At 45.0% G+C, this 112137-nt stretch overlaps 4 protein-coding genes and 1 long non-coding RNA gene across 9 annotated transcripts; all 5 read left to right on the forward strand.

The window, feature by feature from the left end:
- The first annotated feature begins 4817 nt into the window (after nucleotides 1–4817).
- LOC125132680 (zinc finger protein 615-like) lies at nucleotides 4818–24775 on the forward strand. The gene is made up of 6 exons (XM_047790254.1): nucleotides 4818–4926; nucleotides 12170–12363; nucleotides 13942–14068; nucleotides 15687–15782; nucleotides 18276–18371; nucleotides 22820–24775. Exons 2-6 carry the CDS (start codon nucleotides 12349–12351, stop codon nucleotides 24730–24732), a joined length of 2247 nt encoding a protein of 748 aa, XP_047646210.1. The 5' UTR covers nucleotides 4818–4926; nucleotides 12170–12348; the 3' UTR covers nucleotides 24733–24775.
- Nucleotides 24776–30173: 5398 nt separating this feature from the next.
- Nucleotides 30174–63639, forward strand: LOC125133241 (uncharacterized). The gene is made up of 13 exons (XM_047791362.1): nucleotides 30174–30261; nucleotides 30337–30536; nucleotides 34395–34588; nucleotides 35267–35393; nucleotides 37303–37398; nucleotides 42140–43521; nucleotides 50724–50824; nucleotides 51321–51403; nucleotides 56144–56176; nucleotides 56875–57068; nucleotides 57848–57974; nucleotides 58248–58340; nucleotides 62027–63639. The coding sequence occupies exons 3-13, from the start codon at nucleotides 34574–34576 to the stop codon at nucleotides 63361–63363; spliced, it is 3588 nt and encodes a 1195-aa protein (XP_047647318.1). The 5' UTR covers nucleotides 30174–30261; nucleotides 30337–30536; nucleotides 34395–34573; the 3' UTR covers nucleotides 63364–63639.
- Nucleotides 50456–55956, forward strand: LOC125132728 (uncharacterized). The gene is made up of 3 exons (XR_007136306.1): nucleotides 50456–50824; nucleotides 50939–51011; nucleotides 55926–55956. It is a non-coding gene; the product is annotated as an uncharacterized LOC125132728 (long non-coding RNA).
- A 4232-nt stretch (nucleotides 63640–67871) lies between the features above and the next one.
- LOC125132699 (zinc finger protein 350-like) lies at nucleotides 67872–89839 on the forward strand. Of its 4 annotated transcripts, none has more exons than XM_047790336.1 (5): nucleotides 67876–68501; nucleotides 74522–74700; nucleotides 81540–81666; nucleotides 82460–82555; nucleotides 87264–89839. In XM_047790336.1, exons 2-5 carry the CDS (start codon nucleotides 74686–74688, stop codon nucleotides 88607–88609), a joined length of 1584 nt encoding a protein of 527 aa, XP_047646292.1. In that variant the 5' UTR covers nucleotides 67876–68501; nucleotides 74522–74685; the 3' UTR covers nucleotides 88610–89839. The 4 variants fall into 4 exon arrangements, with proteins under 4 accessions (XP_047646294.1, XP_047646292.1, XP_047646293.1 ...); XM_047790337.1 differs by lacking the exon at nucleotides 67876–68501 and adding an exon at nucleotides 71919–71950; XM_047790338.1 differs by lacking the exons at nucleotides 81540–81666; nucleotides 82460–82555 and having other exon boundaries at nucleotides 67872–68501.
- A 1555-nt stretch (nucleotides 89840–91394) lies between these two features.
- Nucleotides 91395–108358, forward strand: LOC125132704 (vomeronasal type-1 receptor 4-like). 2 transcript variants are annotated; one of them, XM_047790347.1, is made up of 3 exons: nucleotides 91395–91831; nucleotides 97720–98234; nucleotides 106840–108358. In XM_047790347.1, the coding sequence occupies exon 3, from the start codon at nucleotides 106887–106889 to the stop codon at nucleotides 107826–107828; it is 942 nt and encodes a 313-aa protein (XP_047646303.1). In that variant the 5' UTR covers nucleotides 91395–91831; nucleotides 97720–98234; nucleotides 106840–106886; the 3' UTR covers nucleotides 107829–108358. The 2 variants fall into 2 exon arrangements, with proteins under 2 accessions (XP_047646303.1, XP_047646304.1); XM_047790348.1 differs by lacking the exon at nucleotides 91395–91831 and having other exon boundaries at nucleotides 97378–98234.
- The last annotated feature ends 3779 nt before the right edge of the window (nucleotides 108359–112137 follow it).

Raw genomic sequence — 112137 nt, forward strand, 5'->3', positions numbered from 1 at the left:
GTCAGAACAGTTCACTATGGTCAAGTGCTATGTATACAAGTAAAGATAGGATGTTTGTCCACCTTATTGCAAAGTTTACTCTTGGATATTTCCTTAAAGATTTGACACAAGTGAAACAACAATTTTCTTAAATTCTACTCCTCAGAGCCATTTCATTAAAAAAATTTTTTTTTCAGACTATTCTAAGCATTGGGGTCATTTGTATAAACATATATTCAAAATCTGCCTATCTTCTAATACAGAGGGTTTGTTTTTTTTTTTCGTTTTCTTTGGCAAATAAAATTCCTGTTACTCCACCTTATTACCAGTATTCCATATTTCCAGTGTTTTGGATTTCAGCAAATCTGAGTGCTGGGTACTTATATCACATTGCTGTTTTAATTTGCAATTCCCTAGTAACAAATGGCATAGGCAAGCTTTTCATATGCTTATTTGCCATCTATTATCTTTGATCAAGTGTCTGTTCAAGTATTTGCCCATTTTTGAAATGGAGTTTTCTTATGGTTGACTTCTTTCTTTGTTCTCAATACCACTAGTCATACGGGATTTATGGGATGAATGTTTTGAGATTCTTTTATATTCTTCCCTTTTTCCTTCCTTTCCTTCCTCTTGTATGCCTATTGACTTCTAAGTGTTCCTGCGTCATTTGCTGAAAAGTCTAGCTTTCTCCACTGAATAAGCTTTGTTCCTCTATCAAGCACTTGAGTGTACTTATGCAGGTCTTTTTCTGGGATCTCTATGCTGTTCTACTGACCTATGTGTTTATCTTTTAACAAACACTACTAAAGGTTTTTAAGTCTTGAAATCTGTTGATGTGAACTCTATATGATGGTTCTTTTTGGTCAGAAGTTGTTTTGCTATTTCCAGTGGAGAAGCCTGGCAATATTACCATTACCTGTATGTACATCAGTGTTGTCACTTTGATATGCTGTACCCCTAGATATGATGTTATTACAAAAGGACTTGAATTTTGAACTGTCTTTCCCAACATGCCTAATCCTTGTTTAACAAGGAAAACAGACCACCTTAAAGGGAAGGTCAATATACAAAACATCTGATTAATACTTCTCAAAATAGGGAGTTCCCGTCGTGGCACAGTGGTTAACGAATCCGACTAGGAACCATGAGGTTGCGAGTTTGGTCCCTGCCCTTGCTCAGTGGGTTGACGATCCGGCGTTGCCGTGAGCTGTGGTGTAGGTTGCAGACGCGGCTCGGATCCAGTGTTGCTGTGGCTCTGGCGTAGGCTGGTGGCTACAGCTCCGATTCGACCCCTAGCCTGGGAACCTCCATATGCTGCGGGAGCGGCCCAAGAAATGGCAAAAAGACAAAAAAAAAATACTTCTCAAAATAATTGAGGACATGAAAAAGAGAAAGACAGAGAAATGGCAATGGAGAAGGGAAATGCAAGGAAATAAGATGTCTAAATGCAGTATTTTACCCTGGGTTGAATCCTAGGATAGGAAAAGGACAGTAGTGGAGAAATGTGAAATCCATGTAGAATTTGTAATTTAGTTGAATGTTATACTAATGGTTTTTAAAACAAATTTTAGGAGTTCCCATCGTGGTGCAGTGGTTAACAAATCCAACTGGGAACCATGAGGTTGCGGGTTCAGTCCCTGGCCTTGCTCAGTGGGTTCAAGGATCTGGCATTGTCATGAGCTGTGGTGTAGTTTGCAGATGCGGCTTGGGCCCCCCATTGCTGTGGCTCTGGCATAGGCCTGCGGCTACAGCTCTGATTAGACCCCTAGCCTGGGAACCTCCATGTGCCATGGGAAGCAGCCCTGGAAAAGGCAAAAATACAAAAATAAGTAAATAAATTTTAGTGGAGTATATTTGACTTAGAAAGTTGTGTTAGTGTCATACCAGTGTTAATCTCTCCATTTGACAAATGTACCATGATTATATAAAATATTCATATGAGAGGTAGTCAAATGAAGGTCCATGTACACATTGTAGTACTTTGTGACGTCTATGTAAATCTAAGTTTTCTCCAAATTAAAAGCTTATTTAAAGTAGGTATAATATATATATCAGTTATATGTCAATATAGGTGTAAAAAAGGATGTAATCTAATTTCATCTCGCATTATAAACATATTTCCATATTATAAAATGTTTTAGATATTCATGGCTATAATAATACCATGGGTGAGTAAGTTGGATGATAATTTCAGCCACATTAAAATATCCATTAAACTGGGGTGTCCTTGAATAACAACATATTCAATTATGCTCAGTTTACATTATGATCCTCTTATTATCCAAAATCTTACATTCTTACCACAAGATTTGTTGTGCTATTTTTCTTGTATGTCCCAGACATCCTCACTTATTTTTAATCCTAGGTAGTTTATAATTTTGCAGTTGTAGGGGTTTTTTGTTTATTTGTGTGCGTGTTTTTTAGGGCCCACACATGGCATATGCAAGTTCCCACGCTAGGGGTTGAATTGGAGCTAGAGCTGCCAACCTACACAGCCTCAGCAATGCAAGATTGTTGCGAGACATGTTTTTATAATATTTTCTTAGCCTCTTTGCTGAAAACTCCATCTTATCCGTCCTTACTTTGTCCCGTCTTCCTGCTTGAGAAACAGTCACGGTGATGGTAAATGACTTAAGCTTAAGACCTAAAGGCATGGGTTATTCGCAGGGTCAGCTGAATGAGGACATAATACATTGGTCTAGGCATGTGGGACCTGTGCAGATTGGCACGCCATTTGCGCAAGCATGATATGTCCTCTTGTAAGGGAAAATGACCCGACAAAAAGGTCAAAAGGAGACGCCCCAGCCATGATGACTAAGCAAAATCTGGCCAAACTGCCCCTAACCAGTCAACTACCTCTAACCACCCCTCCCCTACACATTTGCTTCTGTAAAACTCACTCCTACGTCTATTATTTCGCCAGTTCTCACTCCAGTCCGCCAAGCATGGACCCGGAAGAACTAGCCCATAAAAGCCTTGTGAAACCCCTCTTCGGCGCTCAGACTTCGGAGAGCGATCTCCTCTGAGCCCGCCGGCGTAATAAACCTGAGTTCTCCAACTCTCCGAGGGCTCGCTTGGTTTCTCGCCAGGTGAAAGAGCTGCTGGAGCTGGTGCACTGCGGCCACAGAGCCGCCGGAGCTGGTACACTGCGGCCACAGAGCCGCTGGAGCTGGTACACTGTGGCCACAGAGCTGCTGGAGCTGGTATACTGGCCATAGGGCTGACACCAGAGCTGATACACTCCAGCCTTGGGCTGCTGCCAGCAGCCATAACACTAAAGAATAAGAGAACGAGGAACCTCAAGACCAAGTGGTTTATGAGTGGTCGTTAACAGAATATGCATTAGAAAAGAGAACCGAGGTGCAAACCTAGGCACACAGGGTTGCCACAAATAGGCATAGCAGAAGCACAGTGAGGATTCTCTGAAATGCTATGCATAGATAGCTAACTCAAATGCTAATGATTCTTAAATGCCTATGGTTTAGAGTAAAAAGTTTAACCATTTACCAGCTAAGTGACTTTTAAAATAATTAAAAAAAAAAAAACAAAAACCCTATGTCCTGCACCTACAACCCTCTTTTCACTTGAGCACAATAAAAGCAGTATGGTTTCTTGAGGCAGGACTCTTGGTCCCTGAGACCTTGAGTCCCCCGGTTCCCACCTTTACTTAAGATAAATGTCTCTGTGTCTTGTTTTATGTTAACTTTTTTTCCCTTAAGTTCCATAGCACCCGTTCTTCAGCTCCATCCTGCTGAGCTGGTCTCGGCACAAGCTCTGAGTTGCGTTTGCGACCTACACCACAGCTTCATGTCAACGCCAGATCCCGGACCCACTGAATGAGGCTAGGGATTGAACCCGTGTCCTCATGGATACTAGTCAGATTCATTTCCTCTACACCACAACGGGAACTCCTTGTAGTTGGTATTTAAAAAAGAAAAAAAGTCATACCATGTAAGTTTTGTACTACAGAAGAGCAATTTATTTTAACAGCTATCGTGGTCATAATTTACATATAACATTTACCAGTGGCAAGTATATAATTCAATGACATTTTGCAAGTTTACAGAGTTGTGCCATCATCACCTCCATCTAATATAAATTTTCACAACCCCCAAAAGTAACTGGATAGTTGTTTTATTATTGTTGGATTTTGAGAACTCTTTATAAATGCTGAATATAAGTCCTTTATCAGATGTTAAATATGTAAATATTTTCTCCTAATCTCTGGCGCTACTCATTACTTTCTTAAAGTTGTGTTTAGAAATACAAAGGTTTGGAGTTCCAGTGATGGCGCAGCGGAAACAAATTGGACTAGGAACCATGAGGTTGCAGGTTCCATCCCTGGCCTCGCTCAATGGGTTGAGGATCTGGCATTGCCATGAGCTGTGGGATGTCCATTTACTGAATGCATTGCCTTTTCTTTTTCCAGGAGTTCCTTCTCTGCTGCTATACCAACCGCTGAACTTTTGGTCCATTGCAAACTTGCCTCCCTCTGTTTAAAATACACACTGTAAAATAAAGCCCGTGGCAATATTCCTTTTCTGCCCAGTCCGCAAAACGAAGTTTAGGTAACTCCACATTTGCTTCGCAAACCTTGAGTCTCTAAAAATCTGCTAATTTCTGAAGAGTCGAAGTGCCAGGAAATGAGATAAATTCAGCGGCGTCTTGCCTTCCCTGCCATCCCTGACTCTGGGAACCCAAACCCACCCCTTGGTCTTCCGTACGTCAGGCGTCCCAACATGGCCGCTCACTGGGTCCTCGGCAACCTGGGCGCGGACATATTGCCTCACTCAGAGCTGCCGGAAATCCGGTCTTCCGCGTTTCCCCAAACGCTTCAGACCCTCTTCGGCCGCCATAGGTGGACGAAAACACTGGGGAGATGGAGAAGTAGAAATTGTTCTTGAAAGCGTTACCTTTAGACTCTCGTTGTGGGAGGTAGAAAGTCCGGTCAGTGTGTGCATTTGTCCCGTGAAGTTTTGTGTGTTTTTTGTCCCATAGGATGTGACGTCACGCCCACTGGTTGGACGTGGTGTAGTGTGGACAGAGTTATTGGAGGGTTTGGGGAAAGCGCCATGGTGAAGGTGTTTGAGAGGAGCAAGGAGAGCGTCTGCCGCGTCAGTCAGATTGGGGTACCTTGGGTGGTGGTCGTTAAAACGGTTAAGAATTTGCAGAGATCATGGACTGTGTCTCCACTCTCAGGGTCTGGGCGTCTTTGCAGGTCGCTCTGTTAAGGATGCAGGTGGCATTTATGATGATCACGGTTCAGGTTGAGGTTCGGGAACGGGGCTCAGTGATATTCGTGCCGTGGTTGATGGTTTTCACATGGGGGTGTCTGTCCCAGGTTTCGTATTAATAATGAGATGTGCAGTCACTGTCTCTGGTACAGAGAGGCTTGTTAGAGCTGAAGCTATGGACGCCTAGGATTTCTGACCGGTGGTTTGACAAGTTCCAACCTGGGCGGATGGGTGGGAAGACGTTACAGTCCGGAGGAGTTTGAAACGACGTTGTTTCGCTTTTTATTCAGGGGTTGAGTAACTGCAGAGAGTTACTAATCCTGCCAAGCCAATCTCTTGTGTTTCTCTTTGTCTGCTTTCGCCCTGCAAAGGCAGAATTGGGTCCTTGTGACAGATTTTTAAAATTTTTAAAGTTTTTATAGTTTTTTTTGGCCGTGCCTGCGGCATGGAAAAGTTCCTGGGCCAGGGATGGACTCCAAGCCACAGCAGTGACAACGTAGCATCCTTAACCCTCAAAGGAGAAATATATACTATCTATCCCTTTGTAGAAAACGTTTGCTAATGCCTGCCTTCACCCACTTAACATACAGCAGCGTACACTTGCTTATTTGCCTGACACACGTTCACACTTTCTAACTTGCTAATAGAATCTCTATTTTATTTATTCGTCTAGCCTTCTGGCAGGATATATGGCAATACTTAATCAGTCATAGTTAATTATAGTGGTTTCAGTTGCCATTGCTAGTGATCAAATTAGTATGAAATGAGCTTAGGTTTTTTTTAATCTTTTTAGGGCCGCCCCCGCAGCATATGGAGATCCCCAGTCCAGGGGTAGGATTGGACATGTAGCTGCTGGCCTACGCCAAAGTCACAGCAACGCTGGATCCTTAACCCACTGAGCGAGGTCAGGGATTGAACCTGTGGCTCATGGCTGCTAGTCAGATTTATTTCCGCTGAGCCGCGACGGAAACTGTGAAATGAGCTTAAGTATATGGTGCAGTTCTAGCCAGCAATCTACATAAAAATCTGCTGGGGGATTTGTGGGGGTAACATTACTTTTACAGAAGTAATTCTTTGAATCTCTTTTTCTATGTTGATGATATTTCCTGAATATAACCTTCATTTTCTGTCCAGTTTCTAATTCATTCTTATCTCAATAAATTGGCTCTACTCTCCAATACAGTGTAGCAAAGCGAGTGGGGATAGTGGACGTCTATGTCCTGTTGACTCTCCTAAAATTCACCTGCTATATTGTCTGGAGTTAAGATGTTTCTATGAGGGTAAGATCATAAAATTATGAATTCATCCAGGATTTCAAATGTAATGACATAAAAACATTCATTGTATTCTTTCAAGACAGAAGAGTTTGTATTTTATCTGGTTTATGTCTTCTGTTAATTCCTTATATTCTTCATTTGCAGCAGGTGTCTATCTCACTACTAATGCATATGTCTTATTGGTGGTCTTTTTTTTTTTTTTTTTTGGCTGTGCCTGAGGCATGTGGAAATTCCAGGGCCTAGTATTGAACTTGAGCTACAGCAGAGACCCAAGCTGTTGTGGTGACAAAGCTGGATCCTTAAGCTGCTGAGCCACAAGAGAACTCCCTTATTGTTCTTTTTTTTTTTTTTTTTTCCTTAGGACCCCACCTTGCTAGGGGTCAAATTGGCATTGTAGTTGCTGACCTACACCACAGCAACGCCAGATCTGAACCATTTCTGCCAATTACACTACAGCTCATGGCAATGCCGAATCCTTAACCCACTGAGCCTGGCCAGCAATGAAACCTGCATCCTCATGAATACTAGTCAGGTTCATAACCTGCTGAGCCACGACGGGAACTCCCCCTTGTTGGTCTTCTTAAAGAACAGGCTTTTTTTAAAAAATTATTTTATTGGGAGTTTCCGCTATGGCTCAGCGGAAACAAGACTAGTATCCATGAGGATGCAGGTTCCATCCCTGGACCCACTCAGTGGGTTAAGAATTCGGCATTGCCACGAGGTGTGGTATAGGTCACAGACACATCTCAGATCCTGCCTTGTTGTGGCTCTGGTGTAGGCTGGCAGCTGTAGCTCTGATTCATCCCCTAGTCTGGGAACTTCCATATGCCACAGGTGTAGCCCTAACAAGCAAAATTAAAAAAAAAAATAAAAAAAATAAGGAGTTCTCGTTGTGATGCAACGGAAAAATCCGACTAGGAACCATGAGGTTGTGGGTTCGATCCCTGGCCTCGATCAGTGGGTTGAGGATCTAGCATTGCCGTGAGCCGTGGTGTAGGTTGCAGACATGGCTCGGATCCTTTGTTGTTGTGGCTGTGGCGTAGGCCGGCAGCTGTAGCTCTGATTTGACTCCTAGCCTGGGAACCTTCATATGCTGCAGGGACGGCCCTAAAAAGCAAAAAAAAAAAAAGAAAATTATTGAAGTATAGTTGCTTTACAACGTTGTGTTAATTTTTGCTATACATACATAGATTGGTAGATAGATAGATAGATAGATACACATTCCTTTTCTTTTTTTTTTTTTTTGGTCTTTTGTCTTTTGTCCTTTTAGGGCCCCACCCGCGGAATATGGAGGTTCCCAGGCTAGGGGTTGAATTGGAGCTGTAGCCATTGGCATACACCAGAGCCACGGCAACTCGGGATCCGAGCCGTGTCTGCAGCCTACACCACGGCTCACGGCAATGCCAGATCCTTAACCCACTGAGCGAGGCCAGGGATGGAACCCGCAACCTCATGGTTCCTAGTCTGATTTGTTTCCGCTGCACCACGATGGGAACTCCTTTTTTTTTTTTTTAAACACTCCTTTTCATGTTCTTTTCCATTCTGGTTTTTCCCAGGATTTGAATCTATTTCCCTGGGCTGCACAGCAGGACCTCGTTGTTTATCCTTTCTGTATGGGATAGTTTGCATTTGCTAATCCCAGCCTCCCAATCTGAACCTAGCCTTTGGCCCACCCTTGGTACCTCTCAAATGCTTCCACCTTGGCACTTCCCCAGACCCTCAGCCATTCCGTGAGGCCACACTACACCACCTCCACCCTGTGGACTTCATGTCACTTTCAGGGACAGATTTCCCATGGGACAAAAAACACCCAAAATTTCAAGGGACAAATATATGCACACGGACCAATGTATCCCTTCCCCACTTCCCTCCTTCCTCTTTGTTTTTTTGTTTTGTTGTTTTGTCTTTTTTGCCATTTCTAGGGCCGCTCCTGAGGCATCTGGAGGTTCCCAGGCTCGGGGTCTAATCAGAGCTATGGCCCCCGGCCTACATCAGAGCCACAGCAACGCAGGATCCGAGCCACATCTGCAACCTACACCACAGCTCACGGCAACGCCGGATCCTTAACCCACTGATCGAGGCCAGGGATGGAACCTGCAACCTCATGGTTCCTAGTTGGATTCTTTAACCACTGCACCACAGTGGGACCTCTCCTCTTTCCTCTTTGGCAACCACGAGTCTATTCTCTATGTAAAGAACAGTTTCTTTGAGCACTTTCATTTATTTGTGAATTTAAAAGAGCTACAAGCTGAAGTTTCCATTTTGGAGTAGCGGTAGCGAACCCGACTAGTATCCATGAGGACATGGGTTTGATTCCTGGCCTCTCTCAGTGAGCTAAGGATCCAGCATTGTTGTGAGCTGTGACATAGGTCATAGATGTGGCTCGGATCTGGGGTTGCTGTGGCTGTGACACACGCCAGCAGCTACAGATCCCATTAGATCCCTAGCTTGGGAACTTCCTTATGCCAGGGGTGCGGCCCTAAAAAGACAAAATAAAATAAAATAAAATAGATACATGCTAATCTGTATAAAAATAAGTGGATATGTATGAACAGTCTCCCCGTGGCGTTCTGTGAATGTCTTGCCAATTATATCCTTACACCTGAAGGTAAACAGCATCCTTTCTATACACGAGCACATTCAGGCTTTTTTTTTTACGGTTTTATGATACAATTATTTATAATCATAGTTTATTTAGTCTTGCCTATATTCAAGTGTGTATCAATGTATTTTTTTGTTTGTTTTTGCATTTTTGTCTTTTCTAGGGCTGCACCTGCAGCATGTGGAGATTCCCAGACTAGGGGCCTCATTGGAGCTATAGCTGCCGGCCTACACCACAGCCACGGCAACTCGGGCTCTGGGATCCAAGCCATGTCTGCAACCTACACCACAGCTCATGGCAACACCGGATCCTTAACCCAATGAGCGAGGCCAGGGATTGAACCCGAAACCTTGTGGTTCCTAGTTGGATTCATTAACCACTGGCGGGAATTCCATTAATCAGTGTCATTATATATATATTTTTCTTTTTGGCTGTTCTACAGTTCATGGAGTTCCTGGGGCCAAGGATCAGGTCTGAGCCACAGTTGCAACCCACACTGCAACTGCAGCAACACTGGATCCTTAACCCACAGTGCCGGGCAGAGGATCGATCCCGCATTGCAGCAGTCCGGAGACAGCACCGATCCTGTTGTGCAACAGTGGGAACTCCTATACAATTTTTTGTTGTTGTTGCCATACCCGCAGCATAGAGCAGTTCCCTGGCTGGAGATCAAACCTGACTGAGACAACATTGGGTCTTTAATCTGCACCGTAGCAAGAACTCCCACATTATCTTTTTATATGTTAGGCTTTTTTTAAACTCAATATTTTAAAGAATTTTTGGTGGTTTTTCATACAGTTGTTGTTGTTTTTGGTTTAGTTTTTACCTTGTAATAAGGATCAGGCAAATGTATTCTTTTTTTTTTTTTTTGCCTTTCTCTAGGGCCGCTCCCAAGGCATATGGAGGTTCCCAGGCTAGGGGTCGAATTGGAGCTGTAGCCACTGGCCTACGCCAGAGCCACAGCAACGCGGGATCCGAGCCGCGTCTGCAACCTACACCACAGCTTACGGCAACACCGGATCCTTAACCCACTGAGTGAGGCCAGGGATCGAACCCGCAACCTCATGGTTCCTAGTCGGAACCACTGCGCCAATATGGGAACTCCTCTCACGGGCTCTTTGATTTTTGTTTTACAATCCTATAAACATGTGGAAGGTATTCGTAGGTTATAAGGTGGGCAAAGGTTGTCGTTTCTTTATAGTATTCCATGGTATGAGTATATGACAGTTTTTCTACTGTGAATTACATTTGTAACGGTTGCAGTTTGGATTCTTATGTATAATGCTGCTGTGAAAATTCTTTTTTTCTATTTAATTTTATTGGAGTATAGTCGTTGACTTGCTGTGAAAATTCTTGTGCATGTCTTCTGCCTCGGATGTGCCTTTATTTTAGTTGGGGTGGGTGGGAAGGGACATGTAATTTGGATGTATAGCTCAGAGTGAAATTGCTGTGTCTTAGGATGTATATAAATTCAACCTAAATGGATAAGGCTAAAATGTTTTTAAAGTGGTTGTGCAGTTCCTCTGGCAGAATATTATTTGCTTTATGGTGTACTTTATGTGGCTTGTTTAAAATGCCTTTCAAGGGAATTCCTGTCGTGACTCATTGGAAATGAATCTGACTAGCTTCCGTGAGGACACAGGTTCGATCCCTGGCCTTGCTCGGTGGGTTAAGGATCTGGTATTGCCGTGAGCTCTGGTGTAGGTGGCAGACTCGGCTGGGATCCCACATTGCTGTGGCTGTGGTGCAGGCCAGTGGCTACAGCTCCGATTTGACCCCTAGCCTGGAAACCTCCATAGCTTGCAGGCGTGGCCCTAAAAAGACAAATACAATATAAAATAAAATAAAATTAAGTAGAATAAAATAAAATAAAAAATTAAAATTACGAAACAGTCTATATACCATAGCATCATTGGGAGATTCTTTTATCTTATCCCTTAAACTTTTATTGATTTGCCTCTCTCATTGAGATTGATTTTTCTCCCCCCAAGATGATTTTTGTGTATGTTGTGAGGTGGGGTGCAACATTCTCCCATCTCCCAACCCCCTTGTGAATATGATTGTCCCAGCACTTTTTTTTTTTTTTTTTGCTTTTTAGGGCCACACCCTTGGCATATGGAATTTCCCAGCGTAGGGGTCAAATCCGAGCTGCGTCTACAACCTACACCACAGCTCACTGCAATGCAGGATCCTTAACCCACCGAGCGAGGCCAGGGATGGAAGCAGCTTCCTCATGGGTGCTAGTCAGATTCATTCCCGCTGCCCCACAATGGGAACCCCCTTTGTTTCTTATTCTTATTTAATTTTTTTGCCTCGCTTTGAATGAATTACTTCCCATTGTATTTTCCTCTCTCTTTAGGATAGAAATTATGTGTTTTAAGACAACTTTGAATTTTCATCATGGCACTAGAGATTACATACAGCATAGAAGCTTTTTGGTCAAATGTTTATGTCCATTAGCACTTACACTCGTCTCTGAAAATATGGGCATCGTAGAGCATCTCAACCTCATTTACTACTTTACAATTTATTTAAAATGTTGTGTACTGGGAGTTCCTGTCATGGCGCAGTGGTTAACGAATCCGACTAGGAACCATGAGGTTGCGGGTTTGGTCCCTGCCCTTGCTCAGTGGGTTAACGATCCGGCGTTGCCGTGAGCTGTGGTGTAGGTTGCAGACGTGGCTCAGATCCCGCGTTGCTGTGGCTCTGGCATAGGCCAGTAGCTACAGCTCCGATTCAACCCCTAGCCTGGGAACCTCCATGTGCCTCGGGAGCGGCCCAAGAAATAGCAACAACAACAACAACAAGACAAAAAGACAAAAAAAAAGTTGTGTACTTAAAAATGTGACCCATACTGCTTATCGAGAACACTTCTGCTTTGCCTGGTGCTTGGTTTTCAGGCTGCAGGGCGAGTGCTCACGGGCTTTCTTGGCCAGCGGGATGGGATCTTGTGGGACCACAAGCACAGGGCCCTGAGCAGTGGGTGGGCATCAGGGGAAGGGGGCCCCCTGGGGGCGCAGTGGCGTCTGGCCCCAGAGATAATGTGCCCTCGGCTTGGCTTTTCTCCTCACCCCCAGGTCCTGAGTCGTGGGAGCGCAGGATCCTTTGCAGGAGGGAGGAGTTAGAGGCTTTGGGGTCAGCATTTCTGGGGACACGCTTGAGTGAAGACGGATTTCGGAAGAGGAACTTAGAGCAGATCCTGCGGACCGGCGGACAGAGCCTCCCTGTTGCCAGCTCTTTCCAGAGACAGAAGAAGATGATCCAGGCCCAGGTGCCTTTGGGTTTATTTTATTCTCTCCTTTCTTCCCTAATGGGTTTGTTAGCTGTCTGAGTCATTATAGCTAATTATTGCATCTTAGGGGTTCTTAGGGCCCTGACTTTGTAGCCTGCTCTCCCGAAGTGAAGGTGATCCAAAAATGATAGCCAGTGTCTGAAGGAAAAGCGGTCCCCCCTTTGTTTCTCCCACTACATCTTTGGAACATGCTTGATTGAAGATGGATTTCAGAACAGGAATTTAGAGTGGATCTCTGGATCTGAGGTTATGGGTCCAGGGATTGAACCTGTGACATAGCAGCACATGGAGCCGCAGTAATGGGTCTTTAACCAGTGGAGCCACCAGGGAACTCTGGACGCAAGAGCACTTCTGTGGGGACTGTTCCACCAGGCTTTGTAGTGTGACTGACTCTTGGTTTCCATGTTCAAATCTGAATTCTTAATCTATGTATTTTTTTTTAATATTGCCTTTATTTTTGTTATTTACACCACTGACTTAAGGATATATTTAAAAGCTGAAATCATAACAAAGTACACATATCAAAAATAAGTTTCAGAGTTCCCTGGCGGCTCAAGCTGGTTAACGATCTGACACTGCCACTGCTGTGATGCAGGTTTGGTTCCTGTCTAGGAACTTCCGAATGCCTCATGAATGGCCAAAACAATTTTTTTTTCTTCACACACTTTAACCATGCTTATTCAACACCCAGTTTCTTATAATTCTGGCATCTTTTTTTTTTTTTTTTTCCATTTTATGACCACACCTGTGGCATACAGAAATTCCTGGGCCAGGTGAGTCATGGCTGTGACCTACACTGCAGCAGAGCCAGATCCTTTAACCCACTGTGCGGGGCCAGGGATTGAACCCACGTTTCTGTAGCAACCCGAGCCACTGCCGTCGGATTCTTAACCCACTGTGCCACAGCCAGAACTCCAGTTCTGGTGTCTTGAATCTCTTCACAGAAGATTCTAATTGGCTGTAAGTCATCCTGATATCATTGGCATATATCTGTCCTGTATACATGTGAATTTGGTGTTTCTAAGTTAATGAGAAGTTATGACTTCTACACAGTATAGACGTGTCTACGAATCAGTGGATGGATGCCGGCTACACCATTACAGTTGTGGATCCTAGTGTTTTATTAGGCTTTTGCATCTTCAAAAGTGCCTTAAAACAAACAACCCCCCAGCTATATAGATCCAGCCTATAAAGTGGAAACGAGCAGAAAAACTTGAACGTGGGAGTTCCCGTTGTGGCACAGTGGTTAACAAATCCGACTGGGAACCATGAGGTTGCGGGTTCGGTCCCCGGCCTTGCTCAGTGTGTTAAGGATCCAGCGTTGCTGTGAGCTGTGGTTTAAGTTGCAGATGCAGCTCGGATCCCGTGTTGCTGTGGCCCTGGTGTAGGCTGGCGGCTACAGCTCCGATTAGACCCCTAGCCTGGGAACCTCCATGTGCCGCGGGAAGCGGCCCTATAAAAAGACAAAAAGACAAAAAAAAAAACCCAAAAAACCTTGAACGTGTCTTCCACATCAACGAGAGGACATCACTTCATTAAACACTCCTGTCATTCCAGGGAACCCTGACCCTGGAGGATGTGGCCGTGGACTTCACGTGGGAGGAGTGGCAGCTCCTGACCCCCACGCAGAAGGACCTGTTCCGGGACGTGACGCTGGAGAACTACCGCAACCTGGTGGCCGTGGGTGAGGCCGGCTCCCCTGTGTCCCTCGGGGGTCCCCAGTCTGTAGCCTTTCCCTTCTTGGCTTCTTTTTTTTTTGCTTTTTAGGGCTGTACCTGCGACATATGGAAGTTTGCAGGCTAGGGGTCCAGTTGGAGCTGCAGCTGCCGCCTTATACCACAGTCACAGCAATGCCAGATCCGAGTCTGCAGTCTACACTGTAGCTCACAACAACGCTGGGTCCTTAAACCACTGAGTGAGGCTAGGGATCGAACCCTTGTCCTTATCGTTACTGGTCTGGTTCATTACCACTGAGCCGTCATGGGAACTCCCCCTTCTCGGCTTCTGACAGCTCCGGAGTGTCTTCGATGCTCTGAAGTGGTAGGTTCTCTGCCCGTCTATGGCCTCCTGAGAAGTGGCTGTATTCTCTCTTCTCCTGAGAGAAAAGCCTTTGGTTTATAGCTGTGGTGATACTGTGATTTATATAAAGAAACATATATATTTAGTTTTCATCCCCAGTTCTGGCACAAAGCTCCTAAAACCCTTGGAATTTTTCCCGAGTTACAAGAGGAGTTCTCTTCATGGCTCAGTGGTAGCAAACCTGACTAGCCATGAGGATGTTGGTTCGATCCCTGGCCCCACTCAGTGGATTGAGGATCCGGTGTTGCTGTGAGCTGTGGTGCAGGTTGCACGTGCAGCTTGGATTTAACCCCAAGCCTGGGAACTTCCATGTACCATAAGTGCAGCCCTTAAAAAGGGGGGCGAGGGAGAGAAATGGGAGTCTTTCATTATTCATATAACAAGACCCTTTTAACCACATCTGAGTTTGTTTTAAGGAGGGTATTTTTGAAAGGCTCTTGGATAACCTAAGATTGGGGGTTGGTTGCCAAGGAAGCAACTATTGTTGGAGGGACTTTCAGTGCCACCCCTTCCCCACCTCTGGGGAGGAGAGAGGGGCTGGAGTTGAAACAGCCACCAATGGCTAATGGTCCAGTCAAGCAGCCTGTGTCATGGGGCCTCCACCAAACCCCACAAGGACGGGCCGGGAGAGCTTCCAGGAGGTGGCCACACGGAGGAGGGCGCTCCCAGTAAGAGCAGGACTCTCTGCGTCCCTCCCACCCTTGTCCTGTACCTTTGTCCATCTGGCTCTTCCTGAGTCGTATCCTTTTATAAGAAGTGGTGACCGAGTAAGTCAGCTGTCTTGCTGGGCTCTCTCTGCCGCTTTAGCGAATTAGTTGAACCCGAGAAGGGAGTCATGGGCACCTTTGATGTGCTCCTGGTCCATCAGAAGAAGCCCAGGAAACAACCTGAATTTATAGTTGGTGCCAGAAATGCAGCGGCTGAGGCGGCGTCTTGTGGGAGTGAACCCCTAACTTGTGTTATCTGACACTGTCCCCTGGTAGATCATGTCAGAATCGAGTTAAATCACAGGACAGCTATTGATGTCGCAGATTTTTTTGATGTGTGGGAAACCCACATATCCGGGGTCAGGAGTGAAGGAGAGGTCTTGACAGGAAAGGGGACACACAGGGATGTGTTTTTCCTTCAACATGTGAAAATTGGTTTATCCTCAGCATTCTGGGTCCTCACAGACCCCAGGCCCTATGCGGTGGCTCTAAATCATGTGTCATTTTCACGAACAGGTTGTCAAGCCAGGGAACTAGCCGTCCTGTCCATGGTGGATCTAGGAGGACAGCCACGGGCGATGGGGAATGACATCCACTATTGGAGCCATTCAGGTGAGTGAGACACATCCAGGCGATGGGCTGTGCACATCACGTTGTCCTCAGTCAGAGAAATGTCACAGCCGAGGGTGGAGGCTTGGGAAGCAGGGCCTCTGGGCCCTTGTCTCGAAGTCAGACCTCTTTTTCTTTGTGGAGTTTAGAGAGAAATATGTCCCTGCTCAGGGAAGGCGCTCCCTCTTCTGGGATCTATTTCTTCTTTATTTGCCCCCTTCCTGATGTTTTGTTGGCATAGTTTCCTTTTCCCCAGGATTCCTGCATCGTCCCCTTCTTCTTCTTCTTTTTTTAGGGGCCACACCCGCTGCATATGGAGGTTCCCAGGCTAGGGGTTGAATCGGAGCTGTAGCCGCCGCCGGCCTACACCACAGCCACAGCAACGCAGAATCTGAGCTGTATCTGCGACGTACACCCCAGCTCATGGCAACGCTGGATCCTCCACCCACTGAGCGAGGCCAGGGGTCAAACCCGCATCCTCATGGATCCTAGTTGGGTTCATTAACCGCGGAGCCACCACGGGAACTCCCTTCCCCTTCTTCTTCATGCCCTTCCGCCTCCCTCGCTGTGAAATTCCCCCTCCACGGCCTCTCTCCGAAGAGGAGACTTTGAGTCCCCGCTGTCTTCTGGCTTCGGCTCCTTTCTGCCCCGCGGGTGATGCTGGTTCCTTCCTCTCGGCCGCCCCTCTTGGATGCTCTGCCCCCAAGGACACTGCCCTTCACTGGGCCTTGTCCCCACTCGGAGGTTCTCCCAAGGTTTTGCTTTCCATTCTCCGCGTGATCTCCTGACTGTCCAAGTGTCTTCATTCTGATGGGCCGTGAGCTCCTCCCGTTCCCTGGAGACGACTCCCAAATTGGCGTCTCTCCAGTGGGAGCCCGCAGACGTGGGTTCTCTGTAAGGCACTCATCTTGGGGCAGCTGTCCTGTGTCCCGGGTAACGTTAGGGACCTCGGGTCATCTCCCCTCCCAGGAAACGCCTAGAAGTTGGGGTTCTCCCTGACTCCTGTGCTTGCTGCCTCCATCCTGGCCCTCCCGGCACAGCCTCACTGCTCCCCACCTGCAGAGCTCTCACCCTTTACAGAGGTCTGCTCTTCATCATGAATTTTTTTTTGTCTTTTTGCCTTTTTTTTAGGGCCACATCCGCGGCATATGGAGGTTCCCAGGCTAGGGGTTGAAATGGAGCTACAGCTGCCGGCCTATACCACAGCCACAGCAATGCCAGATCCGAGCTTTGTGTGTGACTTACACCACAGCTCATGGCAACACCAGATCTTTAACCCACTGAGCAAGGCCAGGGATCGATCCTGTAACCTCATGGTTCGTAGTCATATTTGTTTCTGCTGCGCCACGACGGGAGCTCCACGTAATGAATTTTTGGTTAGAAAGTTATTTTAGCATCTACATTCTCAGTTTCAGCCTCAACCTATCATAATTCTTGTCTACTTTGAGCTCCTTCATCTGTGTTTTGTAGGTTTTTTTTGTTTTTTGTTTTGTTTTGTTTTTGTCTTTTTGCCACTTCTTGGGCCACTTCTGCGGCATGTGGAGGTTCCCAGGTTAGGGGTCAAATTGGAGCTGTAGCCACCAGCTTATGCCAGAGCCACAGCATCTTGGAATCCGAGCTGTGTCTGCGACCTACACCACAGCTCACAGCAATGCCGGATCGTTAACCCACTGAGCAAGGGCAGGGATCGAACCCACAACCTCATGGTTCCTAGTCGGATTCATTAACCACTGCGCCACGATTGGAACTCCTGTGTTTTGTAGTTTTGAACTTTCTTCTCTTTTACTGTAGACCTTACCAGTGTCTTCATTCCCCTAAAATTTTCATTTTTCTTCCTTTTTTTTTGTCTTTTTGTCTTTTTCATGCCACATTCGTGGCTTATGGAGGTTCCCAGCCTAGGGGTTGAATCGGAGCTGTAGCCACTGGCCTACACCATAGCCACAGCAAGGCCAGATCCATTCAAGCTGCGTCTGCAACCACCATCACAGCTCACAGCAATGCCGAATCCTTAACCCACTGAGCAAGGCGAGGGATCGAACCTGCGTCCTCATGGATGCTAGTCAGATTCATTTCCACTGAACCACGACGGTAACTCCCCCTATTGTATTCTGATGGCATTTAGTCCCAGCTAGCCACATTACCTGTCAATGAAAATTCTTCTTCCTTCTGTGATCTCCATGATATGGTGTCATCTTGCTCAAGAAGAGAGAGAGTTCCATCTTCTTTCTGAAATTCTCCCCAGTGTGTTCCACATGTGTGATTGCTTCCTTAATGTATTCCTTAACTCTTCCGACTAACTGCATTCCTCTGGAATGGTTGAGTCTCAGATCCTTCTCTTGCCTCAGACAAGAGGATATAATGTCCCCTCTTCTGAGAGAGAAGCCTGGAGATTACAGGTGTGAATGCTGTGTATTCCCTCCAATGTACCATTGTCCTTTCCTGACTCTCCCAGCCCATTTTCAGAGGTCTAACATTTCTCCCACTTTTCATGAACAGGGGATCAAGTCAGCCAACCAGATACACTTTCCAGGTGGGAAGGAGGAGAAGAACTGGGGCCTGTAGAAAATGCAGTCCCCCGTGGAATCTGTCCAGGTGAGTGGGTGAGACTCTGCAAGGTCGCCAAGCAGGGAAGACACACTCTGGTCAGGAGAGGTGTCAGAGCTGTGACAGTGTGTGAAGAAATATAAACAGCCTTACTGCATATCTCATTTCCCACATGAGAACTCTTTTTCTTTTTTCTTTCTTTCTTTTTTTGTCTTTTTGTTTTTTTAGGGCCTCTTGCTCAGCATATGGAAGTTCCCAGGCTAGGGGTCTAATTGGAGCTGTAGCCACCAGCCTACGCCAGAGCCACAGCAACACAGGATCTGAGCCATGTCTGCAACCTACACCATAGCTCATGGCAACGCCGGATTCTTAACCCACTGAGCAAGGCCAGGGATGAAATCCACAACCTCATGGTTCCTAGTCAGATTCTTTTCTGCTGAGTCACAAAGGAAACTCCGAGAAGTCTTTTTCTTAGAGGAAAGTACATTCCTTTTTTCTGTTCTGAGATCTTATCCCCATTTATTTCATATGCGTCTTGTTTTTTGTTTGTATAGTTATCTTCTTCCTAGGATTTTCCAGTCTTCCTTTTCTTCATTCACCATCACAGGGTCTCTGTCTTTGTTACCACCACTCTTGCTGTGAAATGCCACTTTCCAGACCTCTCTGGAAAGAGAGAACTTTTTGGGGTTTTTTTTTTTTTTGCTTTTTAGCGCTGTACTCGAGGCATACGGAAGTTCCCCACACAGGGGTTGAAGCGGAGCTGCAGTTGCTGGCCTACACCACAGCCACAGCAGTACCAGATCTGAGCCACTTCTGTGACCCACACCACAGCTCACAGCAATGCCAGATCCTTAATTCACTGAGCGAGGCCAGGGATCAAACCTGTATCTTCATAGATACTAGTTGCATTCATTTCCACTGAGCCACACTGGAAACTCCTTGGAAATAGAGAACTTTGAATTCATCAATTTTCTTACTACCGTACCTTCTTCCTTCCCAATTAAAAGCTTCCTTCAATTACAACTGAAACAGTGATTTCCCGGCATAACATCCAATCCCACCTTCCTTTTGCAATGGAAGTACTCTATAATCAGTAATGTACAAATGCATAACTAACACGTTTTAGTGTAAAAATTGCTTTAAGGAAGATTAAAGCAGCTAATGGAATAGTGGGAATTGTGGCTTGAAGCTGCCCTTTTCCGAATGGGGGTGGCTCTCTAATTGGGCCTCTGAGCACATAGATGAGGGATGTGATTAATCCTGGGTGAGTAGTTTTCCAAATGTGAGGCAATGAGAAGTTGAAAGACCTGAATCTGGAATGTGTTTGAGGAACTTCTGGGAAACTCACCTGGGTAGAAGCGAGTGAGCAAGAGGGAAAATGACTAGAGTTAAGGGTAACAGTGTAGCAGCTGGGGATTTGTAGGTAGCTCACAAACTGCCACCTATCAAGGACATTTGACACCTTGCTTGTATTCTGAATAAGCTGAGAAGATGGAATTTTGAGTGGATGGGTGGCATTAGATAATTTTTTGAATGGATCTCTTTGCCCCCTATGTAGAAGGCAGATATCATTGGAGAGGGGAATGTACTGATATACTCATGGTTATAATTTGGGAGAATAAAATCAGACAGATTAAAGTTACCATGAGTTCTCTGGAGGCTTAGTAAGTTAAGGATCCAGCATTGTCACTACTATGGCTCTGGTTATAGCTGTGGCAAGGGTTAGATTCCTGGCCCCAGAACTCATGCTGCAGGCATGGCCCAAATAAAGTCGTCAGAGATCAAATGTGCATGAGAAAGAATCTAGGAGAGACTGGATAGACACAAGCTTCCCAGTTGTCCTCTACCAGCGGAGTCAGGTGAAGAGTGCTGAAGTCAAGTGACTAGTCCAATGATGTTTGAATGTTTGACAGCCCATGTGAAGTGTTGCCAACTGGAGAATCACAGCAAAGTCTGGTGCCTCTGGCCCACAGAGTCAGAATGGTACAATGTTGCCCAAAGCCTCAGGCATACAAAAATGGGCATCCAACACAAATCATGTTTAGTATGGCCTCAGACCTTCCAAAAAAGAGACTCTTATCAGGAGGGATAATCCAGGGGCTCAGAAGTTATCTTCCAGTCATTGGTCAGGGCCAGTCCTTTCGTTGCAATGGGCAAGGGTGGAGTAATTGCACATCATCATTCCCTTTTTACGAGGGAACAGGGGTGTATGTATGTTCCAGCTAGACTGTTAGTTGAAATCTTGGTCATACAAGCTTTCATTTAAATTTGAGATGAGTTGTGGAGTTCCCTGTGGCACAGTGGGTTAAGGATCCAACATTGTCACTGTAGCAATTTGGGTCAATCCTGTAGTGCATGTTCAGTTCCTGGCCAGGGAACTTCCATATGCCCCAGGTGCAGCCCAAAATAAATAAAATTAAAAAAATATATATATATGTATATATGAGCTCCTGCTATATAGCACTGGGAATTATATCTAGTCACTTATGATAGAGCATGATAATGTGAGAAAAAGGAATGTATATGTGTATGTGTGACTGGGTCACCTTGCTGTACAGTAGAAAATTGATAGAACACTGTAAACCAGCTATAATGGGAAAAAAAAAATCCATTAAAAAAATGCACGTCCATCAATAAGATCCTAAGCTCCTGGAAGATAAGGACCAGATCTTGTCTGGTATTCCCAGCATCAGCACAGAGCCTGGTACTTGGTAGGTGCTTAGTAAATTTCTGTTGAATGAATGACTCTGAAGATGAGTCAAGTTGTTTCTCTAGTTTTCAATAAAAATGGAAGGTAACTGTTTGAAAAAATATATATATATATAAATTTGTGATGACTTGGGATTAGCAGATGCATTCTATTCTATATAGAATGAATAAACAGTATGGTCCTACTGTACAGCGCAGAAAACTATATTTAATATCTTGTAATAAACCTTAATGGGAAAGAATATAAAAAAGAATATATATATATAGAACTGAATCACTTTGCTATACACAAAATATTAACAGCACATTGTTAATCAACTATACTTCAATAAAGTAAATTTTTTAAAAATTGAGAAGTTCTCCTGTGGCACAGTGAGTTAAGGATCCAGTCTGTCACTTCCATGGCTCAGGTTACTGCTGTGGTGTAGGTTCTGCTCCTGGCCTGGGAACTTCTAAATGCCATGGGTGTGCCCCTTCCCCCCAAAAAAAGAGAGAGACATTTCTCCTACCCAGTAGCTTAAACAACATAATTCTGGCATAATCTTTGAGGCTTTGCATTATCTTCCCTGCTTTTCCCATTGAGCCCATCAGGGACTCTTTTCTTTAAATATACTTGATTTCCTCCACCTCTTACATGTCCATTGCTACTTTTTTTTTTTTTTTTTTAATCTTTTTAGAGCCGAACCTGTGGCATATGGAAGTTCCCAGGCTAGGGGTCAAATCAGAGCTGCAGCTGACAGCCTACACCACAGCCACAGCAATGCCAGATCCGAGCTGCATCTGTGATCTACACTGCAGTTCATGGCATCACTGGATCTTTAACCCACGAGCGAGGTAAGGGATTGAACGAACCCATGTCCTTATGGATACTAGTCAGGCTCCTTACTGCTGAGCCACCATGGGAACTCTTCCATTGCTCCTTTAACCATGTTTCACAGGCTGCAGTTGCCTTCTTTATTCCTTTGCTCCAGTTGTCTATACCTAGACATAAACGTGGGTGTCCTAAAATGTAATTCATTTCTGATACTACCTACTTGGAAGTAGTGGCAGATCCTACAAGTTAAGGGTTCATTCCCACAGGATTCCTCGTGTCAGATGTCAAATGCAAATCTAGATTGTTACTAGTGCTTCTGACTATCTTGCTGTAACTTGGAAGTTCCAGTGACTCCCTTCTTAGGTTCACTTAATTGGCAAGAGTGGCTCACAAAACTGAGAATCATTTACTGATGTTTACCAGTATATTATAAAGGATATTGATGAATAACCAAGTGAAGGGAGTGCCTAGGGCAAGATCTGAAGGTTTCGTGGATGTAGGAACTTCTGTTCACATGAATCTTGGGTGAGCCCCTTTTCTGGCATATGGATGTGTCCACCAATCCAGAGGTTGATCAGATCTTGTTCAGCGTTTTTATAGGGCTTTAATCTATAGCCTCTTCCTCCTTTCCCAGAGACCAGTGGATGGAGCTGAAATCTCCAACCTTCTAATCACTTAGGCTTTCTGGTGGCCAGGCCCATACTGAGGTTATGTAGGAACCCTATGGTAAGTCATCGCATTAACATAAGTTCAATATTGAAAGATACTCCTATCACTTACGAAATTACAAGGGTTTTAGGAGCTCTGTGCCAAGAACTGTGAAAAGAAGATGAAACATATGTGTTACTATTCCACACATAGAATTGTCTTTAAATAGTTAACTTCTTCACATTGAAGGCAGTTTTTGAAAGTATTATTCCAAATTAAGATTATGACAGGTCATAGAATGATTCATCTTTCTCTTATCTCCTAGAAATCCGGGAAGTTGATGACCCTCTGCAGCATCACTTGCAAAACCAAAGCATTCAAAAGAGTGTGGGAAAATGCCATGAACATAATACATTTGCAAATATTGTTAATCAGAGAGAAAGTCATTTCCTGTTAAAGCAGAATTGTGATATGTTTGACTTACGTGAAAAAATGCTTAAATCAAATGTAAGTTTTGAAAACCAGAAGAGAAGCTGTAACTTAAAGAACTCTGCTGAGTTTAAAGGAAATGGGAATTCCTTTCTCCATGCTAACCATGAACAATATTTTACTGAAATTACCTTTCCTGTAAGTGCAAAACCTATCAACACTAAACCACAGTCCACAAAGCAACAGCGAATTCAAAACATAGAGAAAACCCATGTATGTGGTGAATGTGGGAAAGCCTTTCTCAAGATGTCTCAGCTCTTTTATCATCAGAGAGTTCATACTAGAGAAAAACCTCATGGATGCAGTATGTGTGGGAAAGCTTTCTCCAGAAAATCCAGGCTAACTGAACATCAGAGAATTCATACCGGACTGAAAGATTATGAGTGCACTGAATGTGATAAAACCTTCTTGAAGAAATCTCAGTTCAACATACATCAGAAAACTCATATGGGAGAGAAACCTTACACATGTAGTGAATGTGGGAAAGCATTCGTCAAAAAGTGTCTGCTCATTTACCATCAGGGAACTCATACGGGAGAGAAACCCCACGGATGCAGCCTATGTGGGAAAGCCTTCTCTACAAAGTACAGTCTCACTACACATCAGAAAACTCACACAGGAGAGAAACCCCATGGATGCAGTCTGTGTGGAAAAGCCTTCTCTACAAAGTTTAGTCTCAATGCACATCAGAAAACTCATACAGGAGAGAAACCTTACATATGCAGTGAATGTGGAAAAGGCTTTATTGAGAAGAGGTGTCTTATTGCACACCATAGAACTCATACTGGTGAGAAACCTTTTGTATGCAATGAATGTGGGAAAAGTTTCACCTTGAAGAACAGTCTTATCACACATCAACGAATTCATACTGGAGAGAAACCCTATACATGCAGTGAGTGTGGGAAAGGCTTCACCTTGAAGAGCCCTCTCATCAGACATCAGCGAACTCATACAGGAGAGAAACCCTTTGTATGTAGTGTTTGTGGAAAAGGCTTCACCATGAAGGGTGATCTCATTATACATCAGCGAACTCACACTGCAGAGAAACCATATATATGCAGTGACTGTGGGAAAGGCTTCACTGTGAAGAGCCAGTTGATTGTACATCAGCGAACTCATACAGGAGAGAAACCCTACGTGTGCAGTGAATGTGGGAAAGGCTTTCCAGCCAAGATCCGGCTGATTGGACATCAGCGAATTCACACGGGAGAAAAGCCCTATGTATGCAGTGAATGTGGAAAAGGCTTCACGGAGAAGAGTCATCTCAATGTACACCGGCGCACTCACACAGGAGAGAAACCCTATGTATGCAATACATGTGACAAAGGCTTCAGTGGGAAAAGCACGCTGGTTGCACACCTGAGAACTCATACTGGAGAGAAACCCTATGTATGTAATGAGTGTGGCAAGGGCTTCACCAAGAAGAGTACTCTGGGTACACATCAGCAAACTCACATTAGAGAGAAACCGTACAAATGCAAAGAGTGTGATAAAGCCTTCAGGAAGAAGACATGCCTCATGCAACATCAGAGGTTTCACTCAGGAAAGACTTCTTTGCTTGTACTGAATGCAGACAATTCTCTTTGTGCAAAAATGATCTTACTACCCATCAGAGAATTCACCCGGGAGAGAAGCCATATGAATGCAGTGAATGTGGGAAAGCCATCAGCACAAAGTCAGGGCTCAATGTTCAAAGAAAACGTACAGGAGAGAGGCTCTATGGATGCAGTGAATGTGGGAAAGCTTTAGCCCACTTGTCAATACTCATTAAACATAAAAGAATTCACAGGTAGTCACTTTCCAAAGTGAGTTATTTTCCAAAGCCTGTTGCCAGTTGTACTTAAGATAATTGCATGCAATGAAGAATTACAATGCACAGAATTTGGTATTTAGTGATCAATTACTTCACATTTTATGTTGACAGAGATAGACTCAGATATAGTCAGCCTTGAAAATATTTTAGGACATTTTTATGCCTAAAAAGTGTGTATTAAGCCTAGGTATGTGAAAGACTAGGAAAACCTTCAGTGGGAATAGACCCTATCATTATGTTCATCATCTATCATGAGCAAATGAAATTCCTTATTGGTATTAATATAATTGCAGGAAAGCCTTTATTCACAAGTAACTCCACAGATTTCAGTTAACACAAGAGAAATACTTTCTTGGAGCTCCCATTGTGGTACAGTGGGTTAAGAATCTGACTGTAGTGGCTTGAGTTGTTGTGGGAGCGTAGGTTTGATCCCCAGCCCAGTGCAGTGGGTTAAAGGATCTGGCATTGCTGCAGCTATGCTGTAGGTCATAGCTGTGGCTTGGATTCAACCCTTGGCCCAGGAACTTCCACATGCCACAGGTACAGCCATAAAAAATAAATAAATTTTTAAAAAGATAGAAATGCTTTTCTATGGTGATGAGTATGGCAGTGTTTGCAGTAATATATGTTGCCTCATGATTTGCCAGGAAATCCATACAGAAATAACTTAGGAACACATTCAATATAGTGGATATTAACAAATTGTCAGACAAGTTAATGAAGGAAAGAGGCCTTGGGTTAGTGATGGGTGAGAGCATTCTGTTCACAAATCTAAACTTAAGAATGATACACCTCACAAGCAGCTGGGGACAGGAGACCTCCAGCCATCTTTCTAGTTTTCTTGTCATTGATCTAAGTTTTTTTTTTTTTTTTTTGGTCTTTTTTCCTGGGCCACACCTGTGGCATATGGAGGTTCCCAGGCTAGGGGTCCAATTGGAGCTATAGCTGCTGGCCTATGCTACAGCCACAGCAACATGGGATCCTTAACCCACTGAGCGAGGCCAGGGATTGAACTCTCAACCTCATGGTTCCTAGTCGGATTTGTTAACCACTGAGCCACGACAGGAACTCCTGATCTAAGTTTTAAATAGTGGCAGTTACTCTCATGATGGATAAAAAAAAATTTTTTTTGACCTTGCCCATAACACGTGGAAGTTCCCTGGCCAGGGATTGAATCCTCACCACAGCAGTGACCTGAGAAACTGCAGTGGCAATGCCAGCTCCCTAACCTGCTGAGCAACCAGGGAGTTCCTACTACTTTGAAGTAAGAAATACTGCCAAGATTTCCTAAATGCCATTCAGCCGACTACTCCCAAAGGTAAAACCTTACATAACCACAGTTCATCAAATAGAGGAAAATAAAATTGTTACAATGCTCTCAACTACTGAGTTTATTTGGATGTACTTGGTTTTCTTCAGTTGTTATATACAGCCTTAAGGCACTTCATCACATATGTAGGTTCCTGTAACCAGCACACAGTAAAAATTGAGGATGCTTTGTCAACACAGACTCCCCCATGCTGCCTCCTCATAGTCCCAGTCTTTTCCCAACACTAAACCATAGCATCACAGATCTTTTTTTTCTTTATTTTATTTTATTTGTCTTTTTAGGGCCACACCCATGGCATATGGAAGTTCCCAGGCTAGGGATTGAATTGGAGCTGTAGCTGCTGGCCTACATCACAGCTCACGGCAACACCAGATCCTTAACCCACTTAGCAAGGCCAAGGATTGAACCTACCTTCTTATGGATACTAGTCGGGTTTGTTACAATGGAGCCATGATGGGAGCTCCCTATTATATTTAAAATTTTTTATTATAGTTGATTTAGTGTTCTGTCAATTTCTGCTGTACAGCAAAGTGACCCAGTTGCGAGTACACACACACACATATATGTGTATATATATTTTCATATTATCTTCCATCATGTTCTATCACAAGTGATTGTAAATAGTTTTCTGTGCCATATAATAGGAGCTCTTTGCTTATCCACTCCAATTGCAACAGTTTGCATCTATTAACCCCAAACTTCCAGCCCCTCCCACTCCTTCCTCCTCCCCCTTGGCAACCACAAGTCCATTCTCTATGTCCATGAGTTTGTTTCTTTTCTGTAGATAGGTTCATTTGTGCTATATTTTAGGTTCCACATATAAGAGATATCATGTATTTGTCTTTCTCTTTCTGACTTCACTTAGTGTGAGAATCTCCAGTTGCATCCTTGTTGCTGCAAATGGCATTATTTTGTTCTTTTTTGTGGCTGAGTAGTACTCCATTGTGTATATGTACTACATCTTAATCCATTCATCTGTCAATGGACATTTAGGTTGTCTCCATGTCTTGGCTATTGTGAATAGTGCTGCAGTGAACATAGGGGTGCATATATCTTTTTGAATGAAAGTTTTGTCTGGATATATGCCCAGGAGTGGGATTGCTGAATCACATGGTAGGTCTAGATTTAGTTTTCTGAGGTCCCTCTATACTGTTTTCCATAGTGGTTGTACCAATTTACATCCCCACCCACAGTGTAGGAAGGTTCTCTTTTCTCCACACCCTCTCCAGCATATGTTACTTGCAGGCTTATTAATGATAGCCATTCTGACTGGTGTCTTACAGATTTTTTTTTGTCTGTAGTTTCTTTTTGTCCCAAGCCTTAGCATGCAGAAGTTCCCTCTCCAGGGATCAAACCGATGCCACAGCAGTGACACCAGATCCTTAACTGCAAGGCCACTAGGGAACTCCTATAATTTTGTCATTTATAAAATATTAGAAAAATAGCAGTAGAGACAGTGGTGGCGCAGTAGAGACAGATTCGACTAGGAACCATAAGGTTGTGGGTTCAACCCCTGGCCTGGCACAGTGGGTTAAGGATCCAGCATTGCCGGGAGCTTTGGTGTAGGTTGCGGACACAGCTCAGATTTGGCATTGCTTGTGGCTCTGGAGTAGGCCGGCGGCAAGAGCTCCAATTAGACCTCTAGCCTGGGAACCTCCATATGCTGCAGGTTTGGCCCTAAAAAGACAAAAGACTATATATATATTAGAAAAATAGAATTGTTTACTATTTCCCCTTTGGAGGTTGACTCTTTGACCTTGTGAAATAATAGAAAATATATATTGGTCTTTGCCCCCAGTTCCTGGAACAGATCTCTTGAAACCCTTGTAATTCCTCCATGATAAAAGCACTAGGAGTATCTCTTGTTCTCTGCTAGCGACTCTGAGTGGCCTCCTGGATGGGGGTTGGTCACCAAACCGACCAAGCCACGTTGAGAAGCTTGCAATTTTTCACCCCACGCTCCATCCTCTAGACGGGAGAAGGGCTAGGAATGGAGTTACTAACTAAACATGCATCGCATGAGAAATGCTCCATAAAATCCCAATAGTAGTGGCTTTGGAGAGCTTCCTGATGGGTGAACACATTCCAGTACTAGGAGAGTCACACCCCCCCCATCTCCATGGGGACAGAAGCTCCTGTGCTTAGGCCTCTCCTACACCTCACTGTGTGTATCTCTTCACCAGGCTGTTCATCTCTATGCTTTATTCATATTTTTTAATGAACTGGTAAACAAGCGTTTTCTTGAGTTCTGTGAGCCACTCTAGCAAATTAACTGAATCCAATGAATCTGCTATTTAGTTGTTATACCAATGTTATTTTCTCAACTTGCCAAAATACCATGGTTATATAAAATATTCACATGATAGGAAGTCAAATCAAGGTATATGTGCACTCTTAATAGTACTTTGTGACTTTCAATGTAAATCTAAAATTTTCCCAAAATAAAAGTTTATTTAAAATAGGAGAAAAAAATAGGTAGTATATTCTTTGCCAATTATATCTCAGCATAACTGTAAAACATAGGTATAATCTAATGTTATCCCTTGATGTCTCATCTTGGGTATATGCCTAGGAGTAGAAATGCTGGATGACATGGCAACACTTTTTAGGTGTTTGTTTTCCTAGGCTAGGTGTCAAACTGGAACTACAGCTGTTGGCCACAGCCACAGCAACGCCAGATCCCAGCCATGTCTGACTTGTGCCACAGCTCATGGCAATGCCGGATCCTCATAGAGACTAGTTGGATTTGAGCCACAAGGGGAAATCCTGTTTGTTTTTTTAATGGTACCCACAGCCTATGGAAGTTCTGGGGCCAGAGGTTGCATCCAAGTGGCAGCTGCAACCATGTGGGATCCTTTAACCCACTGCGCTGGGCTTGGGGTCTAACCTGCACCTCTGCAGCAGGCAGGGTGCAGTTACATTCTTCACCCACTTGCCATAGCAGGAATTACTATTTTTAGTTTTTTGAGGAACTTACATTCTGTTGTCCATAGTGGCTGCACCATTGTACATTCCCATCAACACGTAGGAACTGTTGCCTTTCTCCACACGCCCACCAGCCTACGTTATTTGTAGACTTTATAAGATGGTCATTCTGACGTTGTGAGGTGGTCTTTCATTGCAGGTTTGATTTGCAATTCTCTGATTATTAGTGATGACTGTACTTCCCCGAGGTCCCAATCCCAATCAAAATTTAGGCTTGTCTCAGCCCTCTCTTTTCCTCTAGAACGTCATCACCTGTTTCACACTGCCAGTTTTTTAAAAAAATCTTATTCGGGCCTTAAAAGCTGCTTCCTGGAGTTTCCGTCGTGGCGCAGTGGTTAACGAATCCGACTAGGAACCATGAGGTTGCGGGTTCGGTCCCTGCCCTTGCTCAGTGGGTTAACGATCCGGCGTTGCCGGGAGCTGCGGTGTAGGTTGCAGACGCGGCTCGGATCCCGCGTTGCTGTGGCTCTGGCGTAGGCCGGTGGCTACAGCTCCGATTAGACCCCTAGCCTGGGAACCTCCATATGCCGCGGGAGCGGCCCAAGAAATAGCAAAAAAAAAAAAAAAAAAAAAGCTGCTTCCTGCAAGAAATTTACCTCCAAATCTTTCTGCGGATGTCCGTTTACCTTTTCTTTTTCCAGAGTTCATTTTCTGCTGCTACACCAGCAGTTTAACTCTTTGTCAGTTTCTAAACCCGACCCCAATATAAAGTATAAAATAAAGGCCACCGGGATATTCCTTTACTGCTCAGTCCCCAAGGCGAAGTTTAAGTAGCTCCATACTTTCTTCAGAAACCTCGCGTCTCTGAAAATCGGCTCATTTCCTAAAGAGTGGACGTGCCAAAAAATGAGATTAAATTCAACGGCTTCTCACTTTCCCAGCCACCCTAGGTTCCCTCCCGGAAGCCCGCACCCTTGGCCTTTTGTACGTAAAGTGTCCCAACGTGGCCGCCCGCTGGCGCCCCGGCGACCGGGCGCAGACATATTGCCTTTCTAGGAACTACCGGAAACCCGTTCTTCCGCGTTTCCACAAACGTATCAGACCCGCTTCGGCCGCCGTAGGTGGACGGAAAATGTGTGCGACAGCCAAGTAGAAGCGGTTCTTGGAAGGTGTTAGCTTTAGACTCCTCTTGCTGGCTGGAGAAAATCCGGTCAGTGTGTGCATTTGTCCCTTGAAGTTTTGTGTGTGTGTGTTTTTTGACCCATAGAAGGTTTGTCTCTTACAGGGTGATGTCACGCGCATAGGGTGGACGCCGTGTAATGTGGACTTAACGGAACAATTGCCGAGTCTGGTGGGAATCACCAAAGTAGAAGTATTTGAGAGTAACCGGGACCCGTCTGTCTGTGGTTGGAGTACCTTGCGGAGGGTGGTCTTTAGAACGATTAAGAATTTGTGGAGATCAGCAACCAAGTCCGGATCAGCAGGGTATGGGGGTCTTTGCAAATCACTTTGTTAAGGGTGCAGGTGGTATTTATGATGAACACAGGTTCTGGTTGAGGTTCGAGAATTAATATGGGGTTCGGTGTTATTGGTGCCTCCTTGGATGGTCACCTAATGGGTGTCTGGTCCAGATTTCGGATTAATAAGGGAGTGTGTAGTCCGTGTCTGTCGTACAGAGAAACTTGCTAGGTTTGGGCGCCTGGGATTCCTGGCTGTTGGTTGGGTTGAGGTTCCAACCTCGACGCTGGGTACCAAGGCGGTATTCTGGGAGCAGCAGTTTGAAACTGCCTGGTTTTTAGCCTTGTGTTCCGGGCTTAAGTAACTGCTGACCCAGGGACTAATCCATCCACGCCCATCCGTTGTGTTTCTCTTTGGCTGCTTTCGCCCTGCAAAGGTAGAATTGAGTTCTCAGGACAGATCTCAACCTTCATAGTAGAAATGTATACTGTCTATCTTTTTGCAGAAAATGCTTGCCAACACCTGCCCTCACAGCAATGAACAGTGTTGCTTATTTGCCCGATGTACATTCGCGCTTCTTTCTTCTTCTTTTTTTTTTTTTGTCTTTTTGCTTTTTCTAGGGCTGCTCCAGCGGCATATGGAGGTTCCCAGGCTAGGGGTCTAATCGGAGCCATAGCCACTGGTCTACGCCAGAGCCACAGCAACGCGGGATCCGAGCCGCGTCTGCGACCTACACCACAGCTCCCGGCAACGCCGGATCGTTAACCCACTGAGCAAGGCCAGGGATTGAACCCGAAACCTCATGGTTCCTAGTCGGATCCGTTAACCACTGTGCCACGACGGGAACTCCTCACGATTTCTTCTTTACCAGCAGAATTTTCGTTTTATTCATTTATTTTTTGTCTTGTTTTTCATATAATACTGGTAGCATTATCTCTCCCCCCCTCCCTTTTTTGCTTTTTTTATTTTTATTTTTTTGCTTTTTTAAAGGCCTGCACCTGTGGCATATGGAAGTTCCCAGGCCAGGGATCCAATCAGAGCTGCAACTGTCTGATCTACGCCACAGTCACAGCAATGCCAGATCCGAGCCACGTCTGTGAAGGGGTGTGGTTGTAGGCCGGCAGCTGTAGCTCTGATTTGATGCCTAGCCTGGGAGCTTCCATATGCCCCAGGTTTGGCCCTGAAAAGAAAAATACCTCAATGAATAAATAAATAAAAATAAAAAAGAATTGTGCCAAAATGTTTATCAAAGTATTTGTGCAGTTCCTCCTGCAACATATAATTTGCTTTATAGCCTGCTTTATGTGGCCTGTTGAACATTCTTTTCCGTATCCCAGTATTATTGAGAGATTCTCCTATGTTATCCCTTACAAGTTTTATGGATTTGCCTCACTCATTGAGATTGATAGTTCTCTGGCTACATGATTTTTGTGTATGTTGTAAGGTGGGGTGCCACGTTTTTCTCCCCGTCCCCAACCCCAGCGTGAATATCTGATTGTCCCAGGACCATTTCTTTAAAAGACATCCTTCTATTCTCCGTAGTGCTGCTTTGATTGTCAAGTCTTTATATAGGCAAGAGTCTTTATAAGCATTTTATTATTCATTCGTTCTACTTATCATTGTACTAATATTATACTGCCATAATTAAGGTAACTGCCAGAAGTAAAGTCTTCATAATTGAGCAGTTCTCTCAATTTTTTTAAAAAGATGGATATACTTATCAGTTTAGTTTCTGATTGGGGTTTCCTTGGATTTTTATATATATTTGAGAGACATGACATCTTTTTTTTTTTTTTTTTAATTTTATGGCTTGACCCACTGCATATAGAAGTTCCTAGGCCAGGGACTGAATCAGAGCCACTGCTGCGACCTACACTGCAGCTGTGGCAATGTTAGATGCTTTAACGTTGTGCTGGGCCAGGGATCAAACCCACAGCTTCTCGATGACCAGAGCCACACAGTCATATTCCTAGCCCACCAAGCCACAGTGGGAACTCCCATGACATCTTTACGATGTTTGATTTTCTGAGTAATCTTTATAGTTCATATTTCCACTTATTTAAGTCTGTTAAAATTTCTCTCAGCATGCCTGCTTAGTATCAATTATTTATTTATTTTTTTGTCTTTTTGTCATTTCTAGGGTCGCACCCGTGGCATATGGAGGTTCCCAGGCTAGGGGTCTATTCGGAGCTGTGGGCACTGGTCTATGCCAGAGCCACAGCAACGCGCGATCCGAGCCACGTCTGCAACCTACACCACAGCTCACGGCAACATTGAGGAAGGCCAGGGATCGAACCCGAAACCTCATGGTTCTCAGTCGGATTCGTTAACCACGAAGCACAAGGGGAACTCCCAGTATCAAATATTTTTGACAGTCTTCAATATGATATTTATAAATTTTGTTCTTTGGTGGCCTGTTTGTTCTGTCAGAGAGGTGTCTTCAATCTTCTACAGGTAGTCTGGATTTAGTTTTTTTTTTTTACTTTTTTCCCCACTGCACCTTCGACATGTGGGAGTTCCCAGGCCAAGTACTGAACTCACACCACAGCCACAGCTTGAGCCACTGCAGTGACAACGCCGGCTCCTTAACCAGCTGCGTGACAGGGGAGCTCCCTGGATTTGTTTATTTCTTCTTCTGGTCCATTTTTGCTGTATACTTTTCGGGGCTATATTGTTAGATGCGTAGAAAATTTGGAAAATTTTTATAATGTGCTGAATTGAACCTCTTACTAGTGAACATCGTTTTCTTTCTCTGAAGTAATTTTTTCGGCTTTTTGGTTCCTTTTGTCTCAGACTGTAGTTACGCCAGGTTCTCTGTTGCTACTCTTTCCATGGTTTATCTTTTCTTAACCTTCTCCAGCTTTCCATATCATTGTGTTTCAGGCACGTCACCTAAAATAGTAGTCTATCGGGCTGTACATTTTATTTTATTTATTTTTTGGGGGGCGTGCACCCTTGGCATATGCAGGTTCCCAGCCTAGGGGTCTAATCAGAGCTGCTGGCCTATGCCACAGCCACAGCAAAGTCAGATCCGAGCTGTGTCTGCCACCTACACCACAGCTCACAGCAACGCTAGATCCTTTACCTGCTGAGCAAGGCCAGGGATTGAACCTGCAACCTCATGGCTCCTAGTTGGATTCATTTCCCCTGCACCATGACAGGAATTCCAGGGCTGTACATTTTAATCCAGTCTGACAGGTTTGGAGTGTTTGTATTGGTGTAATTAACTGGATTCCTTGTTCTGTTTAGACATAATGTAATTCTCAGTATTTTTTTTTAACACAGTCATCTAAGTGCACTGTGTTTGCCCCGCTTACTCTCTATTCCTTGTTTTCTCTCCCTCCCTCCCTCTCCTTCTCCCTTCCACTGCCCCCGCCTTGTTTTGAGTGAATTTCGTCTTGTTATATTGCCCGCTTGTGGTATGAACGAAATTACGTACTTTGAGACAGTTCGGAGTTTTCATCATGACACTAGCGGTTTTTTTTTGTTTTGTTTTTTTGCACGGAAGTTTTTTTTGTCAAAAGCTTCCATTATTAGCACTTTCACACTCTTCTCTGACAGTACTGGGCGGCTTTGAGCATCTCAAATTCATTTACCACTGTCCCAAGGATACTGTGTACTTCTTAACAATGTATTTAAAACCTCCTAAGATATGACCCATATTGCTTATCGAGAACACTTCTGCTTTGCCCGGTGCTTGGTTTTCAGGCTGCAGGGCGAGTGCTCACGGGCTTTCTGGGCCAGCGGGATGGGATCTTGTGGGGCCACAAGCACAGGGCCCTGAGCAGTGGGTGGGCATCAGGGGAAGGGGGCCCCCTGGGGGCGCAGTGGCGTCTGGCCCCGGAGATAATGTGCCCTCGGCTTGGCTTTTCTCCTCACCCCCAGGTCCTGAGTCGTGGGAGCGCAGGATCCTTTGCAGGAGGGAGGAGTTAGAGGCTTTGGGGTCAGCATTTCTGGGGACACGCTTGAGTGAAGACGGATTTCGGAAGAGGAACTTAGAGCAGATCCTGCGGACCGGCGGACAGAGCCTCCCTGTTGCCAGCTCTTTCCAGAGACAGAAGAAGATGATCCAGGCCCAGGTGGGTTTGGTTTATTCTTTTCTTTGCTCCCTAATGGATCTGTGTAGGCCTGTAAAAATCACCCCCATTAATCTGTAAAGTACAAATATGTATGTCTCTTATCTGTCTTATATAATTGTGTGTATGTGAATGTGGTTTTTCTAGGTTAACAAGAAGATTTAACTTTCTGCACGTGATAGAAACTTCTTTTTTTTTTTTTTACTTTTTTGTGGACTTTTTTGCTATTTCTTGTGCTGCTCCTGCGGCATATGGAGGTTCCCAGGCTAGGGGTCGAATCTGAGCTGAAGCTGCCAGCCTACACCAGAGCCACAGCAACACGGGATCCAAGCTGCATCTGGGACCTACACCATAGCTCACGGCAACAAGGGATCCTTAACCCACTGAGCAAGGCCAGGGACCGAACCCCCAACCTCATGGTTCCTAGTCAGATTCGTTAACCACTGAGCCTCGATGGGAACTCCGATAGAAACTTCTAATTGAATAAATGGGTGCTAGATGGCTGCCTGTACAATTAGGGAGTATTTTATTCAGCATTTGGTTCTTTAATGATGCATTAAATTAAAAACCCTACTAGATTACTCTACATAGCTTATAAAGCGGAAATGAGCAGAAGACCTTGAACGTGTCTCCCACATCATCGAGAGGACATCACTTCGTTAAACACTCCTGTCATTCCAGGGAACCCTGACCCTGGAGGATGTGGCCGTGGACTTCACGTGGGAGGAGTGGCAGCTCCTGACCCCCGCGCAGAAGGACCTGTTCCGGGACGTGACGCTGGAGAACTACCGCAACCTGGTGGCCGTGGGTGAGGCCGGCTCCCCTGTGTCCCTCGGGGGTCCCCAGTCTCTGACCTTTCCCTTCGCAGCTTCCGAAAGCTCCAGAGTGTCTGTGAGGCTCTGCAGGGTAGATTCTCTGTCCATCTCTGTTCCAAGGGAAGTGGGCGTCTTCTTCCTTCTCCCGAGAGAGAAGCCTTTGCTTTGTAGATGTGTGTGATAATCGTGATTTATATCAAGAAACCTATATATTTTCCTACATATATAAGGTTCCCTCGTGGCCTTCTCAGACCGTTGGAATTTCCTAAGTTATAAGAGGTAAAGGAGAAACGGGTGTCTTTTGTTATTCATATAACACGACCCCTTCAACCACATCTGAGTTTAGTTTATTTCATTTCATTCTAATTTCATTTTTTGTTTTTTTAGGGCTGTACCCGAGGCATATGGAGGTTCCCAGGCTAGGGGTCTAATCAGAGCTACAGCTGCCGGCCACAGCAACGTGGGATCCGAGCCGAGTCTGTGATCTACACCACAGCTTATGGCAATGCCGGATCCTTAACCCACTGAGGGATGTCAGGGATTGAACCTGTATCCTTACTGATGCTAGTCAGATTCGTTTCTGATGAGCCATGATGGGACCTCCCTGAGTTGATGTTAATGAGGGGATTTTTAGAAAGCCACCTGATCACCTAAGAATGGAGGCTGATTGCCCAAAGGACAAATTATGATTAGAGGGTCCCACCCCCACATCCCCTCTGGGGAGGAGAGAGGGGCTGGAGTTGAAACAGCCACCAATGGCTAATGGTCCAGTCAAGCAGCCTGTGTCATGGGGCCTCCACCAAACCCCACAAGGACGGGCCGGGAGAGCTTCCAGGAGGTGGCCACACGGAGGGGGTGCTCCCAGTAAGAGCAGGACTCTCTGCGTCCCTCCCACCCTTGTCCTGTACCTTCGTCCATCTGGCTCTTCCTGAGTCGTATCCTTTTATAAGAAGTGGTGACCGAGTAAGTCAGCTGTCTTGCTGGGCTCTCTCTGCCGCTTTAGCGAATTAGTTGAACCCGAGAAGGGAGTCATGGGCACCTTTGATGTGCTCCTGGTCCATCAGAAGAAGCCCAGGAAACAACCTGAATTTATAGTTGGTGCCAGAAATGCAGCGGCTGAGGCGGCGTCTTGTGGGAGTGAACCCCTAACTTGTGTTATCTGACACTGTCCCCTGGTAGATCGTGTCAGAATAGAGTTAAACTGTAGGACAGCCTGTCAGTGTCTGTTGGTGTCTAAGAATTCCTTGATGTTTGGAAAACCCATATACGGTATCAAAAGTGGAGTAGAAGTACCTGGAGTTCCTGCTGTGGTATAAGGGGATTGGCGGCATCTCCGGAGCACAGGGTTAACAGGTTCGATCCTCAGCCAACTATGGCAGTAGGTCACAACTTTGGCTCAGATCTGATCCCTGGCCCAACAACTCCATATGTCTCAGGGCGGCCAAAAAAATAAGTAAGTAAATAAAAAAGAAAGAAAGAAGTGAAGTAGAAGTATTGACAGACGAGGAGACACATGGGGGTATGTTTTTTTCTTCAAAATGTGAAATTTTTTTTTTTGGTCATTTCTAGAGCCGCACCCGCGGCATATGGGGCTTCCAAGGCTAGGGGTCTAATCAGAGCTGTAGCTGCCGACCTATGCCATAGCCACAGTGATGCCAGATCTGAGCCTTGTCCATGACCTACACCACAGCTCACGGCAACACCGGATCTTTAACCCACTGAATGAGGCCAGGGATTGAACCCACTGCCTCATGGTTCCTAGTCAGATTCGTTAACCACTGAGCCACAACGAGAACTCCAAAATGTGAAAATTTTTTATCGCCAAGTGTAGTATTCTGTGGTCTTCACAGACCCCAGGCCCTATTCATTGGGTCTCAATCTGGTATCGTTTCCCTTGAAAAGGTTATCAAGCCAGCAAAGCCGACATCCACTCCAGGTTAGATCAAGGAGAGCAACCAGGGGCGACGGAGGCTGATACCCACTCTTGCACCCAGTCAGGTGAGTGAGAGACACCGAGATGACAGCTGTGCACATCACATTGTCATTGGTCAGAGAAGTGTCACAGCTGAGGGTTGGAGGCTCGGGAAGCAGGGCCTTCGGGCCCCTCCCCCGAAGTCAGACCTCTTTTCCTTTGTAGCAGTTTGGAGAGAAATATGTCCCTTGTTTAGGAAGGCTCTCCCTCTTCTAGGATCTATTTCTTCTTCTTCTTTTCTTTTTTTTTTTTCTGGCCATGCCCAAGGCATGTGAATATTCCCAGGCCAGGGATGGGATCCATGGCACTGCAGTGACCTGAGCCACAGCAGTGACAATGTTGGATCCTTAACCCACTGAGCCATCAGGGAACTCCTGTCCCTTAAACTCCTGTGCATCCTCCATCCTGGCTGTCCAGGGATAGCCTCAAATGCTCCTTACCCAGAGCCTTCTTCTTTAAAGGAATCTGCTGGAGTTCTCTTGTGGTATAGGGAAAAAAAATAGAGTCTGCTGTTCATGACTTTTTTAACTAGAAAAGTTATTTCAGGAGTTCCCGTCTTGGCTCAGTGGTTAACGAACCCGACTAGTAACCATGCGGTTTTGGGTTTGATCCCTCGCTTTGCTCAGTGGGTTAAGGATCCAGCGTTGCCATGAGCTGTGGTGTAGGTCGCAGCCACAGCTTGGATCCCTTGTTTCTGTGGCTGTGGTGTAGGCTGGCAGCTGCAGCTCTGAGTCGACCCCTAGTCTGGGAACCTCCATATGCCGCAGGTGCAGCCCTAAAAAAAAAAAATTATTGGAGTGTAGTTGACTTAGAAAATTTTGTTGGTTTCAGTTGTATAGCAAAAAAATATATATATATTTGTTCCTTTTCAGATTCTTTTCCTATATAGGCTATTACACAGTATTGAGTAGATTTCCATATTCTATATAGTACGTCCTTGTTACCCATTTATTTTATATACATTAGTGTGTATATGTCAATCCCAACCCCCTCTTTTTTTTTTTTTTGTCTTTTTGCCTTTTCTAGGGCCGCTCCTGCGGCATATGGAGGTTCCCAGGCTAGGGGTCTATTTAGAGCTGTAGCCACCGGCCTACTCCAGAGCCACAGCAACACAGGACCCTAGCTGCATCTGTGACCTACACCACAGCTCACGGCAACGCCAGATCCTTAACCCACTGAGCAAGGCCAGGGATCAAACTTGCATCCTCATGGATACTAGTCAGGTTCATTACTGCTGAGCCACAACAGCAATTCCTTCCTCTACATTTTTTGACAGCCTAGTATTTGCTGGAAGGTAAGAGCAGTGAAAAAAAGCACACAAATAGATCCCAAGATTTTAGTTCAAGAGAAAGGGGTCAAGAAATTAATTACCATAAACAGTTGAGGAATATCCCTTGGAGGGTAAAAAGGGCTGTGATAAGAATTTCGTCAGCATGATGGAAGAGTCGGTGCTGGGCTACTCTTTTTGGCAGGGAACACCTCTCAGATATGGTGCCTTTGAGTTAAGAGATGCAGGAAGTTAGTGGGCTGCCAGGTCAGGAGTTTTCTAAGGAGAGAGGGTGGCAAGTTCATAAGCCCAAAGCAGGAGTAAGTTGAGAAACATTAAAAAGCCCGTGTGGCCCTTAAAAACAAACAACCCCCCCCCCCTGCAAAAAACCGTGTGGACCAATCAGAGCACGCTTTCAGGAATGGGATGCCAGGCACGCAGTGGCAGCACGGGGAGGGGGGAGTGAGATTGGTCACACACTCATTTCAAGGATCATGATTTTAGTTTCCATAAGATGAGAAAACACAAGTACCTGAAGGCCATGAAACCATTTACATTCTCAAGGATTCCCTTTGGCTTCTCTGTATAAGGCAGACCATAGCGGGCAGGGGTGCAAGCAGGAATGCCACCTAGGACAATATTGTAGAACATGGGAGAATGCTTGGCTGCAGCAGGGGTTAGGAGGGGGTTGTGGGTCAGATTCTGGAGATTCTGCTTGTAGAGGGGAGATGAGATTGGAATTTAAATAAATATGGGCTAGGAGAGGAAGAAATGGATGGAGGTTGACGGTAAGGTTTTGGGGGTCAAAAATACTGTCAGGGACATCAAGCATCATGGCTGCATCCTCAGTGCTTGCACTTAGCCTTGAGCTTTAGGAATAATAAATCTTCTTTGTTCAGGTGGTTTGAGCAGATGGATGAGGAATGTAAGTAGTCTCTGGGTAAGGAATGTTCCAGAATAAACCTGGAAAGTTCAAAGCCCTGAGATAGGAGCGTGTCTGAAGAAGCATCTTCATTCTGGAGGAAGAAGGGCCTCCCCATGAATCCATTGTTGTGGTTGGCATGAGGAGCATTAAGAACATGACACAGGGAGTTCCCACTGTGGCACAGTGGGTTAAGAATCCAACTACAGTGGCTTGGGTTGCAGAGGAGGTGGGGCTTCCATCTTCAGCTTACAGCCGTGGGTTAAAGAATCCAGTGTTGCTGCAGCTAGGGTGTGGGTTGCAGCTGTGGCTCAGATTCATTCCCTGGCCTGGGAACTTCCATATGCCACTGGTGTGGCCATTAAAAAATTAAAAAATTTTAAAAAGAAAATGATACAGCAAAGAACTCCAAGTGCATCTAACTTACAATCTCCAAAACAAAACTGATTTCCCAGCCCAGATCTCCTCCTCCACCTGCCATCTCCATCATAGTGTAGCATGAACTTTCTGGAGAAGGGTTTCCCACAGAGCTTGTTTGGATGGAGCAGAGAAAGCAAAAGGCTAGAGACACAGGGTCACTGGGGGGGGGTGGCTGGGGGTTGGGTAGCAGGTCACATAAGGGCCTTTCAAGGACATTTTAAGATCTTGAGAAGACATTATAGAGAGGTTTTTGAAAAAAAAATTTTTGGCGGGGGCTGGTGCTGGGGTATGCCCATGGATTGCAGAAGTTCCTGGGCCAGGGATTGAACCCATGCCATATCAATGATCTAGGCTACTGCAATGACAATGCCAGCTCCTTAACCCACTAAGCCACCAAAAACTTTAATTGCGGAGTTTTGAATAGAGGAGTCTTGATGTAATTGATACTCAAAAGGATCTCTTTGGCTAATGTATAGAAAGTAGGAGCAGTCATGGGAGGGACCGGAAGGCCAAGTAGGAGGCCACTGCTGCGGTCTAAGAGTGATTGGCTTCATGAAGGTGGAAGGGGAGGGTGTCAGTCCGATTCTGGGTGGGCAGGCGGGATTGATCATGACAGTGGATATTGTGTGCGAGTACGAGAAATGGATGGTAAGTTTTGTTATAACTAAGGAGAAGAGTGGAGTTGGCATTGACTTGGAGATGGCAGGTGGAGGAGGCGATCTGGCCTGGGAAATCAGTTTTGTTTTGGAGATGGTAAGTTAGATGCACTTGGAGTTCTCTGCTGTATCATTTTCTCTTTTAAAAAAATTTTTTTTCTCTTTTTTCTTTTGTCTTTTTAGGGCCACACCTGCAGCATGTGGAGGTTCCCAGGCTAGGGGTCCAATTGGAGCTGTAGCTGCCAGCCTATGCCACAGCCACAGCAACGTCAGATCCGAGCCGAATCTGCAACCTATACCACAGCTCATGGCAGTGCCTGGATCCTTAACCCACTGAGCAAGGGTAGGGATCGAACCCGCAACCTCATGGTTCCTAGTTGGGTTCGTTTCTGCTGCGCCATGATGGGAATTCCAAAAAATTTTAATTTTTTAACGGCCGCACAAGTGGCATATGGAAGTTCCCAGGCCAGGGAATGGATCCGAGCCACAGCTGCAACCCACACCCTAGCTGCAGCAACACTGGATTCTTTAACCCACTGCTGTAAGCTGAAGATGGAAGCCCCACCTCCTCTGCAACCCAAGCCACTGTAGTTGGATTCTTAACCCACTGTGCCACAGTGGGAACTCCCTGTGTCATGTTCTTAATGCTCCTCATGCCAACCACAACAATGGATTCATGGGGAGGCCCTTCTTCCTCCAGAATGAACCCTGATTTCCTCCTTCCCTCTCCCCCTCGCTCTTTCCCACCAGTTTCCCCAACCTGTAGCTGTTTTCCTTGAGTCTGTCTCTGCCCTTTAAACTGGTTTTCCCCAACTACAGTGTAGGCTCCCTCAACAGGAGGAATACGTTTATGAGTCCCCAGCACTAGCACTGTTCTTGGTACACAGTGGTTATTAGTAAAGATCTGTGGAATGAATGAGTCTGTCCTTCACTGATCAATTGATTGATTATTGCTTTTTTTAGGGCCAGGCCTGCAGCATATGGAAGTTCTCAGGTTAGGGGTTGAATCGGAGCTACAGCAGTCAGTGTACACCACAGCCACAGCAAGGCCAGATTTGAGCCATTTCTGAGACCTACATCACAGCTCACTACAACATCAGATCCTTAACCCACTGAGGGAGGTCAGGGATTGAACCCACATCCTCATGGATACTAGTTGGATTTGTTTCAACTATGCCACAACAGGAGCGCCTTCCCTCACTGATTTAAATAGTGACCCTGCAAGCTGCTCATGGGAAATTGCTTGCATTTTACAGGCTTTGCATGTTTTGCAAGACCAGTATTTAGAAAGTTGCCAAATTTCTATTTATTCCTTGTGAATCACATAACTTTGTTTTTACATTAACTACTTTCACTTTTTGGTTTGTTTGTATTGTTTGTTCCTATGTGTGGGGGATATTAAATATTGATTTTTATTTACACTTATATCAGAGGGTCATCACTTAAAAAGACTCCTCACATCAAGGTATTTTAAAATAATTCATCTTTCTTTTCCTTCCTAGGAATCTGGAAAGTTGATGATCACCTGCTGGAGCACTTACAAAATGAGAGTGTGGAGAAGAGACGAGAACAATGGCACAGACACAATCCACTGGAAAATTCTGTTCATCAAAGCAGAACTAATTTTCTGGTCAGGCAAAATCATATGTTTGACTTACACAGAAAAAGTATGAAATCAGATTTAACTCTACTTCCCCAGAGCAGGGACTGTGAAATAAAGAACTCCGCTGAGCTGAGTGGAGATGGCACATCCTGTCTCCATGCTAACAACAAACAGTTTCATACTGAAATTAAATTCCCCCAAAGCCAAAAACTCTTCGGCACTAAGCCCCAATTCAACGAGCATCAGAAAACTCAAAAAATAGAGAAGCCTCATGTATGTGGTGAATGTGGGAAAGCTTTCATCAAGAAGTCTTGGCTCACTGATCACCACATCATTCATACAGGAGAGAAGCCCCATCAGTGCAATCTCTGTGGGAAAGCCTTCTCCCGAAAGTTCATGCTCACTGAACATCAGAGAACACATACAGGAGAGAAGCCTTATGAATGCAGTGAATGTGGCAAGGCCTTTCTCAAGAAATCTCGGCTCAATATACATCAAAAAACCCATACGGGGGAGAAACCATTTATATGTAGTGACTGTGGGAAAGGCTTCATCCAGAAGGGGAATCTCATCGTACATCGTCGGATTCACACAGGCGAGAAACCTTACATATGCAACGAATGTGGAAAAGGCTTCATCCAGAAGACATGCCTCATAGCTCATCAGAGATTTCACACAGGAAAAACTCCTTTTGTGTGCAGTGAATGTGGAAAATCCTGTTCCCAGAAGTCAGGTCTCATCAAACATCAGAGAATTCACACAGGAGAGAAACCTTTCAAGTGCATTGAGTGTGGGAAAGCCTTCACTACAAAGCAAAAGCTCATTGTCCATCAAAGAACTCACACTGGAGAGAGACCCTATGTCTGTAGTGAGTGTGGGAAAGCTTTTGCCTACATGTCTTGCCTTGTTAAACATAAGAGAATACACTCAAGAGAGAAAGGTGGAGCTTCAGTCAAGGTGGACAGTCCTCTCCCAGAGCATCACAGCTCCCCACAGACTAGCGCTGCCATGCAAGAGAAAAGCCTTGTTAATTCGGTGACTATGCACATGCCTTCTGTGGCCCCTCAGGCATCAGTGAAAATCAGTGGGCTCCTAGCAAATCAGAATGTCATCATAGTGGGACAGCCTGTGGCCAAGCGTGCACCTGCCAGAGATAATGGAGGGTTTGCACGGGAAAGAAGCCTCATGAATGCTGTGAATGTGGTTGTGCCCCCAGTGGTCAATTATGTCTTACTTTATGTCACAGAAAGCCAGTCGGAAAGAAACTCAGAGACACATTATGTATAAAAGGAAGAAATTTTGGGGCAAAAATGTCTAGCTCATATGATGGCTGAAAAGTATACACTGAGAGAAATTGTATAAATGCTGAGACTGGGAACACGTGATGTACTCATCTTGTTATATGTGCATTGGTACAGAGGCATAATCTGACGTTACCCCAAACATACACATCAGTTGCTCAGTTAAATGATGCCTGAGTCCAATTATGTGGAGGAAATAAGTAGGTAAAGTTTTTAAGCATATACAATAATTCTTTTTTTTTGGTCTTTTGTCCTTTTTAGGGCCATACCCGTGGCATATGGAGATTCCCAGGCTAGGGGTCGAATTGGAGCTGTAGCCACCAGCCTATGCCAGAGCCACAGCAATGCCAGATCCAAGCCATGTCTCCAACCTCCACCACAGCTCACGGCAACGCCGGATCCTTAACCCACTGTGCGAGGCCAGGGATCGAACCTGCAATCTCATGGTTCCTAGTCAGATTCGTTTCCACTGCACCACAATGGGAACTCCACATACAATAATTCAAATTTGTATGTGGAAGCTTGTTATGAACAAAAGGCCACAATAGGGCAAATGCTGGATTGAGGGGGTAAGAGATGTGAATCTGTCAATTCCGTTTCCCCAGGCCAAGGTGAAGGATTAAGTGAAAACTGAGTTATCGACCTTAAACTTTGAGAAATATGTATTATGCAGTGGGAAGTTGATTGAGCCAGTTTGATTGAGTCTTAGATTGAATCAGTTTGTTCATTTACTGAGTATCTGTCGAACACTTCCATTTTACTGGGTCCCGTTCTAGGAACTGAGGACACGGTGGTGACCAAACCAGGAAAAGACCATGGTCTCCTGGAGAAAGCTTTGAGGTAACTGGATTATCTTTGAGTGGTACCTCTACACATAGCTCATCTGGTAGGAGGATGTAAATATGTACCCGAGGTGAAATAGTCCTTTTCTTAGTCTTTTCTGGTCTCCATAAGAGAATACCATCGTCTGGGTAGTTTATACAGACAGAAACTTCTCCCTGTTCTGGAAGCTGCAAAGTCCGAGATTAAGGTGCCAGCAGATTTGGTGTCTAATTAGGGTTCCCGGTTCATAGAAAACAGTCAGCTCGCTGTGTCCTCACATAGTGGAAGTGGCAAAGGAGCTCTCTGGGACGTCTTTTGTAAGGGCACTGATCCCAGTCGTGAGGGCTCCACCCTCATGAGCCAATCACCTCTCAAAGACCCTACTTTTTTACTTCAGATTCTTGTCCCTTATATGTTATTACAAAATTTTGGAGTTCCTGTCGTGGCCCGGCGGTTAGCAAACCCGACTGGCATCCATGAAGATGTGCGTTCGATCCCTGGCCTCACTCTGTGGGTTAAGGATCCAGCGTTGCTGTGAGCTGTGGCGTAGGTTGCGGATGTGGCTCGGATCCCGAGTTGCTATGCCTGTGGTGTAGGCCAGCAGCTGTAGCTCCGACTGGACCCCCAGCCTGGGAACCTCCATATGCTGCAGGTGCAGCCCTAAAAGGCAAAAAGACAGAAAAAAAAAAAGTGAGGTTAGTTCCCTGTGGTATAGAGTAAGCTCTTGTTGGTTATCTATTTTATATATAGTGGTGTGTTAATCCCAACTCCTAATTTATCCCTTACCCCCCCTTCCCCAGGTCCCTCTTCTTAATACTTTGGATTAGGCCTCCAAGTATGGTTTTTAGGGGGAAGGGCACAAGCGTTCAGTCCATAGCAGATACAGAGTATTGTTTCAAGGGATTATGATATTTCTTGTTTAAGTGGTGTATTATTTCGAGGGAAGAAAAGGGACTACTCTTCATGGACTTTAAGCACTTTAAGATACAAGCAACTTTTTTTTCTTTTTAGGGCTGTACCGGTGGCATAGGGAGGTTTCCAGGCTAGGGGTCGAATCGGAGCTGCAGAGTGCCAGCCTACACTACAGCCACAGCAACACAGGATCCAAGCTGAGTCTGCAACCTACACCATGGTTCACGGCAATGACAGATCCTTAACCCACTGACCGAGGCCAGCGATTGAACTCATATCCTCATGGACACTATATGGGGTTCTTAACCCATTGAGCCACAACGGGAACTCCCATGAGTAATTTTTTTAAAGCCAAGTCTTCTTTCCTTAGTAAATTAAAATTCCTTGGGAGGGAATGTCCACTATGATGCAGTGGTCTAATGATCTGGCTTGTCTCTGTGGAGGCATGGGTTCAATCCCGGGCCTGGCGCACTGGGTTAAGGATCTGGTGTTGCTGCAGCTAGTGTAGATTGCAGCTCTGCCTCGGATTTGATCCTTGGCCCCGGAACTTTCATATGCTGCGGGATGGCTGAAGAAGAAGAAAAGCTTCCTTGGGAGTTTGCTGGTGGCCTGGCATTTAGAGATACGGCATCATCACTGCTGTGGCCTGGGTCATTGCTGTGGTGCAGGTTGGAACTTCCACATGCCATGGGCCTAGGGGAAAAAAAAGATTATTTGATAGTTTTTTTTGCTATTTAAGTGTTTGAAGGTTTTGTGTTTTTTGTTTGTTTGTTTGTTTGTCTTTTCTAGGGCCACTCTCTCAGCACATGGAGGTTCCCAGGCTAGCGGTCGAATGGGAGCTGTATCCACTGGCCTACACCAGAGCCACAGCAACACGGGATCCGAGCCTCGTCTGCAACCTACGCCAGAGCTCAAGGCAATGCCGGACCCTTAACCCACTGAGGAGGGCCGGGGATCGACCCCGCAACCTCATGGTTCCTAGTCAGATTTGTTAACCACTGAGCCACGAAGGGAACTCCTGAAATTTTTTTTTTTTAAAACAGGGAGCTCCCTGGTAGACTAGTGGTTAAGACTCGGCACTTTCACTGCTGCGGCCTGGGTTCAATCCCTGGTCTGGGAACTGAGATCCCACATCAAGCTGCTGCACACCACGGCCAAAACCAAAAGAAATTCAGGGTTAAAGAAGGAATAAAAATGGAAGTAACAAAAAGTTTTAAATAATCAGTTGCTCAGTGGCAGTGAGCCACGTTTCAAGTGGTCAGTAGTTATGGGTGACTAATGGCTACCGAGTTGGAGAGCACACTCAGCGAAATAGTTTGCACCTAAATATATAGCTGAAAAGTATATACTGAGAGAAACCTGTCATCATTTCTATCATCCTAGAAAGTTACATCGGAGAGCCCTGGTTGACATGATTTTACAGTTCCCAGCACGGAAAAAGAACCAATTGGAGTTTCCGTTGTGGCTCAGCAGAAACGAATCTGACTAGTATCCACGAGGATGCAGGTTCGATCCCTGGCCTTGCTCAGTGGGTTAAGGACCCGGCATTGCCGTGAGCTGTGGTGTATGCTGACAGCTACAGCTCTGATTCAACCCCTAGCTTTGGAACTTACGTATGCCTCAATGCGGCTCTAAAAAGGTAAAAAATTTTTTAAAAATTATCTTTTTTTGGGGGGGAGGTGCACCCGTGGCATATGGAGGTTCCCAGGCTAATGGTCAAATCAGAGCTACAGCTGCTGGTCTACACCATAGCCGCAGCAATGCCAGATCCAAGCTGCAGTGTCTATGACCTACGCCACAGCTCACGGCAAGGCTGGATCCTTAACCCACTGAGTGAGGCCAGGCATCAAACTTGCATCCTCAGGGTTGTACTATTCAGATTAATTTCTGCTAAGCCATGACAGGAACCCCATCCAATTATCTGTTAATTTGGAAAGGTGATGAACGAGCTGATGGGCTGATCTGAGTATTTGGTCACTGAAGGGAATGAGCCATTGGAAGGCGGTTCCGAATAACACAGCTGTGTCTTCTCCAACCTGCTGTGATCCGAGACTCGGTCTAAACTGGGCAAAGCAAAAGTGAAAAGGGGTCCTCAGCCTAAATAGAATAAAAAGGAGGAGACTATAGGAGATAGGAGGTGACTTTTTTCTTTTTTTCTTCTTCTTTTTTTGGCCTGTACCCATAGCATGCGAACGTTCCCAGGCCAGCGATCGAAGAAGTGACCTGAGCCACTGCAGTGACAACACTGGATCCTTAACGGGTAGGTTACCAGGAAACTCTGAGGTGACATTCTTTTTTTAAAACATTTTCTTCATCAGAGTTGATTTACAGATTTCGGTCAAATTCTGCCACACAGTAGTGACCCACTTATATAAACACACACACACACACACACAGTTTATCTCACATTCTCTTCTATCCTGTTCTGTCACAAGTGATTGAACCTCATTGCTTATCCATTTTAAATGTAGCAGTTTGCGTCTACCAACCCCAAACTCCGAGTCCATCCCACTCCCCTGCCCCTGCCCCCGCCCCTGGCACTGGTAACCACAAGTCCCTTTTCCATGTCTGTGAGTCTTTTTTGGTTGCGGTGACTGTCTTTTTGTTTGTTCGTTTTTGTTTTTTAGGGCTGCACCTGCAGCATAGGGAAATTCCTGGGCTAGGGGTTGAATCAGATTTGCAGCTGCCAGCCTACACCACAGCCACAGCAACACTGGATCCAGGCTGCGCCTGCGACCTGCACCGCAGCTCACAGCAAAGCCCAGTTGCTGGTGTACTGAGCGAGGCCAGGGATCAAACCTGCATCTTCATGGATGCTAGTCAGATTCATTTCTGCTGCGCCACAATGGGAACTCCTGAGGTTACATTCTTTTTATTTTTATCTTTTTGTCTTTTCACGGCCACACCCGTGGCATTTGGAGGTCCCCAGGATAGGGGGTCTAATTGGAGCTACAGCTGCCGGCCTACACCACAGCCACAGCATGCCAGATCCGAGCCATGTCTTTGACCTACACCACAGCTTACGGCAGCACTGGATCCTTGACCCATTGAGCAAGGCAAGGGATTGAACCCGAAACCTCATGGTTCCTAGCTGGATTCGTTTCTATTGCGCCACGACGGGAACTCCCGAGGTGACATTCTTTCTTTTTTTTTTTTTTTTTGTCTTTTTGCTATTTCTTTGGGCCGCTCCCGCGGCATATGGAGGTTCCCAGGCTAGGGGTCGAATCAGAGCTGTAGCCACCGGCCTATGCCAGAGCCACAGCAACGCGGGATCTGAGCTGCGTCTGCAACCTACACCACAGCTCACAGCAACACGGGATCGTTAACCCACTGAGCAAGGCCAGGGACCGAACCCGAAACCTCATCGTTCCTAGTCGGATTCGTTAACCACTGTGCCACGACGGGAACTCCCCGAGGTGACATTCTTAAAGGAGGTTATGAAAAACCTTTGTTCACAGGGCTGTGACCCTTGAGAGCTGCCACCATTTCCAGCTTCACTGTTACCTTCGGAATTACGAGATGTAGCTTTCTCCTCGTTATTCCTTCTCCCTTTCCTGGGATTAGGGCTCCTGGCTTCTCAATATCCAAAATTCTTTCCCTTCATCTCCTAACTGTCTGTAGTTTCCCACCTATCCAAGTTAGAAACAGTGAGTCTTGCTCATAGGGAAGGAAATGGAAATTTGCCAGGCTGTGGCTGTCTCAGAATTCAGTCTGGAATGCTGGCTTATTGGGTAATTGACTCCTTCAGATCTATTTTAAAGTACCAACAGTGTATTCTACGCTGAAGATACATCAGCGGACACCACAGGCGAGGGAGCAGCCTTTATGGACCTTCCAGTAGAGTGAGGGAGAGTAAATGGATTGTAAGTCAGCAAGTGGTAAGTCCTCCCAAGAAAAATAAAGCCTAGTAATAGTAATTGATAGTAATGTACTGGTAATAATGGGGGCGGTCCCCCCTCATCAGCGCTTCTGGGTGTAATTGAGCAAAGACTCAAGTATTGCGGGGAGTCACCCACGACTATATTTGTAACCAGTGAACATCCCAGGACTGTTTCTAATGATTCTTTACGACAGGCTTCCTGACTCAGATTCTCGAAAACTGAATGCAGATCTCTCAGCCATATTCCACTCCTAAACCAGAACCCTTGGGGCTGGAGTTGTTTTGGTTTTTTTTTTTGCTTTTTCTAAAAATTTTATTTTTTTATTACTCAATGAATTTATTACATTTATAATTGTACAATGATCATGACAATCCAATTTTATAGGATTTCCATCCCACAGCCCTGGGTTTGGAGTTTTTTGTAATGTCCCACACCTAATTTTGACATTCTTTGCCCCAATCTTAGATTACTGCCCATCACCACTTGCAGGTTATGAGACATTATGATGAGATGGATTTGGGCTGTGTTTTTCCCATTGACTCCAGACCTGTACTGGCCCCACTTCTGGGGGCCTTTTCCTGAGTCGCCAGTCCCAATCACAACTGAGGCTAGCTCCAGCAGCTCTTTTCCCTTCTCTCTCAATCTTTTTTTTTTTTTTTCCCCTTGTCTTTTCTAGGGCTGCACCTGTGGCATATGGAGGTTCCCAGCTAGGGGTCTAATGGGAGCTGTAGCAGCAGGCCTACACCCCAGCCACAGCAACGCAGGATCCGAGCTGAGCTACACCACAGCTCAGGGCACCGCCTGATCCTTAACCCACTGAGCGAGGCCAGGGATCGAACCCCCAACCTCATGGTTCCTCGTTGGATTCGTTAATTACTGAGCCACAAGGGGAACTCCCCTCTTTTCTCTTCTTAGTGGCCAGCCCCATACTGTACCAGTTTCTGGGAATCTTTTTCTGTTATTAAAAACAACTTCCTGCAAACTATTTTCCTGCCAGAAGCTTTCAGGGGCGTCCCTTTATCGAATGTATTCTCTCTCCCATTTTTAGGAGTGCGTCCTTCGTTTTTGTTTTTGTTTTTGTTTTGTTTTTTGTCTTTTTGCTATTTCTTTGGGCCGCTCCCGCGGCATATGGAGGTTCCCAGGCTAGGGGTCGAATCGGAGCTGTAGCCGCCGGCCTACGCCAGAGCCACAGCAACGCGGGATCCGAGCCGCGTCTGTGACCTACACCACAGCTCACGGCAACGCCGGATCGTTAACCCACTGAGCAAGGCCAGGGACCGAACCCGCAACCTCATGGTTCCTAGTCGGATTCGTTAACCACTGAGCCACGACGGGAACTCCAGGAGTGCGTCCTTCGTTGCCATAGAGACAATCGAACTACTTCTCCGGTCGGAACTTTTTTTTAAAAAAAATACAGGGCTGATCTTTTTTTTTTTTTAAATACAGGGCGGATCATATCTGATGCGGCCGTATTACTTCTCCGCCTAGCCGGCTGAAAGTCATGTAGCCTGCACCATGTTAGCCTCGCGAAGCTTGAGACTGAAAATTTACCTATTTTCTGCAACAGCAGAATTGCGAGGAAATGAGAGCATCTCAGCGGCTTCTCCCCTTTCCGTCCACTCCTGGCTTCTGGCTCCCAAACCCGCCCCCTGGCCTCCTGTACGTCAGGTAACCCAATATGGCCGCCCCCTTGGGCCTCGGCGAGATGGGCGCGGACATATTGACCGGAAATCCGGTTGGCCACGTTTCTTCAAACTCTGCATTCCCTTTCGGCTGCCGTAGACGGAGCAGGACCAGTCGTAGCAGTTCACGGAAGTACGGCGATTAGGCTTCTGGTCGGTCTGGGAAAAATCAGGTTTGTGTGGTTTTGTCCCTGGGATTTTCTTTTTCTTTCTTTCTTCTTCTTCTTCTTTTTTTCTAAATCATCAGTGTGGTTTTGTTTCGCCCAGGGTGACGAGTGGACTTGGTGGAGTCTGGACTTAACGGATTTGGGGGGCAGAAGGGGAGGTTAGAAATACTGAGGTGAATGTATGTATTTAAAGGGAACCAGGTGCGAACCTGATTTGAGGGGAACCGGACGCGGGTTTTGTCTGTGGTTGGGTTTGGGGGTGTCCTGGGCGTCAGTACAATTGAGATTCTGAAGACATCAGTGCCCTTTTCCCAGGTGTCAGCGTATGGGCTTCTGCAGATCACTCCGCTTGCAGGGCGTGCAGGTGGCGGTGACGTTCATCGAAGTGTCTGGTTCAGGTTGGGGATTGATTTGGGGCTTAATGGTGTTGAGCCGGGGTCATCACGTGAGAGTGTGTGACCCAGATTTCTGATTAATAAGGAAGTGTGTCAGTGTCTGTGGTACCGAGAGGTTTGTCAGGGCCAAAGCTTTGGACAAGTAGGACCCCTGGCTGGGGTTTTGAGGTTTCAGCTTCGGCTGCTGGGACCGAAGGCAGTACAGGCCAGGGCAGTAGTTCAAAACCATCTGGTTTTTAGTTTTGTTTTTTTTCTTTCTTTTCTTCTCTATGTGTATGTGTTTTTAAAAAAATAATTTTGTTGAAGTACAGCTGATTTTCAATATTACATTAATTCCTGCTGTACAGTAAAGTGACTCAACTATACACATATACATTCATTTTCATATTCTTTTCAATTATGGTTTATCACAGGCTATTGACTGTAGGTCCCTGTGCCCTACAGTAGGACCTCGTTGTTTGTCCTGGTTTTTAGCTTGTAATCAAGGAGTTGACTACAGACCAAGGACTAAACCAGCAGTGCCCAGCTGTTTCGTATCATAGAGCAAAGGCAGAGTGTAGTCATAACAGACATTTTGGCTTGCAGATTCAAAAGCCCCTATCTGTTCTCCTTGGAGAATATGTGTGCCAGGGCCTGCCCTCACCTCCTAATGTACAGCGTCGGGCGCTGTCACTTAACTCCCCTGACATAAGGAACACTTTGCTCATTATCTATCCCTCCAGCAAGGTGACCTATATCCGAGTTTATTAGTAGGTCCTGGTTGCTCTTAGTCGTGTGGCTGAAGTTCCCACTGCTGGTGACTGAATTAGTCCTAAGAAATGAGCTTAGGGAGTTCCTGTCGTGGTGCAGTGGTTAACAAATCCGACTAGGAACCATGAGGTTGTGGGTTCGATCTCTGGCCTTGCTCAGTGGGTTAGGGATCTGGTGTTGCCGTGAGCTGTGGTGTAGGTGGCAGATGCGGCTCGGATCCCACGTTGCTGTGGCTCTGGCGTAGGCCGGTGGCTATAGCTCCGATTCAACCTGGGAACCTCCATATGCCGTGGGAGCGGCCCTAGAAAAGGCAAAATGTCAACAACAACAACAAAAAAAAGAAAAAAAAAGAAATGAGCTTAGGTATGTGAGATATTTCTAGCCAGCTCTATATGTGTAAAAATCTATTTTGTACTTTCTGACAGAGCCTTTTGTTTTTTGAAGAAATAATTCCTTTTTTCCATGTTGATAATGATGTTAACGAAAATAACAAATTTTCGGTGTCCTACTTTTTCTTTTTTTTTTGTCTTTTTGCCTTTTCTAGGGCTGCTCCCATGGCACAAGGGGGTTCCCAGGCTAGGGGTCTAATCAGAGCTGTAGCCACCGGCCTCCGCCACAGCCACAGCCACAGGGGATCTGAGCCGCATCTGTGACTTACACCACAGCTCACGGCAGTGCCGGATCCTTAATCCACTGAGCAAGACCAGGGATCGAACCCGCAACCTCATGGTTCCTAGTTGGATTTGTTAACCACTGAGCCACCACGGGAACTCCTGTCCTCCTTTCTAGTGTTTGTAACCCATTCTCATTTCAGTGCATTGGCTCAGCTCTGCAGTACAAAGTTGAAAAGTGGGTCGGCAATGGTCATCTTTGTCTTGTTGCCTACTTATAAATTCACCTGCTCTGTTGTCTGGCATTGACATGTCTTGGGGGGGGCAAATCTAAGATTTCAAATTTAATGATATGAAGATGTTCGTAGTATTCTTTCAGACAAAATAAATCTATATTTTTTAAAAATAATACACTTCATTTTCGTTGTAGCTATTTTTTTTCTTTTTACCACACCCACAGCATGTGGGGATTTCCGGGCCAGGCATCAAACCCATGCCACCACAGAGACAACACCGATCTTTAACCTGCCGCGCCACAGCAAGAGCTCCCTCATTTTTACTGTATTTATTTTCATGGTCGTTTTCTGTTTCCGGACAAGTGATATTGATTTCATTCATTCATTCATTCATTTATGGCCAAGGTGTGCAGCGGCTTGATGTGGGGTCTCAATTCCCAGACCAGGGGTTGAGCCCAGGCCACAGTGGTGAAAGCACTGAGTCCTACCCCCTAGACCACCAGGGAACTCCTCCCCCCCCAAAAAATGTATATCTTTATTATTTGAGTTATATAGCTCCTATTAGTTCCTTATATTCTTTATTTGCACTTTCTCTTTTGACTCCAAATATATATATATTGTTGGTCTTTTCAGATAACAGGCTTTTAGTGTTTTTAAGCTCTTCCATTTCTTTGTTAGTGGAAGATCTACAAGTTAGTGGGTGTAACAGAAACATAAGCACATATGTAGATATTACCTAGGCCAAGAAACAGAACACGGCCAGCACCCCAGTGGGTTTCTGTGAGCCTCTTGCCAGTTATATTACTTCCTCACACCTAAAGGCAGATAACATCCTGTCTGCGTGCAAGCACTTTCAGGCTTTCCTTGGTGGTGTTATAGTTAATCATCCCTAATTGTTATAGTTTTGGTTTTGCCTGTTTTCAGCGGTGTATCAGTGTAATTATGCACCATGCATTCTTTTCTGTTAGGCTCAGTATTTGCAAAAATCATTCATCTTTTTTGCAGATAGGTTTCTTTTCTTTTTCCCTTCTGTGACAATGGTTGGGTGAATGTATTATGTAAATATCCACACTGTCAATGTTTTAGGATTTGCAAACCACAGACGTTCTCTCACATATGCTTTTTTTTTTTTTGGTCTTATTTGTGATTTTAGGGCTGCACCCGTGGCATATGGAGGTTCCCAGGCTAGGAGTGGAATTGGAGCTGTAGCCACCGGCTTATACCACAATTCACAGCAACTAGGATCCTTCACCCAATGAGTGAGACCAGGGATCGAACCGTTGTCCTCATGGATGCTAGTCTGGTTTGTTAATCACTAAGCCATGATGGGATCTCCTTTATTTTTGTTTTATAATCCTTTAAAAATGGAAAAAGTATTCTCAGCTTGCAAGCTGAACAAAGATGGTAGTTTTTCCATAGCCTTCCATTGTTCGAATATGTGGGTTTTCTACTACTATTGAAATGTTTGTATTTTGGTTTATTGTGAATAATGCTGCTGTGGAGATTCCTGACCACGTCCTCTGGTTCAAATAGGCCCACATATATATATATATATATATATATATATATTTTTTTTTTTTGGTCTTTTTGTATTTTCTAGGGCCGCACCTGTGGCATATGGAGGTTTCGAGGCTAGGGGTCGAATCGGAGCTACAACTGCTGGCCTACACCAGGGCCACAGCAACTTGGGATCCGAGCCACGTCTGCGACCTACACCACAGCTCACAGCAACACCAGATCCTTAACCCACTGAGCGAGGCCAGGGATCAAACCTGAAACCTCATGGTTCCTAGTCGGATTCGTTAACCACTGAGCCACGATGGGAACTCTGATAGGCCCGTATTTTTGAAGGGATGTATTTCTTTGATGTATGCTTCAGCGTGACATTGCTTCTGGGTTAGTGAACACGTGGAGATGCAGGGAGAGTGGCGCCCTTGTAGAGGACACAGAAACGTCTCGAGCTTTCACACATACCCTGCCCTATGCATCTCTTCCTTCTGGCTATTCTGAGTTATATCCTTTGATAATGAGTAACCAGAGTAAGTAAAATGTTTCCCTGAGCTCTGAGCTGCTCTAGCGAATTAATCCACCCAAGAAGGGAGCCAGCAGTCTGTGGCTGGTGGGTCAGAAGGAGAGGTGACAAGCTGGCCTTGTGTTTGGATGGGAAGTAGGAGGTGGAGGCCAGTCTCAGAGGACGGAGCCTTTAACCCGTGGGCTCTGATATTATGCCCGGGTAGACAGTGGTGGATGTGAGCTCACTTGGAAGACACCCAGCTGGTGGTGTGTTAAAAAAAAAAAATCACTTATTTACTTATTTTTGTCTTTTGTTCTTTGTAGAATCACACCCTGGCGTATGGAGGTTCCCAGGCTAGGGTTCGAATTGGAGCTGAGCTGCCAGCATACACCACAGCCACAGCAACGAGGGATCCGAGCCACATTTTCGACCTACACCACAGCTCATGGCAACGCTGATCCTTAATCCACGGAGCGGGGCCAGGGATTGAACCCGCAACCTCATGGATACTAGTCAGGTTTGTTAACCACTGAGCCAAGATGGGAACACCAAACACACATATGTAAATTAGTGTCAAGGAGTTCCCATTGCGGCTCAGTGGAAACGAATCTGACTGGCATCCATGGGGACACAGGTTCGATCCCTGGCCTCGCTCAGGATCCTTAACCCACTGAGTGAGGCCAGGGATGGAACCTGCATCCTCATGGATACTATTCAGGTTTGTTTTCACTGCACCACATTGGGAGCTCCCTCTTTTTTTGTTTGGCCTCACCTGAGGCATTCGGAAGTTCCCAGGCCTGGGATGGAACCCAAGCCACAGTAGTGACAACACCAGATCCTTAACCCACTGCGCCACAAGGAAATTCTAAAATTGTATCTTCTTTTTTTTTTGTCTTTTTTTTGCCTTTCTCTAGGGCCGCTCCCTCAGCATATGGAGGTTCCCAGGCTAGGGGTCTAATTGGAGCTGCAGCCGCCAGCCTACGCCAGAGCCACAGCAATGCGGGATCCGAGCCTCGTCTGCAACCTACACCACAGCTCACTGCAATGCTGGATCCTCAACCCACTGAGCAAGGCCAGGGATCAGACCCTCAACCTTACGGTTCCTAGTTGGATTCATTAACCACGGAGCCACGATGGGAACTCCAAGAATTGTATCTTCTTTTGAGTGAGTTTCTTGTCATTACGTTTCCCTCATCTGGTAGTACTGCAAATTATGTACTTTGAGAAAAAATTATTAGTTTTTGTCATGATGTTAGAGGTTGTATATCACCTGTAACTTTGTCAAATTCTTATGTTAATTATACTTTTAACTTTTCTCTGACAACATTGAGGTCTTAGAGCATCTCAACTTCATTTACCACCTTCTGATTTATATACTATTTTATTGTACTTTAATTTTTTATGTATTTAAAACCTCCTAAGATATTACCTGTATTGCATATCGAGAACACTTCTGCTTTGCCCGGTGTTTGGTTTTCAGGCTGCAGGGCCAATGCTCAGGGGCGAACAGAAAGGTTACGAGAGGTGGTTTCGGGGAAACAGCCCAGCTCCTCTCCTCCCAGAGGGTCCCGTCTGTGCAGCTGAGCCGCCTGAGCGTCTCCTGCTGCTGAGGCTGCGGGATGGACCTCAGCTCCCTCCTCTCCTCGGCCCTTCCCCCCGTCCCCCTCCCGGAAGGAAGGACACCCTCCCCCCCCAGTCAGAACCCTAGGCTTTCTTGGCCAGTGGGATAGGATCTTGTGGGGCCACAAGCACAGGGCCCTGAGCAGTGGGTGGGCATCGGGGGAAGGGGGCCCCCTGGGGGCGCAGTGGCGTCTGGCCCCGGAGATAATGTGCTCTCGGCTTGGCTTTTCTCCTCACCCCCAGGTCCTGAGTCGTGGGAGCGCAGGATCCTTTGCAGGAGGGAGGAGTTAGAGGCTTTGGGGTCAGCATTTCTGGGGACACGCTTGAGTGAAGACGGATTTCGGAAGAGGAACTTAGAGCAGATCCCGAGGACCCGCGGACAGAGCCTCCCTGTTGCCAGCTCTTTCCAGAGACAGAAGAAGATGATCCAGGCCCAGGTGCCTTTGGGTTTATTTTATTCTCTCCTTTCTTCCCTAATGGATCAGTTCAAGCCTGTAAAAATCACTCTGGAGTTCCCATTGTGGTCAGTGGGTTAAGAACCCAACATGTGTCCGAGAGGATGTGGGTTCAATCCCTGGGGTTGCTCAGTGGGTTAAGGGTCCAGCATTGCCACGAGATGCAGTGTAGGTCGCAGACTTAGCTTGGTTGCTGTGGCTGTGGTGTAGGCCGGCAGCCGCAGCTCTGATTTGATTTCTAGTCTGGGAACTTCCATATACTGCAGGTGCAGCCCTAAAAAGAGAAAAAAAGAAAAAAAAATTAAAGTTTACTTCCATTACTTTGTAAAGTATGACTACATATACCTCTTGTCTATCTTATATAATTGTGTGTGAATGTGGTTTTTCTAGGTTAACAACCAGATGTAACTTCTGTACATTATAGGAACTTCTAATTGATAAATGGATATTAGATGGCTACCTATACAATTAGAGAATATCTTTTTAAACATTTGCTTCTCGAATGATTTTTTTTTCTTTTTTGGCCACAACCATGGCACACAGAAGTTCCAGGACCAGGGATTGAACCTGAACCCCTATAGTGACCACACTAGGTCCTTAACACACTGAGCTACCAGGGAACTCCTAATGATACATTAATATAAAAACCCTGCTAGATAACTCGGATGCAGCCTATAAAGCGGAAACGAGCAGAAAACCTTGAACGTGTCTTCCACATCATCGAGAGGACATCACTTCATTAAACGCCAGTGTCATTCCAGGGAACCCTGACCCTGGAGGATGTGGCCGTGGACTTCACGTGGGAGGAGTGGCAGCTCCTGACCCCCGATCAGAAGGACCTGTACCGGGACGTGATGCTGGAGAACTACCGCAACCTGGTGGCTGTGGGTGAGGCCGGCTCCCCTGTGTCCCTCGGGGGTCCCCAGTCTGTGGCCTTTCCCTTCGCAGCTTCCGAAAGCTCCAAAGTGTCTGTGAGGCTCTGCAGGGTAGATTCTCTGTCTCTGTTCCAAGGGAAGTGGGCATCTTCTCCCTTCTCCTGAGAGGGAAGCCTTTATTGGAGATTGTGAAATTGTTTTGTCCTCAGATGTCGAATTCTGCGGTCTTCACAGACCCCACGCCCGGTTCAGTGGGTTTCATTCCGCTCTTGTTTCCCACGAACAGGTTATCAAGCCCGCAGCGCAGACGTGCTCTCCAGACTGGATCGAGGAGAACCACGGCCGGTGGAGGCTGACATCCACGCTCGCACCCGAGCAGGTGAGTGAGAGACACCAAGGGTTGGAGGCTTGGGGAGCAGGGCCTTCGGGTCCCTCCCCCAAAGTCAGACCTCTTTTTCTTTGTGGAGTTTAGAGAGAAATATGTCCCTGCTCAGGGAAGGCGCTCCCTCTTCTGGGATCTATTTCTTCTTTATTTGACCCTCTACCTGATGTTTTGTTGGCATAGTTTCCTTTTCCCTGGGATTCACACGTCTTCCCCTTCTTCTATTTTGTTTGCTTGTTTTTTAGGGCTGCACCCACGGCATATGGAGGTTCCCAGGCTAGGGGTTGAATCGGAGCTGTAGCCGCCGCCGGCCTACACCACAGCCACAGCAACGCAGAATCTGAGCTGTATCTGCGACGTACACCCCAGCTCATGGCAACGCTGGATCCTCCACCCACTGAGCGAGGCCAGGGGTCAAACCCGCATCCTCATGGATCCTAGTTGGGTTCATTAACCGCGGAGCCACCACGGGAACTCCCTTCCCCTTCTTCTTCATGCCCTTCCGCCTCCCTCGCTGTGAAATTCCCCCTCCACGGCCTCTCTCCGAAGAGGAGACTTTGAGTCCCCGCTGTCTTCTGGCTTCGGCTCCTTTCTGCCCCGCGGGTGATGCTGGTTCCTTCCTCTCGGCCGCCCCTCTTGGATGCTCTGCCCCCAAGGACACTGCCCTTCACTGGGCCTTGTCCCCACTCGGAGGTTCTCCCAAGGTTTTGCTTTCCATTCTCCGCGTGATCTCCTGACTGTCCAAGTGTCTTCATTCTGATGGGCCGTGAGCTCCTCCCGTTCCCTGGAGACGACTCCCAAATTGGCGTCTCTCCAGTGGGAGCCCGCAGACGTGGGTTCTCTGTAAGGCACTCATCTTGGGGCAGCTGTCCTGTGTCCCGGGTAACGTTAGGGACCTCGGGTCATCTCCCCTCCCAGGAAACGCCTAGAAGTTGGGGTTCTCCCTGACTCCTGTGCTTGCTGCCTCCATCCTGGCCCTCCCAGCACAGCCTCACTGCTCCTCACCGGCAGGGCTCTCGCCTTTACAGGTGTCTCCTTTTCATCATGAACTTTTAACCAGACAAGTTTTTTTAAATCCTCTATTTTCATTTCCAGCCTCAACCCGATCATAACTCTTGTCAGCTTTGAGCTCATTCCTCTGTGTATTTACTAGTTTAGAACTTTCTTCTTGGTCATGGCAGACCTTCCCACTGTGTTCACTTCCTGAAAGCTTTCATTTTCCACCTCATATTCTTTTTTTTTTTTTTTGTCTTTTTTGCCTTTTCCAAGGCTGCTCCCACTGCATATGGAGGTTCCCAGGCTAGGGGTCCAATCGGAGCTGTAGCCACCAGCCTATGCCAGAGACACAGCAACTCGGGAATGGAGCCGCGTCTGCAACCTACACCACAGCTCACGGCAACGCCGGATCGTTAACCCACTGAGCAAGGGCAGGGACCGAACCCGCAACCTCATGGTTCCTAGTTGGATTCGTTAACCACTGCACCACGACGGGAACTCCCCCCCTCATATTCTGATAACATTAAGCCTCCGTTCGCCTGTCCAATGACGTAAAATTCTTTCAGTGATCTCCATGACATTTCACCTTGTTCAGCGAGTTCCATATTCTTCCTGAATCTCCCAGTATGTTCCATATATGTGATTCCTGCTTTTTTTTTTTCCTTGGCTGTGCCCCCAGCATGGGGAAGTTACTGGGTCAGGGATCAAACCCGAGCACAGCTTGACAACGCTGAATTCTTTTTTTTTTTTAAATTAATAAGTTAATTAATTTTTGGCCATTTCTTGGGCCGCTTCCGCGACATCTGGAGGTCCCCAGGCTAGGGGTCTAATCGGAGCTGTACGCCTACGCCAGAGCCACAGCAACGCGGGATCCGAGCCGTGTCTGTGACCTACACCACAGCTCATGGCAACACCGGATCGTTAACCTACTGAGCAAGGGCAGGGACCGACCCGCAACCTCATGGTTCCTAGTCGGATTCGTTAACCACTGTGCCATGACGGGAACTCCACAATGCTGAATTCTTAACCCCTAGGCTACCAGGGAACTCCATGATGGCTTCTTGGAATCATTCCTCTTTGAATTATTTCTTTTAACAGTCTAGTGGAAGCTGGAAGGTAACAGCAGTTGGAAAAGCAAATAAAGCAAGAGCTTTTGCTCTCAGAGGAGGAGACATAAAGTTAATCAAATTTTTGAAAGAAAGAACATGTCTCGGGGGTGGAAAGTCCTGGGATGAAATTAAGTTGCATTGTGGACCAGTAGGGACTGTGGTTCCTCTTTTACAGAAGGGAGGACCTCTCTGCGGTGAAGGTTGTGAGTTAGATGTGCTTGGGGTTCTCTGCTGTGTGGCTTTCTTTCTATTTTTTTCCCTTTCTTTTCTTCTATTTTTTTCTTTCTTTTTCTGCTGTGTCATTTTCTTTCTTCCTTTTAAATTTTTAATTTTTTTGGCCTTTTTAATTAGGCCTGTGCCCCTGGCCTAGGGAGGTTCCCAGGCTAGGGGTGGAATCAGAGCTGCAGCTACCAGCCCACATCACAGCCACAGCAACGCCAGATCTGAGCTGTGTCTCTGACCTACACCGCAGCTCATGGCAATGCTGGATCCTTAACTCACTGAGTGAGGACAGGGATCGAACCTGCATCCTCATGGATACTAGTCAGATTTGTTTCCACTAAGCCACGATGGGAACTCCTGCTGTGTCATTTTCTTAATGCCCCTCAGCCAGCCATATCAGTGGATCCACGGGGAGGCCCACCTTCCTCCAGAGTGAGCCCTGAGTTCCTCCTTCTCTCTCTCTCTCCATTGCTCCCTCCCGCCAGTTTCTCCAACCTGCGGCTGTCTTCCTCTGTCTGTCTCTGCCCTTTAAACTGATTTTCCCCAAATACAGTGTAGGCTCCCTCAACGGGAGGAATGCGTTTATGAGTCCTCAACACCAACACAGTTTCCAGTACACAGTGGTTGTCAGTAAGGATTTGTGGAATGAATGAGCCTGTCCCTTGCCGATTTAGATGAGGTGGCCTTCCAACCCGTGGTCTGCTGCTCACTCGAAATGGCTTGTTTTTTGTTCTTTTTGTGGCCACACCTGTGGCATATGGAACTTCCCAGGCTACGGGTCAAACTGGAGCTGCAGCTGAGGCCTACACCACAGCCACGGCAACGCCAGATCCGAGCTGCATCTCTGTCTACGCCAGCCCATGGCAATGCCAGATCCTTAACCCACTGAGGGAGGCCAGGGATTGAATCAATACCCTTATGCAGGCTGTGTTGGGTCCTTAACCTATTTGAGCCACAATGGGAACTCTGGAAATTGCTTGTTTTTTACAGTATTTACAAAGTAGCCAGGATATCCCACTGTGGCTCCATGGGTTACAAACTGTACCAGTATTCATGAGGATTTGGGTTCTATCCCTGGCCTCACTCTGGTTACTGCTGTGGCGCAGGATCTATCCCTGCTCCAGGAACTTCCACGTGCTGTGGGTATAGCCAAAAAAAAAAAAAAAGTAGCCAAATCTGTGTTTATTCATTACGACTGTTTTTTCCAGCATACAAAGAATGTTAAACTGGGAGTTTCATTTACACTCAAACCACAGGGTCCTCACTAGAACAAACACCTCACATCAAAGTGTATCTTTAAATACCTTTCTTCCGAATCTGGAAGATGGACGAATTCATTTTTCTTTTCCTTCCCAGAAACCTGCAAAGTTGATGATCACCTGCTGGAGCACTTCCACCACGAGAGCAGGGAGAAGATCCTAGAACAGTGGCACAGACACACCCCCCTGGAAAATTCTGTTCCTCAGAGCAAAGCTAGTTTTCTGTTCAGGCCAAATCATGATACATCTGACGTCCATGGAAACAGTATGAAGTCAGCTTTACCTCTCCTTCCCCAGAGCAGGAGCTGTGAAACAAAGAACCCTGCTGAGCTAACTGGAGATGGGACACCCTGTCTCCATGCTCACAGTGAACAATTTCGCCCTGAGATGAAATTCCCCGAAAGTCAAAACCTCATCAGCACTAAGCCCCCATTCAACAAGCATCAGAAAACTCAGAAAATCAAGAAATCTCACGTGTGCGGTCAGTGCGGGAAAACGTTCATCAAGAAGTCTTGGCTCACTGATCACCAGAATCTCCATACAGGAGAGAAGCCCCACCGGTGCAATCTGTGTGGGAAAGCCTTCTTCAGGAAGTTCAAGCTCACTGAGCATCAGAGAACCCACACAGGGGAGAAGCCTTATGAATGCACGGAATGTGGCAAGGCCTTTCTCAAGAAATCAGGGCTCAACGTACATCAGAAAACCCACACGGGGGAGAAACCATTCGTATGCAGTGACTGTGGCAAGGGCTTCATCCAGAAGGGGAATCTCATGGTCCATCAGCGGATTCACACCGGCGAGAAACCCTACATATGCAACGAATGTGGGAAAGGCTTCAGCCAGAAGACGTGCCTCACGGCACACCAGCGATTTCACACGGGAACGACGCCCTTCGTGTGCAGCGAGTGCGGAAAAACGCTTTCCCAGAAGACAGGTCTCATCAAGCACCAAAGGACTCACACAGGAGAGAAACCCTTCGAATGCCGCGACTGCGGGAAAGCCTTCATTGAGAAGCCTCAGCTTGTCATCCACCAGAGAATCCACACAGGGGAGAAACCCTATCGATGCAGCGACTGCGGGAAGTCATTCAGAGGGAAGTCGGTCCTCAACAAGCACCAGAAAACTCACTCGGTCAAGGTGGAACATGGCCCCGCAGTGGGTCACAGGTCATCCCAGAGCAGCGTGGTCCTCCAGGAGAAGAGCCTCAATACGGTGACAATGCGCCTGCCTCCCCTGGCCCCTCAGCCGTCTGTCCACATCAGCGGGCTCCTGGCGAGTCGGAATGTGATCCTGGTGGGACAGCCTGTGGCCAGATGCGCCCCTGCCGCGGATAACAGAGGCTTTGCCCAGGACAGAAACCTCGTGAGTGCGGTGAATGTGGTTGTGCCTTCAGTGGTCAATTATATTTTATTTTATGTCACAGAGAACCAGTAGGAAGAAACTCAGACATTCTCTGAGGAAAGGGACCGAGCGCAAACCTGTAGCTCGTGTGTGGCTGAAAAGTATATACTGAGAGAAATTGTGTACATGCTGAGATGGGGAACGTGTGTTGTACACTCATCCTAGTAAACATGTGCATTGATTGAAACCTGTTGATCACATATTGATACAGAAGCATAATCTGCTGTGAACCCACACACACATCAGTTGCTGTATTGTGTCAAATTAAATAAATGAGGATGCCCTAGTTGAACTAGGTGGAGAAGATAAGGTGAAGAGTTTTTTTGGTTTGTTTTTTGTTTCCGCTTTTTTTTTCCCCCCACACCCATGGCATGCAGAAGTTCCTGGGCCAAGGGTCAGATCGGTGCCACGGTAGTAACCAGAGTTACAGCAGTGACAGTCCTTAACCTGCTAAGCCACCAGAGAACTCCAAGGTGAAGTTTTTTTTCTTGTGCTTTTTTTTTTTAGGTCCACACCCACAGCGTATGACGTTCCCAAGCTAGGGGTCTGATCAGAACTTCAGCTGCTGGCCTGTGCCACAGCCACAGCCACAGGGGATCCAAGCCGTGTCTGTGATGTGGACACGCAGCTCACGGCAACGCTGGATCCCCAACCCACTGAGTGAGGCTAGTGATCAGACTAACATTCTCATGGGTCCTGGTCGGATTCGTTTCTGCTGTGCCACAGCAGGAACGCACAAGGTGTTTTTAAACAATATGATTTGTATGTGGGAGGTTGCTGTGAATGAAAAACCACAAGAGAGCTGATACTGGATTGGTGGGCTGTGAGGGTGTATAGATCAGTTTCCCCAGGCCAAAGCGAAGGGTTAATTGGAAATGGAGCTGCTTCCTTAAACTTGCATAAGTTTATATGTGGAACTTCGGAAACAGCAGTCAATTTGTTCATTTACAGAAAAGATGCTTCTATACTTGGTACTTGGTTCTGTTCCAGAAGCTGAGGATATTGTGGTGGTCCAAACAGAGAAAGCTCCTGGTCTCCTGGAGAGACCACTGAGGTAGCTGGTGTCTCTACACTCGAGCTAATTTAATTAGAGGATGTAAGTATTTAAGTGAAATGGATGTGGAGTAATTAGTTCAAGGGAATATGACAATTTTATTATTATTATTATTATTTTCTTTTTCTGGCTACACCTGCAGCACATGGAAGTTCCTGGGCCAGGGGCTGAATTGGAGCTGCAGCTGTGGCCTATGCTCCAGCCACCGCAACACCAGATCTGAGCCATACCTGCGACCTCTGCTGCAGCTTGCGGCAATGCCAGATTCTTAACCAACTGAGTGATGCCAGGGATCAAACCTACATCCTCACAGAGACAGTGTCGGGTCCTTAACCCACTGAGCCACAATGGGAAACTCCACAATTTATCGTTGAAGGAGCATATTATTTGGGGGATTGGGGAAGAGCTCTTAATAATGGTATTTAAGCAGGGTAGAACACAAAGAAGTGCGTCTGGGCAGTGTGGGAGCTCAAACCTGAGACACAGCAGCGACCTGAGCCACTGCAGAGACCGTGCCAGATCCTTAACCCTTTGCACCACAAGGGAGCTCTAAGAAGATTGATTGATTTATTGTCTTTTTTAGGGCTGCACCTGGGACAAATGGAGCTTCCCAGGCTAGGGGTCAAATCATAGCTGTAGCTGCTGGCCTACGCCACAGCGTGTGGGATCTGAGCTGCATCTCTGACCTACACCACAGCTCATGGCAACACTGTATCCTTAACCCACTGAGCGAGGCCAGGGATTGAACCTGCGTCCTCGTGGATACTAGTCAGATTCGTTTCCACTGAGCCATGATGGGAACTCCCAAAAAGTTCTTTTTAAAATGCCTATTTGGGAGTTCCCGTCGTGGCGCAGTGGTTAATGAATCCAACTAGGAACCATGAGGTTGCGGGTTCGGTCCCTGCCCTTGCTCAGTGGGTTAACGATCCGGCGTTGCTGTGAGCTGTGGTGTAGGTTGCAGACGCAGCTCGGATCCTGCGTTGCTGTGGCTCTGGCGTAGGCCGGTGGCTACAGCTCCGATTTGACCCCTAGCCTGGGAACCTCCATGTGCCGTGGGAGCGGCCCAAAGAAATAGCAAAAAGACAAAAAAAAAAAAAAAAGCCTATTTGTTATCGCCATAAGGCGATTATAAATTCCTTCATTTAACAACTTACTGAAATTTTAACATTTAAAAACATTGAACACCAGTGAAAAAGCCAGTTCCCCAGTTGCACTAGTCCGATTTCAAGTGCTCAACAGTGGCTGCAGAATTGGGCAGCACAATGAGCGAAATGATGAGACAGTGGGAGAATTCTCTACCCTCATTTCCATTGTACCAGAAAGTTATCCTGGAGAATGATGGTTTCCACCCATGGTTTTGTATTTCCCAGCCCACAGTGGATAAAAGAAAAAACCCAAACCGTTATCATGTATAGTGGAGAGGGAATGAATAAACGCATGGGCCCATCAGCGTGTCTTCAGCCACTGGAGGGAAAGACAATTCTAAAGCCCAGAATTGACAGTGCAACCTGTTTGGTGTCAGAGAGCCTTAACTGATGATAAAGAGACAAAGCAGACAAGGACAATGATGCCTAGCATAAATAAAGCCAAAGCAAAACCAGAGCCTTAGTCTTTGAGAACAGTGGAGAGCTGGAGGAGGTGAGATCTTTCTGGAATGTCTTGGAGATGAAACCTGAATTTTGTCCGCAGGCCTAACATCTGTGAAGAGTTGCCGTTTAAGGATCCCGCTCCTCTGTGACCGGCTGCATTGAGACAGGTGACTTCTGTTGAATTCATTTCTTCCTACTGGCCTCGAAGTGGGGTCTTCGCTCTCTCCTGTACCCCTTTTTCTTTCCCATGATCCCATGAGGACGTGAGATCCCAGCTACAGTGAGTCCCATCCATAGGAAAGGAAACGGGAATTTGCCATGCTATGGCCAACCCAGAATTCAGTTGAAATCCTGGCTGTGGGTGATGTACTCCTCCAGGAATATTTTAATGCATCATCACTGTGCAAGTCACTGAGTCATACATCGAGGCAACATCAGTGAACAGGCAGGGGAACGGCCTTTATGGTGGTCCGTACAATCCAGTGAAGGAAAGCAAGAGTAAATAGATCCTAAAATGTCCAGGAAATGATAAAAGCTATGAGGAGAAATAAAGTCTAGGAATAGATAGAAATTTATAGTAATCTCTAGGTAGGAACGGAGGAGATTTCCCTCTCCTCAAGGAAGGGCTTTTCAGGATATAATCTGGACCAAGACGGAAGTACTGAGGGACTCACCCATCATAATATTTGAAACCAGGAGTTCCTGTTGTGGCTCAGTGGTTAACAAATCCGACCAGGAACCATGAGGTTTCGGGTTTGATCCCTGGCCTTGCTCAGTGGGTTAAGAATCCGGCGTTGCCGTGAGCTGTGGTGTGGGTCGCGGATGTGGCTCGGGTCCCACGTTGCTGTGGCTCTGGTGTAGGCCGGCGGCTACAGCTCCGATGAGACCCCTAGCCTGGGAACCTCCACATGCTGTGGGAGCGGGCCAAGAAGTGGCAAAAAGACCAAAAAAAAAAAAAAAATTAAATCAGAGAATATTTCAGGACTATTTCTATGATTGTCTATGACATGCTTCCTGCCTCGGAGAAATTTATTAAAAAAATTTTTTTCTTCCTATTTAGAGCCACACAGGCAGCATATAGAGGGTCCCAGGCTAGGGGCTGATTCAGAGCTGCAGCTGCCAGCCTACACCACAGCCACAGCCATGCTAGATCCAAGTCTGTCTGTGACCTACGCCACAGCTCTCGGCAACGCTGGATCCTAACCCACCAAGGGAGGCCAGGGATGGAACCAGCACTCTCATGGATACTAGTCAGGGTCTGAGCCACACAACAGGAACTCCCTAATTGGCTTTTTGACGGCTATAGACTGCTCTGCTGAAAGGATGTGTTTAAATTACCGTACTATTCATCTGCTGATTGCACATTCAGGTTATTCCTAGTTTTAAAAAATTTTACCAAAGTTTTTTGTGGTTAATATAGAAAGTTTGCTTTTGACAAAGATTCTTAACATTGGACTATCTAGACCGACAAAGATTCTTAACATTGGACTATCTAGACCAACAAGAATGAAAAATTTAAATTATAATTCTAAATTGACCTCTAGAAAGGAAGTACAAAAATAAAACAAAAAATAAAAAGGACTTATAGATTATATCCTCTACTACCCCCTTGGCTGCATCAAATAACGGCTAATGTTTCTTAAGTGTGTTTATTTTGAGAATGATGCCAATCTAATAGCATGTCTCATCACTTAATTACTCTGAAATACCCTTTATCTTTTTAAGGAAATATTTGCATATATTTGAAGCTTCACTCCTCCCCTTTCCCTAGAGAGGTAGCCACATTCCCAGGCCTGTGGCCCTTGCTCTTCACAAAGTTAGGGTCTCAGCATCGCCCCGCCCCTCAATAGGTCTGTAACCAACTTCATCCAGACTTGCGGTACTCATCCCCGTCCCCGCTCTACTTCATTGCCAAATTTCACCAGGACTTAAAGTCACAAGCGTTTTTTCACGCGGTCTGGTCGCTGCTTTTACAACTTGTGTCGGCTCCTGCAAACTTCGATGACTGGCAGCGGGGTTGGGGCTGCTCTCTGCCGTACGGAACTGTACTTCCTGTAAGATGGCCGCCTCCATGATGCTTTCCCATCATCGCGCGCGGGCGCCGCCATCTCTCCGTTTTGTCCAAAAGACGAAACGGACTCCAGCCTGCGCCGCCACGGCCTTGGATAGAGTCCAGCCTTTAAAAGATCATTCATCAAAGTGCTGCTGATCAACAATGAGGAGGGAAAGGCGAGGAGATGGCCAAAAGTGATTTCAACTCCTGTTCCGAGCCGTAGCCTCCGTAGGTACCGCTTCCGCCACGATCGCTGAGATGGGCGTGGTCACGTTACGTCATAGAGGTGGGCGCGAGGCCCGAACTCCAGCGCCCCGAAACCGTCGGAGGACGGACTGGACCAGAAGCGTCCCTAGCGACAGGGAGAGAGGGGGCTTGGGCGCCACAGCACAGGAAATCATTTGGCATGGGAATCATTTTGGAAGCGATTTCAGTCTTTGGTAGCTGCCCAGAGTCTTGAGAATCCCAGCATCAGGTGGGTCAGCGTCTGCACGTGTGTCCAGAATGAGGGGCCTGTGAGGCCAGTGAGAGGCCTTCTGGGGCTTTCTTTGGGTTCAGTCGCTGGGGAGGTCTTGGCTTTAGTAACAGGCCCCTTGGCGGTCAGTGTTACTAAGCGGATGACGAGATAGACCACCAGGGGTCTGGTGAGTGTGTCAGTGTGTCAGTGAAACCCTCCTAAAACCGAGTTCACCTGCCAAGTTTATCACGAACCTCTCTAAAACTTTATTCTTTTTCTCGCCCTTCCCCTGTTCCCCTCAGGATTGAGGAGTATCAAAGAAAAGGGGGGATTGAACCCCAGCAGGACCCTGCAGGGCCCTCCTGGGTGCAAAAGCCCCCCGGTCCTCTATTTCTCTTTCTTTTTTTACATTAAAGTATAGCTGATTTACAATGCTCTTCGATTCCGGTGTACAGCCTAGTGATTCAGTTATATAGCTCTTCTCTTTTGTATTCTTTTCCATTATGGTTTATTACAGGATGTTGAATATAGTTCCCTGGGCTCTACAGTAGGACCTTATTTCTTTTCTACCCCCTACCCGTGCTTGTAGAAAAAGTCTTTGATCTATTAAGCCTTCTCGAGTTCCCAAGAGCAAAGTATTTAAGGATGTGAGGGAATGCGGAAACAAAGGAAAAGCGGGCCAGAAACAATAGTTCCCCAAGTCCTAGTTCCTCCTCACGGGTGTACAGAACAATCTGATGCCTGTCGTTCCGTTGTTATGCAGAAACTAAGACACCTGCCAGGGTGGAGGATGGTACCTCCTCGCTGACCACAGGCACGTAGACTGATTGGAACCGGTGGGTCAATGATGAAGTTTCCTGAACCACCAACCTGTTTACCTCCCAACCAAACCTCACTCCCAACCGATGGGGAGAAAGTCTTGTCCGCCCTGCCTCCCTCACCACAAATGTTACCTTTAAAAATCTTTCCGGGAGAACCGTCAGGGATTTCAGGTCTTTCGAGTATGAGCTCCCTTTTCCCTGGGGCCCCGCAGTTAATGCTGGATTTTCCTTCACAACAACCCAGGGGTCAGTCAATTGGCTTTTCTGGGCAGTGGGTGAGCCAAGCCCAGTTTGGTTTGGTGACAGTTTCTGCTCGTGGGGCTCCGTGATGAAGAACTGGACTGGCAGGTGGATTTGAGTGCATTTGGTGTCCAGGTGTGCGACTTCCTGTAGGGCTCAGATGAGGACAAGCCCGGGGGAAGGGGTTTCTGGTTCAGATCTCATATTTAACTTGAAGTCATTCTGGGTTTTTGTTTTGTGCATTTGTTTGGTGGAGGAGGCTAGTGTATGTGGAGTGGCACGAGGCTGGAGCTTTTGAGACCCAGGGTCCCTGGAGAGTAGGTAGGTTGAGGTTCACATGTAGACTCTTGGGCACAGACTTGGCCATAGATTCATTTAGCTGATCCCAATCCACGTTGCTCCTTCAAGTCCGTAACTTCCTCGTGGCAATATTTAAAAACTCTGGGCTCAGAGTTCTTCCCTTCGTGGCGCAGCGGAAACAAATCAGACTAGAATCCCTGAGGATGCGGAGTTTGACCCCTGGCCTTCCTAAGTGGGTTGGGGATCTGGTGATGCAGGAAATTCTACCCACTCCTTACAGGAGGGACCTGAGGGCTCGTGGACAAGGATTCACGAAATTTGGAGGTGGCCAAGGTGTGGCATTCAGGTCCTCTTCCCTGTGAACAGTCCTTAGTTTTATACCTAGAGTTTTTTGGGTTTTTTTTTTCTACGTAGGCAGCACTTTTATTTTTTTTATGAATTTTTTTTTACTTTTTTTTATCACTCAAATGAATTTATCACATCTGTAGTTGTATAATGATCATCACAATCCAGTTTCACAGGATTTCCATCCCATAACCCAAGCACATCCCCCCACCCCGCAAACTGTCTCTTCTGGAGACCATAAGGTTTTCAATGTCTCTAAGTCAGCATCTGTTCTGCAAAGACGTTCGGTCTGTCCTTTTTTCAGATTCCACATGTCAGTGAAAGCATTTGATGTTGGTGTCTCATTGTATGGCTGACTTCATGATAGTTTCTAGGTCCATCCATGTTGCTAAAAATGCTGGTATTTTGTTCCTTTTCATGGCTGAGTAATATTCCATTGTGTGTACATACCACATTTTCCTGATCCACTCCTCTGTCGATGGACATTTAGGTTGTGTCCATGTCTTGACTATTGTAAATAGTGCTGCAATGAACATCAGAGTACATGTGTCTTTGCACGTCGTGGTTTTCTCTGGATAGACGCCCAGGAGTGGGATTGCTGGATCCAATGGTAGTTCTAGTTTTAGTTTTCTGAGGAATCTCCATACTGTTTTCCATTATAGCTATAGTTTCCTAGTCCTTGATAGTCCTATAAATAGTTTTATACCTTTTCTCTCTCTCTTTTTCTTTTTAGGGCTGCACCTTCGGTATATGGAAATTCCCGGGTTAGGGGTCCAATCGGAGCTTCAGCTGCTGGTCTACACCACAGCCACAGCACCTTGGAATCTAGGCTGTGTCTGCGAACTACACCACAGGTCACGGCAATGAGAGATCCTTAACCCACTGAGCAAGGCCAGGGATCGAACCCACAACTTCATGGTTCCTGGTGGGATTTGTTTCTGTTGTGCCGACACAGGAACTCCCTCTCCTGCCCATTTTTGGATTGGGTTGTGTGTGATTTTTTTGTTTTGTTTTGTTTTGATATGGAGCTGCAGGAGTTTTTATATTTTGGAGATTAATGTGTTGTTGGATGCTTTGTTTGTAAATATATTCTCCCATTCTGTGGGTTGTCTTTCCCCTTTTTTTAAAATTTAAATGATTTACTTTGTTGTGCAAAAACTTCTAAGTTTAATTTGGTCCCATTTGTTTATTTTTGTTTTTATTTTTATTATTCTAGGAAACAGATCAAAAACTATCCTGTGGGAGTTCCCGTCATGGCTCAGTGGTTAACGAATCCGACTAGGAACCATGAGATTGTGGGTTTAATCCCTGGCCTTGCTCAGTGGGTTAAGGATCCAGTGTTGCCGTGAGCTGTGGTGTAGGTTGCAGATGCAGCTCGGATCCTTTGTTGCTGTGGCTGTGGTGTAGGCTGGCGGCAACAGCTCTGATTAGACCCCTAGCCTGGGAACCTCCATGTGCTGCAGGCGCAGCCCTGGAAAAGACAAAACAAAAAAAAAGGAAAAGAAAAACCATCCTGTGATTTACGTCAGCGTGTTCTGCCTCTGTTTTCCTCTAAAAGTGTTATAGTATCAGGCTTATGTTTATTTTATTTATTTATTTTTTTCAGGGCCACACCTATGGAAGTTCCCAGCTACAGGTCATATTGGAGCTGCAGCTGCAGGCCTACAGCACAGCCATGGCGACACTGGATCTGAGCTGCATCTGTGACCTATGCAGCAGCTTGTGGCAACACCAAATCCTTAACTCACTGAGCAAGGCCAGGTATTGAACCTACATCCTCATGGATACTAGTCAGATTCTTCACCTGCTGAGCCACAATGGGAACTCCCTAGCCTTAGGCTTAGGTCTTTAATCCATTTTGAGTTTATTTTTGTGTATGGTGTTAGAGAATGTTTTTTTTGTTTTGTTTTGTTTTTTGTCTTTTTGCCTTTTCTAGGGCCACTTCCTGCAGCACATGGGGGTTCTCAGGCTAGGGGTCTAATCGAAGCTGTAGCTGCCGGCCTATACCAGAGCCACAGCAACTCGGGATCCAAGCTGCGTCTTCGACCTACACTACAGCTCATGGCAATGTCAGATCCTTAACCCACTGAGCAAGGCCAGGGATCAAACCTGCAATCTCATGGTTCCTAGTCGGATTTGTTAACCACTGCGCCACAATGGGAACTCCAAAAGTGTTCTGATTTCATTCTTTTTTTTTTTTTGTCTTTTTGCCTTTTCTAGGGCCGCTTCCATGGCATATGGAGGTTCCCAGGCTAGGGGTCGAATCGGAGCTGTAGCCTCTGGCCTACACCACAGCCACAACAATGCTGGATTCAAGCCTCGTCTGCAGCCTATACCACAGCTCATGGCAACGCCAGATCCTTAACCCTCTGAGCAAGGGCAGGGATTGAACCTGAAACCTCATGGTTCCTAGTCGGATTCGTTAACCACTGTGCCACGACGGGAACTCCATGATTTCATTCTTTTACATGTAGTTGCCCGGTTTTCCCAGCACCACGTACTGTAGAGACTGTCTTCTTGCCTCTTTTGTCATCGATTAGTTGACGGTTGTGTGTGGGTTTATGTCTGGGCTCGAGTGTTCTAAGAGCTGTTGCTGAAGTCCAGGTTTTGCACCACGGTTATATGCTACCTTCTGACGTGATATTATGGGTAGTAAACTGTCATTTCAGACATTTTTACAGAGAACTAAACTTTTAGAGGTTGTCTGGTTAAGAAAGTACAACTGTGTTAACGTGATGAGCTTTGGAGAGAAAAAAAATCTGGGTTTGAATTCCAGCACTGCTTCTTAGGAAGTGTGCTACTCTGGACAAGATACTTTATTTCTAGGTGTTAAGCCATGGCTTCCTTTGTTTTTTGTTTTTCTTTTTTCTTTTCTTTCTTTTTTTTTCTTTTTTCTTTTCTTTTTTTTTTTTTTTCCAGTGACATATGGAAGTTCCCTCAGAGCCGCAGCTGCCGGCTTAGGCACAGCCACACCAGCTCCAGGATCTAAGCCACATCTGTGACCTACGTGGCAGCTTGTGGCAACGCCGGATCCTTCACCCACTGAGCAAGGCCAGGGCTCCACCCATATCCTCACGGATAGTAGTCAGATTCTTAACCTGCTGTACCACAACGGGAACTCCTTGACTTCCTTTGTTTAAACATGAATCGAGTGATTTGCTGTTTCTAGGTTGGGGGTGAGGGTTGAGGAAGAAAATGCGGATGATTTGCTTAGCATGTTAATCTTCATAACGTTTGCACTGCCTCGAGATCTAGATGTTGTGGTTTCTAAACAAAAAGAAACTTTCAAGTATAGAGATTTTGAGCAAAAGGGCACACATATTGGTTTTCTATTGGTTCTGTGATAAATTAAACTTAGAGGCTTAAACAACACGAGTCTATTATCTGACAGTTCTAGAAGGTTATAAATTCAACATGGATCTTGTGGGGCTACAGTCAGGGTCTCAGAAGGAGTGCGTTCTTTCCTGGGGATCTAGCGGGAGAATCTGTTTCTTTGTCTTTTCCAGCTTCTATTTGTTTGTTTGTTTTTAGGGTTGCCCCTGTAGCACATTGAGGTTCCCAGGCTAGGGGTCAGATTGGAGCTGCAGTTGCCAGCCCATGCCACAGCAACACCAGATCCTAGCCAAGTCCGTGACCCATGCCTCAGCTTGTGGCAACCCCGCATCCTTCACCCACAGAGCAAGGCCAGGGTTCTTAACCTGCCGAGCCACACGGGAACTCGATTTTCCAGCTTCTAGGGGCCTCCCTCCCTCCTTGGCTCCTGGTTCCCTTCTCCATCTCCAAAGCCACCAGTGGTGTGTGGAGTTCTTGTCACATCACATCTCTCTGGTCTCTTCTATTTTTTCCCATCTAAGGACCCTTGGTTACCCTGGGCCACCTGAACAATCCAGGAAGTCCCTCTTATTTTTTGGTCGTCTGATTAGCAACTGTAATTTCATGAGCAACCTCAATGCCCCTTTGCCATGTGATGTAGCATATTCACAGGTTCTGGGGATTAGGATGTGGATATCCTCCTGAGGAGGCAGGTTCCATCCCTGGCCTCACTCTGTGGGTTAAGGATCCGGCGTTGCCGTGAGCTGTGGTGTAGGTTGCAGACGTGGCTCGGATCCCCTGTTCCCATGGCTGTGTCGTAGGCTGGCAGCTGCAGCTCCGATTCAACCTCTAGACTGGGAACTTCCATGTGCTGCACATGTGGCCCTAAAACAAATTAAAAAATGACAGTAAAGAACATGGGGACCCCGCCCCTGCGCACTGCACTACCTTTAGCAGCACTGACAAGGTGTGTGGCCCAAGGGAATGTAACGCAAAGTGAATTTGCTTTTGAATCCTTAGGATCAAGTGAACTAAGGGGAAGACAGTTCTGGGACCAGGAGAGCACACTTCAGGGGATACCATTAACTCGAGATGTGAGATCTATGACCCAGAATTTGAGTGACGGTCTAGAAGAATAATATAACAGATCCCAGTTCTGAGCAGTTTTCTAAGAACAGAAGAAAATGACCCAGGTCCAGGTGAGTTTTACATATTTATTCCCCCCTTTCTTGCCTTTTCTGTTTGCAGAGGGTTGTAAAAAAAACTCTTCTCATTTTAAGTTCATCCTTAATTACATCTGCAAAGACTCTTTATCCCAACAAGTTAAGAGTCACAGGTTCTGAGGATAAGGAAGTAGACACATCACTTTTTTTTTTTTTTTGGCTATGCCTGTGGTATGCAGAAGTTCTAGGAACCTGAGCCACAGCAGTGACAACTTCGGATCCTTAACCCACTTAGCCATTAGGGAACTCCGGAAATGGATATATCTCTTTTTTCTTTTTCTTTCTTTCTTTTTTTTTTGTCTTTTTGCCTTTTCTAGGGCCGCTTCCTGTGGCACATGGAGGTTCCTAGGCTAGGGATCTAATCAGAGCTGTAGCTGCTGGCCTACACCACAGCCACAACAAAGCGGGATCCGAGCCGCGTCTGCGACCTACACCACAGCTCACGGCAATGCCGGATCCTTAACCCACTGAGCGAGGCCAGGGATCAACCCCACAACCTCATGGTTCCTAGTCGTATTCGTTAACCACTGCACCACAACGGGAACTCCATATCTTTTTTTTTCTTTTGAACATATATTTTGAGGCCATCTTCCAGCCTGTTTATTATATGTACAGAAACAATATGGAAATAATTAGAGCAGAAAAAGAAAGTTGCCCCATCAAACATTGCTCGTCGTTTAGGAGAGAAATAATTCTGTTTTTATTAACATCTGTATGCACATAAGTGTATGTACACATTACGTACACTTAATGTGCATCCGCACGTTTATCGTGAAAGTTTTTTTGCATTACTTGAGGTCATAATAAACACATTATTATTATTATTATTATTATTATTATTTTGTCTTTTTCCCTTTTCTGGGGCTGCTCCTGAGGCATATGGAGGTTCCCAGGCTAGGGGTCTAATCGGAGCTGTAGCCGCCGGCCTACACCACAGCTTATGGCAACACTAGATCCTTAACCCACTGTGTAAGGCCAGGGATTGAACTGGCAACCTCATGGTTCCTAGTCAGATTTGTTAACCACTGAGCCACCATGGGAACTCCAATAAACACATTATTAGTTGGCTTATTCCTATAGCAACCTGCCCTGGAGAGCTTTCCATTCAAGTAATTATGTATGTACTCCCTTGCTTTATTTAGGTTTGCATATTTCCTAGCCTGTCTATGCCTTAATTTATGTACTCTGTATAAAACTACCTTTTAATGGTTCACATTGCTGTTTTTACTATTACAAACAGTGAAGTCATAAAACGTCTTTAAAATACACATTCTGAATATGTTCGAGAGCTTTTTGAGGTTGGATTCCTAAAAGGGAAATCTATGAGTCAGATGGTACCGGTACTTAAAATTTTTCATGGTTGCTGTAAAATTGCTTTTTTTTTTTTTTTTTTTAAAGTCTTCACCACTTGCTCTCAGAGTTTATGAAAGGTTTTGTTTTTCCCACATTCTTGCCATAATTTAATGTTGTATCAGTTTTTAAATCTCACAGATCTGAAAGAGCAAAGATATGTAATTTTTTTAAAGTTATGGGGCCTAGTGTTTCAGAGCAGAAACTCTGTGGCCAAATTTACTCATTCGTATTTTACCTTGGTCTTTAATTCCTTGTGTGATTTTATTCTGGTTATTTAATCTCTCTGCAGTCCTGTCTTCATCTAAACAGTGGGAACTATAATAGAATTTACATGAAAGAATTACTGGGAAGATTAAATAGGTTAATATATCTATACATGTATATATTATACATGAGTTTTCCTACCTCGGCACTGTTAACTTTTTTGGCTGAATAATTCTTTGTTGTGGGGACACATCACAGGATTATAGAATGATATTTAGCAGTGTCCCTGGTCACTGCCCATTGAATGTCAGTGGCACCCTCCTCAAGTTGTGACAACCTAAAATGTCATATGTTCTAAAATAATTGTTGGCTGGTTGATAACCACTGACATATGTATATACATATGTGGGACATAGAACATTGCCTGTCTTTTTAAGAAGTGCTGTCGGAATTAGTTTTACTGTTATTTTTCCTTATATTATTATTGGTGACTTTGAACATATTTTAATGCATTTATTAACTGTATTCTGTGAACTGCCTAATCAGATTCTTTGTGCTGATTTTTTTTTCTGATCTCTGAAAGAAAAGTTTTTAGGACTATTAATCTTTATCTTTTTTTTTTTTTTTTGCTTTTTAGGGCCTCCACCCGCTGCATATGGAGGTTCCCAGCCTAGGGGTCACATTAGAGCTGCTGGCCTACACCACAGCCACAGCAATACCAGATCTGAGTTGCATCTGCAACCTGCACTGGATTCTTAACTGACTGCGTGAGGCCAGAGATCAAACCTGCATCCTCACTTATGCTAGTTGGGTTCTTAACCCACTGATCCACAATGGGAACTCTTATCTTTTTTTTGCAAGACATTTTCTAGTTGGTTTTTGTTAGTGTGTAGTAACCTATTCATCTTTTATATGTCAATTTTTTTTTTGTCTTTTTGTCCTTTATAAGGCCCGCACCCAAGGCATATGGATGTTCCCAGGCTAGGGGTTGAATCGGAGCTGTAGCCAGCCTACGCCAGAGCCACAGCAACGTGGGATCCGACCGCGTCTGTGACCTACGCCACAGCTCACAGCAATGCTGGAGCCTTAACCCACTGAGCAAGGCCAGGGATCAAACCTGCAACCTCATGATTCCTACTCAGATTGGTTAACCACTGAGCCATTACGGGAACTCCCCATCATATATTTGGGGGGAAAAAAAAAAAAACCTTACCAAGGTAGACCACATTTCCAAGCCATAAAACAAGTCTCAATAAATGTCATGGGATTCAGATATACCAACTTGGTGTTTGCTTTCTGTTTATCTAAACGATTCCTTCTACCTCTTTTCTCTTTTTTCTGCTTTTTTTGGTCTTGATTGAGTATTTTTATTTCACATTATCTTCAGTGTTGGCTGATTTGCTATACATGTTTGCTTTCTATTGTGGTTGATAGAAGGTTTATAGTTAACATCGCAGTCTGTCTTCAAGTAACATTGTACCATTTCATGCACAGTATAAGACCCTTAAGAGTATGCTTCCATTTCTTCTTTACCAGCCTCTGTGCTATTATTGTTGTACACGTACGTGTTTTACTTAGTATTTTACATGTGTTTTACTTAGTATTTTAGAAGTATCACATTATTATCGTTGTTTTAAATAATCAGTTATCTTCTAATGGCATATGAAAAATAAACACATTTTATATTTACTCACAGATTGTAAATTTCTGCAGCCCTTTGTTCATTTGGGCAGATCTAGATTTCTATATGAAGGACAATTAGAAACATCTTTTAATATTTTTGCCAGTTCATATCTGGTGCTGCTGAATTCCTTTAGCTTTTGCACATCTGAAAAGGGTTTTTATTTTGACTTCATTTTTGAAATATGTTTTCACTGGGAATTCTAGGTTGACAGTTTTCTTCTTTCAGTACTGTAAAGATGTTTTCCGTTATCTTCCGACTTATATTGTTTACAAGAGAAGCCTATGGTTATCTGGTCTGCTCTTGTACCTATAGTAAATCTGTTTTCTCCGACTGTCTTAAAATGTTTCTCTTTAGGTCTTTTTTCTGTTTCATGCTAAATAGTTTCTATTGCTATAACTTCAAGGTCACTCATCTTTTCTTCTGCACTGTCTAATCCATTATTAATCACATCCAGTGAGTATATTGTTCATCTCAGACATTTCTGGAGTTGGAATTGGGTCTATTTGATATCGTCCATATTAGTCCATATCCCATTCATGCTTTCCTCTACCACCTTAAACATATGCTGAAACATATATGTGTGTGGCATCTCTTTCAATATCTTTATCTACAGGAGTTCCCGTCGTGGCACAGTGGCTAACGAATCCGACTAGGAACCATGAGGTTGCGGGTTCGATCCCTGGCCTTGCTCAGTGGGTTAAGGATCCAGCGTTGCCATGAGCTGTGGTGTAGGTTGCAGACATGGCTCGGATCCCGCGTTGCTGTGGCTCTGGCGTAGGCTGGCATCTACAGCTCCCATGAGACCCCTAGCCTGGGAACTTCCATATGCCGTGGGAGCAGCCCAAGAAATGGCAAAAAAGACAAAAAAAAAATCCTGATCTACTAATTATATATGTCCTTTCTGGTTTTGTTTCTCTTGATGTTCCTTTTTTTGTATGGGCCATATTTTCTGTCTTTGCATATCTGGTAATTTTGTTTGGGTACTAGGCATTATAAGTTTTTCATTGTTGAGTGATGGACTTTTAATCCTTTAAATATTTTTGAGTGTTATTCTGGGATACAGTATATAATTTATATACCTACATTTTTCTTTAATTTTTTCTTCTTTTTTTTGGTCTTTTTGTCCTTTTCAGGCCTGCACCTGTGGCATATGGAGGTTCCCAGGCTAGGGGTCCAGTCGGAGCTACAGCTGCCAGCCTACACCATAGCCACAGCAATGCCACATCCTAGCAGCATCTGTGGTCTATGCCACAGCTCACGGCAATGCAGGATCCTTAATCCACTGAGCAAGGCCAGGGATCGAATCCACAACCTCATGGTTCCTAGTTGGACTCATCTCCACTGTGCCACAACGGGAACTCCACCTATGTTTTTCAATGGGAAGGAGTCTATGAGTACTATTGACCAAATTTTTTTCTTTTTAGGGCTACCCCTGTGGCATAAGGAAGCTCCCAGGCTAGGGGTCGAATCAGAGCTGCAGCTGCTGGCCTGCGCCATAGCCACAGCAGTGTGGGACTCAAGCTACATCTGTGACCTATGCCTCAGCTCATAGCAATGCCAGATCCTTAACCTATTGACCAAGGCCAGGGATCGAACCCACATCCTCGTGGATACCAGTTGGGTTCATAACTTGCTGAGCCACAGTGGGAACTCATTTACATTTTGAGCTTGACAGTTCTTCCTGTTATGCGACTGTGATATGCTTTACAGGATTTATAGCACCCTCAGTCCCTGACCATTGGTAGGGCTCCAGTCAGTGTGACAATGCGAAACATCCTCACAAATTTTCATATCCCCCTTTGATATGTCACCCAAAGTTGGGACAAGGCAAGAGTGTCCATTGACACCACCTTATTTGGAAATTTTAGTCAAGAAAAAAGATAAAAGACATATAAATTTGGGAAAGAGGATTTAAATTTTTTTCCATACTTACAGATAATTTGGCTGCGTACATGGAAAAATCTGAGAATCACCACAAGCTTATTAGAAATAATAGGAAATCCACATATAATATTGATATACTGATAACGTTCTTGTTTGAAAGTAATTTCATTTGGCACTTTGAAAATATGATTTCATTCTTTTCCTGACTTTCATCATTGCTGTTGAGAACCTAGAGTCAATAAATCATATTTGTTACTCTTTTTTTTTTTTTTTGGCCACACCCACAGCCTGTTGATGTTCCCAGATCCAGGGATCGAACCTGCACTGCAGTTGCAACATCAGATCCTTAACCTTCTGCGCCACACATGAACTTCCTCTTATTCTTTTGTCATTCTGCGGTTTCATGTTCCATGTGTCCAGGAGTGGATCTCGTTTTCCTGATCCTGCTAGGAATGGTTGGGTTCTCTCATCCTGAGGTTCGGTGTCATTCACCAGTTCTAAAATATTCTCTGTGCTTATATTTTTGGCTATTACCTTCCCTCGAATTTTCTGTTCTTCCTTCAAACTCAGAATAGGTGTGAAATTAACAGTGTCACTCCCTCTTTCATATTTCTCAACCTCGCCCTTGTATTTTCCATTGTTGTCTTTTGTACTTTAGCTCTATTGTCTACTTCCCCAGCTTCCTCTCTGTTATATCTAATTTGTAGTCAGTCTGTGGCTTGAATTCCCCCTTTCAATTGCTGTATTTCTTGTTTTGAGAATTCATCTTTGTTTCTTCAAGTTAGTCCACTCATTTTTAAGACTCTGTTATGCCTTTCCACATATGAGACATAATTTATATTCAGTGTTTTTTATATTTTCATATTTAATTCCAGTGTGCTGCGTCCTGCGCTGCAGGGCAATGGGAGATCTTGAAAGAGGGCTGGCATGGTATAACAAAACACACAAGACTCTTTTACATTTTTAAAAGTGGGGGACCAGGAGGCACTCTGTTCTGCTGAGCAAAGGCCCCTAGGCTTTAGCCCACAAGGCTTTTATTAGGGAAGGTGATGTGTTCAGATTCGTGAGCAAGAGCAGGCATAGGGAGTGTCGAAACTCTCTCTTAGGGAGATTTAGGGAGACTACCAGTGATAAAAGTCACGGGTGTATACATCTAGGCTGCAGTGCAGCTGCCTAAAGAACAGCATAGTTAATGTCTAAGCTGCTTATTTTATTTTGACAGGAGACCCTGCCCTTTGGAACTCTGCATCGGCAGACGTGCTTCTCTGGCTTTTGCCATCACAAGCATTCCTTGGCTTATCGTGCTTTTGCATGTCCCAAGTTTGCTTTCTGCAGAGTTCAGCAGTTCAGTGGTAACTGTTTCTGTTTAACTTGTGCCCAGTGAAGGCTTCCTGAGAACACAAGTGTTCATTTTGACCTCACCCGGTTCAGTGCGCGGCCACACGCACACTCATGGCAGATCTCTCAAGGTTAACACGAAGGTTTTAAAGACCACGTTGCAGAAAGCCTTCTGAATTACTGAGGGAATGGGTGGCTGAATTACGGTAGCAAGACTTTCCATTCATCCACACTACATAAAGTACATGTGTAGATACAGCCTGTGCCGTAGGGACGGTGAGACTAGATTTCTATACGTCTCTGCCGAACCATCAGGTAATCACTCAGATTAAAGAAGAATTTACTTCTCCAGGGATTGTTATTATTTGAGGACGTGGCTGTGGAGTTCACCTGGGAGGAGTGGAGGCTACTAGACCCTGCTCAGAAGGACCTGTACCAGGACGTGATGCTGGAGAACTACAGCAACCTTGTGGCTGTGGGTGAGGCCGGCTCCCCTGGGTCCCTTAGTGAACCCAGTCAGCAGCCTTTCCCTTCTCAACTGTGGAATGATTTTGGGTGGGGTGGGGGCAGTATCTGAAGTGCTGAATAATGTAAGAGAGATTGTCAAACTTACCTCAAAGGGCCAGATTGTAAATATTGCAGGCTGTATGTGCTACTCACTATCTCTAATATACTCTTTTTAAAATAATTTTTTTAAAATTATAGTTGATTACAATATTCTGTCTTCTTTTTTTTCTTCCTCTTCTTCTTCTTTTTTTTTTTTTTTAGGACCACACCTGCGGCATATGGAGGTTCCCAGGCTAGGGGTCAAAGCGGAACTACAGCTGCCGGCCTACACCAGAGCCACAGCAACGCAGGATCCAAGCCCTGCCTGTGACCAACACCACAGCTCACAGCAATGCCGGATCCTTAACCCACTGAGCCAGGCCAGGGATTGAACCCGCGTCTTCATGGATACTAGTTGGGTTCGCTAACCACTGAGCCATGACAGGAGCTCCTTAATAATGTTTTTAAATGAAGAAGTGTAGTGTCTTAGTGACAGTCACAGAGCATAGTTTGCTGACCCCCTACTTTAGACTTGAATTTTATAACTGATGGATTCTCAGTCTTCTCTTGGGCCTCAGACGGAGAGAGGGGCTTGTTTTCCCTGCTCTCAGGGGAAGCTCTTTTCCAAGGTGCAGTTGCACAACCTGTTAAAGGTATCATTTAACAGTGCTTAGATCTCTTGCCCAAAGCTGCTTTCCTAACTGTCCTGTGATGTTTTGTGAATAGGGTATCAAAGCACCAAACCCATTGAAATCTTCAAATTGAAGCAAGGAGACAAACCATGGATAGAAAAGGAAAGTATCCATGGTCAGAACTTTCCAGGTACGTGAATGAGAAACAGCCAGGTCGAAAAGAATAGAAGTCATTTCCTAGATTCCTAGCCTCACACCTTTGAAATAGCATTAAGGTGATTCATCTAGTTTATAAACTTTTTTCTTTTTTTGCTTTTTAGGGCCGCATGTGTGGATATGGAAGTTCCCAGGCCAGGGGTCCAGTCAGAGCTGCAGCTGCTGGCCACAGCCACAGCCACACAGGATCTGGGCCACCTCTGCGACCTACACTCCAGCTCACAGGACCCACTGAGCAAGGCTAGGGATCAAACCTGCATCCTCATGAGTACTGGTCAGGTTCATAACCTGCTGAGCCACAATGGGAACTCCTGCATATCTTTTTTTGAATAAAGAAGATTTTGGAATAAATTAGATGATGGAGTCCGAAGAACCCAGCAGGAAATTGGGCATGGGCAAGGTGAAGTAGAATGTTTGATAGACTGGCCCAGAGCAGTAAGCCGTTAAGGGCCATGGTAGATGTTTTTCACCAAGACACTCATGGAATAACACTGGGGCATATCTTGATGGTGTGAACATTTTTGGCATATAACTCTGAATGATAGAGATGGTAGGTTTTTGCTTGGTTTTCCTCTTATTCTAGACAAGCTTGATCTCACCTGGATGATTCTAGATGGTTTCAGCAGTGGTTCTACGATAAATGGAAGAAGCAGCACCCATGTTTCGTTTCTTCTTTTATTTTTTAGGTCTGCATCCGTGGCATATGGAAGTTGCCAGGCCAGGAGTTGAATTGGAGCTGCAGCCGCCAGCCTGCACCACAGCCACAGCAACACCAGATCTGAGCTGCATCTGCGACCTACACCATAGCTCACGGCAACGCTGGATCCTTAAGCCACTGAGCGAGGCCAGGGATCGAACCCACGTCCTGATGGATGCTAGTCGGGTTCATAACCACTGAGCCACGATGGGTGGGAACTCCCCACCTATGTTTCTTGATTCAGGATGAGGACGCCTTAATTGATGGATGCCAGATATGTGGCAACCAAGATAACAAATTTCGAACTCAGGAAGATTCGGGAGTGTCATTTAGCAAGAGGGTTTGAGGAATGAAATGGGAGGCAGCCAGCTCTCATGGTCTGTGGAGTTTCAGTATTGATGGGGCCTGGTGGAAGAAAGTCAGAGGTTAGCAGCACTTTCTGTCCATGGAAGCTTGGATGGCTTAGATGGTTCTCTGGCCTAATTGTATTTATTTATTTATTTACTTGAAATATAGTTGACTAATAATATTGTGTTGGTTTTAGGTATATAGCAAAGTGATTCAGTATATATATGTATTATTTCTTCAGATTATTTCCCATTATACATTATAAGATACTGAATTCTTGCCCAATTTTAAAATCCACATGGATGATTCTGTTTCTTATTCTTATATGAAAATAACCTCAGCTGTACCTTGGATAGAAAGTTGGAGGTTTGACTGTAGGAGTTTTCCCCATGTGAGAGAAAGGCACGTTAGGAGCATTCATTTGGTGGCAGTCTGCCACATTAATAAAAGAGACCAGATTCGGGAGCAGGGTGACCACTGAAAGAAATTGTGTCCTTTGACCCGCCTCAGTCAGAATGTGTTCTGAGTACGTATTTCTAGCTGCCTGTTTCCCTTGTCCTGAGCCTTGTCCATTGTCCTGGTTTCTCTGGCAGGCCTTTCCTCATTCTCCATGCATTTCCACTTCATAAAACCCTGAAAGTTGGAAATGCATAAAGACTTCAGCCTAGGCCATCGTTTTTTGTTTATTTATTTGTCTTTTGTCTCTTTAGGCCCGTTCCTCAGCATATGGAGGTTCCCAGGCTAGGGGATCCATTCAGAGCTGTAGCTGCTGGCCTACACCACAGCCATAGCAACGCAGGATCCGAGCCACGTCTGTGACCTACACCACAGCTCACGGCAACGCTGGATCCTTAACCCACTGAGCGAGGCAAGGGATCGAACCAACATCCTCATGAATACTCGTTGGGTTCGGTAACTGCTGAGCCACAACGGGAACTCCTATTTTTCTGTTTTTTTTTTTTTTTTTTAACTCTCCCCAAGAGAACTTATCTAGTCATTTGCCTTTGGGTAACATTTCTATACATTTCCTTTTATTGTGCTTCACTTCATTGTACTTTGCAGATAGCATGTTTTTTATGAATTAAATGTTTGTAGCAACCCTGCTTGGAGCAAGTCTGTGGGCACTGTTTTTTCCAACAGCGTTTGCTCACTTCATGTCTCTGGGTTGTCACATTTTGGTAATCTCACAACAGTTCAGACTTTTTTCATTATCACATTTGTTATGGTAATTTGTAATCAGCAGTCTCTGATATTCGTACTTGATGAAGTCTCAGATGTTTAGCAATTTAGACATAATGCTGTTGTATACTTAATATACTACAGTCTCATGTAGGTTGTTGTTATTGTTGTTGTTTTTGCCACACCCACGCCATGCAGAAGTTCCCAGGCCAGGGATCAAACTGGAGCCACAGCAGTGACGCCACCAGATCATTAAGCACCAGGCCACCAGGGATTTCCTACAGTATTGTGTAAACATAACTTATATGCACTAGGAAACAACAACAAAAATTCTGTGACGAGCATCAGAATATTCACTTTATTGTGGTGCTCTGGAACTGAACCTGGAATATCTCTGATGTATGCCATATAGAAAACCTCCAAATTTGTCCTCTAGCCAAAATCGTCTCCAGATTCCAGTCTCCAATTGGGTTCTCCCTGTCTGTGCTTAGATATCCATCTCAAAATATTTATGGTAAAATACACACCTAATTTTCCCACATTCACAGTCTGCCTCTCCAGCGGTTTCATGGTGACTCAGCAGGTTAAGAGTCCAGCATGATCACTGCTGTGCTCTGGTTACAGCTGTAGAGCTGTAGTGGGGGTTCTATCCCAGGGTGTGGCTACCCCATCCCCCCGGCTGCCTAGCAAACACAAACAAACAAAATCTGTCTCTCCAGCTCAGTTGGGACTGCTGGTCTTATAAGCTGAATATCTAGCAGGACCCCTTGATTTCTGCCTTTTTTTTTTTTTTTTTTTGGCTACACCCTTGGCATATGGAAGTTCGAGCTGCACCTGTGACCTACACTGCTGCAGCTGCAGCAACACCAGATCCTTAACCCATTGTGCTGGGCTTGGGATCGGACCCTTGCCACCACAGAGACAATCCTCAACTTGCTGCACCACAGTGGGAACTCCGATTTCTGCCTTTGATTACAATGAACATTGAATTCAAAATTGAATGCTGTCTTTTCCTTCTAAATGTACCCTGAGTCCATTCACTTCTCCACACCTACACTGTTGTTGCTCTTGGCCACGCCACCATATCTCCTGCCTGGATTACTTCATTAACTTCCTGTTTCCTTTCTTCTATGCTCCTTCCTCTTCCATTGCTATCCAGCTATCCACATAACAGGAATCTTTTGGAAAGGTAAATTGGAACACAACTCCACCCTCTCAAAACCTCCAGTGTGCTAGTCTTAGCATCAAATTTGAATTCTTCCTACCAGATCTATGTGATATGACCTTTTCCCTGCCCCCCCCCCTTTTTCTTTTTAAGGCCATGCCTGCAGCATGGGGAAGTTCCTGGGTCAGGGATCAAAGCTGTGGCACAGCAGCCATCTGAGCCGCTGCAGTGGCAACTCGGTATCCCTAACCTGTTGCACTACAGGAGAACACCAAACTTGTAATTCTTTACCTGAGGTTGCTCATTCTTTATAACTAGTTTCTTGGCTCAACTGTTATTCGCTCTTAGGGATTACCTATTTAAAGTTGACCAGCTCCCATTGTTCTTTTTCATATCCCAGGAACCACTTTTCAGTCTGTGGTTGTCTTACTTCTTTGCTTACATTTTGTTCTCTTTTGCCCAGTGGAATGCAGAGAATATTTCTCTTTCATTTATATTCAGTTGCTATGACAGAGCATGATATGTAATAGACATTCAATATATATTGACAGAATATGATATCACTTGTATCTGGAATCTAATATATGGCACAAATGAACCTTTCCACAGGAAAGAAACTCATGGGCTTGTAGAACAGACCTGTGGTTGCCGAGGGGGAGGGGGAGGGAAAGGGAGTGGGAAGAACTGGATTCTGGGGTTAATAGATGCAAACTATTGCATTCAGAGTGGATAAGCAATGAGATCATGCTGCATAGCACAGGGAGCTATATCTAATCACTTATGATGGAACATGATGGAGGATAGTGTGAGAAAAAGTATATATATGTGTGTGTGTGTGTGTGTGTGTGTGTGTGTGACTAGCTCACTTTGCTAGACCACATAAATTGATAGAACATTGTAAACCAGCTATAATGGCAAAAAAATCATTTAAAAATGAATAAATATTGGTGGAATAAGTGGATACATCTTCCAACATACTAGATGTCTTTCCAACTTTATCTTTATATGTGTTAATGAGACACATTTCTAATACAGCTTCTCTGCCCATTTTGCAAGGATGTATTTGGAGAGCAGCAAAACTTTACTAATTGGGAATTGTCTACCATTGATACCATATCAACTACTTTTTTGGATGTTATGGCTTTATTTCATTGTGTTTCCTCACATATCCAAGAAGTACATTTATGCTTAATGATTTCTCTCATATGATAGTTGAATTGTCATAGCCCAGTGGCATTTTAGAAGCAGTTTTATTACATAACCTGATTGTGAAGGAATTAATTTTCTTCCTAGAAGTTGGAGAAGTTGGTGACGCTATGCATTGGTCCTTGGAAATCCAAAACAAGCATAAAAATGTGGAAAGAGGCCATGAACATAGTTCATCAGGAAATATTTTTCACCTGCACGGAAATCTTGTTACTTTAAGGCAAAGCCATGATAAGTTTGACATACTGAACTCTAATTTAGATTTAGTTAACCAGAATAAAAACTGTGTAGCAAAGAAGCCTGATAAGCTTAATAGATACGAGAAATCATTTCTTCGTACTAAGCATGAAAAACATTACACTGGAATTAAATGCAGTAAATATGGAAACACCATCTGCACCAATCCAAGACGCAATATACATCAAACTGAAAGAGGAAAGAAATACCAGGAATGTACTGACTGTGGCAAAACCTTCATCAAAAAATCTCAACTCACTGTACATCAGAGAACTCATACAGGAGAAAAACCGTATAAATGCCTTAAATGTGGTAAAGCCTTCTGTAGGAAAGCAGAGCTCAATATACATATGCAAGTTGAAAGAGGAATAAAACCCCACGGATGCAGTGAATGTGGGAAAGCTTTCTCCAGGAAGTCCCAGCTCCTTGTACATCAGAAAACTCATACAGGAGAGAAACCCTATACATGCAGTGAATGTGGAAAAGGCTTCATCCAGAAGGGTAATTTCCTTATACATCAGCGAATTCATACTGGAGAGAAGCCCTATGGATGCAATGAATGTGGGAAAGCCTTCAGTCATAAGCCATGTCTCGTTGCACATCAGGTGTTTCATACCGGAAATCCTCCCTATGAATGCAATGAGTGTGGAAAAGCCTACTTTCAGAAGTCAAGTCTCATTAGACATCAAAGAGGTCATACAGAAGAGAAACGCTATAAATGCAGTGTCTGTGGGAAAGGCTACTCCACGAAGTCAATACTTAGTAGACATCAGAGAGTCCACACAGGAGAGAAACCCCATAGATGCAGCAACTGTGGGAAAGCCTTCTGCCACAAGTCCTCTCTCACTAAACATAAGAAAACTCATATGAAAGAAAAATGTGTGGGTTCCGTCAAGGTGGAAAAGGATTCCCTTGGGAATCACAGCTCATTATCTCTTACAGAACCCATACAGGAGAAAAATTCTATTAAACCAGAGACAGTGGAAGGGCCCTCTGTGGCAGTCCAGACATCATTAAACATCAGTGGGTTCCTAGCCCAAGGGAACATTGTCCTTGTGGGGCAGCCTGTGGCCAGATGTGCACCCTCAGGAGATAATGGAGAATTTGCACAGGAGAGAACCCTCATAAGTGCGGTAAATGTGGTAGTGCCTTCAGTTACCAATTATGTCGTATTTTATGTCCCAGGAAATATGTAGGGAATATTTGATATGTTTAGTGTGGAAAAGCCTTTTGAACCAAGTTTTAGCTTGAAAACTTTCACTGAGAGAATGCCAATGAATGTAGTAATAATGGAGAGCTATACCTCATGAAATACCAGTGGCTCTTAGTAGGTTGAATTGTAATGAGCTTGACTTCAGAATCATCAGTAAAATGCTCCTCAGAAATAAATACTAGGAAGGCAGTTGTATCAGGTCCCTGAAACCACCCTCCCATTTGATTATTTTTGAAAAGCACTTGTTAAACTCATGAAAGCTGCTCTCACAGTTCATTATAGTGAGAAGTTACAAATTAAAATTAGCAAATGTGCACTGTGTATAAGGCAGAACTTAGGAGAAACCATGTACGTACTTGCATTTGGCTCTCTCCGTGGAGTTATATGGACAGTGCTCCAGTCTTTCACCAGTGATGGGACAACATATGGAGTTACCAAGCAGGGAAACTCACCTGTTCCTTAGTGCACAGGGTTTTTATGGGGGGTTAGTTATGTAGGCACAGAGAAACCACATGGCTGATCTTAATGTCAAACTCCAGGCTCCTAAAGGTCAAACTGATCCAGCATGGCCCAGAGCCCCAGGTAAACAAAAACATGTTCACCAGAAATTGTATTGCTAGCATAAACTATATGGCATGGCCCAAACCCCAGGTATACAAAGATACTCTTAGCAGGCAGGATATTTTAAGGGCTTAGAGGTTCCTTCTCCTTTGCCAGTCATGGGTCAGATTCTGGAATGTGGAGGGTCTGAACACCGCAAATCTGCTGAGTCCCTGTGGCGCAAGTTGGCAGCCATAGCTCCTATTGGACTCCTGGCCCTTGGGAACTTCCATATGTTGCAGATTCTGCTATAAAAAGAAGGAAGAAGAAGAAACCTGCTGAGTCAGCCCCTGATTTACACAGCAGTGACTAGGACAAGGTTTTCGGTAACTTTATTCCTCATCAAGTGTCAGAAGTAAGAAATGGCTGTGGATACACTTAAATGCATAGAATCTAGAGCACAATGTCAGAGGGCTCACAAAGGGGATAAGCCCGTGGTTTCAGTGGAAATTGTAAATCTATCCTGATTTTTTATCAGATTAACACCCTTCATGTGTCTTTTGATATAGAATGTCTTGAACTCTTTCTCATTGCTATGTGAATGACTCATAAGTCATTTGAAGATGGTTTATAAAGTTCATATTGTACCTATTACATCTGAGTCATCCATCACCTCTGCTATGTTCTTTTTTTTTTTTTTTTGGTAATTTTATTTTAGGGCTGCACCTGCGGCATATGGAAGTTCCCAGGCTAGGGGTCAAATCAGAGCTGCAGTTGCCGACCTATACCACAGCCACAGCAACTCCAGATCTGAGCCATGTCTGTGACCTACACCACAACCTTAACCCACTGAGGTGATGCTGGCTCCTTAACCCACTGAGTGAGGCCAGGGATCGAACCCATACTACCCGTCATGGATAGTAGTAGGGTTCGTTAACCACTGAGCCATGGTGGGAGCTCCCCAGTCTTTCATTTGAAACTTTGTGCTCACTTGAAGAGATCGAATGATTGGTGCAAGTTCCTCAGGAACCTGGAGAAGTGGCGGGGGAGGGGGGTCCTCCCCCCATGGTACTTTTCCTCCAGTCTCTGACAGGGTACATGAATGGCTGATGCTAGAATCCTTGAGGGGGTGAGATGAAGATGATTCTGAGACTGGACAAAAACCTGAGAATTGCAACCATTTTCTCTGCAGTGGGAAGGAAAAGCAAATAGGAAAAAGCAAGTCTCTCTTTTCGTTTTCCTACTGCCTACTCATTCTCTCCATTGCCCCATGTTGGCAGAACTTAACATGAGGGCAGCTGGCAAAAGAGAATCTTGTTTGCCATACCAGCCCCTGTGTCACAAAGCCAACAATGGAAGAGTAGGTTGAGAGGTGAGAGACAATAGCTAAATAATGGGGCCAGCAACCTACTTCAGTTGTGATTAGCTGTGGTGTGTGTCACCACCCCTGCAATTTGCAAATCTCACAGTCCACTTATGGAGGAGCGCAGATTGAAAATATATTTGTGAATAAAGTGATACTTATTCAAGTACACTTATTTGGATATTTATAAGCAAATCTGTGAGTAAAATTATTAGTCATGATTTGTGTGTGTATGTGGGGGCTTTGGTACCTTTGGGACTTAGGGTGCAAAACATCACTATGCTTTATGCCCCTAGCGTGTGTTAGTCTTCATTTTTTTGGTATGTTTTTTGTATGTTCTTATTTTAGGGACAACTGTACATTTTAAAATCACGTAAAGTCACGATGTTCCCTCATGGCTCAGCGGGTTAAGGATCTGGCGTTGTCCCTGCTGTGGCTCTGGTTACTGTTGTGGCGAGGGTTCGACCCCTATCCCAGGAACTTCCACATGCTTTGGGTGTGACAAAAAAAAAATCACATAAAGTAGGGAAAAGGAAGATCCTTTAAGGTGTTGGAATTATTGATTATTGATGGGAAAACATGAAATTAGATCACTGCTTCACATTGTATGTGAAGATCCATTCTCAGTAGATCAAAGACCTAAATTTGAAGTGTAAGAAAAATTTTTCTTTTTAGGACCGCACCCGCAGCATATGGAAGTTCCTAGACTAGGGGTTGCATTGGAGCTTCAGCTGCTGGCCTACACCACAGCCACGGCAACACTAGATCTGAGCTGCATCTGTGATGTACACTGCAGCTCACGGCAACGCTGGATCCTTAACCCATTGCATGAGATCTGATATTGAGCCTGCCTCCTCATGGATACTAGTCGGGTTCACTACTGCTGAGCTACAACAGGAACTCCCTGAAGAGTAAAATTTAAAGTGCACAATCTGGGGGATATAGTTGGATTCTGATCATTTCAAAAGCCCTCTTTCCACTGGCTCCCAACCTTGACATCCTCATATTCTGAATAATTGACCCTTGGAAATTGCTTTAGTCACTGACCATGAGGACTGTCCCATCACTGGCCTCTACAGATTATTCTTGACTGACATCGTCCCCCCCACCCCCAAGACCTATCAATCCTAGACTTCAGGGGGACTTTCATCTCCTGGCCTTCCATTTCATGGATTCTTCAAACCTTCCCGTCCATGGACCAACAGCCAGCTACACCAAGTGGTCACTGTAACAGGATTTCAATCTTCAGGACGGCAGCTGGTTGCTTCTTGGTTCTGCAGTCTTCTCGTTGGGGAGCTGGAGGTGAGTGTGGATGAAGGTGGGGGTGAGGCATGTGAAGGTACAGAGGGGAGGGGTCAGCACGAGAGGGCACTGGCCTGTATGTTAAAGAAAGGGTAGGAGCAGCAGGTGAAATGCTTCCTCTCTTAGGGCTTAGCTCTATCCCTGACTCAGGAAATGAAGTCAGCTGCTTCACTTGAAACTGCTTGTAGGGCAGACAGGAGGCTCCCAGCTGATGTGTCGTTTTCCTTTTTGACTATTGTGTGATGTAGGTGGGTCCTTTACCCCTCTGGAGCTTATTTTCACAGGCTGTGTAAACAAAGGGAGCAGGCTTTAATACAAGAGAGTGATAGGATGGAAGCCGGAAAAAGTTTATCCCCCCAACTTCCGCTCCACCTCTGGGCTTCTGAGACTGTTATTTCCAGATCTTGGAGGCTGGAAAGCCCCGCCTCCACCATAGGCCCCGCCCATGTAGGTGGGATGGCCTGTCCTCAACATTGACCCTCCCACCTCATCTTTCTTGGCCCGCTCTCTTTGGTACTATTATTATATACGCCAAGCCACCTTTTTTCCCCTGCTCTGTATTCTCAGGACTATTGTAAGGGAGCAGAGGCTTCTGTGCTCACAGCGCAGAGAGCACGTGTTTGCAGCAAAGTAATGGTTTATTTGCAGGGGACCAAGTCTCAGATCCACTTCATCTTGATCTTTGAGTTGGGATGTTTTCAAGGGGAAGGAAAAAAGAGGCTGGGATTTATCATTGTCTTGTGACATTTCTTAATGTAATTGTGGTTTTGGGTGTCAGGATGTCTATGGTTTACGGTTTTCTGGCTGGGTGGTCCATGGGCTCCGGCCCTGGGAGCTCATCTTGTCCTGGAGGAGCAACCTGAGTTTGCATATTAATGATGATTTCTACAACAGTAATTTGATTACATGAAGGATGTTATAGACAACTGTTACCTCAGTTGTCTGACTCAGGTTGATTAGTGTTCAATTAGCCTGGGATTGAGGTCAGAGAGGGCAAAAGAGGAATAAAGAGAGGTTAATCACAACCTCAGTAAGGAAACTTGGGTTTAGGGGCACTTGGTTTCAATTCCCACTCCTGTTTTAACTTTCCCCCAAGCTTTGCGAGAACAGGGCATTGACCATTCTGGCTATTTCCTGCCTCAGTTTAGGGAATGGAAGCGTGTGCTGAGTTGGAAATATTCCTGAGTCCCAGGTCTTGGACCTGAGTCTTACATGATTAAAATATTAGTCCTTTGTTTCCTTTTGGGGCAACAGACCCAATTTGAAGTAGCAGATGGAGGGACAGCCCAAACTTGAGTAAACTTTGGAAAGTAAATCTTATTCCCTGAGGAATTCAGGAGAATACGTCTGAACACCAGTCTGGACCTGGCTCTTCTGGGAAGACTTTGTAGCCAGGCATACTGTTGCCTAATTTTATCTAAGTAGATTTTTAACTTCTCATGTGTTAACATAAAACAGGAGCTATTGGCCACTACACATAAAGTCTAAGTAATCTCATTTTTTTTCCCAATAAACCATTTTTAGTGGCCCCACCTGAGACATCAAGTAATTTTATTGTTTAGTACGATTCTAGCTGAAGAATCTAGTGCCTCAAACCTGTCACAATGGCTGTCATCAAAAAGTCCACGAATAGCAAATGTTAGGATGTGGAGAAATGGGAAGACCTGTACACTGCTGATGGGAATGTAAATTGGTGCAGCCACTATGGGAAACAGTAGGAAGGTTGCTCAAAATTTTTAAATAGAACTCCCATATGATCTGGTAATTCCACTCCTGGGTATCTATCTAGAAAAAAATGAAAGGACTAATACAAAAAGATACACCCCAGTGTTCATAACAATGTTATTTAAAATAGCCCAGACATAGATGCAAACGAGGCGCCATCAACAGACGATTGGATAAAGATGTGGTATGTATGTACACTAGACTATTACTCAGCCATAAAAAGAAGGAAATTCTGTCATTGGCAGCAATGTGAGTGGACCTAGAAAATGTTAGTGAATTGAGTTAGAGAAAGCCAAAACTATATGATCATATCACTTGTATGTGGAATCTAAGAAAATAATACAGGAGTTCCTGGGTGGCTCAGTGGGTTAAGGATCTGGCTTTATCACTTGCAGTGGCCCGGGTTACTCCTGTGGCATGGGTTCCACCCCTGGCCCAGGAACTTCTGCATTGCTGTGATATGGCAAAAATTTTTTTAAATTAAAAAATAATACAAATGAACATATGCAAAACACAAATAGATTTGCAGGTGTAGAAACCAAACTAATGGGGGAGCTCACTTTGTGGCTCAGTGGTTAACAAACCTGACTAGGATCCATGCGGATGCGGGTTCGATCTCTGGTCTCACTCAGTGGGTTAACGATCCGGCGTTGCCATAAGCTGTGGTGTAGGTTGCAGACGAGTCTCCGGTTGAGAGAGAGTTGTATGGCTGGGGTGTAGGCTGGCAGGTGTAGCTCCAGTTCAACCCCTAGCCTGTAAACTCCCTTATGCTGCCAGTGTGGCCCTGAAAAAAAAAGCAAGAAAAAAAAAGAAGGAAAAACTAGTGGTTACCAAAGGGGAGAGGGAAGACAGGAGGGGAAAATTAGGGACATGGGATTAATAGCTACAAACTACTAAGTATAAAATAGATAAACAGGAGTTTCCTTTGTGGTTCAGTGGTTAACAAACCCGACTAGGATCCATGAAGATACAGGTTCAATCCCTGGCCTTGCTCAGTGGGTTAAGGATCCGGCGTTGCCGTGAGCTGTGTATGGTACAGTTTGCAGACGAGGCTCCTATCCCACGTTGCTGTGGCTGTGGTGTAGGCCGGCGACTGTAGCTCTGATTCGACCCCTAGCCTGGGAACTTTCACATGCCTTGGGTGTGGCCCTAAAAAGAAAGAAAGAAAGAAAAAAGATAAGCAACAAGGATATATTGTCGAGCATAGCCATGATTTTATAATAACTCTAACAAGTATAGTCTAAAAATACTGAATCACTATGCTGTACACTTAGTGGCCTTGCTCAGTGGGTTGGGGATCCAGTGTTGCCCAGAGTTGTGGTGTAGGTTGCAGACACACCTCAGATCCTGCATTGCTGTGGCTGTAGTGTAGGCTGGCAGCTGCAGCTCTGATTGGACCCCTAGCCTGGTAACCTCCATAGGCTGCGGGTGTGGCCCTAAAAAGAAAAAAAAAGTTTTTGGCCTGCATTGTTGTCCCGGTTGCTTACACCTCCCGACTGAGAAACTATTCCTGTACTGCAGGTCTAAAATCTTGCTAGGATTGCTGATGGTCTGTTGAGAAGGGAAATCCCCAGCTAGGCCCCCAGGCCACAGGGGCCAGGGCAGCTTCTGGATCCACAAAGGGAAAACCCTGCACTGGTAAAGGGCAGGGCAGACCATAGGCACTAATAACCTCAGAGGATCCTGAGAGGTAACAGCTGGGTTGCCCATTGCAATCAGGCAAGGGCTTGTGTGCCTAAGATGCTGAAAGCCAAACTCTGACCACAGGTGTTTACAGCAAAGTAATGTTTTTTTGTTTTTTGTTTTTGTCTTTTTTGCCATTTCTTGGGCCGCTCCCGCGGCATATGGAGGTTCCCAGGCTCGGGGTCAAATCTGAGCTGTAGCCGCGGGCCTATGCCACATCCACAGCAATGCCGGATCCTTAACCCACTGAGCAAGCCAGGGATCGAACTCACAACCTCCTGTTTCCTACTCGGATTCATTAACCACTGAGCCACGACGGGAACTCCCAGTAATGGTTTTTTTGCTGGGAACCAAGCAAAGGAGTGGGAGACAAGTCTCAGATTCACTCCATCTTGGTCTTTGAGTCAGAAATATTTTAAAGGTGAAGAACAAAGAAACTGGGATTAATCATTGTTTTGTAATATTTTAAAAATTTATTTTTAAATTATAGTTGATTTATAATATGCCAATTTCTGCTGTACAGCAAAGTGACCCATTCATATATATACATTCCTTTTCTTATATTATTATCCATCATTATCATAAGAGATTGGATATAGTTCCCTGTATTATACAGTAGGACCTCATTGCTTATCCATTTTATTTTATTTTATTTTGTCTTTTTGCCATTTCTTGGGCCACTCCCACGGCATATGTAGGTTCCTGGGCTAGGGATCTAATCGGAGCTGCAACCGCTGGCCTACCCCACAGCCACAGCAACGTGGGATCCGAGCCACATCTGCAACCTACACCACAGCTCACGGCAACACCAGATCCTTAACCCACTGAGGAGGGCCAGGGATCGAACCCGCAACCTCATGGTTCCTAGTCGGATTCGTTAACCACTGTGCCTCGACGGGAACTCCCTTTTTCTTATGGTTTCCTTTGCTGTGCAAAAGCTTGTATGCTTGATTAGGTCCCATTTTGGTTTTTTTTGTTTTTGCTTCTGTTGCCTTGGGAGACTGACCCAAGGAGACATTTGTATGGTTTATGTTGGAGGATGTTTTGCCAAAGTTCCCTTCTAGGAGTTTTATGGTACCATGTCTTTAAGCCATTTTGAGTTTTTGGTGTGAGGGTGTGTTCTAGTTTCATTGATCTACATGCAGCAGTCCAGTTTTCCCAGCACCGCTTGCTGAAGATTGTTTTGTAACATTTCTGTGACTTTTTTTGATGACAAATAACTTTATTAGTTTAACTATTAACATTTTGTGGTTGGTTTGTTATAACAGCAAAGTTAAGAGTCAAACAGAAAATAAAATTTTGGAGTTCCTGTTGTGGCTCAGTGGTAATGAACCCTACTAGCATCCATGAGGATGCAGGTTTGATCCCTGACCCGCTCACTGGGTTAAGGATCTGGCATTGTCATAAGCTGTGGCCTAGGTTGCAGGTGTGGCTCGGATCCCACGTTGCTGTGGCTGTGGTATTGGCTGGCAGCTGCTGCTCTGATTTGACCCCTAGCCTGGGAACTTACATGTGCCACAGGTGTGGCCCTAAAAGAAAAGAAAATTTTGTAGATAACAATATGGAGTTGGACAGGTTCATAAGAGTGATTTTATTTTATTTTTTTATTTTATTTTTTGTCTTTTTGCTATTTCTTTGGGCCGCTCCCGCGGCATATGGAGGTTCCCAGGCTAGGGGTCGAATCGGAGCTGTAGCCACCGGCCTACGCCAGAGCCACAGCAACGCGGGATCTGAGCTGCATCTGCAACCTACACCACAGCTCACAGCAACGCGGGATCGTTAACCCACTGAGCAAGGCCAAGGACCGAACCCGCAACCTCATGGTTCCTAGTCGGATTCGTTAACCACTGTGCCACGACGGGAACTCCCATTAAGAGTGATTTTAAAAATTTTTCATTTTTTATTGAAGTATAGTTGATTTACTATACTATAGTTGTGTTAGTTTCACTTGTGTTATTTTCGCTTGTATAGCAGTGATTCAGTTATACATATACACATATCCATTCTTTACAGATTCTTTCCCCATATATATTATTACAGAATATGTGCAGAGTTGCCTGTTCTATATAGCAGGTCCTTGTTGATTATTTTATATATAGTAGCATATATATGTTCATCCCATCCTTGACATTTCTGAATTGTAGTTTCTGGAGTCAGAATGTTTAGGATTCTCTGGTCAGGTAGTCCATGGCCAGAGGGCCCATGAGCTCATCTTTCCCTGAAGAAACAACCTGAGTAATACGCTAATATCTACAAAAGCAATTTTATTATATTAAGGATGTTATGGGTAACAGCAATCTCAGTTGTCTGACTCTCCTTAACTAGTGTTCAGTTAGGCCAGGATTGATGTCAGAGGGGCTAAGAAAGGGAACAAACTTTCCGATAAGGACAGATTAATCATAAACTCAGTAGGGGAACCCGGTTTTAGGGTGACTTAATTTCGCCACCTCAGCTCTTCCAAACTCTACTTTTCTCCAAAGCGTTCTCCAGCCAGAAGCATTCCCATGGCATGTCTCTTGACCACTCTGCTAAGCATAAAAGTTCTCAGCCTTGTGGACACACACCTCCTTCAAGACTGCCAAAGTGTGACGAGCCTCAGCGGACACAGCCGTCTTAAGTCTCCGGCGGCATAACTGAGGGGGAAGAGGACCACCTGCATTGCGAGAGTTGGCACGTGCACCACACTATTGATGGCACCTGGGGAGATGGAAGCTTCAGCGCTGAGGCGTCCGCGTCCAGCAGAAGGGACTACCTTCTCTGCAAGGCACATCTTTGAGAAAAGGTCGCCCCACAGGCGCCGCCATATTGCCCCGTAGAGCGGCCCTAATGCCCAGAATCCGGGTCACGGGAGGGTTGTCACGTGACCGGCAGCCTTCCGTGGCTCAGAGGTCTTTCTGAGTCTGCGCAGAAGCGCCGCATTGTTGCCAGGCGACTTGCTTCAGAAAGGAGCGTGTGGAAGCCGGTCCTTGTTGCAACCCTGCTGTGAGAAGACCAGGTGAGAGGGAAGACTTCTGTGGGTTCGCTCTTGGGTCGGCACGTAGGGTCAGTGGTGAGAGTCCGTGGGGGTCAAGGAAGTGGGTGTCTTGGGCTGAAAGGCAGTTAGTTTAGTCAGTAATGGTGGAGTCTTAGATCCGTGGTGGAGAATCTGCGAAGTTTTTAACTGGGCGAATCCATAGTTTAGTGATGGAGTGTGAGGTGGCAACGGCATGATGAATCTGTGAATTCAGAACTCAGGGATGGAGGGCTGTGAGATGGGTGGTTGGGGAAGTCTGGGAGCTGGTGGTTGGCCCAGTCTGTGTGGTCTTTGAATGGACGGTAGGGTTGGTGGGGAGTGTTGAGGTCAGTTACGGGAGAGGCTGCGGGCATTAATAATATGGAGGTTTTGGGAATCAAGGATGAGGTATTAGGGGGCAGTGATGGACTCACTGGTGGGGTATTAAGAGCTTGGAGGGCTTACTGGTGGGAGTCAATATTATGATTGTTATTGGGGCGGGTCATTGAATGGAGTTCCATGAGCTACCATGTTGGGGGTACAGTATGCTTCTGCCTGGGGAGTCCTATGTATTGATGACGGTGACTGGTGAGCTGATGGAAGTTGTTGCTTTATGGAGTTAGTGACTGGGGAGAGACTCCCTTGGGATCCTTGATTTGAGTTTCTAACCCATATAAGGAGCTTCACATTGTGACACTCCACCCAGTTCCTCTAAAGCTTAGCAGCGGTTCCCAACAAGCCACTCCTCCAACCTCTTCTGTTTAGGGGATTCCTTACCTTGGCCATCCCTACAAAAGTTTAAAAAGTGTTTTTAAACAACCAGAGTCTAAGGAAATCTAAACTGATGTTTGCTTGCATATTCATAGACTGTCACATAAGGATTCACAGAATTAGGAACACTTTTTAGGGTCACACCTGTGGCATATGGAAGTTCCCCAGCTAGGGATGGTATCCGAGCTGCAGCTGGTGGCCTACACCACAGCCACAGCAACATGGGATCCTTAACCTGCTGAGCGAAGCCAGGGATAGCACCCGCATTCTCATGGATCCTAGTAGGGTTCATTAACTACTGAGCCACGAAGGGAACTCCTGTTTTTAAAAAAATTTTCATCTGGTATTCTTATTAGGTATTTTGTTTGATTTTTACATTAAACCTGTATATTATTTGGTGAAAATAAGACACATATAAAAACTAAATTAGTCTTTTTCGGAACATGTTTTTAATTATCATGTAAGCATGTGATATTGGTATGATCCTTGTTGGTATGATCCTTCTCGTGTTCCCACTTGGTAATCATAGAAATCATCACAATTATTTTGATTGTATTCATACTTCTTCAGCATAATTTTTCACATTTAAATATTTATTAGTTACAAATACGCAATAAATGCCACTTCCATTTTTACTTAACATGAGACATTTAGGTTAATTTTTAGTCTGACATATTTGAAATTTTTTGGTTGCTATCTTGTTATTCCTAACTCTATTTTGAGGACTTTATCACCCTTTTCATTTGGTTAGATATGTGGTCTTCTCTTTTAAGGCAAACATGAATGATTGAAAAGAATATATATTTTCAATATGTGCATCTTTATGTACTTTGATATATCACTGAAGCTAATATTTTTAGTTTTAATATTTAGACCATACATAATATTTTCCTGCATTATCTGTCACAGAATTAGAGTGGTGTATTAATATCTTCTAGCCCAGTGATGTTTCTGTTAAATTTTCTTGTTTTTTTAAAGAATTTTTATTATAGTTGATTTATAATGTTCTGTCAATTTCTGCCATACAACAAAGTGACTCAGTTATACATATATATACATTGTTCTTCTCATAGTATCCTCCATCATGTTCCATCACAAGTGATTGGATATAGTTCCCTGTGCTACACAGCAGGATCTCATTACTTATCCACTCCAAATGCAATTGTTTGCATCTGGTAACCCCAAACTCTCAGTCCATCAGACTTCCTTGTTTTTGTAATAGAATTTGTTTTATACGGTTTACTTCCCTACTATTTGCTGCATAGACTAGCCGCACTATAACTTCTAACTCATGCTATTCTCTATATTTCTACTTTATGACACTTAATGGATCTCATCTTAAAATCTTTATTTTATTTTTTGCCTTTTCTAGGGCCACTCCCACGGCATATGGAGGTTCCCAGGCTAGGGGTCTAATTGGAGCTGTAGCCACTGGCCTACACCACAGCCACAGCCACACCAGATCTGAGCTGCATCTGTGACCTACACCACAGCTCACGGCAATGCCGGATCCTTAACCCACTGAGCAAGGGCAGGGGTCAAACCCGCAACCTCATGGTTCCTAGTCGGATTCGTTAACCACTGCGCCACGATGGGAACTGCCTGTCCTTGTTTTAATTATTGCAAAGGCTGGTTTTCAGAGAAGTAGTGATTCTTGCCTTAAGTCCCTTAGGGAGGACATAGACTGACTAGGACTAAAATCTAGATGTCTTTTCCCTCGAATCTTCCATGTGCTTTTATTTTTCTTTTTAATGACTGCACCCACAACATATAGAAGTTCCCGAGCCTGGGACTGAATCCCAGCTTCAGTTGCAACTTATGCCACAGCTGTGGCAACACTGAATCCTTTATTCCACCATACTGGGCTGGGGATCAAACCTGCACCTCTGCAGAGACCCAGCCACCATGGTCAGATTCTTAACCCACTGTGCCACAGCAGGAGCTCCTTATGTGTTTTCTAGTACCCTCTTTGAGTAAAATTCATCTCAACTAGCAAAATGATTGACTCCCAAGTAACCGTGCAAATGCTTTTAAAGAAAATATCGAGAGTGTCTCAGATGTGGTCATGCTTACAGGTTTTCTCAGCATCTCAGCAGAGCTTTTGCTTTATACACCGTGGTCAAGGCTGCTGGTACCTCCTGCCCCTCTGCGTAGTTTTGGTCCTAGCAGTCTTGGTTAGAGTCTGCAGACATGCCATTTTCTTGAATTCTGATTAGTGATCCACTTGAAGTGAATTTGCTCCTGAATCCATAGCTCCCAGCTTCCAGGTGCAGAGCAGATAAGCGAGGTGAGTTCATGCGACCAGAATTCATCTTGGCCCAAGATACCCCGGACTAGAAAGCACTTTCCAGAGATTTGGGCACCGTGAGAATAATCATTGGGCAGAGCAAATCCTGGAATGGTTTGCCTGTATCGGCAGAACAGCAAAACATGAACGAGTCCCAGGTGAAATGTGGCTTGTTTGCTTATTTATGATTTAAAATGTGTATTTGCTTATTTGTTGATTGATTTATTGATTGTCCACTTGGTTTCCCAATGGATTTGTGGTGATCTTAATAATCCATACAACAAAGTGAAAAAGTAAAAATGGAAAGTAATTATAAGAAAGTGGGAGAGTTCCCATGGTGGCTATAGCTCCAGTTTGACCCATAGTCTGGGAACTTCCATATGCTGTGGGTGTGCCCCTAAAAAGACAAAAAAATAAAGGGGGGGAGTTCCCGTTGTGGCTTAGCAAAAACGAATCTGGATAGAATCGAACCCGAGGACGCAGGTTCGATCCGCAGCCTTGCTCAGTGGGTTAATTGTCTGGCGTTGCCATGAGCTATGGTGTGGGTCACAGACTCGGCTCAGATCCATCGTTGCTGTGGCTGTGGTGTAGGCTGGCAGCTACTGCACCTCTGATTCAACCCCTAGCCTGGGATCTTACATATGCCTTGGGTGCAGCCCTTAAAAGAAAAAAAAAGATACATGCATGGTGACTGTGATTTTGTATAAGATTATAATTGTGAGTTTATGTGAGTGGGTGTATTTACAAGTGTTTGTATATGTGATTGGGAACTTTCATGTCTTCATTGTATGGATTCATGCACGTGAATGTGCAGTTGAAATTGTGTAAGGAAGTGAGCAATTGTGTATGAGTATGTGAATGTGTGTGACTATAGGTTTGAGTGTGAGTGTCCCTCCATGTGTGTTTGCATCTGTGTGTAAATGAGTTTGGGTGGTGTGTGTCTGTGTGTTGGGTGGGTTGTCTACTGTTACGGCTCTAACAACTGACTTGACTATGGGAAATGATGCAGAGTGAGCTTGGGTCAAAGAGTTGATTTGTGAGTAGGAAAACCTGAAGAATTACATTCAACTCATTATACACACACACACACACACACACACATGTATGTATGTTTCTTAACCATTGGAAAGGCATTTCCTAATTAAAAAAGCAGTTATAGTTCTTTACTGAAAAATTTTCAAAGTAGTGTAGAGGACTGTGTTGACCTTTTGCTGGTCTTGAATTAAGTGAGTAGCATTGGCTTATCAAACACTTGCAGGAATAGTAGATTGGCCCTGTTAAACCATCTGACCCTGGTGCAAGGACTCTTTTTTTTTTTTTTTTTAATTGAAGTGTAGTTGATTTACAACGTTATATTAATTTCTGCTATAAATTATAGTGATTCAATTATACATCTATATATCACACTTTTTAAATGTTCTTTTCCATTATTATTATTTTTTTTTTGGCTTTTTAGGACTGCACCCACGGCATATGGAGGTTCCCAGGCTAGGTGTTGAATCAGAGCTGCACCTGCCAGCCTATACCACAGCCACAGCAATGCCAGATCTGAGCCGTGTCTGTGACCTACACCACAGCTCATGGCAACACCAGATCCTTAACCCACTGAGTGAGGCCAGGGATGGAAGCTGGGTCCTCATGGTTCCTAGTCAGATTTGTTTCCAATGTGCCACGATGAGAACTCCTCCATTAGAGTTTATCCCAGGACACTGAGTCTGGTTCTCTGTGCTCTGCACTAAAACCTTGTTGCTCATTCCTCCCTGTGGAATAGCTCACATCTGATCACCCCAGCTTCCCACTCCCGCCTCCCCTACCCACTCGTCCTCGTCCACCACAAGTCTGTTCTCCTTGCCGGTGAGTCTGTTTCTGTTTTCATTGATAGGTTTAAATGTATAAAAATTTTTTAAAAATTATTTTTATTGTGTTCTTTTTTTTAATTTTTTTAAAGTTTTATTGATGTATAGTCGATTTACAATGTTGTGATAATTGCTGTGGTACAGCAAAGGGATTCAGTTACACATATCCACACATCCATTGTTTTTCAGATTCTTTTGCCAACATAGGTTATCACAGAATATCCCTGTGCTGTACAGCAGCTTCCTGTCTGAGCATCCACCCCATATACAATAGTGTGCATATGTCATTCCCAATCCTCCAATCCATCCCTGTCCCCAGCAGTTCCTTTAGTAACCCTGAGTTTGTTTCCAATGTCTGTGACTCTGTTTCTGTTTTGTCAATAAGTTCATTTATAGCATTGTTTTAGAGTCCACGTATAAGTGATATCATATGATGTTTATCTTTGTCTGGCTTCCTTCACTTGGTATGATAATCTCTAGGTCCTTCCATGTTGCTGCAGATGGCATTATTTCATCCTTCTTTATGGCTGAGTAATATTCCATTGTATACAGGTGCCAGTCTCTGCTTGATCCACTCCTCTGCTGATGGACATGGAGGTTGCTTCCGTGTCTTGGCTGTTGGGAATAGTGCTGCTATGAACACAGGCCCGCCTGCGTCTTGTCTGGAGATATGCTTAGGGTGGGATTGCTGGATCCTGTAGTGACTCTCTTGTTAGTTTTCTGAGGAGCCTCCATGCTGGTCTTACATAGTGGCTGCATCAACTTACATTCCCACCAGCAGGGTGGGAGAGTTGTGCAAGGGACTCTTGTGGAAGCTTCTCTCTTTCTTCCATGGCTAGGAGAGGGCTTCTGCTTCCTATCCCTACCGAGGGTCAATATCCACAAAGTTTATTTTCCTGACACTTTACGTATTGACTGCTGTTGAGCTGTGCGCATGGGCGCAGTGATGTGTAGACTGTTGACGTCACATTCTTCTGGGTCCTTGCATCTCTTTTGACATCCTTCTCTGATACTTGGACAAATTCCCATGTCTTGGTTTATGGCTTAATTGATGTTGCAGCTCAGTTGTATGAAGTCAGGAAAGACCTCCCGTGGGTAGAATTTTCTCAGTGAGGCCGACCATCCCCTGAGACACACGTCCTTGTAGTTGGTCCCTTCCGTGTCAATCCCAAGTCCCTCCTGCTCCTGCCACTGCCTGCCTCGAGGGATCATGGAAAAGTTAGCATCTCTCCAAACCCTCAAACGGTCTCCTAAGGTATTGTAGCTAGAAAGTTGTAATTGTCCTTGGCAATTAGCAGGTGGGAAAGTGTTTTCAAGACTATTCACAGCTCTCAAGACTATTACTGTCAGTGCTGCTGCAGGTGAAATGATAATTGTGGTTCTGCGGGGAGGGGAGGTCTCAGAAGCACACTCATATGTGCGGGTCCAGCTGCCCCTGTTGGACACACTCCGATGGCTTTGACCTTCACTCTGAGCCCACCCTCCAGGCAGCAGGAATGAGTGGGCGGTTTTCTCTGTGTTCATTGGAGAGGTAGACTCTGTAAAGGAAGGATTTGTATGAGGAGTCCGGGTAAGTGAGCATATTGGACAAAAGGCACCTTCGGTGTATGGACCTGGTCCAGTACCAACGCCATGCAAGAAGGGGGAAAAATCCTGGCTCATGAGCTGAGTCAAGAGAGATGGGGTTCTAGACCTTTAACTGAGCTGGTGGCTCCTAATATAATGTATCTAATCCTCATGGACTGTGACTGTTGGGGTTTCATGCAAGGGATAATAGAATCTGAGTTTTAATGTGCTTAAGGACTGTAATTCCCAGGTCAGTTGGATGTTCAGTCTACTTTACAGGAATCATAGACAGAATTTTCAGGTTTCCGAGGTGTGTCCATAGTACTCCATGCTTAAAGCAAAGAGTGGGAATCATCTGATCCTGTGTGGAAACAGCATGTCTAACCACTATTGGCTGGAGTACAGGTTGTTCTCTCTTTCTCTCTCTCTCTCTCTTTTTTTCCCCCCGGTCTTTTGAGGGCCACACCAGAGACATATGGAGGTTCTCAGAGTAGGGGTCAAATCAGAGCTGTCCTACATCACAGCCACATCTGTGACCTGCCACACCGGATCCTTAACCCACTGAGCGAGGCCAGGGATCAAACCAGCAACCTTATGGTTCCAAGTTGGATTGGTTTCTGCTGTACCATGATGGGAACTCCTTTCTTTTCTTTTTTTCTTTCTTTCTTTCTCTCTTTCTTTCTTTCTTTCTTTCTTTACTTCCTTCCTTCCTTCCTTTCTTTCTTTCTTTTCTTTCTTTCTTTCTTAACAAATGTTTTTTTCTGACTCTGGGTATATGAGTTGCCTAATAGATGTAATAATTGTGTCACTATTAATTTTGGAGAGTCTTCCCACATTAAGTGAGGGAAACAGCATTTAAGGAAATGAGAACTTTAGGTTCTCACTCTGGGGCCCAGTGGGTTAAGCATCGGACTGCAGCGGCCTGGGTCTCTGCAGAGGCACACTTTCAATCCCCAGCCCGGCACAGTCAGTGAGAGGATCTGGCATGGCCGCAGCCGTGTTGTAGGTCTCGGTCGCAGCTGAGGCTCAGATCCAGTGCCTTGCTTGGGTCCTTCTGTGTGCTGCAGATGAAGCCATGAAATAAATAATGAAACTAGAAAAGTAGACCTTTATACACTTCAGATACCATTTGAAGGCTCAAGTGTATCTTGCGATGTTTGTGCTGCTTTTACATATTATCCTACTGACCCAAACCATGTATGGCATTTGTGCAGTCCACAGGGTGTTTGCCTTCAGATTCCCTTTTGCATGTGTCTTGTGTTTCCATATCTTGAATGCCTTTCTGCAGATACTTCTGTTTAGCTTAGGTATTAACAAAGAGGTATGTATGGCATCTGAAACTGGTAATAATTTTGTTCTTAGCGTGCATGCTTAATGAGGCATCGGTGTTTCCTGTCCCATAATTCCCATGACTTGGGCCATTGTACTTCTGTCCTGGAAGGAAAGTCAGGGACTCTTTCTGTTTGCGTACACTGAGCCTTTTTTGCCTTCATGAAACCTACCTTGTCACATGGCAGGTACCTGCAGTTTTATACAGCAGTCAACGCACCTCCATTTAGTTAAGATCTCCAAAGCTTTATTCAGAGCTTATATGTGCATGTAGAAGGTGTTTATAAATTGGTGGAAACGTGTCCCGCCTAGATGTTGAAAGAAAATACCCCCAACCTAACCTGCAGTGCCACGGTGCCTAAGTAACCGTCGATCTAGTTTATTGGAGCAGCACAGGAGACTAGAATGGGAGTGTATTCCTGATCAGGTGCACTGTTGCTGTTACCGCCCAGCCAGGTTCACACGCCCACTCACCATTTGCCCCTAACCAGTGAGGGGATTTCGATGAGATACTTGAGCTCTCCGTGCTGATGTCTGCCTCACCTTTATAAGGAATAGAGCAATGTCTGCCCCATGAATTTGTGAGGGCTAAAGCAGTTACTGCGTGGGTGGCTTTCACAGCAGTGATTCCTTCATGGCAAGTATGCTTTCATGGTTCTCCATTCAACCCTTGGAAGCCTTGACGTGATAGGAAAATGTTCTTTGAAAATTATTTCAAAGTAGGGACGGTTGGTGAGTGGAGAATGTTGGATTGCAGTTGACCTGGTCCATGTGATCCATGCCTTCTGTTCCCATTCAGGATCCCCCAGCTCAGAAGACAACCATCAGCCCTTGAGACCTGAGCGCATGGCTGCCGGTGACTTGGCAATAAGAACCATCTTCTTATTACAGACTCTGTTTGGCATCCTGGGGAATTTCTCTCTGCTTTACCATAATCTCTTCCTTTGTTGCACTGGGTATAGGCTGAAGACCATAGATTTGATTGTTAGGAACCTGATTGTGGCCAACATCTTGGTTCTGTTCTCCAGCGGAGTCCACAACACAATGACCAGTTATGGGTGGCGTCAGCTCCGCAGTGATTTTGCATGCAGATTTTTCCCCTATGTTCAAGGAGTGGGCAGGGGAGCGTCCATTGGCATCACGTGCCTCTTGAGTGTCTTCCAGGCCATCACCATCAGTCCCAGGACCTCTAGGTGGGCAGAGCTGAAAGTGAAAGCAGTCCAGTTGGTTTTCCCTTCCATTGTCCTGAGCTGGGTCGTGAACATGCTGGTCAGTATCATCTACTCCATGTATATGACTGGAGACTTGAGCAACGAAAACACCACAGACAGGAAAAGCTTTGGACACTGTCTTTCTGTTCGTCATGACCAAACTGCAGACTCATTGTACGCAGCGTTGCTCTCCTTCCCTGACGTCGTATGTTTTGTGCTCATGATCTTGGCCAGCGGCTCCATGGTTTTCATCTTGTTCAGACATAAGCAGAGGGTCCAAAACATTCATAGGCTCAATGTCTCCTCCATATCGTCCCCTGAGTCCAAAGCCACCAAAACTGTCCTCCTTGTGGTGATCTCCTTTGTCTATTTCAACACCCTTTCCTCCATCTGTTATGCTGTTTTGTCTCTTTTGAACAATCCTAGTTTGTTCATCATGAACATCTCGGCAATAATCACATCATGTTTCCCAGCTCTCAGCCCCTTTCTGCTCATGAGTCGTGACTCGAGAATATCCAGGCTCTGCTTTGCTGGGAGAAGGCATGCAGACTCCCCTCCCCTTACAAGAAAGATGTAAATGGTATGAGTGTCAGCTGATTCATTTGGTGATTGGCTCACTTCCCCCGGAGTCCTGAGTACCATTGTGAGTGACTTAGCAGAGGATGGAGAATAAGACGTGGTGGGCCTCTTCTTCGGAGTAAAGATGCTATCATCCCAATTGCAATGAAGTGTTCTATGATGACCGTGTAAACAGTTGGGCAATGGAAGTTGTCTTTGTGCTTTCAAAGAATTTCAGAATTTTAAAAAGTTTTGTAATTGAAATCTTAAAATTGAAGTATAGTTCATTTACATGTATCAGGTTCCAGTGTACAGGAAGTAATTCAGTTATACACATATAGATAAATATTCTGTTTTTTTATTGGCTGAACCCTGGCCATGTGGAAATTTTCTGAGCCAGAGATTGAATTGAGCCATAGCTGCAACCTGTACCTCGGCTGTTTCAACACCAGAACCTTTAATCCACTGGGCTCAGCTGGAGAGGGAACCTGCTCTTCTGCATCCCAAGCTGCTGCAGTCGGAATCTTAACCCACTGTGCTGCAGCGCAAACTCCAAGATTCCTTTTCACATTCTTTCCCATTATGTATTATTACAGGATATTGAGTATACTTCTCTGTGGTATAAGTAGGTCCTTGTTATTTACCTATTTTATATATATGTCTATTATTCACCTATTATATATAATATACACACATTAATATATATTAATATATACATATACACAATACATATTATATGTATAATATATATATGTATATATACACACACATATATATATTAATGTGCATATGTTAAACCCTAACTCCTAATTTATCTCCCTGGCCACACTATCCCCTTGGGTAATTGTAAGTGTGTTTTCTGTGTCTGTGAGTCTTTCTGTTTAGCAAATAAGTTCATTGCTATCTTTTTTTTTTTAGATTCCACATATAAATGATATCATACGATATCTGTCTTTGCCTGACCTCACGTAATAATCTCTAGGTCCATCCATGTTGCTATAAATGGCATTATTTCATTCTTTTTTATTGCTGAGTAATAGTCCCTTCATCTGTCAGTGGAACTTGCAAGATGTTGGAGTAAATCCTGAGGCACGAACGGAGACAGTCACAAGAAATGGTCCACCCCTAGAAAGTGGAGCTGCTCTCGGGGGGGCCGAACCTCTGGGCCATGGTAACTGGTGACGATAACGAGTGCCACCTCATGCTGCCTCCCTGCTGCCTGCGTTCCCCTGGCCACACGCCCTGGCTTGGCTACTGGCCAGTTTTTTGGCAGGGACAGGGATGACCTGACACTTTCCCATCGCCACTGGCCTGGCATGGGGACTGCTGCGTCCTCTGCTGGGGGTAACAGTGAAGAGAAAACCCAGGGCAACCCAAGGGTAATCCTGGAACAATGTCGTATTAATTACAGAATCCCTGATCTAATTTGATAGATTTTATCAGTGTAACATCATACATTGTTTGATCATTAATTAGGACCAGGCAGAACTAGAAAAACTGCCAGAAACTCTCGAAACTGTCACATGAAAATAATCACATGCATATGGATATGTAGTACATCTGTGAAAGAGCTTACTGTAAGGACGATTAGTTGCTGAAGTCTTCTTACATCTGACTCTGACTTCCTCTCCATCAAAGAATTTATGATAATTATAATTAAATAATGCAACTGTACAATTAAATAATAGTTCTACAATTGTATTATTAATAACCACTTCTCTCCATGGTACAATGTAAGGTCTATAATGTCTTGTTTATCACATCTCCTAGAATGGTGTAATGCCTATATTGAAGAATCAATGAGATGTAACAAATTGTGAGGACATTTTTATATAGTTACACTGTTTTTTAACCAATTTATGCATTTTATATTTTACTTATTGTCAGAGGGTATATTATTTTTGTTATACTTACCAGTTAAGTTATTCTTTTTATTATGCTATTTAAAATATTTAATGGTGGAGTCCCGTCGTGGCGCAGTGGTTAACAAATCCGACTAGGAACCATGAGGTTGCGGGTTTGGTCCCTGCCCTTGCTCAGTGGGTTAATGATCCGGCGTTGGTGTGAGCTGTGGTGTAGGTTGCAGATGCGACTTGGATCCTGCGTTGCTGTGGCTCTGGCGTAGGCTGGAGGCTGCAGCTCCGATTCAACCCCTAGCCTAGGAACCTCCATGTGCCGTGGGAGCGGCCCAAGAAATAGCAAAAAGACAAAAAAAAAAAATTAGTGGTATGTAAGACTTTCTTTATAAATTTTAGTGGCATAATATAACAACTTTAATATAATGCTAATTTTTAAAGAAAAATTGAAATGTAATAGATAATACTCAATAGTAAGGATGAAAGCCATACAAAATGGGATAAAGTATAGAATAAATTTCCTATTTGTCTCAGCATATTTTCCATTCCAGTTCTCCAGAGGGAGTCACTTAATCTGTTTCTTAAGATCTATGATATAGGATCAATGTCTCCTCCATATCCTCCCCTGAGTCCGGAGCCACCAAAACCATCCTTCTCCTGGTCAGCACCTTTGTCTCTTTCCACACCTTTTCCTTCATCAGTAATATTATTTTGGCTCCCCCCCCCCCCCCGCTTGCTTTTAAGGGCTGCACCTGTGGCTTATACAGGTTCACAGACTAGGGGTCAAATCAGAGCTACAGCTGCCAGGCTACACCACAGCCATAGCAATGCAGGGTCTGAGCTGTGTCTGCTCTCTACACCACCGCTCACCCCAACACTGGATTCTTAACCCACTGAGTGAGGCCAGGGATCGAAGCCACAACTTCATGGTTACCAGTTGGATTCTTTTCCCCTGCATCACAAGGGGAACTCCTATTTTAGCTCTTTTTCAACAGCATTGATTTGTTCTTTGTGAAAAACTTCTGTAGTAATCATCGCATGCTTCTCAAGTATCAGCCCCTTTCTTCTCATGAGTCTTGACTCCAGCATATCAAGCCTCTGCTTTTCTGGGAAAAGGAGTAAATATTTTCCTCCCTTTCAGAGAAAAATGTAAATTGTATGTATTTACACTCTTTTCATTTGGTAATTCACTCTCTTCCCTCAGAGTCCCAAGGGAAATTGTGAGTGGGAGTTCCTGTAGTGACTCAGCGGTTGATGAAACCAACTAGTATCCATGAGGATGTGGGTTTGATCCCTGGCCTTGCTTAGTGGGTTAAGGATCCTGCATTGCTGTGGCCGTGGCATAGGCGGGCAGCTACAGTTCTGATTTGACCCCAGCCTGGGAAGCTATGCAGCCCTAAAAAGTAAAACAACAAAAACAACGATAACAACAAAAAACCAAATAGTATTCATAATGACATATAATTACCATGTAAGTGCTTATGCAGTGGAAGTTTTACTAGTGCTTCCAGTCGAGGAGTTCAGAATGCATGCAGTCAGAAACAGCAGATCCTCAAACAACCTGGATGTTATGGAGAAGTGCAGAGGTGCGAAACTTCAATGCATCACAGTACATCTCCCAGAGATGAACAGGTCCGTGCGAATGGACGAGCACGTGGCAGGTCCTTGCTGAAACCCAAGACAGTCGTGCCAGAGGGAAAGTTCAGTCACTGAGTACGGCTTTTGGGAGCCAGTTTCGAGTTTGGTACATTCCATCCTTAGAGAGATGGCACGTGTGTATTTGAAATGGGATGTTCAGAAGGAGATGAGCGTGTTTAGACATTTTCAGGTAGAAATGGCCAGACTGAACTGAAGCGGGGCAGAGGAGAGCATGAAATTAAATTTTAGCATATTTTTAAACATCAGGTGGTTTGACCTGGTGAAAAAGATGTGCGTTGCATGGCACTGAGATGTGGAGAAGGCAGGGTTTTCCGTTTTGTGAAGATGACCTGAGCATGTTGTCATAAAGGGGTTTGCAGGGGCTTGCTCCTGTCCCCAAAGTGATGAAATTTGGTTTTGGTGGCGACTTCCATCACATCCAGAGCAGAAAGACCCATGACTCCACTCTGTTCATGTGGAGTTTGTGGCTCCTCGGTTTTCAAGGAGCAAGATGGATACTACCTCAACTTTAGGAGAGATTTTTATATGATTTTCTCTGGATTTATATGCTGAAGCTGATGCAAGGTGTTGAGAACTCAACAGTTTGAAATTTTTTTGACTCAGTGGATATATAGATTGAACCCATCACAAAGAGAAACTGCTATTTTTAGGTCCCATGAAATACCTAAATATTTACCACAAACTAAATCATAAGGGGAAAAAAATATAGACAGACACATATCTGTAAATGTGTATCTATGTGCATGATCGGTGTGTATATATGTACATAACACACATAAGCCTATGAAGTCAGTTATTTTTGTTATCCATTAA

This window comes from Phacochoerus africanus, chromosome 8 (genome assembly GCF_016906955.1).
Source record: "Phacochoerus africanus isolate WHEZ1 chromosome 8, ROS_Pafr_v1, whole genome shotgun sequence".
In the NCBI taxonomy this organism is placed as follows: domain Eukaryota; kingdom Metazoa; phylum Chordata; class Mammalia; order Artiodactyla; family Suidae; genus Phacochoerus; species Phacochoerus africanus.

What these genes read in the sequence shown, in the direction of transcription:
- LOC125132680 (XM_047790254.1), top strand. An exon ending in CCACTATTGGAGCCATTCAG is followed by an intron (nt 15,783 to 18,275) that starts GTGAGTGAGACA and finishes TTTCATGAACAG; the next exon opens with GGGATCAAGTCAGCCAACCA. An exon ending in CCCCCGTGGAATCTGTCCAG is followed by an intron (nt 18,372 to 22,819) that starts GTGAGTGGGTGA and finishes CTTATCTCCTAG; the next exon opens with AAATCCGGGAAGTTGATGAC.
- LOC125133241 (XM_047791362.1), top strand. An exon ending in CCGCAACCTGGTGGCCGTGG is followed by an intron (nt 35,394 to 37,302) that starts GTGAGGCCGGCT and finishes TCCCTTGAAAAG; the next exon opens with GTTATCAAGCCAGCAAAGCC. An exon ending in CCGCAACCTGGTGGCTGTGG is followed by an intron (nt 57,975 to 58,247) that starts GTGAGGCCGGCT and finishes TCCCACGAACAG; the next exon opens with GTTATCAAGCCCGCAGCGCA.
- LOC125132699 (XM_047790336.1), top strand. An exon ending in CAGCAACCTTGTGGCTGTGG is followed by an intron (nt 81,667 to 82,459) that starts GTGAGGCCGGCT and finishes TTTTGTGAATAG; the next exon opens with GGTATCAAAGCACCAAACCC. An exon ending in CCATGGTCAGAACTTTCCAG is followed by an intron (nt 82,556 to 87,263) that starts GTACGTGAATGA and finishes TTTTCTTCCTAG; the next exon opens with AAGTTGGAGAAGTTGGTGAC.
- LOC125132704 (XM_047790347.1), top strand. Translation starts at nt 106,887, where the DNA reads ATGGCTGCCGGTGACTTGGCAATAAGAACCATCTTCTTATTACAGACT.